At 42.2% G+C, this 137639-nt stretch overlaps 6 protein-coding genes across 21 annotated transcripts; 3 read left to right on the plus strand and 3 right to left on the minus strand.

The window, feature by feature from the left end:
* The first annotated feature begins 34379 nt into the window (after nucleotides 1–34379).
* On the plus strand, nucleotides 34380–36668 carry LOC133408108 (cathepsin Z-like). Its single transcript, XM_061686607.1, has 6 exons — nucleotides 34380–34501; nucleotides 34849–35012; nucleotides 35139–35318; nucleotides 35715–35865; nucleotides 36295–36457; nucleotides 36539–36668. Exons 1-6 carry the CDS (start codon nucleotides 34380–34382, stop codon nucleotides 36659–36661), a joined length of 903 nt encoding a protein of 300 aa, XP_061542591.1. The 3' UTR covers nucleotides 36662–36668.
* A 258-nt stretch (nucleotides 36669–36926) lies between these two features.
* Nucleotides 36927–38869, minus strand: LOC133408109 (transmembrane O-methyltransferase-like). The gene is made up of 3 exons (XM_061686608.1): nucleotides 38851–38869; nucleotides 37531–37679; nucleotides 36927–37291 (listed from the first exon to the last, which is right to left on the minus strand). Exons 1-3 carry the CDS (start codon nucleotides 38867–38869, stop codon nucleotides 36980–36982), a joined length of 480 nt encoding a protein of 159 aa, XP_061542592.1. The 3' UTR covers nucleotides 36927–36979.
* LOC133408110 (cathepsin Z-like) lies at nucleotides 38868–41146 on the plus strand. Its single transcript, XM_061686609.1, has 6 exons — nucleotides 38868–38989; nucleotides 39337–39500; nucleotides 39624–39803; nucleotides 40200–40350; nucleotides 40773–40935; nucleotides 41017–41146. The coding sequence occupies exons 1-6, from the start codon at nucleotides 38868–38870 to the stop codon at nucleotides 41137–41139; spliced, it is 903 nt and encodes a 300-aa protein (XP_061542593.1). The 3' UTR covers nucleotides 41140–41146.
* Nucleotides 41147–44495: 3349 nt separating this feature from the next.
* Nucleotides 44496–49296, minus strand: LOC133407691 (transmembrane O-methyltransferase homolog). Of its 6 annotated transcripts, none has more exons than XM_061685839.1 (5): nucleotides 49229–49296; nucleotides 48029–48078; nucleotides 46771–47070; nucleotides 45210–45406; nucleotides 44496–44929 (listed from the first exon to the last, which is right to left on the minus strand). In XM_061685839.1, exons 3-5 carry the CDS (start codon nucleotides 47030–47032, stop codon nucleotides 44618–44620), a joined length of 771 nt encoding a protein of 256 aa, XP_061541823.1. In that variant the 5' UTR covers nucleotides 47033–47070; nucleotides 48029–48078; nucleotides 49229–49296; the 3' UTR covers nucleotides 44496–44617. The 6 variants fall into 6 exon arrangements, with proteins under 6 accessions (XP_061541823.1, XP_061541824.1, XP_061541825.1 ...); XM_061685840.1 differs by having other exon boundaries at nucleotides 48029–48074; nucleotides 49229–49275; XM_061685841.1 differs by having other exon boundaries at nucleotides 48949–49272.
* On the plus strand, nucleotides 48707–115964 carry LOC133407680 (LIM and calponin homology domains-containing protein 1-like). Of its 11 annotated transcripts, none has more exons than XM_061685797.1 (27): nucleotides 48707–48763; nucleotides 49177–49295; nucleotides 71486–71556; nucleotides 73525–73594; nucleotides 78887–78993; nucleotides 80767–80797; nucleotides 82692–82802; nucleotides 85581–85779; nucleotides 89238–89499; nucleotides 93248–93265; nucleotides 93991–94120; nucleotides 94914–95071; nucleotides 95949–96420; nucleotides 100222–100476; nucleotides 101127–101235; nucleotides 101614–101678; nucleotides 101771–101858; nucleotides 101955–102023; nucleotides 102276–102304; nucleotides 104324–104416; nucleotides 105178–105315; nucleotides 105884–105978; nucleotides 106812–106943; nucleotides 107855–107932; nucleotides 109449–109557; nucleotides 110138–110240; nucleotides 110950–112814. In XM_061685797.1, the coding sequence occupies exons 2-27, from the start codon at nucleotides 49206–49208 to the stop codon at nucleotides 110973–110975; spliced, it is 3108 nt and encodes a 1035-aa protein (XP_061541781.1). In that variant the 5' UTR covers nucleotides 48707–48763; nucleotides 49177–49205; the 3' UTR covers nucleotides 110976–112814. The 11 variants fall into 11 exon arrangements, 10 of the variants coding, with proteins under 10 accessions (XP_061541781.1, XP_061541785.1, XP_061541780.1 ...); XR_009769207.1 differs by lacking the exons at nucleotides 48707–48763; nucleotides 110950–112814 and adding exons at nucleotides 113628–113703; nucleotides 115494–115964 and having other exon boundaries at nucleotides 49000–49295; XM_061685801.1 differs by lacking the exons at nucleotides 48707–48763; nucleotides 110950–112814 and adding an exon at nucleotides 115494–115964 and having other exon boundaries at nucleotides 49000–49295.
* Nucleotides 115439–117989, minus strand: phox2bb (paired like homeobox 2Bb). The gene is made up of 3 exons (XM_061685836.1): nucleotides 117749–117989; nucleotides 116711–116898; nucleotides 115439–115885 (listed from the first exon to the last, which is right to left on the minus strand). Exons 1-3 carry the CDS (start codon nucleotides 117987–117989, stop codon nucleotides 115439–115441), a joined length of 876 nt encoding a protein of 291 aa, XP_061541820.1.
* Nucleotides 117990–137639: the final 19650 nt, after the last annotated feature.

Consider the following 137639-nt stretch of genomic DNA (forward strand, 5'->3'; position numbering starts at 1 on the left):
TGCCGCATTAAAAGAAAATATGCTGCTGACAATGTTTGCAATGTAGAGTATTTTCTTCCTTTACGTAGCACATCACCGCCTCCCTAAATGCACCTCCTTCGCGAGCTGAGGTATCTGCGTTGCCTAATGGAGCAGGCAGAGGCAGCTGTGAATGAAACACAGCCGGGCGGACGGAAGGACATCGCAAGCGCTTGCGAGGTGTTGGCACGCTCTGTGCACAAGAATGTGACGACAAATAAAAATGAAGAAGAAACAGAGGTGGAGGAGAGGCAGTGGAAGAAAAAGCCGCTGTGGGATGACCAGGAAGGGGAAAACAATGACAAGGGCAAACGTGTCAGATGGCGAATGTTCTGCAAGCACTTCAAACGAGTCCCAGTTTATACATTTATTCAAGTCATTGATCAAGCCCAACCAATGGAGGGCACAATTGAAACCGTAAGTGAATGTGTCACTGCAGATTTGCTGCGGTTGACAATAGCATACCTTTATGACCACCTACAGTACTGCATGGTATCATATGCTATCATGATATCATCATGATGTCTGATATGATACCATACAGTTCAACATGATGTGGTGTGACATGATAGAAATAATTATGATGCTGTAGAATTTGATACATTGTCTTGTGTTACAGTTTGGTATATGATACGATATATGTCATGGCACAATACGATACGCTGTGATATCATACACAACTGTAGGATATGATTATATACGGTTCAATGTGATACAGTACAGTATCAATGATACATGATATTGTACAGTATAATACTGTGTATATGATGTGTTAGGGTATCATATGATGCAGTATCACATGATATGAGATGATATGATTGATACGGTGTCATATGCTGTGATATGATACAATATGTATCATATGATAAACCACACGGCGTGATATGATTGATTTGGTGTGATGCAATATGATACAGTTTGGTATAATACAATATGATTCTATACAGTAATATGTCTAAGGATACTGTATATGGTATTATACCGTATGAATGTGATATGATACTCCTTGGTGTGACGCAAGAAAGGATGTGATATAAGTTTGGTGTGATACCGTGATATGATACGGCTTTAAATGACACGATGTGATATGATATCGATATAATACTATACGGCACGATGTTTCTTCAGCACAGTTTCAAACGATATACGATGTTGTACGATATAATAAGTACACCGTACGATACAATGCAGTCTAAACTGTATGCACAGTCTATAGTGAGCTTGATTTATATTAAAATATTGTAATGTTAAATTATGTTTCGATTAACCAGAAAGTAATAAAGGAAGACGCGATCGAGGCTTCAACAACCGGATTATGGCAGTTAGAGGTAAATGGGAAATGAAGTTACTACTTTTAGTTTTTGTTTAAACAGTTAAGTGATGCCCAAGATTACAGTTCCATTATTTGTGTATTTTGTTGAATTTGAATGGCAGCATGTTTTCTCCTTCTTCTCCTTCCTGCTGTTGTGCTCCTCGGCGCTGATTTAGCGCTTAGCCGCGGAGCATCGGCCTTTCCGCAGATATTTAATTAGAGCTCATTAAAAGGCCGCCGTGAAAGAAATGTGGCCGCCCGCCACCGCCCGGAGTCCATTTGGCTGAACCCCTCCGACAGGTCTTCATTTCTCCCCCTTAATCCGCCGTGTCCGCGAGACCACTGACAGCTCCTCTTTTGTCTGGACCTCATTCAGGTTCAAGAATGAAACCTGGGATAGGAGGAGGAGGGGGGAAGCTGGAGAGGGAATGTGGCTCCTTAGAAGAGAAATATAGAAGTGGCACAATCATGCCGCTGCTATTCCTGCTTGCCATTGTTTGCTTTTCTGGAGTGTCTGCAGGGTGACATGGCCATGATCATTGGTCTTCATCCCCTCCAGGAGGAGGAAGGGAGGGTATTTTTATACAGTCAAAAGAATGGTCGTACACAAGTATACTGGGAAAATATGAGGAGTGAAATGCAGGGGGTAACCCAAATTCAAGTCAAACTGATATATGGTATGGTAAAATATGATACAGTGTGATATCATATGATATCATATGATACAGAACGTAAGATGTTGAATTGATAGAATATGCTACTATATGTGATATGGTGTTCTATGGTAAGATATGACACGATATGATATGATATATACATGATCATATACAACCCCAATTCCAATGAAGTTGGGACATTGTGTTCAACATAAATAAAAACAGAATACAATGATTCGCAAATCATGTTCAACCGATATTTCATTGAATACACTACAAAGAAAAGATATTTAATGTTCAAATTGATCAACCTTATTGTTTTTAGCAAATAATCATTAACTTAGAATTTCATGGCTGCAACACGTTCAAAAAAGCTGGGAAAAGGTGGCTCATCAAACAGCTGTTTGGAACATCCCACAGGTGAACAGGCTCATTGGGACCAGGTGGGTGACATGATTGGGTAGAAAAGGAGCTTCCCTGAATCGCTCAGTCATTCACAAGCAAAGATGGGGCGAAGTTCACCTCTTTGGGAACAAGTGTGTGAGAACATAGTTGAACAGTATAAGGACAATGTTCCTCAACGTACGATTGCAAGGAATTTAGGGATTTCGTCTTCTACTGCATGTCAGCAGCAGTAGTTGAAACTCTACCATGCAAAGCAAAAGCCATTTGTCAACAACACCCAGAAACGCTGCCGGCTTCTCTGGGCCCGAGGTCATCTAAGATGGACTGATGCAAAGAACACACTTGGACTGGTGTTCTGTGGGCCGACAAGTCCACATTTGAAATTGTTTTTGGAAAATTGTGGGCGTCGTGTCCACCGGGCCAAAGAGGAAAAGAACCGTCCGGACTGTTATGGACGCAAAGTTCAAAAGCCAGCATCTGTGATGGTATGGGGCTGTGTTAGTGCCAACGGCATGGGGAACGTACACATCTGTGAAGGCAGCATTAATGCTGAAAGGTAAAATACGACAACGGAGACCCCGGACCGTTGAACAGCTGAAGCTGTACATCAAGCAAGAATGGGAACGAATTCCACCTCCAAAGCTTCGACAATTCGTGTCCTCAGTTCCCAAACGTTTATTGAATGTTGTTAAAAGAAAAGGTGATGTAACAACACTGGTAAACATGACCCTGTCCCAGCTTTTTTGGAACGTGTTGCAGCCATAAAATTTGAAGTTAATGATTATTTTTCAAAAACAATAAAGTTGATCAGTTTGAACATTAAATATCTTGTCTTTGTCGTGTATTCAGTTAAATATAGGTCAAACATGATTTGCAAATCATTGTATTCTGTTTTTATTTGTGTTTAACACAACGTCCCAACTTCATTGGAATTGGGGTTGTACGTTAAACTATAATAGTATACAGTACAGTATGATATGTGATGATACGTTCCGATCTGATACGATACTGTAAGATATTGTGTAATATGATATGATTCAGTCCAGCAGAATACAATATGATGATATAGCTCATATATGATATGATACCATAGCATATGATATGATACAGTTTGATATGATACAAAGTGGCAAGGTTATGACATGAAATGATACCATATGATACTATGTGATATGATACAATATTTTGTATTTATTTTATTTGTCCTTTGTTTACATAGATACAAGATGTCTCCTTCCAGGGAATCCTGGCTAAGATGATGTGGTACAATATGATATGGTACAGTATGATATGATACTGTATATATGAAAATAAACAACACATTGTGACATGACACGGTACAGTATGATACATATATGTTATGGTATGATATAATATATGGTACGATACAACAAAATCTGAGTTTAAAATATCAATATTTGCTCTGTATTAATTTAATATGTTATATTTCTTCCAAAAAAACAACTAAAGACCTTCCTAAAATATAGTAGATACCTACATTTTCCCATCAGGGAAAAAAAAATGCACTTTGTGTATTTAGCTCAATTCAAGGATGCTTTTTGTTCACACGCAGACCTTCAATAGTTTACTGCTAACCAAAACAGCAGCACCTACAGAAGCACATAAACTGTCCTTCTACTTTCACTATTGCTATATACCTTTGATATTTTTTCCAAAATACTTTATGCTTTGAGAAAGACATGCACTGTGCATTTTTTTTTTTTTTTTTTTTTTACACTCCCTTTCTGCTATTTCACTGGCCACACCGAACCACCCAAAAGCTCACTTTGTGCTCAACTAGCCGTGGCCACGCTAACAGAGCGCCCATCCAAGCGTGACCCATTCGAGCCCAATGCATCCGGATGAGTTTTTCTTTTTCCGTGGATGTGTGCTGAGATCAAACGCTTTGAGCGCCCGGGAGCGTGAGTCGGATTCTTGAACCGGATCATATTCCGATGCGCAATGTTTGACACGTGATTACTCCCACAGCTGACCCAATTAATCAATGAGACTATTTCAATGTTTCTCAACTTTTATTGAGCCGAGGTAAATATTTTACATAATTAAAAAACTCACAGGACAATACCAAACCGAAATACAGCTGTACTTTTTCATCGCAGAGTAACGTCTAAGTTCATCACGATATGTCGACGATACTATCACAAAACTGTGATTTATGCGGTAATCGAGAAAATATGGTTTGGCACAATACGACACGGTGCACTGTCGTACGATACAGTACCATACGTACGATGAATGATTCAATACGACAAATCTTAATATGGTACGCTCTGATAAAATATGGTACAATACCAAATGGAACAATGTGATCCAACACAATACGACACGATATAATACATTAGTATCGTATCGTGTTGCGTTAAGCTGTTGCGTTAAGCTTCATACATTGTATTGATATGATACGATACGATGCCACACTATTTGATATAGAATGATACGGTCAATATTTTCTTTTCAAAACAACATATTAACATATAAAAGTCAAATAGGGGAACATCATTTTGTTCGCTCAATAATTGATTGGGTTTGTTGCGATATGATACAGTATGACCCGGTAAGAAGTTTTTTTGTTTTTTTTTCACCCTTGCTTATTAATATAAATGTGAAATAATTTCCCCTTCTATTCCTCTCCCTTGTTTTAAAACAAATTGATGTAAAATGTAGTGAGGCTCCATAATGAATTGGATTTTCTTTTTCAAATTATTATTTGTGTCACCGCTTGATTAGAGGCTGTTAACGTGACGAGCACAGCACGCCACACTTTTTATTAGCGCTGATGGATTTGTTAATCATCAGCCTGTCATGCTTTATTCAAGGTGTCTGACCTCCACAAAATGAAATGACTTCTTTTTTCACGTTCGTTGTAAGGCGGATGAAGAAAGCCACATGCATGATATAAATGATATTACAGCTTCTGTTTGAGTTATCAACAGAATTCAAATGGCTAAGTACTAAAGCCGAATTACTGAAGTGGGGACCGTTATAGTTTTTGTAATACCAGGAAAAATAAATGTTGCACCCTAAATAGGGTTTGGGAGTCATTATATTGTTTGGTAATAGTTAAATCGATAAATGCCACACCTCAAATAGATGCCCTCTTTACCACCATGTTTTGTGGTAGATGTCGAGTACACTGCATTTGAAAATCTTTATCACAAATTATATTTGTTAAGTTTGGAAATGACTGTATCTATAGTTTTTTTCCCAAAGTAGAATATGTGTTTCGCTAAAGGTTGGAAAACATTGATCTAGCTGTAACCTAGAGACGGTACCAAAAATGTGCCATCGTTTATACGAGGCGCAAACACAACGGCGATGCGGGGCGCGGCCTCCAATGTCAACTTCGCGAGGCGCCCGTTGCTTTGCTTCTCCCCCGGCCAAAACTTCTTCTTTTTAAGCGCCGACCCTCTTGAATTTATTCTTGGCCACGTCACTGGCTTTCTTTTTGCATCATGTATTTCACACGCCGCTGTGCCCATCCGGACCTGCCAGGTCCCCCGGCTCGTCCCATTGGAGAGTTTAAACACACAACTCGGCCCGGCTCGTCTGTATTGACACAAGCCGGTTTTGTACATTTACCCTCCGTGACTCAGCCTCGGCTTCATTTTTTTTTTTTTTTTTTTTTTACCACCTTACGTTGCAGTAGATGTCATTACAAAGTACTCCTAATACTTACATTTGCGAATCATTACATAGTTTCACGGAGGTTAGAGAATCATGATGTTTTTGGGTGAGACTTGAATCAATAAATGCCACACCTCAAATAGACATTTTCTTTAACACCATGTTTTACATTAGACGACAATGTTAAGTACCAATAACTACTGAAATGCAGGTTTTGGAATCAGTCGAGGTCATCACTAAGGACGCTTAATAATAATAGTTATAATAGTTGAATGTATAAATGCCACACCTCAAATAGATAGACAGATACTTTAACTTTAATATCATAACATGATGACTTTATTGTGGAAAGATACTTCATTCTCGAAAGATTATGACTTTTCATCCCGACAAAATGTCTTTTGTTAAAAAAGTGAACTTTATTGTCATAACGTAGCGGCTTTTCACCCCCAAAAATACATAAATAAAGAAATAAAGAGAATTTGATCTCGTAACGTTACAACTTTCTTTCCCCCCTTGTAAAGAAACCAATCTTAACTTCCCACTGCATTTGCAGGTACACTCGGTAGTTATGTTTGATTGGGGTTTCTTTAAAAATCGTCTTCCCTGTTAGAGGTTCCTGGAGAAGCCCTGCACGAGGAGGTTTGTGTATCTCTTATTTGAGGCCACTTCATTAACAGCTCAGTGTCTTATTATTATGATTATTTTGTATTTTATTTTACCCCGGAGAACAGGCTTGAAGATTTAAAATGACATTGAAACTCCCTGGTGAATTGTCTTCCCTCCTCCTTCTCTGAATGACTTTCACTCCCCAGCGGTGGTGGTCGTCTCCGCATCGCCTCGCCTTGTGACGAAGGCCCTGGCAGCGCATGAATAGACTCAGTGAGATTCCCAACTCGTTCCGCGATGAAAAGGCTGCGTTCGGAGACACTGGAGCTGCTCCCGGGCCCGCTCCACAAAGGCTGGCTTTCAAAAAAATAATAAAAAATATATGAAAGGAGATGAGGGAAGGCTTCTTTTCTCTTTTCTTTCACCTCGTCCTCTATGCAGCTGAGTAGTGGCGACGTTGGAGAGCAAAGTATTGATGCGAGATGTGAGTTCCAGAGAGAAGATCAGCATCTTGCTTGACAAGAAAATAAAGGTGTAGGTTAAACAGCTAGACGGATACAATACGGCAACATGTACACACAAGGCCTTTTCTGTGAAGGATGCTTTCCTTTGTTCTGAACTACTACTTATTTGATGAAGGCCCCGAGATATTACTCACCATTTTGGACATTTCTACAACCAAAACAACACTGGTAACAAGAAATAATCTTTCTGTTGAAGAATTAAAAGTGGAAACAATATATAAACACCGTTTTGAGTCTGGGCTGGACCGTAGCCATTCATGCCGTAGGGTTGCAGGGTGTACCGGTACTACAAAAAAAAAAAAAGAGTACAACAATATTGTGTTGTCCAAAAGTGGTTCTGTCGGCCATCTTTTTAGTACCGGTATTTTTAAGAGCGGCTGTGTGCAGGCTGACAGATAGCAAACGGTTCTCCAAATAAGAGGCTAAACTTGCTGGCTTCCAGCTGTTTATTTGTCACTCCCCTTTGAAGTATATTATACTGTAAAACTGACACATAAAAGAGAAGTAAACAACAAAAGTCCACTAGCTTGATGATAACATACAATAATGCGAAACGCCATAGACAGGGTAAAATAAATTAGCATAAAGGATATGGTCATTATAAACCTTAGAACAACACAATTTGAAGTTCCATGTTTTTTTTTTTGTTTTTTTTGTTTTTTTACATCGACTGCATTTACGAGTGTTTTAGTTTTTGCCATGCTACCGTTTCAGGATCAACATTGAGGTACTTTGTACAGACATGCAGTAGTATCAAAGTGAGAATTTTGATATTGTGACAACATGATGTCACAGTGATTTGCAATGTAAAAAAAAAAAATGAAAAGAAAACTACAATTGGACAGATATTCTGATTTTGAGTAGGTTGAAAAATGAAAATCAAATGATGCAAATGGACGAACGACACCATTTCGACTCTCGTTGAGAGTGTACCATTCACGGTTTAATGAGTCGAACATCGAAAAATGACATTGCTAATGGCCAAACAATGTGCTTTTGATTTATGGGGTGGACTGTACCATGAACGCCAAATTGACTCCAAGGGTGTGAGTATGAAAATAATGTCGCAAATTGATGGAGAGGCCATTTTTACTCTGGAGTGGATTGTACCATTCACATTTACTCAAATGAAGTTGTTCAAAAAAAATTGCGTGACAAGAAAAAGTATTGTGGTTTTTTTTTTGTTTTTGTTTTTTTTAATCGTGGGCTGGACTGTACCATTAGGAAAATAAACTCCTCGACCTTCACCATCATCCCCAATCTGGAGCAAAATGCAGGCAGGCGAAGAAAAGGTGTTCAATGAAGGCGGCGAGTACAAAGGCACAAGAAAGGAGTGAGATGGGATGAGGGCCAGAAGAGACCCTGCTGCAAAAAATGGCACAAAAGAACAGGTGTGTGGCAGTTTCAGGTTTCAGGCGGGATAACAGAGACGTTGACAAAGGGGCCGCCTGTTCACGGGCGCTGTGTTGTTTTGCCAGAAAACACGCACACCAGATTACAGCTACAGTCTTTATCACGCAATTAAAGAGCTAATTCGCGTCATTTTCCGAGGCCGAAATGGAGCAAAAACGAAGCTTCCGGTCCAAAAATCTCAACTTCGTTAAGGGAATTTGATACCTCAGAGGGTCGGGGTGAACCACTGACAGTCTCGAGTGTCACATGTTGACAGGCGAAAGGTCACTGGCCTTCACAGCTCATTTATTGACACTCTCTTGCCAAATACTGTGTTGCTGTCCGTGTTGGAGCTGAGGACGATATTCGTACATATAGCAGGAAGAGTGAAAACGAATGAATTAAAATTTCGAGCCACATCTGGCAGTTCTGGAGCCACGGGTTGCAGACCCCCTAAACTAGCTAATTCATCGTTGTTTCTGGTTCTGGTCTTAAGTGAGACTTGTACACCCGGTTGGAGTGAACCTACCTGGACCAGATCCAAGTGAGCGGTAATGTAATGCATCCACTTTCTACCCTGCAGTCCAACCACCGAAACCTTGTGTCCTGGCCTAGATTTGACATTAAACATACTGGATCCAGTTACCCCATTTTCAACCGCATTTCAAGCATTATTCTCACGGGGATGGGAGGGGTGCGGTGGGCGGTGGGGGTGGGGGGTGTGGGGGGGGGGGGATTTCATGTCCCTCAGAGTGGTGCGGAAGAATCGTATGTCAGGTAGGACAAATTAGCCGCCCGTGTAAGTGAGTCAAGCCTGGGGTGGCAGTTGTCGGACGAGGACACATTAATGCGGCGTGAGAAAGTCCGTTTTCAGTCATGAGTGTGAGACCATGTTTCGGATTTTTCTACCCCTGAAAGTCGACATGTGGGAACAGGGAGCAGCTGTCATCCAGGCCCGACGGCTTTTGAGTCAGCTAATAATTGCTCTCTCTCTCTCTCTCTCTCTTTCTCTCTTTCTCTCTCAGATGCTTTTGCACCACACATATGGCATAAACGTAGACAGCTACTCTTATGAGTATCAAAGTACTCCTGCTTTCCAGGGATTTCCACACATCATTTGACTTTTAAATAGGTACAAATTCTATTCATATGTGACTTGCCAACCTATCTCCCATCTATGGACCACATTGTTGTATCCAGCTATAATATTAATGGTCTCTCTGTATCTACTTATCTACCTACCAAGGATCTATCTATCATATTGTTGTACTATAAAACCCATCTGTTGTGTTGTACTGTATCCATGTAGAATATTGCGTCCTTGGTATCTCAGTACCTACCTGCCTGTCTGTCTATCTATCTCGCTAGATAGGTAGTTAGCCGGCTAGCTAGCTAGCTATGTAGCATGTCCTATTCATTGCATCTTGCTATCGATCAACCAAATTGCCGACCTATCTCCCATCTACTGTATCTACCATATTGTTGGACCGAACCATACCCATCTAGTGACTGGTATTGTATTCATCTATCAGGGATAGACAATGTAAATGACGCAGCCACCATTTTCTGTCACCCCCAGTGGTCCGTGAACCACGGTTTGAGAATCTATTGGATTTTGCATCATGACACATTCAAGCAGTGCTGCCTGTTTGGTGTTGTAGTGTATATTTGCCCCCATATTTGCCCCCATCTGCAGCTGCTTTAAACCTCTTTGAGCTTTCTTTGGCTGTAAAACAACAATGTCATATGCCCCTCCTGCCAGTTGATGCCTCCACTTGCCAACTTTTTTGACAAGGCGGCCAACATTTAGCAAAACGGCTCAGCAGCCAGTGTTGTCGTCATAAGTTCAGCGGGTTTGAAATGGTTCCCCCCCCCCCCCCCGAGCTGTCCTTTCTCCCGTCTTTGCAGTGCCGCCACTGAAATATGTTTGTCTGATTGCTCCTGAAAGACATCACTGACCTGAAAAAAAAAAGACATAATAAGCCTCCTTCCTGGTCTTGACTCCCTGATGGGAAAGTGGTCCCCCGCCTTCACACATCCAATCAGAGTCTTGAGGGAAGATCAAAGGTGTCCGCGGACACTAATGCAAATCTGTGAAGATTAACACGGGATGAAATCATTGTGGAATGCTCGCAAACTCCCACTTTGAGCCTTAAATCTACTGACCAGGAATAAAAAAATAAAAATAGAAGGCTGACAATCCAGATGCACTGATTTTTATTCATGGTTTTGTATCTATCTATGATATACTTTCCTTGGTATCCTGGTTTTGGTTGGTTTGCTATTCGTCACTTTAAATTGTTTGATGACTCTGCATCATGTGCATGATTGTCATTGTATCACCATTATCACATTACCAGTACCATTGCCGTTCACTGCCATTGACGGCATTTGAAGTCAAATATCTATGTTAACTGGGAGGGCTGGTAGTGAATGAGTGACTCTCCATACTTCTCTTTTTGTGTCCTAAATTTATATTTTGTCATTGTGGCTGTTTGTTATCATACTAGAGTGGCTCCAAATTCCTTGAAATTCCTTCCTTCCTTCCTTCCTTCCAATAAATATGATTCTGATTCTACCTACCAACCGACCTACCACCTATCTTACCTATCTTATCGTATGCATGGTATTCTGGTATCTGTCTACCTACGTACTTACCTATCTACCTACGTACTTACCTAAATACTTGGTAAGGGTTGCACAACTTTCCCTTTTTAAGTCGGCACTAATCTGGTGAAATTCGAGTTGACATCAGCTCGTCACTGATAATGTCTTGCCGCAGCGGCGGGATCTGCATGGTGGGAAATTTTTCATGTGTAATAATTCCCCGCTCTCCTTCCACTTTGATAGTTTGGTTTGTTATTGTGTGTCGTAATCAAGGGCTTCAAATAGAGGGCAAGGTGTATTCCAGAATGCAAAATTTGTATTCACAACGACAGGCAACAACAACGCTCCCAATCTCCTCGGCAACACTTGTCCTCATCAGCGTAAACGTTCCGTAACCGGTAAAGTGAGGCCTTCAAAATAAAAGCGTTTGTTGCTGCAAACGGCTCTGCCTCCTTCTCAAGCCAAATAAAAAAAATTAAAAAAAAAAAACGTGATTGTCGACATCATGCTCATAGTGACATAATAAAGTCAATATGTCAACCAGTCTGTACAACCCCTACTAACTAGCATATTGTTGTATCGTGGCGTACCCATCAATGGTATGGTAGCACATCCTTGGTATCCTAGTGCCGCCATACCTAACATTGCATTGTATCATACCCATCTATTGCATGATTTTGTATCCATCTATCATATTGTATCAATGGTGTCCTCCAATTATATTGTTGTATTGTGTTATTTCCATCTATTCGATGATATGGTATCCGTAGAATGTTGTGATATAGCACCTGCTACTAAACTAGCCTAGGCTCTATTAATCTCACACTGTTATGCGTTTCTTAGACATTTTGAGCTCAGCAAATAGACTTGCCTCCTCCCTCCCTATCTCCATCCTGACCTGCGCAGTTTTCCAGATGGCCCGGGGAGAGTGAGCTCGGTGCACTCATCCGTTGAGTGAGCACGGAATGGTGGGACCCGAGCGGCGCAGCGCGGCCCAGGCGGCTTGCTTACGAGTTGTGACAACCCGGGATGCACCAGTTATGAAAGTCCATTCAGCTGTGTGTGTCTTGCAAAAATAAACAGAGTGCCAGGCTGCGGGGAGGAAAGTGCTGACAAGGAGTTTACTTGATCCAGGTTGGGATAGGACGGGACGGGGGGAGGGGGGTGGGGGCGGTCTTGTACAATGTCAGGCCTGATGCCGGTTGAAATGAGGTCTAGTGAGGTGAGTTGACAACTTGCGTGATGCAAAAAGTGTTGAAACGCTAAAAAGAAATGCTTGAACTTCAGGGCGACTTCAATGTGCCCGCGGACCTCATCCCGTCCGACAATCGGATTTAAAATAGAGCCCTCAGCAACACATGCAAATTAGCTCTTAGCTAACTCTGGTGCAATTTATTCGAATTGTGCGTTGTCCCTGGAAAAATAAAAGCTTAAAATTAAACAATTTCGCTCCAAGGGATTATTTTTCTCGAATATTTTTCGTCAAGCACCAAAAAACGTTAGCTGGACAACGTTATTGTTTTATCAAACCCGTCGCTGCCACACAGCGTAAGCATTAGTGAGGCTTTGTGTGTGATGTCAGCACATGTAGTAAAAAGAGAGCTGAAGTGCACTCCTGCCATGTAGAGGCTAATGAGAAGAGCAACTCACTGACACGCTAAATGTCAAAGGTGAAGCGTAAAAATCTCCCATTAAGCACCCTCAATGCCCCCCCCCCCCCCCCCCCACACACACACACACACGCACATACACATGAACCCCCCCCCCCCCTCACTAAAACGCTAACGAATGCGAACTCTCACATGGACCCTAGCACTATGCTGGTTTAAAACCCAAGCAACAACACCTTGTTGCTAACTAATTACAACTGCTACGAACTAAATAACAAGCCCTTACTACTACTGACCTAAAATCAGAATCAGAATCTTTTTTTTTTTTTTTGCCAAGTATGTCAAAAACACACAAGGAATTTGTCTCCAGTAGTTGGAGCCGCTCTGGTACAACAACAGTTAATTGACAGAGACATAAAGACATTGAAAAAAGAGTCACTGAGCAATAAAAGGTTGCTAGTAATCTGGTCATTTATTTGTATTTTTTGGACAATTCTGCAAAAGATGCAGAGTCCTCTGTCAATTAGAGCAGTTTGAATGACTAATAGAGCAATAGTCCGGTGACCATTGTGCAAAGTGCGCCGACACTTCACGAAATGTATGCAGTTTAAAGTGACTAGTAGTGCGATGATCTGGGACAACGGTGATTGTGCAAATGTGGCAGATACTACCTAGTCGATTGTGCAAATGGTGCAGATGCTACTCAGGCACATGAGTGGCCAGTATTGGTCAACAACATGGTATGAAAATAGTGCAGCGTGGCGAGACTACTAGTTAGTGCACGAGTAAAGTAAAATTGGCACGACAGAAATGTGCCAACAAACTCAAGACAAAATATCCTAACTCGCAACCTTAACCCCAGCTCGAAACCATAATTTGAAACCCAAGCCTTTGCTTGAACTCTTACCTTTAAAACCTAACTCCTAGCTTCACTCGCCTCGAAACCTTGAACATGGTAAGCAGTATTAAAAAACAATATGATGGCTAGATTGTGTGATCATGAATGTAAGAGAACACTTCCTCCATATCTGTTGAATGTGTACATGCTGAAGTGTTTTGTTGTGAACCACGTCCACATGCCAACATTGTCATTCGCCTTGGCAGCGCGATATGTTAGCTAGACTGGAATATGCGCGACTGTTGATGTGAATGACATGTTTGCAAAATCATTTTGTTGCACATTAAAACTTGAGCGGAATTTTACACATTGAAAGAATGAAATGTAATAATTCAGGTGCATCTGAAGAAATTAGAATAGTGTCAAAAGCTTAATTAAGATCGGTAGTTCAATTCGAAAAGTGCAATTCATATTATAGAGATGCACTACACTCAGAGTAAAATATTTCATAATTTAAAAAAAAAAAAATATACATATATATGTATATATATATATATATATATATAATTTAGATGATAACAGCTTGCAACAAACAAAAAACCCAAATTCAACATCTCTAGAAACTAGAATATCATGTAAAAAAAACAGTCAACGGAATTATTTGAAATGTACAAATGATGTGGCCCTCTGAAAAGTGTTCTTATCAAAGGTTTGATGAATCTATATATAATGGATGAGTTGACTTTTCCATCATATTCAAATTTATTGAGATGTCCCTGTATAATCCCATTCTGCAGTGAAATTTTAAACTCAGGAAGCAAAACAGTGGAAGTTACATTCATGACAAATGCTTACGGCTTTCAAAGAAGCTTTCCAACGTGAACTCCTCGGCGCTCAAAGGTTAATGTGAAGCAAGGAAATGTTTTGCATCCTGCCAAAATGTGACCTCCGGGGTGATTCGGTGCCATCCATTTCCTGAATGCGACTCCTCCTCCATGCTGTCGCGACGACTCGGGGCGGCACAAAGGTGGAGGAGCGTGCTTCCTCGCCTCATTAATATTCACCCGCATCTGCTCGTGGGGAAAATCCCGCTTACAAATCCAGGAATGTATCTCCCGTGGCTTTTCAGGGCTCTGACATTTCACCGGCGTGGATGTCCCCACGGCTTAGCGGCGTGAAAAGTGCATCCCGTTGCACATTATTCCCCCTTATTTGCTGAGTGAAGTGTCTATGGCTGATATATAATTCATGTTTGCTCCCCAGATGCGCCGTGGTCCGATTTATTGGGATAGCATTTCAACAGCGCCGCATATAAATATGTATCATTGGGGTCTAGCCATTTCACAGTTGATTTATAGTGTGTTTGTGTGTACTTGTGTGGCGGCAACACACCACGGGGACGTTTAGATCGCAGCTAAACTAAACCTCATTGGTTAGGGTTTCAAGAAAGCGTTTGGGTTTCGAGCTCGAGTGAGGGTTTCCAACTAAGGTTTCGCGCCGGTGTTTGGGTGACACATGAGGGTTTGAAATCAGTGATGGGGCTTCAATGTAAGGTTTCATATTAGGGTTTCAAGCTTATATTAAGGTTTCGAGCAAATGCATGTGTTGAGTAAAGTAGGATTTCAAATCAGGGTTAGGGTATCAAGCCAGGTTTATGGGTTCCAACTACAGTGGGGGTTTAAACCAGGGTTAGGGTTTCAAAATACGGTTTCTGGCCAGGGTCAAGGTTTCAAGTTGGAGTCAGGATTTCCAGTTTGGGTTTGGACTTTCAAGTCTGTGTTTGGGTTTCAAAGTAAGGTTTCAAGACAGAGTGAGTGTTACCTGTAAGGGTTACAAATCAGAGATATGGTTTCAATTTTGGGTTTCAAGTCAGGGTTTAGGGGGTCTGTGTCGGGGTTTCAAGCTTCTTTCAGTTATGGTTTGAAGTTAAGGATTTAGTTGAGCCTGTGTTAGGGTTTCAATTTGAATTCAATTAAGTTTTCAAGACAGGGTTAGGGTTACAAGACAGGGAGCGGGTTTCAAGACAGGGTTGGGGTTTCAAAATACAGTTGGGGTTTCGAAATAGGGTTTCAAGCCAGTTTCAGGGTTTCAAGATAGTTTTGGAGTTTCAAGTTGCAGTTTCTAGTCAAGGTTGTGGTTTTAAGTAAGAGTTTCAAGCCTGTATTTCAAGTTAGGGTTCCAAACAAGGGTCAGGGTTTTAAGTTTGTGTTTTAAGCATGGTTTAGTATTTCAAGTCTGTACTTCAAGTTAGAGTTGGGCTTTGAAGTCAGGGTTAGGGCCTCAACTAGGGTTGGGGTTTAAATTTGACCATCACGTTGAGGTGAATTTACACAAAATGGTTTTTGCTCGTTTTGCTCTTCTTTGACTTTTTTTGAAACCTGTACCTTACAAAAACAACTAAGCAGCCGCTTCAAAAACGGTCGCTAAAAACAACGAGAGTTTCATTCCTTATTATTTTACATTTACAGTGGTTTCACGTCTGTGTCTAATGTTTAGCGTTCCTTCTTTAGCTTAACGACTTTGGGCAAAGTCTTCATCCAAGTGGAGTTGTTGTTGGTTTTTTTTGTTTTTTCTGGGCGGGGGGGTTATTTTCCAAGTAACATGGAGGCTGGAAAACTGGCCGTGGTCCGTGGCATTAGCCTCAGGTCTCAGGAAGCCATTAACCCTGCACATGCAGCGCGGGATGTTGTTGGGCCGCGTCGGGATGGAAAGCTGATGGGCGTTAAGAGCAAGTCGCGCAATCTCTCGGCCCCTAAAAGTGGGGTCGCCCCGTCGACCTCCGTCTTAAAGTGATATTCCAATGATGCTGCTCGCCCGCCCACCGCCAACCTGTCATCATTCAGCAGTTAGAAAGCTGATAAAAATGCCTCGGATGCTCCTGTTGGACATGTTCCTAGCTGTCTGTTTTCCACTGCTTGTTTACCCTGTTCACAATTACCATTCAGTTTTTCAAAAACATCCCTTTTTGTCATTTTTTGTTAAACCTTTTAGTCTGACCTGACAGTAGCACATTAGTAAAATGATTTGTGGGGGGTGAGGGTGGTTTGGGGGGGGGGGGGGCACACACATGCCTCTGGCTCCATCTTGTACCTCTAATTTGATTTTTAAGAAACCACTGCACCCAGAGAAAGAACAACCAGGGACAGAACGCGTGACCGACGAGGTGTCGCTCAGACTCCGGCACGCCCCCACAACCTGGCATCGACCTGTTACCTTGGGCTTCAGGAGCTTTGCAGAAACTTTGCCGCAATATCCACCTGCAGAAAACAAAAAAAAGCACATCCCTCGTTTGCTCTCAAATGAGCATAAGGCTAGCAAAGAAACGTCAGGCACATGAGGATTCAGCAACATTGCTGCTCGACGGGTAAGTTCATCACCTCGTTTGGATTTTGAATCGACTGCACATTCCAAAGGTTAAAACTTCCAACTGATAACATTGAGTGTCGTAGTAACATAACAATAAATCATGCCGATATAGCAACAGTGGCTAACGTCGGGTAGTTTACAGTGCATTAGTGCTTTAGTGAGGCTATATTCAAATCTTGCTGGCAGTTTTAATACTGCAAACTCTCCCTCTTTGTTTATCTATCGATGCCTGCAACCTACGGTGACAGGCAGAACAATTATAAGCTCTTCCACTAGATGGCAGAAGGTACAATTAACCTGTGCAGCTAGCCGTTGATATTCCTACAACAGGAAAATAGCTTTGCGTTAAACAAGCTCACACTGAGTACATTTGCGAATAAACTGAGACGAGATCATCATTATTTTAGTATAAAACCTGTACTCTTTTTGTGACATTTTTGTTTGAATTTTCTTTTTTTTGATCTACAATTCAAGTCTGAATTGTAGATCAAATTAAAGAGAGCATGAAATAGAGAGCTAAAGTAAACTGTAGGCCTATTATTGTATGTCATATCCAGGGGGTTGCTGTGGTGTCATCACCCTTTCACCCCTGTGGCTTTTTCCAAGCCTGTAACCATTGTATAACCCGACATTTTCTTGTAAACTGAAAAGGAAAAATATCCGCAATGGCCGTTAAAATGCCTTTCAAACCTCAGCCCTGCCCCATTATTTTATTTACCGGCCGGTGCGTTGCTCCACTTTGGCTAACCCCTGCAGGGTTGTAGTATCCGACGGCAACGCAGCCCATCAATCACCGGGCGCGCGTGTCACCGTTGGCCTCATAAAGGGGAGGTGTAAATCACGCAGGGGAGGGCGTTTATGGAGAGCGCCGTGGTTTGTTCCACGGAGATACGCCGCATAAATGCAACAAAGAACCGCTTGACTGCATTAGAATTGCTTTACCTTACTCTGAAAATGTGGGCAGAAGTCATGGGACACACCTCTTAATCAAGGCATTAATCAATCAATCAGTGATTGGATAATCTCAATCAATGGCATAGCCATGTTTCCCTAAAAGTCCAGACTAACCCCTAGCTGCAGCCTTAAGGTTAGGGTTTGGGTTTCAACATTTCAAAAGTAAGGTTTCAAGCCCGGGTTGGCGTTTCGAGTCAGTGTTGTATGCTAGGGTTAGAGTTGCATATTAGGGTTTCAAACCTGAGTTAGGGTTTCAAGCAAAGGTTTGGGTTGATATTAAGGTTTCAAGTCCGGGTTAGGGTTTCCGACTAAGGTTTCAAGCCAGGGTTAGATTTTCAAAATAGGGTTTTAAAATGTTTAAATCCTGGGTTAGAGTTTTACGTTAGGGTTTCAAACCAGAGTTAGGGTTTCACATTGGGATTTTAAAGGCAAGGGGTTCAAAGTACAGTTTCAAATTGTGATTTACTTGTGGTTTTAGAAGAGGGTTTCGAGATTGGTGGTGCCCAGTTCGAGTGTCAAATTAGGGTTTCAAGCCCGGGTGAAATTTCCATGTTAAACTAGGGTTCGGGTTTCAATGTAGAGGTTCAAGACAAGGTTGGGTTTTCAAGCAAAAGTTTGGGTTTCAAGTTAACTCCTTAATTCCCTAACCTGTCCCTAACACGTAACGCGGTTTAGTTCGGTTGACTGTGATTTTCCTGATGACGGATTTATGATTGCATACAGTGATATATGCAGTTTGGGTATGTAAAGAATATTGATAAAGACTTTAATGTTGTGTCATAAAAACATACTTTAATTAACTTGTCCTTATAGGACAGTCAAATGATTAGAATTATAAGCAATACTGTCGAGTGCATTTTGTAAAATGGATGTTTGTTTTTTTTTGTTTTAAGACCATGCCATTGTTTCCAATGAGTATGTCAAGCAATGTTGAGCATTTCAAACGAGAGTCTGGGTTTCAAATCGGGTTTAAAAGGCAGGTTTAGGGGCATCACTTAGATGAACATATTTACTGAAAGCGTGCCAGCTTTATGTTGAATGAGCTTTCTGTGTGTTGTAGATCTGCAGTGCAGTATATAAGGCAACAGTGTAGTTGTCTTCCCTGTGAGTAGGCACCACGAGTCATAGAGCGTGACGGTCAGTCTTGTCACACACAGGAAAAAGAAAACACACATTTGTATCCATTATGAAGAGTGTCATGCGGAGATGTGACAAAACAGCGGCGTCAATCATCACCAGCGGGTGGTGCGCCGTCACCAGGTGGGAGGGCCTCCGCAGAGGCGCCACCCGGTCGTGGCTACTGTAATCTGTGGTCGGCGGGGGGTCCCGATGGGGGAATAATACATCCGCGCTGTCCCTTTTATGGGGTGCGATGACCCGCTGGGATGCTTCTGTAGGACGGCCCGGTTCCTCAAGTCAGACGCCTGTGAATGACGGGTAACGATAAGCATGGAGCCGCTGCTTTGCCATGCAGGAATGTAATCCAATGTATGAGAGGTGAAATTGTGAAAAGAGAATCACAAACAAGTCCATCCCAAACCGAAGTCACGCACCCACTTCGGATATCCTGGCATAGTTGGCGCACCAAAATGTTGAAGGGGGGTATCGCCTCAGAAAGACAAGAGGGGGTGCGCCAACTGTGTCTGGATGTTGAAAATGGTGCGTGGCTCCAAAGATTTGGGAATTTATTTCCCATGGGCAAATGAATGGTTAAAATCCAAGACCTGGGAGAGGTTTCACTGTATTATGTACCAATGTAAAATTAGAAAGTGCGCACACGTTTATCCCCCCCCCCCGGAACACACGTCTGCTTTTGTCCCGATAGCACTTTGTGTTTTGCCGGAGTGCACTGCTAACAGTCTCGACGATATCATAAAACATTGAGATACAGCTGAGCCCACCTCGGGATGGTGACGGAGGTGATGGTGGTGGTGGAGGTGGAGGGGGGGCAGCAAATGCGATACGAAGCAGCGTCCTCGAAACGACCTGTCGACATCCATCAGTCACGGCCGGGCTTTTCTCCCAGTTATTAGCGCAAGAGGCGACTTGACGGAGAAGCCTGTCGGCCACCTCTGACAGCTCAGCTAAGCCCGAACCCCCTCCCCCCACCCCCCGTCCCCGACTCGCCACCCCCTCTCCCTCCTCCTCCACTCCGAGCTCATCAGCCTTTGCTATCACTCCCATTTCAAGTCAGCAAGCCCATGTGATGAATGGTCTCTCAACAGAGTGCATGATGCTCCGCTGCCGTGACGTGACAACGTTAAAGTGATCTGCGGGCTCTTTCGTGCCCTCCTGCAGCGTTTCCCAACCTCGATTGAGTCAGCACACGTACGGCACACCACCAAATAAAAATGTGGAAAATTGCGATAGGGACCAAGCCCTTCCACAAATGCCCAAAATCCGCTAGTAATTGTCACTCCCCCTTCAGGGTTCATAATTGCCTGGACTAGATGCCACAAAATGGCGTCAAGGTTTTGTCGAAATGAAGCTCCTCAACTTAGTTAAACAGTCCCACGAAACCAAGGGCGCCAAAGCAATACAGCGGACCCCCACATATTCGCAGTTTGTCATTCGCGAAGTCACCTGTTTGCTGATTTATTTTAACCTACCCTTCATTGTTTGTGGAAACCCCAGCTTTTTTGTTTTGGTTTTACCCGATCACCCGCTAACTGTTTTTCTTTCTTTTTTTCCTGTTTTTCTCCCCCACAGAAATTCTAAGGAGCGTCAATCATTTGCAGATTTTTCTTTTTTGAAATGGCGGATAGAAATCTAATATACTGTCCGTGCGTTTTCAGGGGCTTTTTTTGTTTCTAAAACAAAAATATGACCTATTGTTCTTAACATCTATAAAAGTATATGCATTATTTTTACTATTTAAAACAGTACCCAGGTGCCTAAATAACATGTCCGTGACACGCTTTTTCTCGAAGCAATCAATTCGGTGCCGCTTATCAGAAGGTAAAATATATAACCTCGTAACCCTTATCAAAAACACAAAAAGCTGTTTTTCTCACACTTTTTAAGCCATGAATCTCCCAAAAATTTACAAATCTCCTCCCAACAACGCAACAGGGATCTTAGCCCAACGACGCTCGCAATTTTGAGTGGTGTTCCTCAAGGCAATGTTTGAGATCCCATAATTTTCAGAGAATGTTGACGCTTCCTTGTCCTTCACATGCCCCAAAACCTTTGTTTATATACTGTCACATATACCATGTTGCCATAATGCGTATAAGCCGACATCACAGCTGCCAACTTGAGTGCTCGTCACATGACGAGGCAGGAGGTCGGCAGCTGTTTCCACGACGACCACCTTCTTTTCCTTTTGAGCGCGTGTAAGCAGGCGGCCAACACGAGACGACTCGCATCAATTGTTTCCTAATCTAGTTATTCCTAATTCCCATGCATATTGGATTACAAGTAGGCAGCCATGACGGGAGTGTCTTGGGGAATTTTCATAATTTGACGTTTTTCTCAGTGTAGAGTGCAGGCACGCTGCGTGGTCCATTATCATCCACTGTTGATTTACTGTGCGCACTTGAATGAAAACGGCTTATAACGGCGACACATTCATTGTACGGACTAACCCTTTTATGACAGTTTGCTTTTCAGTCAGCACTTTTCATACAATATGATAATTACCCTTTGTGTCCTTGAAATGACATTTGCATGTCACTAATGGGACGTTTTTTTTAAAACGCTCGCAAGCAGCAGCGGTGCTTAAATTAAAAGAAAAAAGGAAAAAAAAGTCAGTTTTACCGAGCTGCTTTACGCTTCCACTTAATGAATATTTACTCAATGCCTTTGTTGCCCTGCGGCATTCACACCCACAGCAGTAAGACCACTTTTATTACATCACATGTTCGATGACACAAGGCCCCCTGAACGTCAATGTTAAGACGGAGCTACGGACGCCTTACATTCCCACTGTCTTTTGAGCCGCCGCGTATTTTATCTTCGAGGCCTTTCCGAGCCGCAACACAAGATGGCCGCTTCAAGGCTGCTTCCTGCATGTGCCGCCTGACTGGATTTCAAAAGGAAGAGACAAGTAAATATCCTCCCGGTCAGAGCCCCAGATCATGTCAAACATGAAAAGACTAGGACAAGTTCACCTTCGAAGGATCACTGGAAATGGGCGCTTCATACCAAAATGGAAGACTTTGTGTGTGTTGTTTTTTTTTGTGGCCTACCACCTACCAAATTTCCTGTTGCGAAGTCAAAACAGGTTTTGGGGGCTGAATTTTTGAATCTCCACTGACGTTATTACAGTTACAGGTTTTATGGCAAATAATCGAACTTCGCCACCATGCTCTGCCCACCTGCGATGACGAAAACTTGAAATCCTCACAATTTAGCGTCGCCCATCACGTCTAGTTTACGTGGTTTAAACGTGGTAACAATCGGACAAAATCTCTAGGATAAGGTTGTGTCGGAAGAACGGCTGGAAATGCCCAAAATGAGCCGAAAACGGGGGCTCCAAACGACAATCAAAGACTTCCCGTGTGTGTTTGGGAATGGCTTTTTGAGACTTTTTTTCTGTGTCTGCTCATGATAGGGTTTTATGACGTGTCATCATACTCACTGTATATAAAGTGTTCAAAGCAGAAAGAATAAAGCATAATCGTTTGCTGGTAATGCTAAAAAAAAAAAAAAAAAAAAAAAACGATCGAGGTCCTCAGCTATGTTGTCTGTTTCCTTTCGTTCGAGACTATTTGCAGTTGCACATCGGAAGCTTCCTATTTTCCTTTGGTTTGGAATGCAGCGCATCCGAGATAAGACCTGCGGAGGGTGGGTCGATTCGGACCGCCACTCCCCTTGTCCAAATATGGTCACATCCTGTTCAGTCCAGATGGCCCAAATCAATGTGCAGCAGTTCCAGCGCCATTTATCATGCTTAGAGGGATTCTCCAGCCGGAAAGGATGCAGTCATTGTTCACAGAGGTCATCCATATGCTTCGACAAAACCATAATACTCACCAGGATGTGTATTCTTTTGTTTGTTTTTTCGTCAAGGTTTAAGATGCTACGATGCTAATCCTCATCATGGCATCATCTTGCTTATGCTGAGCCAATGTTTGTTTGACTGCATGAAGGACATCCTGGCTTTGCTTGAGTAGTAAAAGGACAGCTTGTATAAATCCTTGGTGGTCTCCAAACGGTTCTCATTTCAGAACAAACAATGTAGACAGAATGAATTTGTAACTCGAAACTGTTGCCATCGTAAACCCTCCATTGACTGCAACGGCCAATTATTGAAGTCATCTTTTACAAGTCATACAAGTGGGAGAAGTTCGCCACTGTATTGTAAAACAAAACAACATTGAAAGAAAAAAACAAAACTACTCGCCTTTTGAAGACGACTCAGCGCTAAGCCAATATGCTATCAGCTACATGCTATTTATGTTAGCATAGAGTTTTTAAAATTCATTGGTGCATATAACTTCCTAAATGTATTGCACAGTAAACCCCTGCTAGTTAGTTTAAACCATAAATATACGAGAACTATGAGCCCAAAACACCTTTAATTGAACAGAGGTGCCTTGAGATGCAAGTGACCCGACTTACAGGTTTTTCGAGATACAAGCAATCATTCGGACGATTTATTTATTTTTTGCTGACTCACAGTTATTCAAAGAGGGTGTTTCAGGCTGTTTATTGCCACTCCGAGTTGAAGTTTGCTGTCAAATTAAGCCTAAATTTGATTATTGTGTATTTGAAACAACCACATCGCGCTTCGCTTTAGATACAGTCAGTCAATTGGCCTCACAATGCTCACAAACAACGCAAAACACCATAGAAAGGCTAACAACTAGCATAGGTGTCGTGGCGTTCTGACCCTTGAAGCAAAGGCTATTTGAACACAAATGATGGCGCAACACATGGACAGATAATACAACAATCATTCAAAATTGCAGATCTGCAACTTCTGGGGCTCGCTACGGAAACACAAATGGAGATTCCAGGCGGGCACACTGTGTTCACACTATGTTTAATGTTAAGAGTTATGTTATGTTTGATGTTCTATACAACTCTAATGTACCTGTTTACATCATATTTGTCATACCTAACGTTCTATAAAACCCTAATCCACCACATTTGCACCATATTACACATTCTATGCAACTTCAATGAAACATATTAAACATATTTTCTGTTCTACGCAACTCTAATGGACCATATTTGCACCATATTTGTTCTATACCAGTAGTTCTCAAACTTTGTACCACCTAAAAAAAAAAAAATGGTGCTCCCCAATGACCACCAACTTGACAAACATTATAGTACAGCGGCGTAGTAGGCCTAAATGTTCATAAAAAAAAAATATTATAATAATAAAAACACCAAAAGAAACAGGACTTTTTTTTTTCTAAATATGGAATATTATTGAAAGCCACTGCAAGATTTGGGGTAGTGTGGTGCAGGAGGTAAGTGCATGCCCTACACCCAGAAAACGTAATTCATGCTCTCTACAACTGAAAATGTTCAGATTTAATGTTAATGTATCACACTTACACATTCAATGTTCTATACAACTGTAATATACAGTGATCTTTTATTTATTTATTTATTTGGTCCAAATGTGACCAGTTTTGCCTTCAATTGTGAACCTTGCAGCCTCATTTGCATGTGCGGGCCCAACCAAAAATGTCAAACTGCTGCGGCTGGCTCATTAATAAGAAAAAGGGAACATCTATCTAAGCCAAAGCGTGCATGTGTGAGCATGTGTGCGCGTGCGTGTCACTTTTGGCAATTAAACGAGCGAGTGCGGTAATTCCAAGCAGTCCCCTCAGGCTCCGACATTCATACGATAAATATTTAAATGAAAGTGCAGCCAAAACACACACACACACACACACACACACACACACAGTCGGGGGCTGATTTCGACAAACGCACGACAACACAGTAGTCGAGTAGTTTCAAAATAAATGTTATTTTATTGATGAAAGCTTTTTTGCCTAAAAGCCAAGGTCACCTTGTATTTTTTTTTATTTTATTTTTTTTACTGCAGAGTGTGTACTCTAATGGCTTTAGTAAATGAATGGATGAGGCTGCAGTGCATTTGCATAATGTTTTTATTTCGCATTTGTCTTTATAATCCCTGCCGACAGAATTACAATATTATTGTATATGGGAGTGACCTGATGCCACGCTCAACAATATTGGTCTACGGAGCACACAAAAAAAAAAAAGATTTTCCTCCCTGAATTGTACTCGCAACAAGGAGTAACATTAATCTATGATGTATATCGGATTTTTCTCTCTGAAATCGGCCTAGCAACCAGCAGTAGTCTTGATCTATGCAACAGGAAACAATGTTAATTGGGCACACATGATTGTTCACCCGAAATTCTGCCTAGCAACAAGTGACTGTCGATGAGCCAATCCTGTAATTGTTTTCCCCACCTGCTTGCTTTTGCTAAAAATGCTAGGGTAGTTTTACCATTATTATAAATATTTAGTACATTTCTGTTGCGCAAATAAAAACAACATCAGGCAGTCTAATAATGTTGAGTTTAACAAAAATGTCCATATAAACACACCACTGTTATAGAACAGTGACTCCTAGCCACTTTCCCATGAAAATAATGCAATTTCAATTCATTGGTCTGAAAATTAATTTACAACAAACAATGTATCTTTGTTCATCTATCTATGCCAGCGATTTATAGTGACAGGCACAACAATGGAAAATGGGTAACATGTTGCCATTCATAATACAACAAAATGTTCAACTAAACCGGCCCACATTTCACGCTATAGTAAGTACATTTGTGAGTAAATGTAGATAATATCACCATTTATCCAGTCAAAATATATCCTTTTTGTGACAATTTTTCTTTGATGGTGCGCAGGGACATTTTTCTAACGTAGAATATATGCTTTGGTAGTTTGGGTAACAGGATTATACAACACACACATTTGTTTTTTTTGTTGTTGTTTTTTTTGTAACATTTCCTTCCCCGCGTGTTGCTTTTGAAGGTGAAATATGAAAACAAACCTGCAGCTCTCAGCATGGTGCCGAGAGGATATATTTTCCCAGTAACAACTCAGCCCCGCGGGAACACATCACAGCAGCTGAGTTTCGACAAAACCAGCAAAATCTCATCCTCCCGCCTTGTGGTGAAAACCTTGTTATCCCACGACGACTGAAGTTTTGCTGCAAAATACATGATGACCTTTTTTTTTTCCAGTTGTGAACAGCCTTCTCTTCAAGCACTGACTTACATTATAAGCTTTTCTTGGCTGCAATGATTCCAGTATGCATATGTGATGTTTTATATATATATATATATATATATATATATATATATATATATACATATATTTTTTGGGGTCGAATCAGATTTCAGCCTCTTTGTGTTGCCATGTCGATGTAATTCGCCCGGAGCCTTCAGAATCAGTAGTGCTGGCCCACGGGACTTTATTAGCAATGGGACTGTTTCTTTCAGCAATCAGATTTGTCCTCACACTCGATGATGTCAGCATTTTTCAGTTCGCAGATTGGCTGTTTAGAGCAAAACTTCTGACAGTCTCGTTGGACCAGCCCAACACGTCCGGAGCGCATCTGCGCACGTTAATTCATTTAACTATTTCTCAGCAATTGACACTTTTCCTCATGTTTTTAGTTAAATTAACGATTTATCTCATATCTAATAGCTTAATTGCCCATTACATTTTTATTTATCTTATTGTCACAATATCAATAAAAATACCTATTCGAAAACACACAAAAAACTATTTGTCTGTGTAGCGTCTCAGTCATCCAGATCATGTTCATTCTTGCTCTTGTTTTCTGAATATGTTCAAATATGACAATTATGTTATTAGGCTAAATATTTCCTCTGAAGTGTTCCAGGTGATGTAAGCACAGTTGCGTACTGCTGTATTGCGTTTTTGTATAGTACTGCGAATCCCCGTTATTTGTGGAGGCTAAAGACAGAACCCTACCGTGGTGAGCAAAATAAAATATATATATATATATATATTGATAAATATTAAAATGAGTGATTAGTCAACTTCGATCTCTAAACGTTGCTGCAAAGTGGTAAAGATTCGTCGACTCGTCCGTTCCACCCATATCCTTTACTGTCATTGCTTAAAAAAATGCCACAAGTTGGCGGTAAAGGACTGCTCTTGTCTTCATGAAGTTCCTCAACTCACTTCAGCACCAAGATCCCAGCAGATGTTGTCAAAGCAACACTGTGGCCTGAGAACCAGCAACTAAACCGGTGAAAAGGTGAGTTTATAGGTTCCAAAACAATATGTGCGAATAGGCAAATTTGCGAATGCCGACCCGGGAATATGCGGTGGGTTCGCTGTATTGACGGTTTCTAATAATTGCGTCGTGGCTTTAAGAGGCGGCTTGTGCACGGCCCCCCGTTTTTTGTTGTTTTTTTTCACTTTGAAAATACGACCCAGGAAGTCATCTGGCTGTGTGTTTTGCCTCCGCTGCGAGGCGCGTAGCTCCTCAAGAACCGTGTCCTCTACGGGCTCCTCGGCTCGTCTCCTTCCCTCCTGTCCTCTTTTGGGAGGGCGAGGCGAAGCCGCCCGCTTCTGCCGCCGCTGCCGTGACCTTTTGGAATTCCGCAGCGGTGAGGCACTGCCCTCGGGAGAGCAGCCTGAGGGTCAACACTTGACATTCTGCTCAAGTCCAAAGGCGTCTTTTGGACAAAGCGTCTCCTTTGGACAAAGAGAAATTTATTTGTCTGTCACAGAGGTGTTTGACCTCCAGGGACCAAATGCAGCCTGCTTCCTTATTTAATCAGTAAATCAATCAATTCAAATGTATTATATATGATATTCATTTTATTCTATTTATTATGATTTATTATTTGTTTGTAAATGTAAATTTTTAAAGGTGCCTTATATATAAATAATATGTATTATCATGATTACTTCCTTTTTTAACCCAGCCCACTGAGTATTTACATTAAAAAGTCGCGTAATATTTGTTGGATTCATTTTGGTGTTTCCCCCCCCCTAAAATTGGTTTATAATAATAATTTTGCAAATAATACAAACAAAAATACAAAATAAATAACTTTACATGTACATTTTTATTAAATAAATAATGAAATGAAAAAATAATAACATAAACAATTTAACATACAGTATACTTTATATTGAATATGTTCAATTTATTTTAAATGAATGGTTAATTTATTGTAAATAATAAGATACAACATTTTAAATAAGCATATTTACTTTTATGTTTAACATTTTTCATTTTGTATGATTAGTTGATTTATTTATTTGAGATAACAAAATAAAAATATTATAATAAACCAATAGATGGCTCCTTTTCTCATAGGTGAAAAAAAAATGGCATTGTAATTACTCTAGTTTTATGCAGACATTAAAGAGTTAGCTGCTGAGCCCATATAATGAATGCCTCATTTAAATAAATGACTTATTTTCCCAAGAGTGGAAAGAAACATGTAGTAAGTTTATTTATAGCAGTTCATAAACAGCCATTTAAAAAAAAAAAATCACAAAAGTATATATGCTGTAATAATTACGATCTAATCTCTGTTTAATTGAACACAAAACCATGATTCCGTTGTGAATGGCAACAGATTACTCAGACCTTCTGCGGAAGACTTTTGCTGTTGTTGTTTTGGTTCTGCTAGTCACTATACGTCACTGGCATAGTTAGATGAATGAAGATACATTATTTCTAGAAAATAAATAATCATTTCAGACCAGTTAAGTAGAAATGAATAACTGGGACTCACTGTACTTAGTGTGTACCGTATATGTCGTACGGTAATAGAAAGCAATGATTCAAAGCAGCACTGTGTCCTAATTGGGCCTTAAAATAGAAGTTTTAAATCCACAGTGATGCTGCGTCGGCCTCTAATGAGGAGAATAACATCTCCCTTGTTGTCACGGCAACCACACATCAGCGCTTAGAGGTGGGACAAGTCCGGAAATCCCCTTGTGACGTGTCAGTGCAAGCATCGGTGCTAATCCAAATGGTTATTAGTTTTATTTCATTTTGATACGTTATTGTTCTATTTTTTGTGATGCCGATTAAATAGCGTCACGTCGAGTTTTTTTTTTTTTTTTTAAAGTCAAGTCCATTTGTGGCAGTTTTTAACTTTAATATACTCCATTTTGATTTGTACTTTATACAGGGAGGGTGGATGAAAGCCAAGCCCTGTGGTAAATTTGTCGCACATTTTACTTTCATATACTTGTTTTTTATTTTACTTGTGTTTCTTTCTTTACCGTATTTTATTTGAATTTATTTTGGGGTAGATGTTCTCAAAAAAAAAATGTCCATAAACTATTTGTATTTACCTTTTTATAATTACATTATGCTTTAAAACATTTTCAATGACACTATGTAAGTAAATGGATTTTTCAATTATACTAATTCAATAAACAATGGGTAACTCATGTTAATGCTAATATTATTTTTTATTGTATTCATACATGTTTATATATAATCTGTTAATTATTTGAATTGTATAAACAAACCAATGGGACTTGCAAGCCGGTCGAAAAGCATTCAACCTGAAGGAGAACCGAGCATGTTTGCCATCTTCCATGGATCAAAAATCTTTGCATAATCCCGAACAGAAAAATACATACCAAAAAAAAAAAAAAAAACTTTCCACATTCCCATATTGTTGCTTTAATGCACTTCTTTCTTCTAGATGTTTTTTTTTTTTTTTTAGTCAACTGCAACTTTAATCAGCCACACAATTTAATCCAAATTAAGACCGCCCTCCCTCCCTACTCCTCACCCCTTCCATTTTCTTAATGCCTTGCCCATCTAATCCAATTCATTATTTGGGGGGGGGGCTTTTTTCCCCCACTACGCTGTCAGAGGAGACAAAAGCGCTGCCAAATATGGATGCCTTTTGCTTTTCATTGGATTTGTGCACAGCCCTCCCACGGGGATGCTGTAAGCGAGGGCCCGAGAGAGAAAAATACCTGAGTGGGACTTGGGTGGGTTGTGGGGGTGTTCATTGTGTCACCCGTTGCATTGATGGAGGTGGCATTCAGAAAAAGACAGGGGGGCATTTGGGGTGCTCATTGAATGTAAAGGGTGGAAGAACAACATTATTTATGACAGCTCTTGATATATGATACAAGTTTTTTTAGGCTCTTTTTTTCAAGTCGCATTCATGATTATTTACAGCTCATATCAACATTTTTAGTGTTTATAATGACGGGGGCATCAACCAAAATTACATATTTACCGATCACATAGTATTTTGATACTGCGGCAACCTTGGCAATTTACCGTAATTTCTTGTGTATAATGTGCACCCATGTATAATACGCACCCACAAATTTCACCTCAAAATTCTGGAAAACCTTTCTACCTATGCACTGTGTAATGCATTTTTACAATGCTTGATTTTTCTTCTACTCATACGCTCAAATCGTGCAGTATTATCAGCATTTTGTTCGTTTTTTTCAACAAATTATTCTGAAATGGCGGCATGGTGGGGGACTGGTTAGAGCTTCTGCCTCACAGTTCTGAGGAGAGGGGTTCAATCCCCGGCCCCGCCTGTGTGGAGTTTGCATGTTCCCCCTGTGCCTGCATGGGTTTTCTCCGGGCACTCCGGTTTCCTCCCACATCCCAAAAACATGCACAGTAGGTTAATTGACGACTCTAAATTGCCCGTAGGTGTAAATGTGAGTGCGACTGGTTGTTTGTTTGTATGTACCCTACGATTGGCTGGCAACCAGTACAGGGTGTACCCCGCTTCCTGCCCGATGATGGCTGGGACGGGCTCCAGCACGCCCGCGACCCTAGTGGGGAGAAGCAGCTCAGAAAATGGATGGATGGATTATTCTGAAGTTAAGGACTTTATTTGAACACGTAATACTTTCTTTTTATTTACTTGCTCTTATTGTGAAATTCACAGGCCTGCTTTTATTTAGTAAATGAGAAAACACACAGTTGTGCTCATATGTTTGGTTACCCAGGCAGAATTTGTAAGATGGGTACAATTCTTTAAAGAAAACATGAAGGACCAGGCGAAACACATTTAATTACATTTTAATAGGATTCAAATTAAACTGTCAAGCATTTCAGAAAAGCATTAACATAAAAAAAAACATAACCATGAAGAAATGAATGATGGTTGTTGTTCAGTCATCAGTCGTATTTAAAAAAAAAACAATATTGCACAGATTCTGCCAGGGTATGTAAACTTATGAGCACAACTGTACATATACGCAGTCATACACACCCCTGTCATATTGGAATGAAAGTGTAGGCTACACCTTTGGGTGGCGGTGGCATATTAGAATGAAAGTGTACACCTTTCTCATAACCTTGAGGTGGCGGTGGCATATTGGAATGAAAGTGTACAGCTTTTTCATCATCTCTACATGGCGGCATACATTTATAAAATGTGAACGTTTTTTTTCATTTTCCCCTATACCTATGTATAATGCGCACTATTGACTTAAAAAAATGTATTTTTGGGGTAGAAAATGCGCATCATACATTGAAAAATTATGGTAGCCTTCTTTCCAGGACTCCTGATTCCAGATTATGCTTATTTGATCGAATTACTTGGTCCGAGTTCGCCAAACTACGACAATTCGCCGGAAAATCTTAACTCTGGACTTAGTGACACTTTGCGCTTTCCCTCGTCCCTTAGCAGCAGCTGTAAACAAGCCAGCGATGACCCCTGTGTTGGCCTCTTCTGTGCTATTCTATAAATATCAGATCAGGTTCCCATGTGGGACTGTGTGTTTGAGATAGAGCCCCCGCTGACCCCATGTAGGGCCGAGCCCTTTGCGCCCACCACCTGTCAATCACGCCGACTAATTGGTAGAGAGCGGAGCAGAGGACAGCATGGGTGCTCATCCAGTGGCATCCCACTTCTGATGCCAAAAAAGAAAATAGCAGCTAATCTCAGCTCTCCAGATTTGTTTTTCTATGAAGACAATCCATGTTGTTAACGACTGATAATCTACAATGGAACGATGAAAACGATTTTTGCCAGGGTATCCCTCTTCTGACACCCAAAAAGATATTTGCGGCTAATCTCGGCTCTCTAGATAGTTGTTTTTCTCGTAATACTAGCCGTGTTGTTAGCCACTACGATCAAATTACAATAGAACGATTAAAATGCCCAACGTCAGCACGGGTGCTCGTCCAATTGATTGACCAAAGTAATGACACATGGACGGCATCCCGCTTCTGACGTCGAAAAAGAAAATGTTCAAGCGTAGGAAGTCTCTTCAACTCTGGGAGAAAATTTCGAGAGGTTTCAACCCTCTTAAAATGCCGCGTGGTGGGAGGTCTATTTTCTCTCCATCTTCCCTCGCTCAACGGGGAGCGAGCATTTGTGTGTGTGTGTGTGTGTGTGTGTGTGCGTGTGTGTGTGTGTGCGTGTGTGTGTGTGTGCGTGCGTGCGTGCAGTTTTAAGCAGGGGATCAGAGGTGGGTGGTAGGGCTGCTTGACGTTGTAAGATCTTTCCATAAGATTAAAAGGGAGAACCAGTAAGTGTTTTTATCAGGTGGTCACAAGGAGAGCTGAGATTTGAGGGTCACTTGGTTCAAGCTTTCCTTCTGCCACATATGTATGCATACATATTTCTAATGAATGTATGCAAAGGATGTTTTTCAGTGTTTCTCTCGCCAGGTGTGCCGCTAGAATGCATATAAAAAGGAGAAAAGAAGGTGCAGTTAATCTTCTAGCCTGCAACTGAAACAGCATAATATACAGTGTATAGGAGGAGGAGTATACACGTACAATAGTAGTTATAGTTTTACGTAAAACTACGCACAGACATAAGCAAATACAAATGTCATGTACAGTGGATTACATAAATAAATCAAAACTTTATTCACATTTAACACAAGGTCCTGACTTCATTGGAATTGGTGTTTTGACATGACTGTACTGGGAATGTGTATTTGATGTGTGTGTCTATATGAATGTGAAATTTCTGCGTATGTAATGTGTATTTCTGTGTGTCCATGTTTATTCATATACAGCATGTATGTCTTTATGTATATGCATGTATTGTATATTGATGGAGTGTGCATGCAAAGTGTATGTGCATGTCAATATGTGTGTGTACAGTATAAGCATGTGTAGGATATGTAATGTCAATGTCAGCGTTTATCTTTACGGTTACTATATAATGTGTATATTTTGTGGAAGGAATGTGCATATGTATATGTGTAACTCTCATGCAATTGGAACAAAATTACGAATAGATATGTCGTCCCCCTACACCCCCCCCCCCCCCCCCCCCCCCCCCCCCCCACCACCCCCATCTAAAATTTTGAGGCCTTGGTAAACATCGTTTAAAGAAAAAAAAAAAAAAAAAAAAAAGCCTAAAAATGTGTGCCATTCGTATTGAAACAACGGCCTGCTGTTGAGTCAAATGACGTTGTAGTTTTGCTAAAGCAGAGAGCGTCACCTAGTGGAGATTTTGGGTCATTACATTTCTTTGCGGAAGGTTCCAACTTCCGAAAGCCAAACACGATTACAGAATAATACATAAATAAATGGTCATTTTAATGGGGATGGGGGGGGGGGGGGGCAGTGATACCAGGATACGCAATATATGTTTTTTTTTTTTTTTTTTTTTTTAAAGGAAGTTCCGATAGGCTAGGGCTGTCAAACAAATTTGTGCTGCGGGCCACATCATCGTTATGGTTCTCCCCGGAGGGCCGTCATGATTGCGAAAACATACAGAAAATGTGCAATGTACAATGTTATTACATGTACACAAAAAATAAAAAACAAAATGGATAAATAGCTATATTTCAAATCAGAAGCCAGTAAAATAATGTTAATTCAGTTTATTTTGAAATGCCGATCGGTCACAAAAATGTTTGCCATCAACGTTCTTAAAAGTGAAGACGATTTGCAATGTCGCCTGCCTCACAGTTCTGGGGAGCGGGGTTCAAATCCCGGCCCCGCCTGTGTGCAGTTTGCATGTTCTCCCCGTGCCTGGGTGGGTTTTCTCCGGCCACTGCGGTTTCCTCCCACATCCCAAAAACATGCGTGATAGGTTGATTGACAACTCTAAATTGCCCGTAGGTGTGAATGTGAGTGCGAATGGTTGGTTGTTTCTATGTAGCCTGCGATTGGCTGGCGACCGGTTCAGGGTGTACCCCGCCTCCCGCCCGAAGATAGCTGGGATAGGCTCCAGCGGCCCGCGACCCTTGTGAGGATAAGCGGTAATGAAAATGGATGGATGGATTTGCAACGTTATTTTCGCAAGAAACATCAAGTCGACGCATATGATTTGCTCGCGCGGGCCACGTAAATTGATGTGGCGGGCCGAATCTAGGCCCCGGGCCTTGAGTTTGACACCGGTGCTCGAGGCCTTCATGTGACTAATTGGAGCAATGACAGACTGGCTGTGGCTCCCAGGTGATGTCAAGCCCTAACGGCACATTCGGCAGTATTTATTCCGGGCTGCGTTGCCTTCCGATTCATTCAACATGCTTCTGCTGTTGTGTTTTGTCCTTTCGGTCGCACGGCCTGCCGTTTCGGCAGGAAAGGTTTTCAGCGAGAGGCCTCGCTGTTACCGGCCTGTCCCTCGGAAACCAGACTGGGGAGTCAAGTGAGTTCATTTTTGTTGTTGCTTCTGTGTTTTGCGGTTAGGGGTTGAAGTGGGTTTGCGGATTTTAAGAGTTTCAGGGGGGTCTAGGTCTGCACATGTGTCCAAAGAGGTAACCCTCTTGCGCAGGCAACAATCAGATTAGACCCGGGCACCTCACTCTGGAGCTGCAGTGTGCCAATGCCTGAACCAGAACTTGGAAAGTCCTTTTTGTCAGGTGGAAGTACAGTGGACAGCCGTTTTGCTCCAAGTGTTCACACTGCTTTGTTAAGTCGGGGCTCTGTTTGTCTTTGCTTTCTTTAACCGGTTGGTAAACTTTTGGTCACCTCCAAGCTCTCGTTCGCTCGCAGAACCGCACCTCGGCCACACGAGATCCTCAACCTGGTCCGGCTGCCGAAGACTTGGGACTGGAGAAACGTGAATGGCGTCAATTATGTCAGCGCGACCCGGAACCAGCACATCCCCCAGTACTGCGGGTCCTGCTGGGCCCACGGCAGCACCAGTGCCATGGCAGGTGAGGCGGCGAAAGTATTTCACCAATGTAGAAGTAGTGCCTAGTCGACGACAAGTAAGGACTCTGAAAACGTACACAAGTTGGCGACTTAAAGATTGCTAAAATTCCTGACTTGTTTCTTCACAGATCGCATCAACATCAAGCGTAGAGCGGCGTGGCCTTCAGCCTACCTGTCGGTCCAGCACGTGCTGGATTGCGCCGACTCGGGCACGTGTCACGGGGGCGACCACGGCGGCGTGTGGGCGTACGCCCACAAGAAAGGCATCCCGGACGAAACCTGCAACAACTACCAGGCCATTGATCAGAGTTGGTATCACAGATGATGAGATGTACCGGTGGTCCAGCAAGGCCTTCGCTGCTAGACTAAATCCTATCAGAAACTCTGCCCTACCGTTCCAATCTGGTCTTTTCGTTCCATGAAAATGTATTCATCAGTTTTTTCTTTTTTTTCTTTTGTCCAATCAGATTTCAGCCTCTGTGTTGCCATGTCAAGCTAATTATGACCAGGGCCTTCTGGATCAGTAGTGCTGGCCCATGTAACTTAAACTATATCAGTAATTGGGTTAAGTTGCGTTATTGGTTTCGAGACTACTAGGTCAGGGAAGGCCCAGATACAAAATGCATGACCTGCCACTGTACATCGATTTTGAGTTGTCCACTTTGTCTAATAACCCCCCCCTGTTGTGCATTTCCTGGGTGCAGAATGCCATCCTTTCAATGCCTGCGGGACGTGCGTGACTTTTGGGAAGTGCGACAAAGTGGCCAACTACACTCTGTGGAGAGTTGGCGACTACGGAGCCATCGCGGGGCGGGACACCATGATGGCGGAAATCTACACGAGAGGACCAATCAGGTTTTGACGTTTTCTGAAAAGCTCTCAAGGCCACGTGTCCAGAGTAGCTGTGAAATCTTCAACGACAAATGTTTTGAGTTTGTCTGATTGCTGTCAAAGCAAGTTTTACTTGCCAATGTCACAAAGACATCATTTGGGGATGAATTTCGATCTCTACCAAGTTGGAACTGCTGATTCAAGATGGATCATGCTAAATTTGGGAGAATTTTGTGTGTTGAAGGGACCCTTAAAAAATAATAATCAGCCCCCAAAGCCAGTTTTACTTGGCACCATTGAATTTTGCATGGCTAGATTGTCTGTCTGAAAATACACAGGAAGTGCTCACTTTTGGATGGAAGTGACCCTTTTCCTGGTGCCTTTTTCTTTTTTTTAAATTTATAAACTCAAAGTTCAGAGCTTGCCCATTTGCTCCCCTTTCCAATCATGCAGCTGCGCAATCATGGCCACAGAGAATCTAGACGTGTACACCGGTGGGTTGTACACGGAATACGTCGAGGATCCCGAGATCAACCACATAGTGTCGGTGGCCGGCTGGGGGGTGGAAAACGGCACTGAATACTGGATCGTACGCAACTCCTGGGGGGAGCCTTGGGTGAGCGGTCTCGTGTCTAAAAGTGCCCAGATGGCGGTGACGGCTTCGCTGTGATTTCTCTCGACTCGTCTTCCCCTTCAGGGCGAGAGTGGCTGGCTGAGGATCGTGACCAGTTCCTACAAAGGAGGTAGCGGCTTTCTCTACAACCTGGCTTTGGAGGAAGACTGCATGTACGGGGATGTTGTTGTACCAACAAAATATTAGATCTTGAAAAGAGAACATTTTAGTCTTGTATTTGTCATTCATTGAAAATAAAGTGATTTATAGAAAGCATTTTGATTTACTCCTTGTTCTTTTGAAAGTGGAAAGTTTGACCTGTTGTCGGCATCAAATTCAAAATGTGGGAATGTTTGCAAAATTATTTTGTGTAGTGTATTCAATTGACTGGAGAATAAAGGATTGGAAGTCTTTATTTTACACAATGTAGCAACTTGATTGCAATTTGGGGTTTGTAGGCAATTCTCTCCATTTTTGGCAGAAAATTGAATTCCCTTTTTACTTGGTTTCCTAAGGGAAGCATCGTCATGTGCGGTTCTTCTGGTAGAAGAGCTCTACCATCCCAGGAACCTGCGACTTGATGCTGTAGCAATCTGGTCTTGCGCTGATCAGTTCTTCCAGACTTTTGTCTCGCTGGTTCCTGATGATCAGAACTATGGAGCAGCCTGAGAGGCAGAGCAGACCCTCTCGCTCCAGAGCCAGCAGGTCCACAAGGTACTGCTGGGGATCGTGGTCCATGAGCACCAGGTTGAAGGCGTTTCCGGTCCCTGGAGCTGGTTCCATAAAAGGGTGCAGTGTCGGGATGGTGTTGCCTGAACTGCCTGTCAACACCTGGAACTACATGCATGCCATTTTGTCACTTTTTGCTTCACATTGACAATGAAGAGTTCCTTAAGAAGACTAGTCTGGAACTGGACATATTGGATTATTGGGTAGGCTATAGTAGTGTTAACCTGTACCATTTTTAGAGGGTTTTGCAGTAGTCATTAACCTGCAAAATTTTGATGTATACATATTTTAACCTGGGCAACTCTTGAGCAATTTATTTTGACAACTTTGATGAATGACTTTCGTACCTGCGACTGTTTGAAGCTCGCCACCAGGATGATCTCCTCCCCGAAGTCGGCCACCGCGGGGTCCTGCTCCACTGCGAGCAGCCTGCCGTTGGCGGGCTGTAGCAGTTCCAGCACCCGAGAGGGCCGCACCACCTTATCCAAGGCCTCCCCTAAGAAGACAACTTAACTGGTTCAAGATGATTTTTTTTTTTCATTTCCAAAGTAGTTTCACTTTTATTTTTGTCCTAAATTGTACATCTTTCTGAAAAATGTGTATGCAAGAAAATCAAAGGTTAAGCGTATACATTTCTGGCCACATTAATTTGCCTGCAATCTTGCGCTTTGAAAAACGTTGGTTACGCTCGACTCTACGCTGATGAGAAAGCCCACATTGTTTATATATTTGTAGCTATTAACATTTCGTTACTTATTTTTCTGTCCCAGTTTGAAGTGTGAGCGATACCAGGACACACAAGCTTACCAGAGTATTTTTTGTTGGGTTTTTTTCAAGCATGTTCCTATAGGCTGGGGGTGTCAAACAATTTTTGCTGCGGGCCACATCATCTTTATGGTTTTCCTCGGAGGGCCGTCATGACTGCGAACACGTACAGAAAATGTACAATTGCTTCATGGTATTACATATACACCCAGAAAAATGGATAAATAGCTATATTTCAAATCAGAAGCCAGTAAAATAATGTTAATTCAGTTTATTTTGAAATGCCGATCGGTCACAAAAATGTTTGCCATCAACGTTCTTAAAAGTGAAGACGATTTGCAATGTCGCCTGCCTCACAGTTCTGGGGACCGGGGTTCAAATCCCGGCCCCGCCTGTGTGCAGTTTGCATGTTCTCCCCGTGCCTGGGTGGGTTTTCTCCGGCCACTGCGGTTTCCTCCCACATCCCAAAAACATGCGTGATAGGTTGATTGACAACTCTAAATTGCCCGTAGGTGTGAATGTGAGTGCGAATGGTTGGTTGTTTCTATGTACCCTGCGATTGGCTGGCGACCGGTTCAGGGTGTACCCCGCCTCCCGCCCGAAGATAGCTGGGATAGGCTCCAGCGGCCCGCGACCCTTGTGAGGATAAGCGGTAATGAAAATGGATGGATGGATTTGCAACGTTATTTTCGCAAGAAACATCAAGTCGACGCATATGATTTGCTCGCGCGGGCCACGTAAATTGATGTGGCGGGCCGAATCTGGGCCCCGGGCCTTGAGTTTGACACCGGTGCTCGAGGCCTTCATGTGACTAATTGGAGCAATGACAGACTGGCTGTGGCTCCCAGGTGATGTCAAGCCCTAACGGCACATTCGGCAGTATTTATTCCGGGCTGCGTTGCCTTCCGATTCATTCAACATGCTTCTGCTGTTGTGTTTTGTCCTTTCGGTCGCACGGCCTGCCGTTTCGGCAGGAAAGGTTTTCAGCGAGAGGCCTCGCTGTTACCGGCCTGTCCCTCGGAAACCAGACTGGGGAGTCAAGTGAGTTCATTTTTGTTGTTGCTTCTGTGTTTTGCGGTTAGGGGTTGAAGTGGGTTTGCGGATTTTAAGAGTTTCAGGGGGGTCTAGGTCTGCACATGTGTCCAAAGAGGTAACCCTCTTGCGCAGGCAACAATCAGATTAGACCCGGGCACCTCACTCTGGAGCTGCAGTGTGCCAATGCCTGAACCAGAACTTGGAAAGTCCTTTTTGTCAGGTGGAAGTACAGTGGACAGCCGTTTTGCTCCAAGTGTTCACACTGCTTTGTTAAGTCGGGGCTCTGTTTGTCTTTGCTTTCTTTAACCGGTTGGTAAACTTTTGGTCACCTCCAAGCTCTCGTTCGCTCGCAGAACCGCACCTCGGCCACACGAGATCCTCAACCTGGTCCGGCTGCCGAAGACTTGGGACTGGAGAAACGTGAATGGCGTCAATTATGTCAGCGCGACCCGGAACCAGCACATCCCCCAGTACTGCGGGTCCTGCTGGGCCCACGGCAGCACCAGTGCCATGGCAGGTGAGGCGGAGAAAGTATTTCACCAATGTAGAAGTAGTGCCTAGTCGACAAGTAAGGACTCTGAAAACGTACACAAGTAGGCGACTTAAAGATTGCTAAAATTCCTGACTTGTTTCTTCACAGATCGCATCAACATCAAGCGTAGAGCGGCGTGGCCTTCAGCCTACCTGTCGGTCCAGCACGTGCTGGATTGCGCCGACTCGGGCACGTGTCACGGGGGCGACCACGGCGGCGTGTGGGCGTACGCCCACAAGAAAGGCATCCCGGACGAAACCTGCAACAACTACCAGGCCATTGATCAGAGTTGGTATCACAGATGATGAGATGTACCGGTGGTCCAGCAAGGCCTTCGCTGCTAGACTAAATCCTATCAGAAACTCTGCCCTACCGTTCCAATCTGGTCTTTTCGTTCCATGAAAATGTATTCATCAGTTTTTTCTTTTTTTTCTTTTGTCCAATCAGATTTCAGCCTCTGTGTTGCCATGTCAAGCTAATTATGACCAGGGCCTTCTGGATCAGTAGTGCTGGCCCATGTAACTTAAACTATATCAGTAATTGGGTTAAGTTGCGTTATTGGTTTCGAGACTACTAGGTCAGGGAAGGCCCAGATACAAAATGCATGACCTGCCACTGTACATCGATTTTGAGTTGTCCACTTTGTCTAATAACCCCCCCCTGTTGTGCATTTCCTGGGTGCAGAATGCCATCCTTTCAATGCCTGCGGGACGTGCGTGACTTTTGGGAAGTGCGACAAAGTGGCCAACTACACTCTGTGGAGAGTTGGCGACTACGGAGCCATCGCGGGGCGGGACACCATGATGGCGGAAATCTACACGAGAGGACCAATCAGGTTTTGACGTTTTCTGAAAAGCTCTCAAGGCCACGTGTCCAGAGTAGCTGTGAAATCTTCAATGACAAATGTTTTGAGTTTGTCTGATTGCTGTCAAAGCAAGTTTTACTTGCCAATGTCACAAAGACATCATTTGGGGATGAATTTTGATCTCTACCAAGTTGGAACTGCTGATTCAAGATGGATCATGCTAAATTTGGGAGAATTTTGTGTGTTGAAGGGACCCTTAAAAAATAATAATCAGCCCCCAAAGCCAGTTTTACTTGGCACCATTGAATTTTGCATGGCTAGATTGTCTGAAAATACACAGGAAGTGCTCACTTTTGGATGGAAGTGACCCTTTTCCTGGTGCCTTTTTTTTTTTAAATTTATAAACTCAAAGTTCAGAGCTTGCCCATTTGCTCCCCTTTCCAATCATGCAGCTGCGCAATCATGGCCACAGAGAATCTAGACGTGTACACCGGTGGGTTGTACACGGAATACGTCGAGGATCCCGAGATCAACCACATAGTGTCGGTGGCCGGCTGGGGGGTGGAAAACGGCACTGAATACTGGATCGTACGCAACTCCTGGGGGGAGCCTTGGGTGAGCGGTCTCGTGTCTAAAAGTGCCCAGATGGCGGTGACGGCTTCGCTGTGATTTCTCTCGACTCGTCTTCCCCTTCAGGGCGAGAGTGGCTGGCTGAGGATCGTGACCAGTTCCTACAAAGGAGGTAGCGGCTTTCTCTACAACCTGGCTTTGGAGGAAGACTGCATGTACGGGGATGTTGTTGTACCAACAAAATATTAGATCTTGAAAAGAGAACATTTTAGTCTTGTATTTGTCATTCATTGAAAATAAAGTGATTTATAGAAAGCATTTTGATTTACTCCTAATGCAGCCCTATGGGTGGCACAAGTCAGTGCAAACTGTAGGCCGGTCCCAAGCCCGGATAAATGCAGAGGGTTGTGTCAGGAAGGGCATCCGGCTTAAAACCTTGCCAAACAAATATGAGCGTTCATCCAAAGAATTCCATACCGGATCGGTCGTGGCCCGGGTTAACAACGTCCGCCACCGGCGCCGTCAACCTGCGGGGCGCCGTTGGAAATTCAGCTACTGTGGGTCGAAGTCAAAGAAGAAGAGGAGGTGGAAAGCGGGTTCTTCGGCAGAAAGAGAAGAGGAAAACACAGAGCCTAGAACTGAATGTGGGGACTTTGAATGTTGGGACTATGACAGGAAAATCTCGGGAGTTGGTTGACATGATGATGAGGAGAAAGGTTGATATATTGTGTGTCCAGGAGACCAGGTGGAAAGGTAGTAAGGCTAGAGGTTTAGGGGCAGGGTTTAAATTATTTTACCATGGTGTCGATGGGAAGCGAAATGGAGTCGGGGTTATTTTAAAAGAAGAGTTGGCTAAGAATGTCTTGGAGGTGAAAAGAGTATCAGATCGAGTGATGAGGCTGAAATTTGAAATTGAGGGTGTTATGTGTAATGTGTTTAGTGGCTATGCCCCACAGGTAGGATGTGACCTAGAGGTGAAAGAGAAATTCTGGAAGGACCTAGATGATGTAGTTCTTAGCATCCCAGACAGAGAGAGAGTCGTAATTGGTGCAGATTGTAATGGACATGTTGGTGAAGGTAATAGGGGTGATGAAGAAGTGATGGGTAAATACGGCATCCAGGAAAGGAACTTGGAGGGACAGATGGTGGTAGACTTTGCAAAAAGGATGCAAATGGCTGTAGTGAACACTTTTTTCCAGAAGAGGCACGAACATAGGGTGACCTACAAGAGCGGAGGTAGAAGCACACAGGTGGATTACATCTTGTACAGACGATGTAATCTGAAGGAGGTTACCAACTGTAAGGTAGTGGTAGGGGAGAGTGTGGCTAGACAGCATAGGATGGTGGTGTGTAAGATGACTCTGGTGGTGGGGAGGAAAATTAGGAAGACAAAGGCAGAGAAGAGAACCATGTGGTGGAAGCTGAGACAGGACGAGTGTTGTGCAGCTTTTCGGGAAGAGGTGATACAGGCTCTCGGTGGACGGCAGGAGCTTCCAGAAGACTGGACCACTGCACCCAAGGTGATCAGAGAAGCAGGCAGGAGAGTACTTGGTGTATCTTCTGGCAGGAAAGGAGAGAAGGAGACTTGGTGGTGGAACCTCACAGTACAGGAAATCATACAAGGAAAGAGGTTAGCTAAGAAGAAGTGGGACACTGAGAGGACCGAGGAGAGGCGAAAGGAATACATTGAGATGCGACACAGGGCAAAGGTAGAGGTGGCAAAGGCAAAACAAGAGGCATATGATGACATGTATGGCAGGTTGGACACTAAAGAAGGAGAAAAGGATCTATACAGGCTGGCCAGACAGAGGGATAGAGATGGGAAGGATGTGCAGCAGGTTAGGGTGATTAAGGATAGAGATGGAAATATGTTGACTGGTGCCAGCAGTGTGCTTGCTAGATGGAAAGAATACTTCGAGGAGTTGATGAATGAGGAAAATGATAGAGAAGGGAGAGTAGAAGAGGTAAGTGTGGTGGACCAGGAAGTGGCAATGATTAGTAAGGGGGAAGTTAGAAAGGCATTAAAGAGGATGAAAAATGGAAAGGCAGTTGGTCCTGATGACATTCCTGTGGAGGTATGGAAGCATCTAGGAGAGGTGGCTGTGAAGTTTTTGACCAGCTTGTTCAATAGAATTCTAGTGCGTGAGAAGATGCCTGAGGAATGGAGGAAAAGTGTACTGGTGCCCATTTTTAAGAACAAAGGTGATGTGCAGAGCTGTGGCAACTATAGAGGAATAAAGTTGATGAGCCACACAATGAAGTTATGGGAAAGAGTAGTGGAGGCTAGACTCAGGACAGAAGTGAGTATTTGCGAGCAACAGTATGGTTTCATGCCTAGAAAGAGTACCACAGATGCATTATTTGCCTTGAGGATGTTGATGGAAAAGTACAGAGAAGGTCAGAAGGAGCTACATTGTGTCTTTGTAGATCTAGAGAAAGCCTATGACAGAGTACCCAGAGAAGAACTGTGGTACTGCATGCGGAAGTCTGGAGTGGCAGAGAAGTATGTTAGAATAATACAGGACATGTACGAGGGCAGCAGAACAGCGGTGAGGTGTGCTGTAGGTGTGACAGAAGAATTTAAGGTGGACGTGGGACTGCATCAGGGATCAGCCCTGAGCCCCTTCCTTTTTGCAGTGGTGATGGATAGGCTGACAGATGAGGTTAGACTGGAATCCCCGTGGACCATGATGTTTGCAGATGACATTGTGATCTGCAGTGAAAGCAGGGAGCAGCTGGAGGAACAGTTAGAGAGATGGAGGCATGCACTGGAAAGAAGAGGAATGAAGATTAGCCGAAGTAAAACAGAATATATGTGCATGAATGAGAGGGCTGGTGGGGGAAGAATGAGGCTACAGGGAGAAGCGATAGCAAGGGTGGAGGACTTTAAATACTTAGGGTCAACCGTCCAGAGCAATGGTGAGTGTGGTCAGGAAGTGAAGAAACGGGTCAAAGCAGGTTGGAACGGGTGGAGGAAGGTGTCAGGTGTGTTATGTGACAGAAGAGTCTCTGCAAGGATGAAGGGCAAAGTTTATAAAACTGTAGTGAGGCCAGCCATGATGTATGGATTAGAGACAGTGGCACTGAAGAGACCACAGGAAGCAGAGCTGGAGGTGGCGGAAATGAAGATGTTGAGGTTCGCTCTTGGAGTGACAAGGTTGGATAAAATTTGAAATGAGCTCATCAGAGGGACAGCCGAGGTTTGATGTTTTGGAGACAAAGTTAGAGAGCGCAGACTTCAATGGTTTGGACACGTCCAGAGGAGAAATAGTGAGTATATTGGAAGAAGGATGATGAGGATGGAGCTGCCAGGCAAGAGAGCTCGAGGAAGACCAAAGAGAAGGTTGATGGATGTCGTGAGGGAAGACATGATGGCAGTTGGTGTTCGAGAGGAGGATGCAGGAGATAGGCTTACATGGAAAAGGATGACGCGCTGTGGCGACCCCTAACGGGACAAGCCCAAAGGAAAAGAAGAAGATTTTGATTTACTCCATGTTCTTTTTAAAGTGGAAAGTTTGACCTGTTGTCGGCATCAAATTCAAAATGTGGGAATGTTTGCAAAATTATTTTGTGTAGTGTATTCAATTGACTGGAGAATAAATGATTGGAAGTCTTTATTTTACACAATGTAGCAACTTGATTGAAATTTGGGGTTTGTAGGCAATTCTCTCCATTTTTGGCAGAAAATTGAATTCCCTTTTTATTTGGTTTCCTAAGGGAAGCATCGTCATGTGCGGTTCTTCTGGTAGAAGAGCTCTACCATCCCAGGAACCTGCGACTTGATGCTGTAGCAATCTGGTCTTGCGCTGATCAGTTCTTCCAGACTTTTGTCTCGCTGGTTCCTGATGATCAGAACTATGGAGCAGCCTGAGAGGCAGAGCAGACCCTCTCGCTCCAGAGCCAGCAGGTCCACAAGGTACTGCTGGGGATCGTGGTCCATGAGCACCAGGTTGAAGGCATTTCCGGTCCCTGGAGCTGGTTCCATAAAAGGGTGCAGTGTCGGGATGGTGTTGCCTGAACTGCCTGTCAACACCTGGAACTACATGCATGCCATTTTGTCACTTTTTGCTTCACATTGACAATGAAGAGTTCCTTAAGAAGACTAGTCTGGAACTGGACATATTGGATTATTGGGTAGGCTATAGTAGTGTTAACCTGTACCATTTTTAGAGGGATTTGCAGTAGTCATTAACCTGCAAAATTTTGGTGATGGATACATATTTTAACCTGGACAACTTTTCAGCTCATTACAGTGGTCTTATTTTAACCTGGGCAACTCTTGAACAATTTATTTCGACAACTTTGAATGACTTTCGTACCTGAGACGGTTTGAAGCCCGCCACCAGGATGATCTCCTCCCCGAGATCGGCCACCGCGGGGTCCTGCTCCACCGTGAGCAGCCTGCCGTCGGCGGGCAGCAGACTCAGCAGGAGCACTGAGCTGTAGCCGCAATGCGTCCCCAGTTCCAGCACCCGAGAGGGCCGGACGCGCCGCACCACCTTATCCAAGGCCTCCCCTAAGGAGGCAACTTAACTGCTTAAGGATGTTTTTTTTTTTATTTCCAAAGTAAGTAGTTTCACTTTTATTTGTGTCCTAAATCGTACATCTTTCTGAAAAATTTGCAAGAAAATCAAAGGTAAGCATATAAATCTCTGGCCGCATTAATTTGCCTGCTATTTTGCTCTTTGAAAAACGTTGGTTACGCTCCACTCTACGCCGATGAGAAAGCCCACATTGTTTATATATTTGTAGCTTTTAACATTTTTGTTTTTCTGTCCTAGTTTGAAGTGTGAGCGGTCTCTGAACACACCGTGTTTTTCCCTTTGCTTCTCCTGACACAGCCATTAACCGTTTGCGCAGCAAACTACAGTTAAATGGTAAAGGGACTGCACTTACAATATATAGTGCTTTATTTACACCATCACTGTACCCAAAGCCTCACAATCACCCATGCAAGGCCTCGTCTTGCCCGAGGACGCTTTAACGTGGACAGTCGGAGCCGGGATTCGAACCGGCGACCTTTCGGTCGCTGGACGACGCACTCTATCAACTGAGCCGCACCCACCTCACAATAAACAAAGAGGCTTCAAGCTGTTTACTTCCACAGTTGAAATTTACTGCCACACTAAGCGTAAACCATAAAAATAATTACACGTGTATTTCAAACTATAGCTTCGCATTCGGAATTTGAACTCAAATGGTGGAACAATACATTTAGACAGATAATATTCACAGCCATGTATTCTTTATCCTCTTGGAAAAAAATGACTTAATATTACAGCATCTTACTGAGACCCTTACAGTAGAAGAAATTTCTTCTCTGCATCTACATGACTGTTCAGTATTATATTGCCTCACGGTGGCCAAGGCGGGCACACCGGGAGCACAATGAATTGGATTGCAGCATTAAATCATGATGCAAAAACTGTTTTATTCTTTACATTCTATTTATGTTATTACTCAGTTTTTATAAAATACAATATTAACGAGTGCTATTTTTCCTCATTAAAAGCATGTTTCGTTTTGTTTTGTTTTTTGAGGACCTGGGACGGATTAATGGCATTTCCATTCATTTCAATGGGGTAAGATGATTTAAGATACAAGTGTTTTGCATCACGAGCGGGGTCAAAGAACATATTGAAGTCGTATCTCAAAGCATCATGTGGTTCCTAGTTGGAACCAAGATACTATGACATGGCGCCAAAGCAATACTTATACAGAGCTTTAGCCTGAGCAGAAAAAAAGTGCCTAAGTACATTTTTCATCAAATTAATAGTGGATAGGATAACACAAAAATCTGCGAATAGGGGAATCTGCGAGTAGAATTGCAAATATGCAGGGTAACCCTGTATTTACATTTGAACAGGCGCGCACACTGACCAATCTGCGGGCCGACTGAGGCGGAGGCGTGCGTCTCCGCGTAGAGGTCAAAGGTCTCCAGAACGCTGCCGGCGTCGCCGTGGATGCAGCGGGAGAAGACGAAGGCGTGCGTGCTCTTGGCGCAGGCGCGTCCCCGCAGCAGCCGCCGCATCCTGTCCAACGCGCCACGCCAGAACTTGGCCACTCGGACGCGATGGCGACCCAACACCAGCAAGACGGCGGGAAGCAGCGGCAATGACACCGCCATCAACCAAGAAGACATTTGACGGGACCGTCAAAATGTTTTCGAGTCTCCAAAAACTGCAGAGGAATGAATGATGACAAGACATATCATAGAAAAGTGACTTTTTAATGGCTTGTTTCCTTGCTACAATGCATTTCACCTCCCGCAATGCCATCAGAAACGTTTTCCCTTCTCAATTTTTTTTTTCTTGCATCGTTTCCCCACTTTGTTTAAGATCATCAAACAAATGTAAATATCAGACAAATATAACCCTTAACACAATGCAGTTTTTAAACGGTATTAATATTTACTTTTCAAAGCTGCCTGGCCCTGTGTGAAAAGGTAATGCCCCCCTTGTAAGATTACAAATTAGCTGTGGCTAATCACATTTTTGGGTTACTGTACCTTTATGTGACACATTTGTTTGATGATATTAAACAAGGTGGATAAACTATGCCAAAAAAAAGAATAAGAATTTGAGAAAGGGACAAATACTTTTTCATGGCACCATATCACGAGACTTTTGTGGAACAAAGCTACATTAGTGCCTTGCGATATGAGTGACCTGTGCTGAAAATGTAAAAATAAAAAAAAAATCATTATAAAATACACTTCAATATTAAAATTAACTGGCAAGTATTTCAGAAATAATTTGCAAAAGAAAAAAAATAATAAAAGGCACATTAGAAAGGAAGGAATACATTGAACAAGTTATTTGCATCTAGTTAAATTTTGGCTCCCTCACTCGACCAACGAAGGTATTTTCCTTTTTTTAAAATCCAGAACCAAAGAAACAGAAGTACTGTCGAGTATATATTCCTTTAATAGAACTAAAATTTGTTAACATTAATATACAATACAAACATTAACTACCAGAATTAAGGGGAAATTGCCACTGCTTGTTGGAAAACTAACATATTTGCAGGTCGAACTAGTGAAGATTGCTGACAGAATTACAAAAACGAAAGAGAAAAAAAACCCACACATTTAAATGCATTTTTAAGATGCAAAATAGTAGTGCTGCTGTACACTTACCAAGCTGCAGAGTGGGCGTGTGTCCTGCCAGGCACAGACGCAACAGCTGACTGACAAACACACCACGATCACGCACAGAAAACACACGAAAGTCAACCACTTCACTCTTGTTGCTGGTATCCAGGATGCCTGGACGCCATTGAGCAACTCACAGACACTTTTATATATATATAAAAGAAACACGATAATGCTCACTTTTGACTCAGGAAATTATGTTATGATTGATTTTTGTTGTTTGTTATTGATTCTTTTGAAGTTTGCACACGGCGGCGTCCCGTCAGTACGACTGAATGAAGAGAGCCAAAAAGAGGCTATACAATCCCAGTAAATCCGGTTCTACTTCACAATAAGAGCATGGTTTGGTCTTTTGAGTCAATTTACAGGTAAACAGTGGCTTCCTTTATGTTACTATCCCCGCCCCACCTGGCTTCTGGCACACCAATAAGAGCGAGAGTTGCTTTGATCACGCGTTGAGAGACAGCCAGCGGTCAGAAAAGGCTTTATTATTTGTTAAATTATTTTTTTAAATTTGTATTGTGAACTTGATACAACATATATTATACTGCTACCACTTAATCTGATTACTTTAGTAATAATAAAAATAATAAACTAATAAAATGCTGCGAGACACCAGGTGACCATGGTGATCCAATCAGCTTGGAGGAAACATTTTAAATGCATGGAAAAGGTGCTAGTTCAACGAAACGGTTGACTCCGAAGTTTAAGAAATACGAAGTACGTTTTATCGCAACACCACACGATAAATGTACTATTTACACGGTATAAAGTCGTTATCTCGCGCTAGACCGTCCAACGTTTTTATTACGTGAAATCACCAAGAGACACAGTTGGCTGTGGAAAAAAAATAAATGGCCACCTGCGCTTTGCTTTATTTTGACTCAGTTCGTCAGCCTACCTACCGGAACCAGTGTAGCTGACTGGGACGAGCTTTTTGTTATCTCTCCTCCTCCACCGCCGCACACTCTCCGTGGAGCTCAACCGGAGGGTAGCCACCGTGGCTCGAGGCTCTCGCCGGTGCTGCTACTGCGACATAACCGCCACAGGCCGACTATAACTCGGAATAACGACGCTAGCGACCAGCTTCAATTCATTTTTTTTTTTTTGTTGTTGTCAATTTTTGTTGACAGAACTGTCACAGGCACAACACCGCTCGGGAATGGCAAGTCCGGAGGCACACACCGGACAGTCGCATCAGTATCTGCCGGTGGCCGCGTCCGCTTTCCGGGAGGCGCAGAAATGGATCGAGGTGAGCAAATTGTTGGAGGTTTTTCTTTTCAGTTGGCATCCTCTCGCCTTACATCATCACCGCCTCGTCACCTGTTCAAAGGTGACGTGCAGTGACATTTATATTGGGTAAAGAAAAGAAAAGAAAAAAAAAAGTAGTGTTTCTCACGCTTTCTTGAGCCAAGGTACATATTTGACATTAGAAAAAAAAATGTCACTGAACGTATTTATACTAAAATAATGGTGATCTCGTCGAATTTACTCACAAATTGACTTGGTGTGAAATGTCGGCATGTTGACTTGAACACAAAGCTATTATTCTGTTGCAGTAACGGTAACAGGTGGCTCCACAGATTGCAGATGCAATGTTGCATTTACACTGCATGGTTCAATTGACACAATTCCTTTGATTTTGCTCGCGTGAGGCACAGCTCAGATATGGATTGGGAAATGTTTTTTTTTTTTTTTTTTTTTTAAATCATCCACTGAGTCAGATTTACACCTTTTGCAAAATGGATAAGCATCTGTCATCTGCCAATTTGAATGCAACCTTTTTTTTTTTTTTTTTTTAACTTTACAAAAATCTCAGGCACATCACCAAACCGAAATGTCACAACAAATATATTGGTAAAAGGGTGATGACGATGGACGCCTGGTGATCAGCTATTAATTAATGAGCTAATCTGACACTAACCAGCGTCTGAAAGATGAAGGTACACCTCGTTGATGTTTTTTATCTTTGAGCTGCAAACCTTGCATGTAGCGTTTGTCTTTTTTTCCGATTTCATCAAAAAGATAATTCACATGTAATCATCTTTTGGAGCTACTTCTGTGATTTAATTTTTTTTATTGTTCTTTTTTTTATTTAATTGTATTTTTTTTTTCGCTCAACAAGGCAAGCCTCAGCCCTCGTCCGTATCACAGAAAATAATAAACCTTTATTGAAAATATAATTTTAAAAAAGGCACGCTGTATTTGACAGTTTCACTTGCCAAATAATTTAGTTCGAGTCTAAGTCAAATCGTGTCTCGTGAATGCCAAGTCTAAGTCAAGTCGAGCCATAAGTTTTAGCCAAGCAAGTCGACTCGAGTCCAAGTCATGTGACTCGAGTCCCCCACCTTTGCGCTGAACTATACCAGCTAGACTACTTTTCCCAACCTGTATGATACATCGCAATATTTTGCCACGGGTGACAATAATATCCTGATACAGCTGTTTTCCCGGATGTCGGACAGTACCGATATCTGATGTTAGCCTTTCAGTACGAGTTTAACAGTTAGTTTTATTAAAAAACTGTACATGATAAATTGGGGGGGGGGGGGGGGGGGGAACTACAATATGTTGCAATATCTATACGGCCAAACTTAATGACATCAATATAATGACCTGTACAAAGAAATTAATGATAAAGACAAACATGAATCAATAAGCCTCTATGAACAGATAAAAATAGACCGCAATTTGGACCCGTAGCCCAAATTTGTGCGCCGCTGCTTTTGAATAATCCTCGAGTGGAGCATAAATGAGCGAGACAGCTCCACGATAATGAGATATGATCCATATTTGAAGTGTGCAAGTCGAAACAATGAGCGCATCATGTGGAATGGATTTTTGCTTCATTGCAAGGCCGGCCCAACAATCGGCACACAAGCGCCGTTTTGTTTCCCGTCGTGGAGAATTTCAGTGACAGCAACTCGTCGCTTTTGACTTGTCGGACCACTCAGTCAGTCCGCTGCATGAAAACTCTGATGAATGGCTTATTATCTGTTTTATTGTTGTTGTTCTTGGGCGGAATGCAGCCGCAGCTTTGTGAGGTGACACAAAAGACTGGCATATCTGATAAATGCCTCATTTCAAATGATTGAGTTAACGCAGTGGGGCCACAGCTAGGTATTTGGAGGCCTCTTTTTCAACCCCCCCACCCCAAATCCCTTACACGTTATCTTCTCATTAAACACTGAACAAAATGATCACTGTTATTAGTATCACAATATTGCTGAAGCAAATGCATCAGGGTTTTGCTTATGGGAGTGGCACAAGTCAAAACAATGCGTCCATTGGCACAACAAGCACTAAAACAACAACGGTCAAACTATTTACAAAATACAGTATATATAAAAATATACAAATATGAGACCAAAAAGCACACATTTTAGGGGAAAACTAATGGGTTGAAACTATGCACATATTGAGGGGAAAAATGAATCTTATACAAATAAAATTAAAAAAATACCATGACAAAAATATTAGGAAATACAAAACTACTATCACAAAATATTAGAAAATGATGCAAAATATTGAAGAAAAAATATTAGCATTAAAATAAAAGTCCATTAGTAGAAATATACAAATATCAGACAAAATATTGTAACTAACACAATCTGGAAATAGAAAATAATACATGTGAAAAAAGTATTAGAAAATACTATCCATCCATTCATCCATTTTCTGTACCGCTTATCCTCACTAGGGTCACGGGTGTGCTGAAGCCTATCTCAGCTAAATGCGGGCAGGAGGCGGGGTACACGCTGAACTGGTTGCCAGCCAATCAGGGCACATATAAACAACCATTCGGACTCACATTCACACCTACGGGCAATTTGGAGTCTTCAATCAACCTACCATGCATGTTTTTGGGATGTGGGAGGTAACCGGAGTGCTCGGAGAAAACCTACGCAGGCACGGGGGGAACATCCAAACTCCACACAGGTGGGGCCGAGATTTGAACCGCTCACCGTGCCGCCTAGAAAATACTAATCAGACAAAAATATTAATTCAAAATACAAAAAAAACAAAATTTGAAAGAGAACTATGAGAACAAAATGTAAAAAAAAAAAGCTATATAAAGACATTGTTGGAAAAATATTAAAACTAATATAACAAATTGAATAGAAATAGATTAGACCAAATACACATTTATCTGAAAAAATGTGCAAATACCAAATGAAATATTGGAAGACCACAAAATGAACAAAATATTATATGAAAAATACACACGTATTGAACAAAAATATTAAATAATACAAAACGGATAATATAAGTTGATTAATACACAAAAATATTTTTAAAACAATTATAGGAAACAATTATTAGATGAAAATACAATAAATAAAAGTATCACCATCACCAGGCTTACCTTCTACTATATTTCATAGTACCAGATAATGTGCACCTAAGTGTCTTCATCGCCTTCTCTCTCTTCTACTGTTTGAATTTTTTCATAAATCAACCACTACTATTGTCAGAGCAGCTAAATATGGGAGCAACAATAATAAAAGTTTCAAACGGTAACCGGAATAATGCCTGTGATTATTCTCATTATTCTTGGTCATTATATTCTCATGGCATTAAACCGATCACAACTGGACTGTTCTGGTTGTCTTAGAAGACGTTTCCCATCTCATCCGAGCAGGCTTCATCAGTTCATGCAAAGCTAGGTAGGACATGCTAGGTAGGACCGCACTAGCCTGCTCGGCTAAGCGGCGTAACGTCTTCTGAGACAACCAGAACAGTCCAATTGCGATTGATTCAGTGCCTTGACAATAACTGCATTAATCAGTAAACATACTTTGAAGGATTTTTTTGTTTTGTTTTACTTTTATTAGATTTTATTTCAGTGTAGATACCCAACTTGTGTGTTTACTGGGCAAGTTTAATATGAGTCTGTTCCATTTACATCAATGACAATACTGTAATTCGATAGAAGATTGGTTGTTTTCGCAGACCCTTCACTCCTCACAAAAGAAAGTCTTCCTCCAAAGTTTGAGCCATCATTTCATCAAACTCCTGGGAGGCTTGTTGGTATCTTCCAAAGGGCTTCTGTTGACCTTGAATCAGAGGGATCAGTGCATAGAGCTGAATGGGTAACTGATAGCGCAATCACGTCGTTGTTCTTCTCTCACTCTTCCCCCCGTTGGGCAAGGAGGGGGCTAGTATCATTGGCCACCTGGTAACGCTCACTGGCTCACCCGAGGGAATCAGAGGCAAGTCACTGTAAATGAATGAAGGGATAGATACATGTAACGAGGCCTTCTCATTCAGGATCTGCTTATTTTTCTTCTGCTGTGTCATGGATCATACCACGATCCGAGACTTTGCGTCACCAAAAGTTAATAGTTTTTCGGATGCGTTTTACGCAAAGATCCAGCACAATTACAGTATCGAAGCAGTTAACAGGAGAGCTGGCTTTTGTCCACCTCTGATACTACAGTAAAAAGACCATGCCGTGCCGCGAATAGCTAAGAAAATGCGAGTAGTTTACACCCTCGCTCCCAAAATGTTTAGAATCGCCTATATTTGTAGTTTAAACTGTAAAAATACCACAAACTATGATCCCAAAACAGTTTATCATTCCAAACTCATGTGAAGTGCATCCGCATGTGGCAAAAACCTTTTAACGTTCACTAACAACCCAGGCTAATCTTAGCTTTTCCCAGACAGACTGTACAAAATCTGCCTCTCAGTCAAGCTGTATCACTTCAACATACTTCCTTGACACCGAGTACTGTTTAGGCTTTGGGAGCATCTTGTGGCATCCTAAGGTGTTTCAGAACGTGCACAACAACTGGAAATACATGAGAGGAGTTTTTAAGGCGATAGCTGACGATAGGTTCTTCTGGAAACCAAAAACAAAAATAGTTGAATTCTTGACCCATGAATATGCAGGGGATTACAGTACCTCAGAAAGCAGAGAATTGCCGGATCGACATCCTTGTTCATGCCGTTCCTAGGGGTCAGGGACCTGGAAAAATCCTGACGTTTTATAGGCAGTATAATCCAAATGAGAGTGTAAATGTTTACCGTTTATGCAGTTTATGCTTTAGCTACCTGTATCAAATAATGTTGAAAAAATGAAAACTGTGATGCTTTTCAAGTCAAGTCCTGCACTGTGAGGCAGCGCGCCTATTTGTCTTCTACAAGCAGCTTCCTTTAATCATCATGTCAGTATTTGTCTTTTAGCTCCTCTGAACTGTTGATGAGACGAGGCAGGAGTTCAGTTTAGCTTGATTGATTTGATCGTTGTCTGATTGAGGGCTTGCATGAAGACGATCGTATTTGACGTTTCCTCTCTGCATCTTCTGTGATCTGTCAGGATTTTCTTCTCGGGTTTAGAAAGGATCTCTTGAGTTAAGGAGCCAATCCCAATTCTACCCCTTAGCCCTTACCCTTCGTCTTTCCCATCCTTCAGCCCTCTGTTTGGAGGGCAAAGATGAAGGGTTAAGAACATGCCCTTAAGGAATTGGGACGACACTTGAATGCCGCCACGTCATCACCCCTCGCCGCATACTGGCTTTGTCGTAGGCAGACGCGACAATTGTTTACCAATTCCAAGATGCCATTTTGTGTCAAATGAATGTTATTATTATAGATTACTTTTTGAAATTCAAATGTGTCTGGAAGTTTATGGGTATATGCATTTTGTAAAGGTCAATGGTATTTTGAAGTTGTTTGTTTTCCACCGCATGAGGTGCAAAACTTTCTATATTTCATTTTTAGGAACACATTTTTATAGAAGGAACACATTTGGACCAAATGTTTTTGCCACAGTCTCATGTCGCTTCTGTTCATATTCCTATAGAAGGACCTTGAATTGGATTTTGCGTCTGCTGTCTTTTTGCACCAGCTGTGGTTGTTGTTCTGGAGTGCTGTGTGCCGCTGTAATTAGGCGGTTGTCTTATGGTATCCTTGTGGAGGAAAATGCGTTCGATTATTACATTGGCCTCGTGTGTGTTTCCATAAAGTAAAACAATGTCAGACCAGGATATGTCCTGGCTAACAGCTTCACGACAATGAAATACTGCATTACGATTGATTATAGGCGACAGCTAAACTATATGGAAAGCGAACGTCACAGTACTTGAAGCGACATTACTAGTGATGCTAGATGAGGTACATAGCTTCTGAATGTGAGTTAACTGCCTGAAAATTCTGTCTAATTGTTCATATAATGCACTACATTGTAGTGAAGTCTGTTTGCTGTGATTTTGCCACCTTGGTCTGACAGTAGACAAGCAACACGCAAGCTTGTTATAACTAGCCGTTTACCAACCAACCATTCAAAACGTGGCTGATATTTATGTTGATTGAAAACACGACTGTCATTAGTATATGAATATCAATAATTATGCTTGCGTCTATTTATGTACTTCCTTCTTTGTCTGTTCCGTCGTCTTGTAAGCAAGCTCTTTGTCAGTCAGCGGACATAAGGGGTATATGTAGCCCGACGTCTTATGCCTACCCCCAAGCCTTACGGAGAATTGGGACACCTTTTTGTTCCCGACCGTGAATGTGTAAAACCAAGGGATAATGGGTGAAATTGAGGGCTAATGGGTATATTTGCGGTTGTCTCAATTTACACTGCAGGTCTAAAGTGACCAATTTGTCTAGTTACATGTATTTGTGTTTGTATCACTTGTGCACTAAATTAGCTTTTTTTTCCTTTTTTTTTTTTTTCATTGATTGCCGTATTTGGGTCACATCAGGCTCAGGGCCCAATTCATATATGATTTTTGGCCCCCCACATTTGGAATAGGTCCAATGACGAATTTAAGCTATCCCATTCGATGTTTTTTTTCTGAATTCTGATATGTGTGAGAAAAAGGAATTCTCACTGTGTCACACGAATCATGTAATGTAAATTGGATTGCATCTTGTGAAGTTTGGGGAAGAAAAAAAACGGCGAAGAACAATAAACTGTAATTTAGGGTGGTTTTAACATCACTTTTTCCTAATCCTTTTCAGACTTTCCCCAAATCACAGAGCCAGCGGTACAGATTCGCAGTGGCTGAACAATGCAACAGAATGAACCCATGCTTAGTCGTGGTATGAAATTCGTGAATTAGCTTATTTGCATTTTTCTTTATTTTTGTAATTTATTTATTTGTATTTATTTTTTTAGGGCTACCTATCCTCCATTATTCACTGAAAAACTTGCCTGTTCTCTGTTATTGTGTTCAGGCCAAAGTCATCTCACAGAAAATTATTGCCTTGGGGCCACCTGGTGCCAAGCATCATTGTTGAATTGAGGGGAGGCGCTTCATTTAGTCGCGACGCAGCTTTGGCCCATACCAAAAAGTCATTTGCCACCATCTTATGGCATCTATAGGCAATTACAAACTTTTTTGTCTGGGCCTCAGTTAATTTTGGATTTTAATTAATTATTGTTAGTCGACATTGACATTGACTGTACATTTCGATTTAAATCAGGGTTGAAAGAAATGGTTATGACAAAGCTAAGGCAGGGGTTTGACTGGTGGATTACCGTAATTTCTTGTGTATAATATGTTCTGGAGTATAATACGCACTCCCCACAATTGACCTCCTGCAGCAGGAATTGCCTTCTACCTATGTATAATACGTACCATTGATTTGCTGGTATCCATATTAAAGTTTTATCCCTGTTTTATCAGATTTTTCAAATCAATATTCTGCTCCGTGTGCATGTGCTGACGTTCGTGTTTCTTCCTCACCGTCCATTTCTACTCGAGTTCTCATTAGCAAAGAACAAAAGCGGTGATGGAATCAATGCTCAATCATACGGTGAGTGTAACAGCAACGTGACAAGTGGTTGACATCTTGGTGGAATTTTCTAAAAAACATTAAATGAGAATTTCAAATGCCTCTGAAATCCTCCATAACAAGTCATTTCAAGAAAAGCAAAAAATAATGGCTAAAGTACATGACCTACTTTACTGCTCTTCAGATGAATTATACCACATTTGTGCTATTTAAGTCTAGTTTTTTAGGGCAAGTAGTTACACAACAACATCACTGTTCATTTTTAGGGGGGCCAGATTAGAGAATACTTTGGAATTTCGTCCTGCATGAGCTGAATGGTGGAAATCTTTGACTGAAACTTGTCAGCTAATTGGGGAAGAGTATTGACATTCCATCTCAGTTTAGTACTGTATATTCCCTAACTCCCTGGCAACTGTTAATATTGAAAAAGTCAAGCATCATTGGGCCTCATTTACTAACGGTGCATATCCACGTTTGACGCACAAATCACCATGTCTGTACTTGTTTCTGTCCGTACTCTGCGAACAGGTGTGGAACCTCCTCAGACCATGCGTACGCACAAATAACGCAGGATCAGCTATTGAAAATATATCACACATCTTTTACCCAACCTGTACAACATATTGAAACTGCAGTCATTTCTAAAAATATTCATAACCACTTTGGCGTTAACTCAAACCAGGAATTTGATAATGGGTTGACTCTCCTGAATACAATGAAAAGCACACTTATCATCACTTTTACCCTCGTCCCATTCAAGCGCTTGGACGGTAGGATATGTGCTTTTATGTGTCCGTCGCCTGCTGTCCGCGTGTGCGGCTAACGTTAATAGTCAATGAGGAAGTGCGATCAGATTGATCGCATTTCCTAGTTTTTTCAAGGCTTCAGTATTATTTCTAATCCCAACAATAATCTGATTTATATAATTTTCTGTAATTCCTCATGTGACAATGTGATAGTAGTTTTTACTTCTTCTCAATCCTTTTTGAAATTGCATTTTCTTTTTCATGTTACTTTTCCCCCCTTTATTTTTTTCACTGGTGTTTTTTATTACCTTTATTATTATTTTTGTTTTAATTGCACATAGAAATGAACAGTAATGATTAGTTAAATTTCTAGCGTGTCACAAATTTGGTTGGGTGTGCAGTTGAAGCAGTTTCAGGCGCAAAAGATAAGGGAGGCCCATTGCATTGTTGTGACCGTGGTTTTTAGCGTTAGCAGTTTGAAACACGCCAAGCTGACTACTACTGGACTTAAGTAGAAGGAACTTACGGCTTGAATATACAATACGACGCGCGCAGTCAAAGTGTCATTCTCCGTTCCAAATATTGTGAAGACATCATTAGCTTTGACTTCCTGTTGTAGCTGAGTGACTTATACAGTGCGAGTCACAATTGAAGCACACTTCTACAATGCTTTTTGCATTTTAAGGCAGACATATCACCAGATAATCAGTTAAAACAACATCCTCGCTGTCTTTTCTGCATTCAGACATGCCCCATAAAGGGCCAGTGTGGCAGCACCCAAACCATGCTCTTCAACAGCCTCTCAGGAAATCCCAGCAAGCGTCACCTGTTAATCGGGTGTCATGTTGTCGTTATTTTGACAAAAGAGGACGTAGTTCACAGAGTGAATGAGGAACACCATGTACAAAAAAAACCCACTGACGTTCAACTCGAGCCATCAGATGAGTCCGTGTCACTCACAACACGTTTCATAGTTGTAATAAATTATATAAATACATTATTTTTCCATCAAAAGCGCTTTCTCAGTCTTGTTTTTGTTATTTTATAGTCTGAGGTGCCAAACAGTGTTTGAATCAGTTTTGACATTTCTTCTCACTAAAAGCTCATTTTTGCCGCTTTTTGGTCAGTAACCGGTGTTTTGGGTGAAACCAACCCATGTTCTACCGCGGATTACTAAAGAACAGAAAAAGGGAGAAACAAAGTTTTCTCTGGTGGAAGAAATAGTTTAGTCTTTCTTTTGGTAGCTTTGATGTTTAATCTGTCGCAGAACACAATATTCTGTGGGTCTTGAAGATCTGTCAAAATGTTCTAAAAAGCTGGCAAAATGGAAAATGTTGTGCTCATGACAATAAAGATGATTCTTCTCTTCTTCACACAGCCGAGGGTTGGGAAATTTGCGCGTCGACTTCAACCCCAGATTCCAGTCGGTACCCTTCACACAGAGCAGCGACTTGCAAAACAGTCAGCTCTGGCGTGCAGTGTCAAAACGCCGAGAGATGTACAGTGTAAACCTTTCAACTTGTTGGGCGACTAACTTTATTCCTTGTATCACTTTCACTAATTACCAGCCTCCCCTCAATGCCAATCTGCCTCCACTCCATCGATCACCCTCGTTCTCAGGTAAAGTGGGTCGCTTTGCGTGACTCCTGAATCAAGCTTCCATTCAATTGATACAAGTTAGCGAGGCCGAACAGGCTGTGAGATTTGTAAACGTGGCAGGTTACACCTTCACAAATGAGCAATGATCATGAAACGGTAACTGAATGCTTCTGCTTTGGTTTCAATTGGAAGATCCTCGACTCCAAAGTCTTCCTTTCGTGATGCATGTTGACATCCCTCAACTCCCTCAGGATTCGATGCCTGATGGGCGAAACATGATGGATTAAGTCAGTTTGTTCTTGCCATTCTTAGTGTCAGATAGCTGGGACAGAGAATGATGATCCTCCCCCACAACCAGGGGATGTTTCTAATTAGGTCACACAGGCTGAGTTGGTTTTCTACTTTTCGAGCTGTGACGCTGGGGAGCTGGACTCTTTCGGCTGCCAAGGGAGCTTGTGCATCCCGCATCGGAGGGCACACTGCTAGTCCTACAGCAACATTGTGAGATTATACAGCGAGATATCTTGCTTTTAGCGTTTTATTCTTCCACCGTTTGTGTTTTATGATGACATAAGCCTGTAGAAAGGTATCTGATTCATTTCCGACTGTAATGACAGTAATGTCAAAATATGTCATACTATCGTGCCATTTCGATTTTTCTGAAATCTGGTTTAGAATTTACACTTGTGTGCCACCCTTAAATCAGGTTTCTACTGAATAGTACAGTTCAGTTCCCCACAGTACTGGTTGGATCAGTAAACCATGATATGGCTAAGGGTAAGTGTAGTATAGTGTGTGTAATAGCTAGCTCAAGTAGCTGAATAGCATAATACAAAAGATGTGACAGTGTCTTATTTGCCAGTTAAACAAGATAAACATGACAAGGTACAGTGCTTTATGCACTCAGTCCTATGAGGCGATTCGGGCAGGGCTTGGGCTCCCTTGATTTGGGTGCTCAATATGGCTCAAATGCTGTATGCTTCCTTGGTGCCAGCATGCGTAGCAGACCCACTTAGATGTATTTTATCATCACTGTGTTCACTCCTCTTGTCAGTTGTTAATAACAACCACCACCTTGTTCGATCGACAGTAACAGAATGAATCAATGAGCCACAAAGTCAGGAAAGATGGAGTAATGCAGTGTTGTATGATGACGTGATGGCAAGTGATAATTCTCTGTCGACCAGTCAGCGGACAGCAGCGAGTCTGGCTCTACCCTACCCTACCCTAGCATTCCATAGTTGTAAATGTAGTGTCACTTGTCAACTGTTGCTGGGCAGCCTTAGCGGGGCACTTTTCCATTGGGCTCATCCATGCACAAACTAGCTCAATCACAGCGATAACCATGATAAAAAGCATGCGCCCGTTGGCATTTGTTTTCCTGCTACAGTAGGAACCTTGTTCTCATGCATGGCGAGGGCTGCCGACAGATTGCTCTTGACCCTGACTCAGAACCCCACCATAGCTAGCCATGCCATCCTAGAAAAGAGATTTTCTAAGCACATTACACGGGGTCCTCGACTTGAGAGAGGGTTCAGTTTCTACGGGAAAAATGTAACCCAAATTTGTATGAAAGTCAGAATGTGCTGTAGTCTATCACTGAACTGAAGTCAACATTACAATAAATATTTGTAAAATAAAAAAACTAGAATATACAGTACATTTCCAACAATCAAATGGAAAAACAGTAAGGCAGAACTGAGCGGGACTTTTTGTGTTGTGACCATGTTTTCTAACGGCATTACCATGTATTCTATTCTGTCATCAACACGCTCATTTGGGCTGAGCAACCACTTGCCCATTGTTTTCTTTAGTGGATGTAAAACAAATTCCACGTTCGCCAATGTAAGAAATCATTTTGGAACTTTCGACACTCATTGTGAATATGATGTGGTTGCATAAGTGTTCACACCCTCTTATAACTGGGTGTATATGTCCTACACGTGACAACAATCTCCCATGTCTGGGCTGGGGTGGCAAGATGGAAGACTTTTCATAGGAAGAAAAACATCCCAGCCTGGCAAAATATTGCAAAACGTTTCCCAAAAGTGTTGGAATTTTGTCCAGAAAGTTAACCGTTGTTTTTGTTAGGACATTAAAGATTTTCCAAAAGGTATAGTCCACTTCTTCCCCGTTAGGTTTGCTCACGCCATTACAGGCTGCATTTATTATCATGACACATTGATCCCCTACCCCTGTGCGATATGGATTGCATGCTAGTCTGCAAGCGATCGCAACTAATGAATGACTTTCACTGTCCACTCACTCACATCTCTCCTGTTGAGAGTGTCAGATATTTCCTGGAGTGGGATGGCTTACATTAAAGCATGGACCTCTTGAGCATTGTTTTTTTTTTCCATCCTCTTGCTACTAGCAAGGGGATAAAGTCTAATCCAGACTAATCTAGCCAGCTGCACCTCCCTCTTTTGGGGGTGTGTGCATTGACAGCTCCCATAAGGTGGCCTGTGTCCCACTTGGACGCCATCAAGCTGCATGAATTGAGCAACATACCCATTGGTGAAATTCTATCCCAACGTAATAATTACCAGAGTTTTCAATTCAATTTTTTTTTTCTTCTAGAACTACAAGTAATACATGTAACAGTCTGTTAGGCCTTTCTGTTTCCAGTCGTAGAACAATGATGCAATGATTCTAGCCTGTGCTACATTTTTACCATATTTCCTCATATAATGGCCTCTATTAGACGCTGTGCCATTGCCCTAGTTAGTACATCCAGTCTTACCGTATGTTGTAAATTAGTTTTTAAACACACTATTGAAAATCTGCTGTGTCTTTAACTCATTCGCTTCCGTGAACGTTTATATTCGTCTTCTGGAATCCATTACTAATACCAATTAAAATATTTATCAACTATGTTCTTCAACGGCGTGGAAGAGTGTCTGTGAAATTCCGGTTTGTACACCACTGTAATGACTAATACATCGCTGTAGATGGTGGCATTACATCACTTTGGATTTGAGATCACAACTTTTGGTTCGACGATTAGAGGATGAATCTCAGCTTGTCACGTCGATTATGAAGGAGAGAAATGCCAACACATTGGAAGTCGGCTAGTTCTTTGGCAGTAGAAATTGTGTGTCGTGATTGAGAGAAAAAAAAAACGCAATTGCGTGAATGAGGAGCGGCATGTAAAGAAGCTACTGACGTTCGAGTCAAGCCATGCGGTGAGTCGGTGTCGTTCATGCCGCGTTTCTGAATTGCATATCTGTAAATAAATGATAATGTTGACATCAAAAGCAGTGCTTTTTTTAGTTTGAGGTGTCAAAAAAGCTAGATATATTGGCATCAAAGTCACTGTTCTGCAAGACATGTTTCTTTTTCCAAAACCAGAAAACCAGTGTTTTTGGTAAAGCAACCCATCTTGTACTGTTGATTACTAAAAAAAAAAGAAGAAAAAAAAAAGGTGAAAAAGCTCTGGTGAATAGAGAGTCTGCTCTTTCTTTTGGTAGGTTTTGTGCATTTTGACTGAACCCAATATTCTGTGAGTCTTAAAACATTCAGAATGCTCAACCTGCTTTGAAAACGGCTTAATGATCATTAGTATTACGGTATACTCTCAAGGAAGGGATTGTTCCACAATGTTGTTCGCATCTTTGTTTGTTTTGGGGAGCTCCCCAAGTTGTTATATACTATATATTACTTTTGGTAGGTTCTGCTGTTTTGGTTAAGAATTGTTTGCAAAAGGGCTCAGCAGTTAAATCTTTCTCCACATGTGAACAATAGCGTCTAGGGAGGACATTGATGTCCAAATTGTGGAGAGCGTGGACTGATGGTGCTGCTCTAGTCAGATCGTGTATTCTAATCAGTCAGGTCAAACCAACATTACGACATGACAGAAATAATGGGTGCTAACTTACTGTAATTAAATTACTTTATTGTAATTCAATTACTTCACACACACACCAAAACTTTAGAGCATGATTCGACAGAAGGCCCGCATGTTCGCTCACAACCATTAGTGCTAGCACTAGCTTGCTAGGCTACATAACGTTCTGTTGCCTGCTTGCAAGCCATATCGTATTAAAAGTACGTGAACATACCTCAAGTAATCCTTGAATGAAAGTCCTCTCCCGAGCACCGGTGACCACCAACACACCCCGTTTTCTTCTTACAAACACACGGCGCGATCCATTATTGTTGTCATTGCCATGGTAACGACTGTATCCGGTCGCGTTTGAGTTGACAAGATGAAGCCCAGTGATCGTAAAAAAAACGGAATGCGTTGATTTTTTTGCAGTAGTGATAGTGCAATAGTGAAAGAAATTTGTCTTGTAATCTGATCCGGGCATTACGTGTTGTCTGTCCCACACCGCTGGCGTACATCCATCAATCCATCCATCCATTTTCCGTACCGCTTTATCCTCACAAGGGTCACGGGCGAAAGGCGGGGTACACCCTGAACTGGTCGCCAGCCAATCGAAGGGCACATATAAACAAGCAACCAGTTGCGCACACATTCACACCTAAGGGCAATTTAGAGTCCTTAATCAACCTACCATGCATGTTTTTGGGATGTGGGAGGAAACCGCAGTGCCCGGAGAAAAGCCACACAGGCACGGGGAGAACATGCAAACTCCACAAAGGCGGGGCCGGGATTTGAACCCCGGTCCTCAGAACTGTGAGACAGATATCCTAACCAGTCGCCCACCTCCAACGTTTTTTTTATTTTAAAATGTCTTTATTGATGGTCAGATATTTACAACGTCAGAAGATACGCGACAAGGCTAAAAATAAACTAGCGTTTGGATTCGAATATACTGTACACGATGGCGACATGGAGTAAATGTCTTTTGCGTAGCAAATTTTGTCATTAAAGCCGATCAGCATAAAATGCTAATTATCGACCGATACCGATCAGATCGGTGTAAAGTCTAGTTTTGCGGATGACGAGCAGCAACGCTTTGAGGACACTTCATATTTACTTTTGTGTTCATATGCGTCGATTTTGAATTGAACGCTTCACGTTATAGTGTGAACCCAAAGCGCTTTACGGAGGCTCACATTCACGCAGGCCCGCTGCAAGCACATTAGAGTTCGGTGTCTTGCCCAAGGACACTTCGAAAGCAGACAGCTGGGATTTGAACCGCCAACCTTTCAGTCACTCGATGACAGCCGCCTGTGTGTTCCCATCTTGACATTCAATATTTGTCAAAGGCATAATGGTAACTGAACCATGATGGAATTTGTGTTTCAGCACAATTGTGCCACCATAAACAGGCTGATGAGCCCCCGTTCTGCCCCGGTGTTGACACACTACGTCAATGAAGCTCTTGATTACTTCAGCCCTGACAAGTACAACAAATCTCAGAGTGACGAGAGGGGAGGGCAAGTCCAAACATGAGGACCAAAGAACACAATGCTATCACTTTGCGTGTTTACAGGGGTCTTTGTTGCTTTTAGACGGCACACAGCACGTACTGGAGATTAATCTAGCAGTTGACATCTGTGATGGGGTACCGTATCTATGCTGATCCATCTGTTGCTGGGATACTCTAGTTGAGACTGCTGCTTTTCACAGGTTAGTAATAGAAGAAAATTTAAAGAACTTGGCATTGAGAGACACAACACTCTATGGCTGGATTTATACTGAAGGTCCAAGTGCCCAATTCTGAATTAAGTGACACATTTCCCATAATGGCTGCGTTTGCAATGAGGGAAAACATGACACCACCTGCATGGACAGTACATATGCCCAAATAGCACATAATAACTCGACAAACGTCAATGCCAAGTAGTGACAACATGCAAGGAAACAATAATACATAGATAATACAGATATATTAAATGTTACGTAGTGTTTAGGTACCACTATTGTGCTTATCTGTGTGTAAAAGAGCGCACACAAGTGGCATCCCATCTACACTGCATGTTAGATGGCTCGGAGACTACACCGCAGAACAATTCCGTGTTGACCTTATCGCCCTATTCTAGAATAGTATAATGGCGAAAATGCCTTCCGAGCAGTGCAGCAAAAATATACAGAACATTTTGTTTGAGGTAACTTACAAATATTCTTATTTTTGAAAAGCCCTACACCCCCAATCGTTTGAACTGTGCAAACACAAAACTGTGTTTTCATTGAAAATATTAAATTGTCTGTCACTCCAAAGTTTTAAACAATGGCATACTTTTTTTTTTTTTTTTTTTTTTCTCAATTTTTTTTTTTATATATATATATAATCAATCTTGTGCTCGAAGCATGCATTCCTTGTCCAAAGGTGCATCTTGGTTCATTTAAACAAAGTGCCCTTGATCCACTTTTGTCTTCGCCATCTTGAGTCTTTGCCTGTTTTCAAAACAAAATGGGAAACACAGAAAACCCCGTTTCCATTGGTTGTTTAGTTTGGTTACTTAACAATAATATCAACATTTTCTTTAAGTGGACTTAGGAGGTTGTCATTGGACAGCAACAAATTAATGTTTTCCTTTGAAAACATTTTGTAAAGTGTTTAATTTAAAATAGTCAGTCTTTAATGGGGCCATATTCTCAATCCAAGCCCTTTGTAAAAACATGGCTGATGCCTAGTCTCGAAGCAAACCGGTCAAGGTCGGGCGTCTCCTTGTGTGTTTGAATGAGGCTTCTGGGGTGGTCAGTGGCCCGTTGTTTCCCTCGGCCTCCCAAGAAAATATAGCGAGCAGGATATTGGAGACTCACGGAGGGCCCTGGAAAAGGCCTTACACTTAGAAAGCGAAGCTGAAAAAGCTGCCATCAACACGGAGGCTCTTTGTTTCTTTTCCTGTAAAGCTTTTGGGGGGGGGGGGGGGTCACTATTCATCTCATGTGGTGTGTGGTATGGTTTTAGCCGGATAAGTTGCGCCTTAAGTAGTTTAAAGATGACAGCCAACAGAATTTTAAACTGTGGCGTATGTACTGTAGGTATTCAGAAACCCGCGAGAAGCTAATGTACTTGATTTGCTGCTAGTCACTTTAAAAACAAACCAAAAAGTCGCTAAATGAGCAACTTTGAATAGCTGCTCACGTTGTCGCGACGCCCTAGCTTCACCGCTGTTCGTCATGGTAACGAAAGCCATGCAGTGGAATTGTGCGTGACAGAACCACCGCACAAAACTGAGTGATTTCAACCAGTGTGAGACAACTGGTTGGAATTCTTTGTGTATTTTGATGGAAGAATGTTGTCTTTTATTAAGACACCTGAGAACTGTTTTTAGTTATGAAAAAATGGCTTCCTTTTAAGGCAAACAATCTTTGAAGCACCACTGCATTGAACTTGTTTATTGCAGTATATACCTCTGATTTAGAATTGACACTAGCCGTTTGTCTTATCTAATGTTTTGTTGTTCTTTTCATGAATTGGACCGCCATTCTCTTGCATGTCAATCACACATTGACTACATTGTCATCCATTCACAGTGCTCTGTCTCTCAACTGAAAATGCAAGTGAGATGATGTAGGTTAGTAGGATGGGGATTTGTGCTGGCTAAATTGAGGAGGCATCATTTGCGCTGCAGAAAGAGGCTGCGAGGACCTTGAAGGGTGCATTGACTGGATGGAATTAACTGTTTTTTGCCCCCTTCTTATTACGCACCCATCCCCATTCCTCTGGCCACTTTTGGCACCGGTTGCCATTCTCGACTTAATCCAATATAACCGTCAAGCCAAATACTGTTTCCTTTCCTGTTTTTTGGGTTCAGAACTTGTAAGAGAATTGGGGAGGAAGTGAGTGGAACTAGTCGGGCCAGGAGAGGAGTTAATCCACAGCCCAAACATTGTTCCGTCATCTAATCCTGCTGGAAAGGGACGGACCGGTAGGAATGCTTACATTTAGCGCAGCGTTAGGGCACTTCAGTGGAAATTTGGCTTGTTTAATCAGGGGCTCTTATCAAGACTTGGGGGCAATGGCAGAGATAGAAAAGGGAGCCAGTGTTGGAATTCTGAGCGTTCAAGCTCTTAGGAAAACAAATGTGTAAAAAAGCAGCCACTGAATGCCACAGTTTGTTTCCATGCTGTGGTCAGAGGATGCTGGCGAGCAAATTCAGAGGCCCCTTTTTTTTTTTATATAAATACAGGGGGTCCTTGATTTAGACTACGGCGCGTTCCAACATACATACAAATTCAGGTTACGTCGCCACTGTTAAGAACAGAACTGAATTGATTCCAAAAAGAGGATAACTGTAACCAAATATTTATTTTTATTTAATTGCTTACAAGTTCCAAGCAATATAGGAACCGCATTTTAAGCCTTTATTTTCACTGACCTGATATCGTTTCGGAGTTTGACATCATGTCTTGGACTCATTTTCAACATAATATTAAAAATGTTAGTGATGTCGAACATTTAGGGCGAATTCCAAAGCTCCCACTTTGACCTGCGAAGGAATTTGCCCAAATGAGCCCCGTTCAGAAGCAGGTATCCTAGACAGATGGGCTGAGCATGACGTCAAAACTTGATCAATTCAAAGATCCATCATGAAATAACTCCTTCAGTTGTGCTCACGTAAAGTTAAAAAAAAATCTCTCTCTCTATCTATATATATATATATATATCTATCTATCGATATATATATCTATATCTGCCCTCTTTACCAATTTGTCCAATTAACATGAAATTGGGTGGACATTTTGAAATCCACAATTGAACAAGGAGTTGTCCGTCTCTCTTTGAAACACCCATTTTGGATGAACTCCAGAGATTTTCTTTTTAAAAACCTGTTGTGTGGAGGTGTAGATCCTTTTGACCCCAGAGATTGGAAGTTATACGGTTTGAAAACTGTGCATATAGCTGCATGTGCACGTGGCCTCAAGCTGAACAATACGTTTCTTTTTTTAATATTTCTATCTTGCACATGGTTGGTATTTTAAAGCATAAGACCAACATATTTGCTGCCCTCACCACTCAGTCCGACATACCAGCATGCCAGCACTCCAGGCGCAGACGCAACAATTCCTATATGCACAACAGAGGATCCCTGTGGTGATGGCTAATGAAAAGATCTGCATTGATGTATTGTCAGCAGCTACCACCACTGACCCCAGGTTGAACTTGCTGAAGGGACCCCTGGCCAGAGAGCTCTCACCGTCGTGTAAGAGTCTCAGAAAACGCGTTGTACTGTGCGCAACGCAATACGCAACAATATGTGTGCTGAAGGGGCTAGGTGGCCTTTTGTTGTTTTCATCCCGCTAATCGGAAACCAAAGGCATTTGGGGATTAAGATTTCTTCCCAAGGTGTATTAACGAGATTATTGGCTCGCGAAGTCGCAAGACGCGCTCGCATGTGTTTTTGAACTTGATGATTACATAACCCGCTCGAGACAACATCCTGTAAAAGAAGAATGCGCCCAACTACAAAAGCCCGCCACGTGGCTTGGCAGCACACATCTTTTGTTTGTGTACTTCATCCTCGACGACCAGCTGTCAACTCTTAAATGGTCGCCTCGGGGCTTGAACGAACGAGTTGCGCATTACGTAGCCCGACAACCCGCCTTCCTTCATACCTTGACTTATTGCTTGTTAATTTGGTACAGGTAGATTTTTCCGTCTCCAGCCCCCCGGGGTGGGAGGCTGAACTCTGAGGAGCAGTTCAAACAGTCTCCTGTTTTCATTTGGATCCTTTTCCAAAACAGGAGATTACTTTGGCAAGTGACTTATGATGTGTTGCCAGGCATGATTTGACTTGAGAGGAATCCTTTTCATCCAGTTTTATCTCTTCAAACTCACAGGGAACGCCGCTCTTGCTTTACGGCGATACATCTGAAGTTTCAAGGTTCCAAATGCCATGAAAGAGGCATAAGTATACACAGTCACATGGCACAAGAAAGCACACTCTGTTCCTTTGGATTGTTTTATACTGATGGCTTTGATGTAGTTGAACATCTAGAATACAAATATTTACTGTAGTTATGACTTTACTACTGCATTAAAGTACACATCCTTTTGAAGGCGCCTCACAGATGCGTAATGGGGAGGGAACAGGAAGGTCTTTTAGAGTTACACCATCACCTAATGTTTTATAGATACAGGCACTTCTATACACCATCACTATCACATCACAATTGGAGAAAAGATCAATACCACAAAACTGCAATATTACACGCATGTGTGCCACCCACATACATCATTTGGAGTATTTTAGAAGCAATATCCATCCATCCATCCATCCATTTTCCTACCACTTATCCGAGGTCGGGTCGCGGAGGCAGTAGCTTTAGCAGGGACGCCCAGACTTCCCGCTCCCCAGCCACTTCCTCCAGCTCTTCCGAGGGGATCCCGAGGCGTTCCCAGGCCAGCCGAGAGACATAGTCTCTCCAGCGTGTCCTGGGTTGTGCCCGGAACATCTCACCAGGCAGGCGTCCGGGAGGCATCTGAATCAAATGCCCCAGCCACCTCATCTGGCTCCTCTCGTACTCGGAAGAGCGGCTCTACTCTGAGCGCCTCCCGGATGACCGAGCTTCTCGCCCTATCTCTAAGGGAGAGCCCGGACACCCTGCGGAGGAAACTCATTTCGGCCGCTTGTATCCAGGATCTCGTTCTTTCTGTCGCGACCCACAGCTCGTGACCATAGGTGAGGGTAGGAACGTAGATCGACCGGCAAATCGAGAGCTTCGCCTTTCTGCTTAGCTCCTTCTTTACCACAACGGACCGATACAAAGGCCGCATCACTGCAGACGCTGCACCGATCCGCCTGTCGATCTCCCGTTCCATTCTTCCCTCACTCGTGAACAAGACCCCAGGATACTTGAACTCCTCCACTCGGGGCAGGATCTCATCCCGAGCCGGCGAGGGCACGCCACCCTTTTCCGACTGAGGAGCATGGTCTCAGATTTGGAGGTGCTGATTCTCATCCCAGCCGCTTCCCACTCGGCTGTGAACCGCTCCAGTGAGAGTTGGAGATCACGGTTTGATGAAGCGAACGGAACCATATCATCTGCAAAAAGCAGAGATGCAATTCTGAGGCCACCAAACCGGACCCCCTCTAAGCCTCGGCTGCGGCTAGAAATTCTGTCCATCAAAATTATGAACAGAATCCGTGACAAAGGGCAGCCTTGGCGGAGTCCAACCCACACCGGAAACGAGTCCGACTTACTGCCGGTTGAGGAGGTCTTCGAAGTAGTCTCCCCACCGACTCACAACGTCCCGAGTCGAGGTCAGCAGCGCCCCATCCCCACTATACACAGTGTTGGTGGTGCACTGCTTTCCCCTCGTGAGACGCCGGTTGGTGGAACAGAATTTCCTCGAAGCTGTCCGAAAGTCTTTTTCCATGGCCTCACCGAACTCCTCCCGTGCCCGTGTTTTTGCTTCAGCGACCACCAAAGCTGAATTCCGCTTGTCCAGCCGGTACCCATCAGCTGCGTCAGGAGTCCCACAGGCCAAAAAGGCCCGATAGTACTCCTCCTTCAGCTTGACGGCGTACCTCGTCGTTGATCTCCATCATACTCACCAGAGATGCTGACTTTTAAATGTATTAATTATGTAGTTAGTAAATTACATTGACCAGCACTACTGATTCTGAAGGCCGGATTAGATTGACATGGCAACACAGGCTGAAATTTGTGTGGACAAAAAAAACAAAATCTAACATTCGTATGTGTTGGAAGCAGTGCATCCAAGAGAAATGCTGCAAAATGAAGAGAAAAGACTGTTAGGAATAAATAAATGCAATTTCATGGAACAAATATTAGAATTTAGGTTATTATTTGTAAATGTAGCTTGGTGCTACCGATAGTGTTTAGGCCGGCAAAGATATTGTTTGAGACCATTTTGATTAAACTCCAAATTGTACGACTTTTTGGGGTGTTTACCTTGACCACTTTTTATTTTAATTCATCTTGGTAGCGTTGCTTTTGAAGGAAATTAAAAGGGAAGTCAGGCGGGGAATGTACCACAACTATTTATTTGTGAAACAATGCAAGTGACATTCCTGTGAAAAACAAGCAAGTCGTGCACATTCCTCACTGCGGCCTGTGTGGATCACCTGACAACAACCACAATGAAGAGATTTAAATGTCTCGCAAAAAGAAAAATATTATTTCTTGCTTTATTTATCTGCAAGTTCTGAGAATGTAGTACAAATGCATGCAAAGAGGCAGCTCCTCCTCCTCTTATAAATCCCCTGTCACAACACATTAGCACGCCGTGGCCATTTGGTCAGGATGATTGCAGCTTACCCCAAGCTCGTTAGCGTTTAGCACCGTTAACCAGCGATGGACTTGACGTATGGCCCGTGCCTCTTTTGTACAATGCCATTCCCGGAATTTAAGACTTCACAAGACCGGAAATTAAATTCGTCTTATTTTTGTATGCTTAGCGCTTGGATTTATAGCCTAATATGTTTGCTTAATCAGTGGACTCACAGACGTTTCCCTTTGTAGGCCGTGACGGGAAGATGCTTCGGTGACAAGAATTTCAGGGGAGGATTGGAGAATGGAATACTGCTGTGCGAGTAAGTGGTGGTTTTTTTTTTGGTTTTTTAAAATATATTTGTCAGGCTAAATTGATGATTATAGTTTGTGCTTTATTTAAAGTTTAAACTTGGGCTACACAATATTTTGTCATCGTCATGGCGATAGTCACCTCGCAGAGTATGTTGCAATGTTGGTGTCCTGTAATATACAGTGAATCAACTGTCATAATAAAATCGACGAGCAGAGAGACGTGTTTGGACATGCTCAAAACATCAAAAGATTGTACACTTGCTGTCTTTCATATTTCACTCTTCAGAATGAAACTGGGCAGGCACCCGGCAGTGCACGAGGTGGGTTCAGGGACACTGCGTAAATGGGAGTGAATGTATTTGTTTGTCACACAGTTCAGAATTGTAAATAATGATTACTAGGAAAATTATTTGTATCAGACTATGGATTTTGTTATGTAATATAACAATAGATAACTTATTTTGTTAATATAGTCACCCAGAGCTACGAGGAATGCAAAGTTAGCAATGTTCTTTCACCGTCAGTCCTAGTATACTTTGTTGTCTGTTTTTGTTTGCACTTTGACAAAAGTCCTGTTTTTGTTTTAATTCCTCATTTTGGAAAACACCATTCAAGCAACAGGTTTTCCCTCATGTTTTTGAGATTGTAGGATGAAACCAATTACTCGCAGCTTTTTGCTATTCATGGCAAGGCTCACTCAGTCCCTATCCCCTGCAAATAGACAGAATTACTATATTAATATTACATGACTGTATGTGCATCATCAAGCAGTCCCGACCATTAACAGGGCTATATTACTGTGCACATTGTCATTACACTACACCTACACTTTGTACAACAGACAACAATCCTCTGCTGAAAGCTGTTCTGGGAGAGCGAAACAGAGTAGGGCTTTCCTGTGATTGAAGTTATGTGGTGGGAAAGAGGAGTTTCCTAATGGGAAAATGACATCTTTTCATCACGAAATAACTTTGCTGGAATGCTGGCGATATCAAATGGCACAAGGGTATCCGTAGGTGGGTGCTTCCTCCACGGGACACAATTCATTCCAGTGCTTCCTCATGATGAAAACATATGCAAGAAACAGAAGGCCCATAGAGCAATGGTTCTCAAACAGGGGTTCCCGAACCATCGCTTGGGGTCCGTAAAATTAAAAAAAAAAATCCAATGATGTTGGGATGTTGTGTAAAATGTAAATAAAAACAGAATACAATGATTTGAAAATCCTGTTCAACCTATATTAAATTTCATACACTACAAAGACAACATATTTAATGTTCAAACTGACCGCTTTTTTTCCCCAACTATTCACTCTTTTTGAATTTGATGCCTGCAACACCTGCGATTGGCTGGCAACCAGTTCAGGGTGTACCCCGCCTCCTGCCCGATGATAGCTGGGATAGGCTCCAGCACGCCCGCGACCCTCGTGAGGAGAAGCGGCTCAGAAAATGGATGGATGCCTGCAACACGTTCCAAATGTTTACCACTGTGTTACATCACCTTTCTGAGGACAGTAATTGTTGCAGCTTTTTAGATGCAATTATTTTCCCATTCTTGCTTGATGTATTGCTTGATGTACAACTTCAATTGCTCAGCAGTCTGGGGTCTCCGTTGTTATATTTTGCGCTTGATAATGCGCCACACAATTTCAATGGGAGACCGGTCTGAACTGCTGGCAGGCCATTCTTGTACTTGCACTCTTTAACTACGAAGCCACGTGCAGAGTGTGGCTAGGCGTTGTCTTGCTGAAATAAGCGGCTCATAACAGTCCAACCTTTTTTTCTCTCTTGGGGAAATGTCTCCCCTGTAACTGCTCCCTGAACCCAAAAAGTTTGAGAACACCTTCATTAGAGAACTGCCTCTTCATAATTACATTCATCTCAGTTGTCCGAATTCCTAAAAATGCATTCGATCCTCAGAGAATCTGCATGGTTCAGAAATAGTATTCATGTAATAATTGAGCTTGTGTCCGTCAGGTTACTGAGCTCCATTAAACCTGGTTTGGTGAAGAAAATCAACAGACTTCCGACACCCATTGCTGGCCTGGTAAGTCATTTACCCTCAGTCCTTACTTGTGCCAGCGTTTAGATTTAGGTTTACAGCAGATGACCACTATGTTTTTGCATGTTCCTCAGCTTTTCGTTTAGCTCTTTGTTGCTTTCGTACTCTTTCCTATAATGCTCTAAGATGCCACAAGATAGGCGCCAAAGCCCTTGCTAATAGAAAAGTAGTAAGTGCTGTCAAGGAAGAATGTTGAAGTGATACAACTTCACTGACAAACAAGCTTTGTGTGTAGGGGAGGAGTTAAGTTAGCCTGGGAGAGTCTTTGCAGCATGTACAAGCACACTTTTGGTGCATTTTTTTCTAATTCACATTTTTAAGCCATTTATCTTTAAGTGTCATGTTGTAAAATGAATGTAGGGTGATATTACTAATCATTTGTGGTATATTTACAGTTTTAAACTATTAATATAGAGAATTATTAACATTCTTAGGGGTGCGTCAATTGGTATTTTTCGCTGTTCATGGCAGGGCTCGGTCCCTATTGTGTTTCCACATTTTTTTCCCATGTTTTTATTTTTGGGTTTTTGTTGCATTTCGGATCAAGACTCAAATCAAGTGTTTTGATCTGAAATACAACAAAACCTTTGGGGATGCATGCGTTTCATTGGCTAGCAACATTGTAAACCAATGACGGGTATTCAATAGACTGTCAGCCGTGAAGACAAAGTGCCACTGCCAACTACTGACCTGTTCTCTACCATGATACGGAATCATTAATACAACGTTTACGTGCGAATGTAATAACCTTTTAAAAGCATCATAATCTCTAACTTCCCACAGCTATGCATGTTTTTTTCACTCGACAGGGCTGCAATTAGGAAGGTGAGAAACAAACAAGAGGTCTGCTGTTATCAGGACCCTTCATAATAAAAACAGTGGCAACTCCCCCCGCCCCCCCTTCCTCTTCCTGTTTAGAACTAATGGGAAAACGAGCCTCTGAGGAGTTTTTGTAATTAGAGCAGCTACCTCAGCGCGCTGGCAGCTCGGCCGCTGTCAACGGTTCGCTTTTTGCCCTCTTTCGTTTTATAAACATACCATTTTGTGGTGTTGTTTTTCCTGCTTAAGGAAAACGTACTAATTTATGCAATGTAAAGGAAAGTAATGAAGTTAACGGGAGCTAAAAATTAGCTCAGAAATTAAGTTCTGTGTAATAATGTGAAATGACAGGGAAAAAGTATTGAACACGCCAACTGATATTTATTTAATACTTTGTACAAAAGCCTATGTTTGCAATGACAGGTTCAAACCACCTCCTGTATGGAGAAACTAGTCGCTTGCATTGCTCTGGTATTATTTTGTCTCATTCCTCCACACAAGCAGTCTTCAAATCCTGAAAGTTCCGTGGACTTCCTTTATAGACTTTGAGTTTCAGTTCTTTCCATAGATTTTCGATTGGAATCAAGTGAGGTGATTGGCTGGGCCATTCTTTATTTTTTTTCCTTTGGAACCTTTTGAGAGTTGCCTTGGCTGTATGTTTTGGATCATTATCCTGCTGAAATGTCCACCCTCGTTTCGTTTTCATCATCCTTGCTGATGGCAGCAGATTTTTGTCAAGAATGTCTCGGTACATTTGCCCATTCATCGTTCCTTCAATAATGTGAAGTTTACCAGTACCATTTACTGAAAAGCAGCCCTACACCATCATGTTCCCCCCTCCGAACTTCACTGTTGGTGTGGTGTTTTTAGGGTGATGTGCAGTCCCATTTCTGCTCCAAACGTGGTGTGCATTATGGCATCCAAAGAGTTAGGTTTTGCTCTCATCACACCAGACTATATTCTCCCAGTATTTAACTGGCTTGTCCAAATGTTGTTCTGCAAACTTTAAATGAGCTTTGACATGCTTTTCTTTCAGCAATGGGGTCTTGCATGGTGAGCGTGCGTACAGGCACTCACTTTTTTCCTTGTGACAACAGTACCTGCTAATTCCAGATCTTTTTGAAGCTCTTTACAGGTGGTCCTTGGCTCTTGGGGAACTCTTCTGATTATTCTTTGCACTCGTCTGCTAGAAATCTTGCGGGGAGCATCTGAGGCAAATTTATGGTGGTATGATTGGCTTTCCACGTACGTATTATGGCCTCAACCCTGCTCACTGGAACATTCAGAAGCTTAGGTATGCGCTGTAACCAATGCCATCGTTATGTTTTGCAAAAATTTGTTTGCGACGGTCTTGAAACAGCTCTTTGCTCTTACCTATCATGAGCTGTGTCTTGACTCACACCTTGCCAATGAGACCTTTTTGTAGGCCGTCAATCAGGAGTGAACCAGCTGATATTGATTTGCACTGACAAGGGGCTGGATTGCTGTTTGATTATTGATAGATTGTAGGTGTCATGCCTTTTTGTACCTCCCTTTCTTCATGTGTTCAATACTTTTTCCCTGTGTCATTTCACGTTATTACACACAACGTAATTTCTGATCTTATTTGTTCTACTTTCTTTGTATGTATGGATTACTTGGGTTGTTCCCAACATCTGGTAATAATTTCATGCCAATAGCACCTTTGGAAATATATTTAGCGAGAAAAATGGTGATGTGTTAAATACTTATTTCAGCCGCTCTATCTAGAAATGAACCTCCACCAAGGTCCGTTTGATGGGGCTTAAAAAAAAAAAAAACATACCTACAGCTCACACATATTTTGTGTTGGGATTATTGTCTCAGAATGTAAAATAAAATTTTATCCGATTCCTCAAATAATCAGTTGGATAATTGGTGGAATAATCAATTTTAAAAATATTCGATAGCTGCAGCACTACTAAATATACCACAAACTATGGTCCCAAAGCAGTTTGATATCATTAGTCATCATCTTACAACATTGCCCTTAAAAATAAATGGTTCACAGATGATTTGATTTAGAAGAAAATGCACCGTTAGTCTCCATATGGCGAAGACTCTTAGTAGCTTCCACTAATTTAGCTCCAATCTGACATATAAAGAGCTTTTGGATTGGTTCACAGGAAGAAAATGTAAATAGGTGAATTTGTTAATAGTGAGCCACGATTACTATGTGGCGAAAAAAGTCAAACAAAAAGCAAAACAAGCCCACTTCTGTCAGTCAGCCGCTGGCTTGTGTTCATATACCATATATCACACCCAGTATGAATTGTTCAAGTATATTCCAACAGAGCGTAGAGGGAGTATGTCTCATTCGACCTCTTACAATCGTCAATCCTTACTCCAAACACTTTACGCTGTCAGTCACGGCTTTGCGGTCGACACCCGGTTTCCTGTGGAGACACGGCAGTGGCCTGCAAATCTACGGCGGCAGCTGTGAAGCAGGCAGAAAGTGTATATTTTCAAGGCGAGTCTTGGGAGGCCAGCATGCTCAGGAAAACTGGGGGATATATGGCTCTTGACTGCTGCACTTTGTTCCGTGGCGAGTGTTTCCAAATGAATAAATGAAAAATGTTGTAACGTTGCTATGGCAAATTGTAGTTGTTGTTGTAGGGATAAAACGATAACATGTTTTTCAGACAGAGTACAATTATTCCCATTGAGTACTCGCCTATACAGAGTACCAGGACTTGATAATACAATTACGTCTTGCAATTGTAATGAAAACATCGTCTTTAAATCAAATCAGTCATGTTTTATTTAACAAGTGAACGGGGGGGGAAAAATACAACTTTCCCCGAATAGTGCACCTTTTATTTTTGGAAAAGACGTTCTTATGCTGTACAAAACAGAACTATATTCTCAAAAATATGACTTTTGTTCTCTGAAAAAAAAAATAACTTTAGTTAGCAAACGACTTCTGAAGTGTTCGTGTGTGCGTGAGTGTGTATGCAGTGTCCCCAGAACACAGGAAGCCATGGATCAGACTATTTTCTTTGCTCCAAATAAAACGGTCGTGAGAATGTCTTCCAATGTGTTTACCTCCATGCAAGATAACCTATACAGTACTCCTGCTAAAGTGAACATTTTCATAAAGCTTCCACACCAGAATTGACTCCGAGATTATGAATGTAAGGCCATTGTATTTGTGTTTCGGTCTGGGAGAAATCAGGGTGGAGAGGAAACGGTGACACCCTGAGATATTGAGAGCAATTGCTTAGCCTGCAGCTCTCTGAATGACAGAAAGCCAGAAAACAAAGGGAGAGAGTGAAGCAAAGAGAACAAGAGAGAACCTGGGGAAAAAGGAGGTAGAACTCGGCTCGGGTTGCGTTCCACACAGATTTTGTCGGGGGTAGAGACGTAGGAGTGCCTGAACGGTAGCGAAGAGGTATTGATAGAAAGAGGAAGCTGGTGATTGTGGAGCGATAACATGAGTTTGACGATGATTAAAGTAGGATTTGAATTTGTGTATTTGCTTTAGAAATGGTTTTGTAACCCTTTCCAGACGGAGAATTGCTGTATTTCTCATCTGTTCTTGAATTTCTTTGGCTCGTGGCATTTTCTTGCAGCTTTGACTTTAGTTGAGTTCACTTGTATATGAAATGTTTTGCTCACAGGTCAAAGCAAAAGTCAGCTCACTCATATTTCAAGGCACCACTCTGTACAATTTATATCAAATAAACATGGCGTAACTAAATTAAAGGGACTATTATTAACAAGGATGCACACAACATTGTGGCGCGCTCACGTCAGAACCTACGCTAACGCCGCTTACACGTAACGAAAAGATGATCTTAAATACTACAAAGGGAATTGATTTCCAACATGATGTAAACCCACACTTTAATCCATTTCAGAGACTGTTTAGATGATGCTGTTTTCAGAATCAGAATCAGAATCATCTTTATTTGCCAAGTATGTCCAAAACACACAAGGAATTTGTCTCCGGTAGTTGGAGCCGCTCTAGTACAACAGACAGTCAATTTACAGAACACTTTGGGGACATAAAGACATTGACAAAAAACAATTGCAGAGTCCTCTAGCACTTAGAGCAGTTCGAACGACTAATATTGCAATAGTCCGGTGCAATGACCATTGTGCAAAGGGCGCTGAGACTTCAAGGAGTGTATCCGGTTTAAAGTGACGAGTAGTGCGATCATCTGGGACAATGTTGGTTGTGCAAATGTTACAGATACTCCTCAATCAGTGTGCAAATGGAGCAGATGCTACTCTGGCATGAGTGGCCAGAATATGCAAATAGTGCAGCATGGCGAGACAACTACAGTGAGTGCACGAGTAATACGTAATTGGCCCCACAGAAATGTGGCAACGAACTCAAGTCAAAAAATTTCCAGCTTGTTGTAATGGAATTTTTTTGGATAACGACAGAATTCAAATCCCTTCAGCAGCTAACTTTTCAATGTCCGCCACATACAGGACAACCTGAGCGTGTTTCTGCGCGGATGTGAGGAGTTAGGACTGAAGGGCTCCCGGCTGTTCGACCCCGGAGACCTTCAAGACACGTCGACACGCCCCGCTGCCAAGTAAGTCTGACAGTTTGTCCGCCAACTTGCTACACTTTGTACAAGAACTTTTTACTCTGCCTGTAAAAGCAGCCATTTTCACACCAACATATAAAACGCCTTAGACAGGCGAACAAAACTAGCATCGGTGTCACGGTGCGATAACCCACCAAGGTCCTCCGGCCACCGTCCAACCTCTGAACACCGCAATCTAGTAAATAAAGACAGTATCTTGAATTGCTTTAATTTGTGATAGCGTCATCATCTGTCAGTCAGCATGGTGTTGTGTTTCCTCCTGGCAATCAGTCAGTTGGCTGCCAACACAAATAAGTCAGTGCGAGTCAACGGAAGATTGTGAGGAACAATGACTACATCTGTCACACGCAGTTTCAGTCAGCACACGCTACTCGCTTAGCCGTGCGTCCGACTGCGTAGCCTGTTAACAAAAGCCTGTGTTTGTAGTAATCAATGTGCTGTCATCACACACATACAAGGTGTCATTCCGAGAAGACGCCCTGACATAACGGGCCAATGTTGAGGGTTTCCTATAAGAGCTGCCTGACTTGTCCTGTCAAGACGAGGAATTCTTCGGTCAACTTGTCAGCCGTTTTGTTTCTGATCGAGTTAACAAGGTACTCCGTTGCGTTGACAATACAAACACCGATGGTGTATTCTGTCTTTGAGCTTTTTTCGCACCTTTTTTCTGTTTCCTCTTCCACATTTTTAGGATTATACAGGATGTCCAGGGGCTCCATAAAGGGGACATATGGAAAATGGACTCTAATCATCAGTGAAACATGATGGTGGCAGAATCATGCTTTGGGGTTGTTTTTCTTGAGGTGGCGCTGGGGCCTTTGGTCAAGGTGGAAGTAAATTGTCAACAATTCGAAATACTAGTCAGTGTCCGCACAAAACAAAAAAAGCAAAACAGTGTCACGTAACCGACCACCAAAATGCTAATTCAGTCATTTTGGGGGGTAAAAACAAAACAAAACATTTTTTCAAATGCAATTATAATGGCCGTAGCCACGGTTTTTGGCAATTCGTGATCCAGTCCAGTCCCTATCCCCTGCGAAGAGCGAGCGTTCCACTGTAGCCTAGGACTGGGACATATGCTGCTTTATGGGCGCATGTGTGAGGTCTGGGTTGCAACAGGAAGGTGAGCAGTGGTTCATTTGCATTAGTCCTGAAGAATGTCACAGACTTTGTATTAACTCACCTTTAACTTTGCACCCACATCCAATAATCTTGTCATTATTATTATTATTTTTTTAAATATTCATTACTCACATTTTTTGATCAGCATTAAGGTCTGTGTCCACATGGAAGTAGTTGCTATTTTATCTTTTCTGGTTAGCTTTGTCCAGCCTTTTTGATTGTATAAAGGCAAGAGATAGGCTGCAGGGAAAACTCACCTGATGTTGATTAGTCCCAGTCCTGCAGTTTCTGTTCACACCTTTGCCTACTCTACATGATTTTCCTTAAAAAGTGTTTTTGTAATGTATCCTAATGGACAAGACAAACTTAAAAATAGGACATCAATGTCAATGTCGTGTAGTTGTTTCCACTGGTTACATAAATGGTGTCATGACAGGAAGACCTTTTGGACATGGAAGAGGCAAGGTCACGCAGATTTTTGAGCCACTGTGGAATAAGATTTTTGTGATGTGACTCTTTCTGCTTGCTTTCGTTTTTTCACGTGGGTGGCTGCAACCTTCAATTCTTCTTATGCCAAATGTTTTATTCGATATGAAGTCACTTTCTCACCCTGTTCCTCTGTGGGATTCTTCACAGGCAGAGCGACTGCAGCCGAAAGCTAAAAAATGTAAGTGACTTATTTCAATTTTGAGACCATTTTTCCCTATTTGAAATAATAGCATGTAAATCTGCTTCGAGGGTCTGTCAAACTGACATCTTTGTCACTTTTCTAGGCAAAGTGGTAGGAGAAAAAAAAAAATCATATTTTACAGCAGTTTTTCTCAGTGACTTGAAATGAGTGATGATATTTGAAGTACTTCTTAAGCGTGAAAGGAAGATAAACATGCTTTTTGCGGTCCTGCTCCTTTCACTTTCATCAATAGAAAGCAAGGCCGGCTTCCTCCTCCCAAAGACGCGCCTGCACAAACACGACAAGGCGCCGACATTGTTTCCACCTTGAAAAGGGAGACAGGAACGCTCCCGCTAAAATGCGACAAGCTCCGAGAGCCCAAATGACTTATTGGCAGCTGTTTGTACAATTATTTAGAGCACGACAGAACACATTGTAAGACCTAGAGCAATGTACAATATCTTTAACAGTGCAAAATGAACAAACAAACAAACATATGGGTTGGGATTGCTTGATAGGAGAGCTCACCGATGCTTCATGCGCTCATTTTAATCGCACACCACAATCAACACAGGAAAAACAAAGATGACGGCTGTGTAATACAACAGATTCAAAGTTGAGGTCATCTTTGTTGTACAGTATTCTTAATCGTATTTGCCATCTTTTTCTTCCTCGTTTTTGTTGTCATCTTTGTTGTTTACTTCTTTGTCGTCTTTGCAGTCTTGTACGTTGTCTCTTATCTTTTTCTTCTTTGTTGTTTTTGTCCATTTCGTCATCTTATTCTTTATTGGTGTCTTCATTTTCTTCACTGTCATCGGCGTCCGAGTCGACAATTGTCTTTGTCGTTTTCTTTATTTATTGGAGTGAAATGCAACGGATGGAAGAAATCAAAATACAGCTGCTACTGTCAGAAACTAAATACGGTAATAACAAAATTTGAAACGGTGACACTAACCATTTGATCGGTAAACTGTTTCATATCTAGTGAGTTAAGACTGAGTGTTTTATTGTTGTTACATCTTAATGTTAACATTGGTTAGCTTATTTACTTGTATGACAGTAGAATATGAAAATTGTGCTTAAAATCTGACTGCTCATTGTTAGTTACTTATTACTTTAAAATAAGTGATTTAAAAAGTGAATATTTTTTTTTTTTGCATTTAAAGTGATTAAAAAAACTTTGTGACTTTTCCTGTGTTGTGGGACTAAAAGCATACGCACGTCTTTTCAGTTGATTTGCAGTGTTGCTTGAATGCATTCATGTCAACAAACAAGTAGTAACACACACATTGACACTGAAACTGCTCACGCTGGAACTTGGCCAGAAGCACCGTGCTTTCTGCGGCTGACAGAACATATTGCCTAAGAGTGCGTTAGTGCTATTTTGACAGGCAGAAACATAAACAAACTGTGTGACGGCAAGCTCAGTACGTCGTACTGGTTTTGTCTCGTCACATTGTTTTGTGCCTGCTTCTCCCGCATGTGCTTCTTTTCAACCCACCATGTGTGTGTCTGTCTGCTGTAGACTTTTACCAATCGTGGTACAGTTTGGAGTTCAGCAAAATTTCCTGGAAAAGGGAAACAAAAAATGCCACACGGCTCAATACAATAAATTTGTTTCATGCATGTTTTTTGTTCTGTTTTTGGGCGCTCTTTGTGAATTGACCTAAAATGCTGCCAATCCTTTTCTAAATAGGAAAGTATTACAATGATGGTCTTAAGGAACGATGTTGATGTGATAAGGGGCACCAATTGGTCGTGTTTTTGTTTTGTTTTTCGCTATTTGCAGCAGGGCTCAGGTCCCATCTGCAAATGACTGTACAAACTATCCAACTAAGTCATCAAATCATTGAATTCAATTATGTCTGACTGTATTTTTTAATTGGCGCAGGTTCTAATCACCATCTACTGGCTGGGTCGGGCTGCCAACAGCTGTACCTCCTACAACGGGCCCACATTGGACCTGAGGGAGTTCGAGGGCCTACTTTCACAGATGCGAAAGGTTTCGATGCCTTTGATCAAATCTAGTTATTTGAAAGGGAAAATAAGGGGCAGCACAGTGGACTTGTGGTTGGCCCCGTCTGCCTCGCAGTCGGGATGTCCTGAATTTGAATCTCAGTTCAGGTTCCCCTGTACCCCCAGTCGTCTTTATTAAAGAAAAAAAGAAAAGCCATAGTCACAACCCCACAGTAGAGGGTGACGGGTGAGCAGTGGCTCATATGAGTAAGGCAAGACTGCGCAAGCTGATTTTTAATTTATCATTGGGATTCATAACAAATCATCTTTGAAATGTCTCCTTTAGAACTTTGATTCTGTGGAACCAACAGCAGATAATCTGGGGCTTATTTGTCTTCACTGTATAGGTGTTGCATTACCTTGAGTTAAGATTCACCGCATAAACTGCATTTTGTTAGTGACATGCTTTTGATTTATGTAACACATTATAACTAAGAATTGTGGCTACACAATAAAAAGGGAAACAGATGTTTTTTTTTTTTTTTAACTATGCAAGACAGGAAAGGCCTTTCCCCACCTTCCATTAGCAGCGCAAGACATTTTTCAAACAGACATGAGAGCCAACAAGTTTTTTTTTTTTTTTTTTTTTTTTTTTAGAACAAATTAGAGCTGTTGTGGAGGTTTGAAGGACGACATGGGGCCGTTTAGAAATATTTTTCAAAGAAATGATGCTTGACCAGGTAACATTTAATTGCTTGATCTCTTTAGAAATAGTACAATGTAAAATCCTTATTGATCTGCCATAGTCCTTTCTGTACTCAGGTTGCTTCGTGTATACTACATGTGTTATAACGTTTTGTTAGTACAGATATGTTAGCATTTTATCAGTTCTCACCAGAAATAGTAAATATCAGTTCTCCTGGCTAGAGGGCACATATAAAGAATTACCATACCATTTGTAGGCATTTTTGTTTTTTTTTGTTTTTTTTTCATCTATTCGTTTTTTTTAATAGTACCAGACTCCAGGGCATTATTTAAAATTCTTATCCTGAACACTTTCTGGACACCGGCTGCTTCCTTGCTGTGAGCATGTTAGGATTTGATCAGTTCTCATTAGAAATAGTACTAAGCCATCAGGCAAGGTGTGAAATCCTTATCGACCCGCTCGACTGCATTCTGTACCCACACAAACAATTGTTTTCATATTTTTAGCGCAAATGTAAACATTCTCAGGACAGAGAGGAAAAAAGTAAATGAACCCTTGGAATTTACAACTGGTTGACCTTAACCTCAACCAAACGTTTTCTGTCGTTGCACAACGATTAGGAGAAATTTTGGACCATTCCTCTTTACAAAACTGTTGCAGTTCAGCAATATTCCTGTGATATCTCGTGTGAATAGCTCTCTTGAAGTCATGCCACAGCAACTCCATTGAGTTGAGGTCAAGACTTTATATATAAACCTGTGAAAAATATTATACAACCCCAATTCCAATGAAGTTGGGACGTTGTGTTAAACATCAATAAAAACAGAATACAATGATTTGCAAATCATGTTCAACCTATATTTAATTGAATACACTACAAAGACAAGATATTTAATGTTCAAACTGATAAACTTGCTTTTTTTTTTAGCAAATAATCATAAACCTATAATTTTATGGCTGCAACACGTTCCAAAAAAGCTGGGACAGGTGGCAAAAAAGAACAAACAGCTGTTTGGAACATCCCACAGGTGAACAGGGTCATTGGGAACAGGTGGGTGCCATGATTGGGTAGAAAAGGAGCTTCCCTGAATCGCTCAGTCATTCACAAGCAAAGATGGGGCGAGGTTCACCTCTTTGGGAACAAGTGCGTGAGAAAATAGTCCAACAGTTTAAGGACAATGTTCCTCAACGTACAATTGCAAGGAATTTAGGGATTTCATTATCTACGGTCCATAATATCATCAAAGGGTTCAGAGAATCTGGAGAAATCACTGCATGTAAGCGGCAAGGCCGAAAACCAACATTGAATGCCCGTGACCTTCGATCCCTCAGGCGGCGCTGCATCAAAAACCGACATCAATGTGTAAAGGATATCACCGCGTGGGCTCAGGAACACTTCAGAAAACCAATGTCAGTAAATGTAGTTCAGCGCGAAGTGGAAAAGTGTTCTGTGCTCCGCTGAGTCCACACGTCAAATTGTTTTTGGAAATTGTGGGCGTCGTGTCCTCCGGGCCAAAGAAGAAAAGAACCATCTGGACTGTTATGGACGCAAAATAAAAAAACCAGCATCTGTGATGGTATGGGGCTGTGTTAGCGCCAATGGCATGGGGAACTTACACATCTGTGTGGCGCATTATGAACCGTAAAATACGACAACGGAGACCCCGGACTGTTGAACAGCTGAAGTTGTACATCAAACAAGAATGGGAAAGAATTCCACCTCCAAAGCTTCAACAATTAGTGTCCTCAGTTCCCAAACGTTTATTGAATGTTGTTAAAAGAAAAGGTGACCTTTTCCTCCAACTGTTTATTGTTTGCATAACAATAGCTAGATCGGTTTTCTTAAGAACTAGTCCCTCATTCCATGGTATGATGTAAAATCCTCATCTTTCAGTACCAATTCAAATCCTTATCGATCAACCTGAAAATATTCCTATACTCTGGTTGCTGTTTTGCTTTGTATAAGCATTCCAACTGTTAGCGTAGCACTTTAGAACTTTAGCCCCTGTCCACTGAGGCCCAAGAAATTATCTAATTAATATTAAGACTCCACGTGGGTCGTTATTCTGCTAGCTGTCACCATTCCCATCCCTAAGTCTTTGTCCTTGCACGCTTTAGGAGGCGGAGGAGGCAGAAAGCCCCCAACGCAGCACCCGGGACAGCGGGTACATTGACTGCTGGGACTCGGAGCGGAGCGACTCACTTTCCCCGCCTCGTCATTGCCGCGAGGACTCCTTTGACAGCCTGGACTCGTTCGGCTTCCGCTCGCAACAGACGCCGTCGCCGGATGTGCTGGTGGCGCGCGGCAGCAGCGACGGTAGGAACCCGTACAACCCGCAAAACCTCAGAATTAATGAAATTGACAGGCAGCTGTTGCGTATCATTTTAGCAGCGGTGGGTGACTCGAGTCTCATGACTTGACTTGAGTCAGACTTAAGTCGCCAGTTTCAGGAGTTCGGACTTGCTTGGTCAAAACCTATGACTCAATTTGACTTTGACTTGCAATTCATCAGATTCGACCTGACTTAGACTTGAACAACATGACCTGACAAGTTTTACATTTTTTGCATGAAAATGCATTTTCAAGATATAGTAATACAGTACAGACTTGAGACTTACTTATGACTTGCACATATGTGAATAAATCCCACCTCTGCAGTTTTGGAACCGAGCACAAACTATTTTTGAAAGGTGCGCGCATGCAGTACCTCATACAGATGAATGAGGAGCCATTGTGCTTTTACAGCTGCGCTACCGTCGTGTGGCCCGTTCTTCTGCATTGTATGTTATTGCAGGATAACGCCCAGCTAAATTAAAAAGGCTGTTTGAAGAATGTTTTTGTTTTTTGTTTTTTTATAAATGGAAGTTGATTTAAGATTTTTGTTTTCACTCTTGCCGCACAAACAATGTAAAGTTAACACAGGCCATGTCGTATGTCAGGTAATTTAAGGCATTTAAATGTAATTGATGTAATAAAATTATCACAGCGGCAACATATACACATAAACACACACAAGCAATAAAGTGCAAGAAGATACAAAGATCAATATTGAAGAGGGATTACATCTGGTCGCTACTTTGCAGATTTTCATCTATCCTGGGGGGTTCTGGAACGAAGCCCCTGCAAAAAGCGAGTGACTACTGTAAAATACATTTACATATAATTAAAATCAAGACTATGTTGCATGTTTGTATATGGTAAGTAATACAAATTATGCGACAGTAATATTTCTACAATTAGTGCAAAGTGGGAAGTACAGTATTATTGATTGTGACGTATAATAACATTGATGCATTACAGTACATAATGGGTGTATTATAAGTCATAAAAATCAATTTCCGGATGTATTTTTTATCATGTGGTACCGTAGATACCCTTCTATCAAAGCATCACACAAAAGAAGTCAATGAAAAATCTTTTAGATGCTCTTTAAGATGAACTCAGAACGAATTTACTGACATCTTGCATGGGTTTAACATTTGTGACATATCCCCCCCCCCCCCCCCCCCCCCCCCCCCCATGTTTTGACCACTGTAGCTTTTCACAAAGGAGCATACATTTATAGCGGCGATGACCAACAAGGCTGCTTAAGCAGTGCCATGAAATATATCTGTAACCTAACAAGTCGAAAGAAAAAACAATTCACACCCACCATTACTGTGCTTTCTTCTTTGCCTCCATCACGCCGCCAACACATTGCCCAACGACGTATACACGCCCACCTCCAATGGAAAGCAGCCAACTTGCTACCCTCGGAGAATGAATTAGGAGCCAAGTTGAATGCAATCATTACTGGAATACTTTGAACCTTGAAAATGACGAACAACAACGCGACACGTTATTTAGGCTTTACACGATCGGGATTTATGGAGCCGATCACCGACTAGTGAGTTTAAATAAATCCTTCACCGATACGATCACAAGATGAAGCTATGTATCTGTCATCTGTTTCATCAATGTGGGTCCAAGATGAGAGCCAGGAGGCAGAAGCAGTTTTCCCCCTCCCTCGTCCTGACTTTTGCATCAAAGCTCCTGCACAATTGTGGTCTGTAGAGCGACCTCAACCCGACGGCAATCAAGAGCACCGAAAGAAAAGTTGAATTCAATCTGACCAAGACATTCTATCTCCAGTGTAGTCACTTGATAGTGTTTATGAATGAGACACTTTGTGCTCATAATGCTTTTCTTCGCAAAGAATCAATCAAGAGCTGTCACTTTAAGAAAATATTATCCTGACATCACCTAATGCCAAGGTTCTTCGGTAGGGTTGAGTTAAGGCATCGAGGTAGACATTTGTGTAAGTACATTTAGTGTCTGATTTGTGCTACGGTTACATTATATTGACTTGTTCTTCTCTGGTACTGGATGTAATCTGCTCGATGGTCTGGTTTGATAGTCCAGCAGTACATGTGGTGGACATCTTGGGGAGGAATTTCTGGCGACCTTGAGTAAAGCAGGTATCCATTACCTGGCGATTGTGCACATTCAGGCATGCGCTACTCAACCAGGCAGCAGTGAGCACACACTGCAGGAATGGTAAACACCACATCCTCATCGTGCCTCTGCTCCGTGTTTACGCTGGGGATTATTATGTAACATGGAGGATGTTTTTTTTTTTTTTTTTTTTTTTTTTTTTTTTTACACCAAGGACCGAAGTCCTCCTGCCAATCCAGGTGTCACCTGGTTTATTGACATGTCATAAAGTGAGCTGAAGACTGAAACACTGAAAATTCAAATAATATTATTTGGGCAGGAGTTCAGAAGATGCACGTAATAATGTAATGATGATAATGTAATGATTTTATATCCCTGGAAAACGTTTGAGGCGTCTTGTTTTGTTGGATTAAATGTTGTCATCTGCTGCAGAGACTTTTATTTGGACCATGTTCACGTTTGATGGGTTTAAAAGGGTTTTGGGGATTGACACATGGGCCAAAAATGTGGTTCCCCTTTGAAGTTGTGATGATTTTTGCTCCCAAAATTACGTTGTACATATGAAACTGCAATTTTGAGCTCATACGTGTTTTGAATTTCCAGTACTGACTAACAGAAAATGTACTGTAGGGTAATTGTACATTTTCTGGGTGGAAAGGCACTCAAGAGACCTATTTTGTATACAAACACTAAAAAGTACACTTTCCCATTTTATGTAAAACTTGAAGGGGAAACCAGCGCATGTGCATTTTAGAAAACCATCTGATAATGTGTGTGGGGGGGGAATTGATGATGAATTTGTGCTGGCCTTTACCAATAACATTTGTTTTGCAGTAACCACTTGTTTATGTACTTAAAATGCATCATTTTAACCCCCTCATGACCAGAAGTGGTCCTGAAGTAGTACAGATAAAATTACCTGTTTAAAAATAGACTTTGGTAAAAGTCGAAGTACTCTTTTGACTCCTGTACTTAAGTAAATTTTAAAAAGTACAGGCTGTAATCAGAAAAAGCCATTTTGGTTATGGAAGAAAATAGCTCTCTTTTTTTTTTTGCATAGTTTATCCACATTAATGCATATTATCATCTCACAAATGTGAATATCAGACAACAATAACCCGAGTAAATTTTGGGAGATTATAAGCGATATAGAAAATGGATGGATGGATGGATGGATGGGAGTAAATGTTGAAAAAATCAACAGGAAAAATAAATACTCGATTAAAGTACAGATCCTGACAATCTATTTACTGTAAGTACAGTAGCTGTAACAAAGTATTTGTGCATCATTACTTTCCACTGTTGTTAATGACTATATCTTCTCCTGCGTCCCCCAACAGGCCACGGCAGTGACTCCGAGTCGGACGGCCCTCCGCTCCGGAAAACTCCAGACATCCACAAGGACGACATGTTGGCCCGCCGCACCTCGGTGAGCGAGCCGCGCACCGCCATGCCCTTCAACCAGTATCTGCCCAACAAGTGCAACCAGAGCAGCTACGTACCGACGCCGCTGTGCAAGAAGAAGACCTGCGACAAGGAGGACGGTGAGCGCAAGAGCTGGAGTACGGCCACCTCGCCGGTAGGGGGAGAAAGACCTTTGAGGTGGGTGCCTCTTCGTGATCGCCTCTAATGATGTTATGCCCCAATTAGTTGTCACCTACCTAAAGCAGACATATTATGGGTTTTTCAAAAAGATAAATACAGTGAACTCCCACCCATTTTCGTTTTTTTTTCTCTGGAACCTATGCTCAGCTATTTGCTGAAAAATTCATCCATTTGCGTTTCTTTCTGCTCTTTCTAATAATTCTCCAAGGCTGTGTTCACACTGTAGGTCAATTCATATTTTTTTCTTTTTTTTTTTTTACCCAATGTGACATTTTGTATTCCCCCCCATGTCAATGTTAACAGTATACAATTCCGATTTCCCCCCCCTCCTCTCCATTTCTGACTCAGATATGTATGACATGCGATTGCAGTATGGATGCAGAGGTCATGCTCACCTGACATATTCGTCAGCTGAAGGTGACAAATGTTCAACAGCATAGACAGGCGCGCGAAGCAATAGTGGGCGAAGGTGCAGAAACTCACTCTTCCCAGTGATGCAGCAACGTTTGTTATTAGCAATCTTATTGAAATCTCCAGGAGTTTCATCTGCCGTCCTACCGTCCCCCGTCTTTCCCTTCTCTGTCTGTAGAACAGATGGTACGGATTCTTTGTCATCAGCAATTCAAGGGAGTTGAAAACTAATCTGCAGCGGAGATCTGACTTGTATATATCGGGTCTTGGATGTTTCCTTTGAAATGAGCTGCCGCTTGCATTCTTAACAGCGGTGTGTGTACGTTAGCGCTGCCAAGATATAATAATACTTGTCATGCAGTTGTATCACATCAAGCAAATCCGTGTCATTTTCCATCAAGGCTGTGTGGGGAGCCCTCTCGGCTTATTAAAAAGATGTATCTTTATAACGGACACAGTTGAGGAATTCGACATAACAGTCTCGACATAACAGTCTTATCTCGAGCAGTTCATAAACACGCTTTCTTGAAATGAGAAATATTGTTTTGTTTTCTCAATTTAAAACAGTTCCCAGGTGCCGTAGTATAATTTTTAATCGTAAAAAGTCCTAATTTTTGACTGTTTAGACTTTGGCAGAAATTTGCCTCTTTTGTCTCGAGTAAATCGTTCGTTATCATGACGACAAGGTGCGGAGCTACAGGGTGGCTGTCTAAAAAGTCGCGAACAGCAAAGCTGACACAAGCTTGCCATGAAGACAGGGAAAACTGTGGCTTGTATTTTCACTCTTGGAGGCAGCACTTCATCACCAAGCCACGAATAACACCTTGTCAACTTGTGTATTAGAAATGTGAATGGCGCGTGAAGCAGACATGTCCCAAACACACGTAAAAACATACCCAACACCACATGGACACAGCCGAACAGTCACGTATGTGCCGCTTATTAAAAGCAAACGCTCATCTGTGAATCCAACAAGGCCAAATGCAGCTCTGCTTAGCTTTTTGCTTTGACATGAAAGTGTGGCCGTCGCTTGCAAGTGGCAGATCTAAGCTCAGGGTAGTCATGGGCGGAGAAACTTGGTGTATAGGCAGTATTGTGTAAGTTACCTGAATTGTGAGGTCACATTTAAGACTATCCTACTCTAATATGTGATGGCTCCACAATATTTAGGCTACTCTCCTTTCTTGTGCAGTAGTCCTTTTCATATGGTTTTAAACCCCGCTTTCACTTTACATTCAGTGTATTCTGATGATACAAATCTATATGTAGTATTGCTACGGTAATCACAGCGTAACAGGCATGGACTGAGACTACGGTACGCACAGAAACGGGAACGGGATGAAAGGAAATGAGCTCCGCTTCCTTCCCTGCCCCTGATCACACTCGATGCCGGAGCTGCACAGCTGCACTGCTTGCCTGCCGAACAAACTTCCTGGAGGATTTACGGTCGAAATTGAGCTCGGGAGAGTGTAGAGGTTCACCGCAGCCTGACGGGAAACCACAGTGGCCGGTTCCAATGTGAACTGCTTCCTCCAAGGCATCGTTTTGGGAGGGATTTAAATGATACATACGCCAAGCCGCCAAATTACACGTTTGTCCAATATTGTATAGATCAAGAGTTCTCAAACATTTTACACCAAGTACCACCTCAAAAATGACGTAGTATCACCATACTGACCAATATTAAAATATAGTAAAGTAACATCTTCTTTTCCTTTGGGCTTGTCCCGTTAGGGGTCGCCACAGCGCGTCATCCTTTTCCATGTAAGCCTATCTCCTGCATTCTCCTCTCCAACACCAACTGACCTCATGTCTTCCCCCATGACATCCATCAACCTTCTCTTTGGTCTTCCTCTCGCTCTCTTGCCTGGCAGCTCCATCCTCATCATCCTTCTACCAATATACTCATCCTTTCTCCTCTGGACGTGTCTAAACCATCCAAGTCTGCTCTCTCTAACTTTGTCTCCAAAACATCGAACCTCGGCTGTCCCTCTGATGAGCTCATTTCAAATTTTATCCAACCTTGTCACTCCGAGAGCGAACCTCAACATCTTCATTTCCGCCACCTCCAGCTCTGCTTCCTGTTGTCTCTTCAGTGCCACTGTCTCGAATCCGTACATCATGGCTGGGCTCACCACTGTTTTATAAACTTTGCCCTTCATCCTAGCAGAGACTCTTCTGTCACATAACACACCGGACACCTTCCTCCTCCCGTTCCAACCTGCTTGGACCTGTTTCTTCACTTCCTGACCACACTCACCATTGCTCTGGACGGTTGACCACAAGTATTTAAAGTCCTCCACCCTTGCTATCTCGTCTTCATTGGAATTGGGGTTGTATATTTATGCCACTGTAACTTTACGCACAGTATGTTTTTTAAATGTATAACACAAGTTGTAAAAAATAAAAATTGTACTTCAATCATTTTTTTAACAAACAGTTGTTGAAGATGAAATGCCAATGTATTGTACTTATGTTAAAGACAAGTGAAATGTACTTAAAATGTACTGTGCATTCAAAGTAAAAAAAAATAATAAGAAAAAATTATATTCCATCCAAAAAACATTTTAAACACGCTGCATGCATAGCTGCAAGATTAATTCTAATATGTTCAAAAGTATTTTGTTTTAAATGCTATAAAATTGTACTTGTATTTAATTCAGTGATTCTTTCGCGTACAACAAGTAGTATTCACACCAAACTCTCACAGAATCACTGATATAGATCAATGTATTACCAACACAAATAGGCCGACACCCCCAGGTCGACAACTTAGCCAAGCATTGAATTATTTGCTGCTTATAAGATGGTAGCGCTGTTAACGTACGCTAATCTGCGCTAGCACTGCAGCTCTGTTTACCTTTTGGCTTTTAGTCCTTCCTCTGCTTTAAAACTGCAGGTATTGGGTATGCTGGATTATGTTAATTTGCCGAATTGTGACATCCCAGTTAGGTGAAATTCAGAAGGACTCGCTCACAGACACGTTTTGAGATACGGCCAGTTGACAAAAGATTTGTTTCACATTTGATGGGTGGGCAGGCACTCCAGAAACCCATCTTATTTGTATTGAAAAAGTACATTTACCATAATATGTCCCCTTAAAATCAAAAATGTCTGACCTTTTTGCTTAGATGTCTGCGCTGGTGGTTTGCACCTGCAGCAGTTACCTTGTGGAGAAGACTGTCCCCTTTTGAATGTTTGGAGCAACATCATTCAGCCCCCTAAATCTGATACACAAACCATTTTGTGTCACTTTCCACTCCGCTAACATTCAATAATCCACATTTGTGTTTGTCTGTTGTTTGTCTCTCCATGCTCTCACGCGTCCTGCCAGCGTGTCACATGACCCACAGTAAGTCATCCAATTACCGCGTGGGAAAATCTGCCAGCCCTTTTCATTAAAGTAATGCTGCACCGTGTCAGTCATACGCAAGGAGAGTGCTGTCAAAATAGCATCCATTCCGTACAGTGATTGTATTGTCAATAGTAAATTTGCATTTTCCTCCCCTTGAAAAGTACCGCCTATGCTAATAGGTGTATTACATAACAAGAAAAGTAGAAAAAAAATCTTTAATAATGACCTTGAAACGTTCATATTTCAAAAAGAGTCACATCTCACAAAGTGGAATAAATGCTTTTTGCAAGGTTATTTTGTCTGGCTCCTCACAACAATATGAGAAATACAAATATTACATATCAGTTATCTATCCACAAATAATTTTACTAGCGGATGCTATCAGAAATAGCTCGGTGAAATACCGCGGTGTAATACCGCTACTGGAGTTAAATATGACACCCGATTTAGTGCAGCACTGGTCCTACAATAACAGTTTTCATTATGTCAGAGGTTGTAAAGCCAGAAGTGGCTCAAAATTAGACGACGGCGGCCACCTCCAAATTTTATATGTGGCGAAAAACTTACTTTGCAATGTTTTTAAGGTGCATCGCATGTCTTCCATTCCCTGGTAACAACATAAAACATCACACGTGGGATGTCTGAAGTAATGGCAAATCCACATATTTTGCAGCATGTTTATTTTTTGCCATTTCTCTCTCTTTCTCTTGTGTCCTCTGCAGGAGTGTGAGCCTGATCGACATGCGCAGCGAGGACGCCGCCGCCATCTTGCCGCCTCACAGTCACGTGCGTCACGAGCTGATGCACAATCAGTACAACCAGATGAAGGAAGAGGACAGTCACTGGCAGGATGTGAGCGATCCGGCTTCATTTGTTGTTTATTAATAGTTGTGTTATCGTCTGCGTCCCTTCGTGGAGAAAAACTAAAGTATTGGGACATCTGGCTTTTACACATAGTTGTTAGTTGTTACCCCCAGCTTTGCAGCTTGACTTGATTCCAAGGCAGCTATATAAGGACTCTACTCCTTGATTGATTCATTCATTGATTTCAGCAAACAATGCAGCCAAGTGCAACAGTAACAGTCAATAAATAAGCTATAAAATGAAAAAAAGAAAGGTGTACTAATATGTAACACCTTTTTTTATTTTATTTATTTTTCAGTAGTTTTAGAATTTTGCAGACAAGTGTAACAGTTTAAGCCCTCTGAATTATTATGCTACATTTATTTTTAAGTGAAATATCAATAGTTTTCTTTGTAGGAAATAAACGATACAAACAAGTGTAGCACTTTGAACGGTCTGAATCAATATGCTGTGAATTAGAAAATGAATCTTCACTGATTTCTTTTTAGCAAAGTGCAACATCAATCGTCTTCTTTTTAGAAAATGAAGAGGTGGGGCTTACAGTTGAAACATTCTGAATTATTATGCTATAAAAACACTCGTGATGTTTATTTCATTTGCCCCATTTTTTTCTTTTTCTTTTCCATGTTGTCATGTCGCATTAGCGTGACGCTATTTCAAATGGGTTAACAGGTTTGACGTACCGCCAAAATCATATCAGTAGCCTTGACACCTGCTAGCCAGAAACTGAGCTGAACTGCATTTGTTTCTCAACATAACAGTTGTCATTTGTGTGTGGCAGGACCTGGCCCGGTGGAAAAGTCGTCGGCGCAGCATCTCGCAGGACCTGATCAAGAAGGAGGAGGAGAGGAAGTTGATGGAGCAGCTGATGACCGGAGGGCAGTGCATCTCCCAGAGGAGGAGAAGCATCAAGACGTACAAGGAGATCGTGGAGGACAAGTAGGTCCAACTCTCTCCTGGCAACGCATCGCAAATGGAGAACATTAGTATGAGCATATGTTGGCCATTCAAAAATTATACGTTAAAATCGGTAACACGCTCTTTAAACAACTCAAATGATGAACACGGCTTAAAATGAATGGTGAACTCAATCACTACTATGTAAAATGTTAAAACACAACAAAAAACACTCTGCTCGATCAACCAATTGGAGTGAGTCAGAAGCTAAAGTTATTGATGAATTAATCGATGAATCAACAACTAAATGATTATCAAGTTATTCAGCCAGCAACTATTTTGATAATCGATTAATCGTTTAGTTAAATAGATAAAGATAAATTGATAAACATGTTTCTATATTTTCTGACACGTTATAGACCAAACCAGTAACCGAATCATAATCGATTTATGTTGGTGCATTTTCTGAACTTTCAGTTTGAAATAATGTCCCGCTTTTGAATAAAGGGATGAAAATTTGAAAAAAAAAATTTTTATCCATTTGTCAATGTATCAAAAAATAATAATCGACAGATTAATCGATTTTCAAAATAATCATTAGTTGCAACTTGCAGCCTAAAGTTCATGCTCCTCATCCAATAGATGAACTCAAATCAGCTAGCCAATGGACTTGAATCTCAATCCACATATTTTGTTCACAAAACGTTGCCACTAATACTGACAGTCTTATCAAGCAAACGTCAATGGGAGCCGGAGAGAAGCTAACGGTTAGTTTCTATCGGCCTAACCTAAGAGTCTACATCTTTGCTCAGTGCTCCTCCTCATCAAACAGCACAAACAGATCAGTCACTGAAGATCCAAAGTCAAAATCCTTTGTTTAGAAAAAGCTGCTTTCCCCTTTGGCTGGTTCTGTCCACAGGGAACGCCGCGAGGAGGAGCTGCGGGCAGCTTACCGGAGAGCCAAAACCCCTGAGGAGGCGTCCTCCATCCTTCAGCATTATGCCCAGCGCTTCTCCATCAGTGAGACTGTTATGGAGCGCCTGCAGCTCCCCAATGTTCTAGACCGCAGCATCTCAGCCGACCCGTCCTTCTCTGGCTTTCCCGCTTCCATCTCGCCCTCGCCGATCACCCCTGAGCCGTGGGAAAACGACCCCGACGGGCCCCTGAAGTATCTGCGGCAGCGGTCGGCCCCACCCCCCAGGTTCACATCCACGCTTGAAACACAAATCGACGAGTGGCCCAGAGACTCACCGCCGCACCGGCCGCAGATCCGCTCGCGCTCGTCAGAGCCCCCGTCCAACCGGGAGCTATCACCCAAGCCACTGCCTTTGCTGATGCCCAAGCCTTACTTCCAGTCCTGGCCTGCCGCGCCGGAACCCTGGCCCAGCAAGGTCAGTTTGATAGGTTTTTGGGGTTTTTTTCTTAATCCGGAAGAGTAACAAAGCATATTTTATATACTTTTTTGGCTCTGTGAATTCTGCTTCACAATGACCGTAAGACCTCACATTGAAGCTATGAACCCTTGGCTGTCCCAAACCAAAAGACAGCGTCATAGCACCAAGGACCAATCAGAGCAAAGCTTATTTATATATCAAATATTAATGACCCGCAACCATAGTGAGAATACGCAGTATGTAAAATGGATGGATGGATGGATGGAAATATTAATGAATATTAATCTGGATGTCTCAAATGCCATGCGGAAAAGACCAACTAGAATAGCTTGGTAAAGGGCATTCTGGGCATTTTCAACTCAAATTATCTTGCAAATCCAATAAGAAGACATTACCATACATCCATCCATTTTCTACCGCTTATCCGATGTCGGGTCGCGGTGGCAGTAGCTTTAGCAGGGACGCCCAGACTTCCCTCTCCCCAGCCACTACATCCAGCTCTTCCAGGGGGATCCCGAGGCGTTCCCAGGCCAGCCAAAGGATGTAATCTCTCTAGCGTGTCTTGGGTCGTCCCCGGGGTCTCCACCCGGTGGGATGTGCCCAGAACACCTCACCAGGGAGGAGTCCGAATCAGATCCTCCCGGATGACCGAGCTTCTCGCCCTATCTCTAAGGGAGAGCACCCTGCAGAGGAAACTCATTTTGGCCGCTTTTATCCGGGATCTTGTTCTTTCGGTCACGACCCACAGCTCGTGACCATAGGTGAGGGTAGGAACGTAGATCGACCGGTAAATCGAGAGCTTCGCCTTTCGGCTTAGCTCCTTCTTTACCACAACGGACCGATACAAAGTCCGCATCACTGCAGACGCCGCACCGATCCGCCTGTCGATCTCCCGTTCAATTCTTCCCTCACTCGTGAACAAGACCCCAAGATACTTGAACTCCTCCACTAGGGGCAGGATCTCATCCCGACCCGGAAAGGGCATGCCACCCTTTTCCGACTGAGGACCTTGGTCTCAGATTTAGAGGTGATGATTCTCATCCCAGCCACTTCATACTCTGCTGCGAACCGCTCCAGTGAGAGTTGGAGATCACGGCTCGATGAAGCGAACAGAACCACATCCTCTGCAAAAAGCAGAGATGCAATTCTGAGGCCACCAAACCGGACCCCCTCTACTTCTCGGCTGCGGCTAGAAATTCTGTCCATAAAAGTTATGAACAGAATCGGTGACAAAGGGCAGCCTTGGCGGAGTCCAACCTTCACCGGAAACAAGTTCGACTTAATGCCGTATATGCGGACCAAACTCTGACTCCGGTCGTACAGGGACCGAACAGCCCGTATCAGAGGGTTCGGTACCCCATACTTCCGAAGCACCCCCCACAGGACCCCCTGAGGTACACTGTTGAATGCCTTCTCCAAGTCCACAAAACACATGTAGACTGGTTGGGTGAACTTCCATGCACCCTCGAGGTCCACGCCAAGGGTGTAGAGCTGGTCCACTGTTCCACGGACAGGACGAAAACCACACTGCTCCTCCTGAATCTGAGATTCAACTTCCCGATGGACCCTCCTCTCCAGCACCCCTGAATAGACGTTACCAGGGAAACTGAGGAGTGTGATCCCCCTGTAGTTGGAACACACCCTGCGGTCCCCCTTCTTAACAATGGGGACCACCACCCCAGTCTGCCAATCCAGAGGCACTGTCCCCGATGTCCAATCGATGTTGCAGAGGCGTGTTAACCAGGACAGCCCTACAACATCCAGAACCTTGGGGAACTCCGGGTGAATCTCATCCACCCTCGGGGCCTTGAAGTCCAATAACAGAACACAGCTCGGGTTCTGATCAGGGGGGGGGCCGTTCCTCTCAATCACGCCCTTCCAGGTCTCACTGCCATTGTAGTCGGTCGGGTTGATCGTTTACCACCTTGTTAGTTCAGCTTGAGTGTTTGCTGCATGCGTCTTGCAAGTGTTCTCATTTTGTATTTGTGTGTTTGATCGTTTGTCCCATTCAAATAAAACAGCTAAAGGTGCATCGGCGACTGTGGCACTGCGCAAGGGCATTACAGTACCTTAATTGCTCAATTTAGATTTTTTTTTTTCCCCATGTCATTCAAGCAGCAGTGTATCTGAAGCTCACTTGTTACTCAAATTTTGGCTTGCAACACTAAGCAAAAAAATTAACAAGTGATAAGCTCGTTACTCAAAACTAAGTCAAGGTTCCACTGTATTTCCACGTGATTTTTGTTTGTTTGTTTGTTTTGGGTTTTTTATCTGAAAGCGTATTCAAAACATTTTGAGACACCTGTTTTTCATTCGACAGCAACGCTATTTATTGTTGCAAACGCGTTGGGGAGTTATGGTCACTACCAGGCTAAATGTAGCCAAGTGCTTCTCTGGAATGTCTTGTCAGGCATCCTAGTCCCACTTTGAATGAAGTCTTGTGTTCCCTATTGACTTAAGAAGTTGCCAGAGAAGGGACCTCTCAATGTGGAGTGGGCTCCCCGATGAACAAAGAGGGCCCACACAGGCTGCATGGAAACGGATGAGAAGGTGGCGGTGTATAGGGGGTGTAGATTGGAGGGTGGGGGGCACGCACTGGGAACCAGGAGCCTCCTCACACATAAATTATGAGCGTCTCTGTCTCTGAGGCCCGCTTGGTGCTAAAGTCCGCATGCGTACTAATAGCATACTGAGAGTTGTGGCTGAGCACAAGTGGGGTTTTAGCCCCTGAGATTCATCACCTCAAATGATCCCCAATCGGAAACGGGTCACCTGGACAGATGGGCTACACTCATCTTTCTTCTGCGTTCGAAGGGTCAGGTGCTGTAATAGCATGGCAACAACCTGGACTATGGAAAACCACTTTTAACCTGTCAAGGGGCTTGTATCACTGTCAAATCTCATCAGATCAAATTGTAATTGTTCCTTTACAGTGCTGTTTAAAAGTATTGGCCCCCTTCTCAAATTCTTATATATTTGCATAGTTTCGCCACTTAAATGTTTAAGATCATCAAACAAATGCTGTTTTTAAATGATTCCATTTATTAAAGAAAAAAAAAATATTCAGTTACCTGGCCCTCTGTGAAAAAAGTAATTACCCCCCGTGTTGCATTGTGAATTAATTGTGGCTAATCACAATTTTTGGTTCATATTACTGACCACACCCGAGCCTGATTACCTCCAGACGTGTTCAAGCAAGAAATCACTTAAATAGAATCTTTCCTGACAAAATCAAGTCAGACAAAAGATCTCAAAAAATGCAACAAAATGACACGATCCAAAGAAATTCCAGAACAGTTGATAAATACAGTACATGACATCTATCAGTCTGAAAAGGGTTACAAAAGCCATTTCTAAAACATTAGGATTCCAGCGAACCATAGGGAGAGCCATTATCCTCAAATGGAGAAAACATGAAACTCATTTCATCTGGTGTAAATGTAGCACAGCATTTCAGAAAAAGAACATCATACCAGCTGTCAAATATGGTGGTGGGAGTGTGATAGTCTTGGGCTGCTTTTCCACTTCAGGACCTGGACAACATGCAGCGATTGATGGAGCCATGAATTCTGCTCTTTAACAGAAAATCCTGAAGGCGAATGTTCAGCCAGCAGTTTGTGACCTCAAGCTGAAGCGCACTTGGGTTCTGCACTAGGATAACGATCCAAATACTTTTTCACAGCACTGTATATGTAGGGCATTATCATATTTCATTTTAATCCTGTGTTTTATATGCATTGCCAGGCATAATCTTAGTTCAGCGCAGACATGTCTTAACACACCGTCCATCCCTTCCAGGCCGATGGTTTGCTGCGGGTCAATGGAAACGCGGGTGCTGGCGACCCTCCTGCCGCTCCCGAGAGCCAAGGAAGCGAGTCCTCTCCCATTTTCCTACCGTCCTCATCTCCCAAAACCACAGCCCACAACGCGGACTCCTCGGCAACAGGAGGAAGTCCGACGTCCGCCAATTCAAAGGAAGCGGCGACTGACGTCCGAGGCCAGGAAGTCGGCCGCTGTTCAACGCCACCCAGCAGGCCCACTTCACTACCAGCGGTAAAACTATTGTGTATTCCGTTACTTAATTATCTCAGTCATTGCCAGCCTTTTTTTAAAGCAGATTTCCCCACATTGCCAGCTGTTGTGAAGCATTTTGAATGGTCTTTCAAGAGCCACAAAATCTTGTTCTGACAAAATAAGCACTTCATTTCACTCTTTTTCTTCGCTTTCTGTGGTGAACAAGAAAAAACACGGAGGTCAAAGGGTCAAAGTAGAAGCAAAATACACTTGTGGAGCTATTCCTTTCAACACTCACTGCGCTGACATTGTGTGACAAGACTGTGATATGGCCCGATTCAAATATTCATCACTATAAGCTTACTTACTAACATCACTGTGATGTTTTTTTTCGCCAATAATTTGAATACACACAGTTGTTGAAACAATTTGTAATTTATGTGACACATATGTTATTGATGTAAAGGAAGACTGTTAGAGCCTGATTTAAATATTCATCACATAATTACTCACACCACTGATGTTTTTGCCAATAAATTGACTTTTATGTTCTTCTACTAACCACAAATTCCATGTGTCGTATTCCGCTGTATATTTATGCCAATTTGCCAATGTATATATGCACACATACATTCACACACATACACACACAGTATATATTTCTTTTATTTATTTTTATTTTTTTTAAGGAATTGCAGAAGCCTGTAGAAAGCTTTGGGAGGAAAAGTGGAAGGCCGTCGGAAGCTGCTCCAGTGGAGAAAAAGTGTGAATCAGCAACAGGACATCAAACATCTGCAGGTCTGAGTCACACGCTGCTCCACTGCCCCCGTCTGGATGCTTATGGATCTGCCATATTGCAGACGTGCATTTTTTGGTTTTTCCACACAGTTCACGGTCATCTTCGTAAAAGCTCTCTGTCGTTCTTCTGTCAAAATACACAAGGGGTAAAGAATTAAAGCACAGTTTCCATTATGTAAATTAGCCGCACTTTCATGTTACAATCCGGCGAACTTTAGAACGTCTTACTCAGGGACACATTTATTTGGTTTGTGTAAATTCACACTTGATGGGTGGGCAGCCACTCGAGCAACCCAATTGCATATTTTTATACAAGCAATTAAGAAGTAATTTATACTTTATATTGCATACGTCCCATTTAACAACATGTATTTCCAGAAGCCAAACAAGAGACCGTACTGTCGTGTCAATCGGGGCTCGGCACGCACTCTGTAACCTCAGTGGTGAGCCATTTAAAAAAATTAATAAAAATAAAAAAAATTCTAATTCAACATGCCAACCATCTAGCCTATTAATAGTCCTGTCAAATCTGTAGACGAGCATACACAGTCACCTGGAGAAGAACCAGAAGAAAGAGGAAGTTCCTTTTTTTGGACCTCAACCACCAACTACAACAACAGAAGGTGACTTGACACACTCAGACTAAACTAGACTGTTTTCTCCCAATGGCTACATATATAGCACCTTTTTCAACACACTTCCTCATATTTCCCCCACAGGTTTTAAAAACAGTACCCGCTCGCCACTGACGAGCAGCAACCCAAATTTACGCTGGGAGTTCTTTGCAGGTAAATGTCCTTTTGCAGCTTTTAGGGGTGCGACAAATAATCGGTTCTTAACTGCATCACGATGCCGATGTAAACGATTCTGAGCTAATGTATTTTTAATGTGTGCGTGTATCATTTGATGGGAGATGTAAATTGATTATCGCTATTCATCACCAGGCGCTTAATTACTGACACTGTTTTTCCAATAATTTGAATGGGTAGAACCATTTGTTGGCATAGCTTAGATTTTTACTGTACTTTAACATTCTGTAGATAAAGGGGAGAAGGATCACCGCAGCAACGTGAGTACAATCAAGCATTTATTTCATTATTTTTTTTGCAAACTGTTTGCAGACACGTCCTCCTCCTCATCTGCCTCGACATTATTTGAAGGCCATATTTTGTCTGACTTGACTTATGACTTGCCTAACCCAAGTCGTGACTTGACTCGACTTGGCTGAAGTTTAGTATGAGGACTCGACTTGATTTGCTTGATTTTTTTGTCACCGTAACTTGGGCCTCGCTTGAAACCTGCAGGTTATATATGTGACGTCCTCTCACCTCTCTTCACCCCTGTCCTTTTCTGTCTCCTTTCTCCCATCAGTAGGAGAGGATATGCTAGCACTGGAATTATGCTGTTTTGGTAGACCAACTATCTTAGTCTTCTCCCTTCCCTTTTTTCTCTGTGTGTGTGTGTGTTTGATTGATTCCTGGTTGTTTGACGGTGTCCAACGTGTGTGCATGACTATCTCTGTGCTGTGGGATTTTTGGGTGCATGTGTTGTCTATGTCGGTGGGGGGCGGCGTCCCGTCAGGTTTCAGTGCCGGTTTCACCTCAGGCCAGGCGGGCCGACCGCTTGTCCTGGGACCTGGACGAGGAGCGAAAGCGTCAGGAAAAGTGGCAGCAAGAGCAGGAGCGCCTGCTGCAGGTACACGAATAGGTCGTGAGGCAAAGCATATGGCGCATGAGGCTACTTTCAGCGCCGCCAGGATTCTCCCCCAATTTTGGTTTCATTTGCACAAGGTAGTCAAGCCTGTTACTTTTCCAGGGCTGTGTTCCCTTAATATATCCTTATATATACTTTCCTAACTTACTATCCATTGTTCAGGTTAGCAAGTCAAATTATTTTATTTCAATTCCAATGAATGATTCTATTTATTTTTCATGCGTATTATCATTCATTTATGATTTATGTTTGCCCACCGCTGCTTTGAAAATGTGAGGCTAGGTTATAACCTAAACGCGCCATGTGACATAAAGCTGATTTAACCGCATTCCATGGCTCCTTTTCAAGCTTGCGGCCATTTTCTTATCGGTGCCATTTACTGGCCTTAACATCCGCCCGTATCCCGCTGCCACCACCTGAGGGCGGCTTTGTGCATTAGATTCGAGAACAAGCGCTGTCATAGCTTGTGCTGGGGTGATGCTGCTGCCCAAATGCCTCCCTGATCCTCCTCAGCTGCTCAGTGAGAAAGGCTTCCTCTTCCGAGATGAAGATGAAGATGATGATGATGGATGAATGTGTGGTGCATCATTGTGCTGGTTGTGTTTTATCCCTATAGTTTTGTGTCCTGCTCTTTTAAGTCTGTCGTCAGGCGTCCAATGCAAGTGAATGGTAAAAATGTCACTGGAAGGCTAATAATGCTCAGTTTTGACTGTCAGACCACATTTTATTTACCATATTTTACTTACTTAAAATACTTGTGTATTTACCGTAGCTACACTAGCGCAGCAAAATGGTAGAAAAAGCTCTCTGCAGTTCAAACGACAACCACAGGAATAAATAAAATTGTTTAATTTTTAGACAGTGTCCATTATATCTGACTGTCAATCAAAATGAATCATTTTTCAGGGTGTCTGCGGGTTCTCAAGGAGTCTTAAATTACTTTTCAAAATGAAGGCCTTAATTATTTAATGTGGGAAAATCTAGACTGCTACGTTAGCTCCCAAGCCTCTTAGCTTGATAAGACTTAACAGGTCTGTATACCAACTTGTTGTGAACAATGTATCTGCTGTGGCTGTTGTCATGCATTTGAGTCCATCTATTTTGTGCCATTTGACAAAAAAATAAAGTAATGCTGGGTGAAGAGGCCTGCAGACACCCTGTTATTTTTGTAAAGGCAGACATTATTAACAGGGAAACTTAGGAAGCCTATTTGCATGTCCAGCTATTGCCTGCTTCTTCTGTTCCCATCTTTCTCTTTACATTTCACCCCTGCCAAGCCAATATCTGATGATGTATCCTTAAACGTTGACATGCTTCCGACATGAATCCGAATGTCTTTACTTCCTTGGTGTGTGGTGTGTTGCCGTGGTAACAGGAAAAGTACCAGCGGGAGCAGGAGAAGCTGAAGGAGGAGTGGGAGAAGGCCCAGAGGGAGGTGGCCCAGGAGGAGAAGCGCTACCAGGAGGAGGTAGGAGCATGTGTTTAGAAATGACCACATAAAGGTTGCTGTGAAAACTGCCTTAATATTGTAACTGTTAGCATCAAAGGATTAGCACTGTATGGGTGTTTTGACCTTTTTCTTTAGCTTTTAATTGTATGTGCTAGCAGTCACGTTGATAACTGATCTGTGAAAATATTGGTTTACTTTTATTAGGTTTATGTAATGTAAGCCATTCCTATTGACTGAGATATTCAGCTCTAGCCGTATTGACCAACCTTTTGAGAACAAGCAACTTCAATTTGGATCTTCTCTGACAGTTTAATGTTTGATGAGGAGGAGCAATTTTTTTTAAATGTTAACTGGTACATTAGCGTCTACCTAACTCGCGTCCCTGTTGACTTGATCGGATACTTTTTTTGGTGAACAAAAGGACTTGATTTGGCTCTTCAGCAACTGGTATAGTGCGTTTGAGTCCATCTGATTTTGCTGTCTGATGAGATGGGTCACAGAGTAAAGACGTAGACGTCTACATTAGCTTCTCTTGCTAGCCAGCTGCCATATCCTTGTCACATTCACTGCCATTGACGGCTTTAGACGTCAAATATCCACGTTAACTGGGAAGGCTGGCAGTGAATGAGTTAAGCATAAGGTAGGAGTTTTACATAAGTTTGTTGAAGTTTTACATAACAGGAGTGGTTTGAGTGAGAGTGGTTACGGTATATATTGCAGTCATACTTTGAGGTTTTCACTGCGTGTCCATGTTGTTTACAACTCTACCCACACGTCAGGAACGTCTAATCCTGGAAGAGACGGTCGCACCCCTGACTCCGCAGTCTTCCGCTCCGCCGGCGTCCGAGGGCCAGGACACCATCGTGCGCTCGGTTGCTGACTGGGAGCGCAAGCAGGAGCAACTAGAGAAGCTTTCGGTGAACAACTCGTTCAGTATTAGTTTCCGTGTCCAAGGGTTTCGCAAACCTTTTGGGTCCAGGGACACCTTACAGGGAAGAAAATTTTTCCAAGGACCCCTTATAACCACTTAAACATAACAATCAGGTGTACCGCTAAATATCATAGGAATTACGAAGTTGCCTATTTTCAATTTAAAAAGAGAAAAAAACAATTCTTTACAAGAACAAAAATGTATTTTGTCGAGATGAAAAGTTGTAATCTTACGAAAATAGAGTTGTATTTTTCCATGATAAAGTCGTAATCTTATGATATTAAACTCTAACTTTACAGAAGGAAGTCATTTGAATAAGTCAATATAAAAAATACAATTTTATTTTTGCAATATTACATATTTTATTCTCAAAAAGGTGTTGTTATTCTCTTTAAAAAAAAAAAAGGGACTTTATTCATATAATAATGCGTACTTTGTTCTAAAAATATATACATCACAGTGAAGTAATTGTCCTCAGATTTAAGTTAGCGGTGTCACTTTTTTAAATGACACCGCTGCACTAAATGATCCCTCTTCTGGATTTGCTAATGCAGAAGGGAAGTGCAGAAAGCGTGGAGTGTAGACTGCGAGAGAACGACAGGACGAGCGACATCAGCACCGCCGACGACAGCTTCAGAACAGCCAGGAGGTTTGTTGACACGTCAAAGCAAATGTTAAGAAAATGTTACTTATTTGCTGTTAATTAGCAAGAGACTCCGCTAAATACAATGTATGCTGATATTTATTTCGGGTGAAATTTTGGACTTTGAAATAGAGTAAATTGGAAAGGACAGGAAGCAGACAATCAAACCGGTCTCGCTGGAGGTAATTGGTAACTTTGCTTGTAGCTGTCATGGATTTTGAGCATGGCCCTCACATACACCATGAAATAGTCAGTTGATTTAAAAATCCATCCAAGTATAGTGATTTTTTTTTTTTTAATTACATACATTGTATTGAATGACATCGTTATCATGATGACAGTAATACAAAAATGCATTCAAGAGCGGCATCACAGTGACATCAGAACGCGCCTCCAGTAGGAGCGGGACTGGTGGAGTGATTTTTGAGTGCTATTTTGGCGGACTTGTACTGTAAATGACCAGGGGGGAAATGGAGGAAGTCATAATAAATGCAGTGTCCCACTTTCCCGAGCTTTGGGACAATAGAAAAATGACATATCGAGAAATAAAGCTCGAAGCGCTCTGCGAGGGACTGTAGCTCACGAACAAGCTTAAACTTCGAGATCCTGCCGTGAATTTTTTTTTGGGGGGGCGTTGGGGCAAATGCACACTGCTGAGATGCGGTCTATTCGTCGACCAGCGGGGAAAACTGTCCTGTCACTTCCTGGCAGGCTGCTCAGCACTTCCAAATATGCGCACCGGGGTGCCGTAGGACTTGCGCTGCCGCGTGGACCGTTCACGCCGAGCAAGTGCGGTGTGAAAAGGCCTTGACCTTGTCTTTTACGTGGGCCATCTTCAGCTCGGCGAGTCAGAGCAGCAGCCTGCACAATGGCCAGAAGCTTCACCAAATGGCCGCCAAGACCTCTGCGCTGGTCAAGAAACAGCCAGACGCCGACACCGCCAAGCCTACGCGGCCTGCAGGAGAACGCAGGTGTGTGATAGTTGTGTGTATGCGTGTGTTTGGAATCGGACTTGAAGGTACAGCAGAACCTCGACGTAATGGACTAATAGGGGGAGTGGTCATCCTGTTAAAGCTGTTTGTCTGTTAATATGAAACACTTATTTTCGTGGCTTGAAAACAATTACAGTATAAATTTGTTCTCACTAAATATAAAGAAGTTTGAAAATGTTTAAATCAAATTCAAAGTTGACCTAACCTTTCCTTTATACACTGCTGCGGTGGTTGTCCACTGCAAGGGGACGTCTTGAGTTCCAATCGTTTGCTACCATTCTGTCCCTTAATCCGAAGTCCGTTGGTTCCGGTTCCGTTAAATCGAGGTTCCACTGTATTTGCTTCTGGCTTGTCCTTCAGTTTATCGTTTAAGGAAACTTCCTGCCTCTGACATTAATTGCCTGACATGTTGGTGAGAGTGAAGTGTAACCATGGCAACTGTAGTGCGCATGTGCTGTGCAATCGCAGTAGCCGAAGTCGAGGCTTTGGTTGCGATGTTCTGCAGTCTTTCAGTTAGTGTGTTTGGCCAGCAGGTGGCGCCAACTACTTGTCTTCCTCTCCATGCCAGGAAAACAAGCATTAATCATTGCTGTTCTAACACATGCATGTCACAGCTTATCGCTTTGTCGCTGTCCATTTTCCAGCAACCCGCATCAATGTGGGCTCTGGATAAAAGCTATGTGGTCTTCCGCATAGTCGGTTGAGCCTCTCAAAAATCAGAACTAGCCCAGGTGGAGGCAGTCTCTGGATAAAGCCATGAGGTCATCCTCATAATTGTTTGAAACTCTCAAAAATCAAGACTAACCCAAATAAATGTCGTTTTTTGAATAAGGCTATGCAGTTGGTCGCGTAGTCATTTGCATTCCACAACAATCTTGTCAATTTTCCAGGAGCGTGCCCGCCTCTAATAACGCGGGCCGCAGCCCATCCAAGCCCCCTTCGCCTTCTGTCGACGCACCACCAAACAGGTATCTTCATTGCTGTCATTTTGTAACTCGCATCCACTTTGTGTGGCATGCACCAGGGTGGGCTGGCCATCGGGCACACCGGGTAGTCCTCTGCGGCTGATTGGGGCAGGGTTTTATTTTTTCCTTTTTTCTCAGAGACCGGCCCACAATTTATTGAGGCGGCCCATTGGTCCATCTTTTATATAGACTGTAGACTGACCCAATCAGGATATAGGAAGAAAAATGACCCCACCGCTTTCCTGCGGGACTGGTGGTCACGCAGCACAAGGTGACACACACCGCTTATTTCATAGTAGTGTGCAGCGAAGAGCCCGTTGCGACGTGAAACAACAAAGAGAAGTTGCAAATGTTCACTTGAGGAACTGTTGTAGCATCCAAGTCTGTGACACCAATGCACCATATGACTCGGCGACAGCAGGTTGAAGAAGCTGCAGACAGTGTCCATTTTATGACAGTGTTGAAAGGATCCATAGTCGCTTGCATTGATAGCCACTCGATGCTGCAATTCAACACGGAGCTCATAAAGCAGCCCCATTTCTGCCTGATAACAATTCATTTCATAGCTTTTTAAGGGAGGGAGCACCTTTTTATTTTATTTATTTTTTTGTTAGTTGGTGTCATGCATGACTATCATAGCCTTTTCCAGTTATTATCAAAAAAATAAAAATGTAACCATAAAATACAGAATGGAGCTAAATAGATAGAACCCCATAAAATGATATCGAACAGCACGTCTTAGTTGGATAGTCCCATATTATAGGGTTTCAACTATTTAGATTGTGGCAAAGTTTTTCTAGGAAGTCCAAATATTTTTCATTTTCATTTTTTATTTTTTTTATTATTATTATGTTTTCAATTTACCACTTTATAAATTGTAATAACCTCTTCCTCTCTGTGTCTAATCAAGCCAGGCTGTTGCGGTAGCAGTTGCGGAGAGAGAAGAGACTACATATATATATATATACTGCATAACATATGAACGCCTTTACCACAATAATTAGTCGTTTGGAATAATTGTACAATACATTCCTTCGAGGAACATATACATAAATTACGTGTTGGTTCTGCTCTGCTAATTATGAGGGGTTGGTCTTTTTTTTTTTTTTTTTAGGGCGTCCCAGTCCATCCCTGGTTGTGCTCTACTCGTGCTTGCTGTCGTGACAAACCTTAGGTTCTTAGAAAGACAAAAGTATTGGACACATGTATGAATTAACCAAGAGGGTGGACGAGAGCAAGTAATTGTTTCAACTGTAAATAATAACACTAAAACATCAGCATGAAAAACTATGTTAACATTGAAATGAAATATTTTACCTGGTTTTACCTGGTACTCTGTTTTTAAAGACAAAATCTGGTCCTGAAGCATAAAACACTTTTCCCGGCCCCTCCTTCAAGCTCCTCCCCCAACAGTATGTCAGTGTCCCAATACTTTTGTCCAGCTAATAGAAACGTACCAGTGCGGCCTTTGTCTTTAGACTTTGTGAAGCCGCATGGGGTTTGTTGTCATGCACGTTAGGTCTGTCAGCGGCAAGAAGCTGTGCTCCAGCTGCGGGCAGCCGTTGGGCAAGGGGGCCGCCATGATCATCGAGTCCCTCAGCCTCTACTTTCACATCGACTGCTTTAAGGTTCGTGAAGAAGCCACGTTCCCACCTTTTTGCGTGCCGTTACTTTCATTAGCGTTCCCTCATTCACAGAGCCACCCATGCTATATCCCTTTTTTTTTTTTTTTTTTTTTTTTTTTTTTTTTTTTTTGTGAAGTGTATCTAGAGTGGTACCTGGACTTACAAGTGAAAATTGCAAACCTCTACGTTTACTTTGGAAATGAGCATTGTCAGCATTTCCCCCAAACTTTTCTGACATGCTACGGACAAAATCGTTATTTGCAACTGTAGATTGACTAACTTGCAACTGACGTAGCTGAACCTGAAGCAGCCTCAGACGTTTATATCAACCTAGTAACCCTTCGCATTAATAAGTACTCACGACGTAGCTCTTGTGTGATATTGCATAACTGTTGTTTATTTGGCTTTGTGTAATTATCAAACAATGCAAAATAACAATATCATCAGTTAATAAAGTCATTTGAAAAAAAGATGATGCAAAATACATTTTTATGCGATTGATAATTTGATGGAATAAAAATATATGATAGCGAGAGCCGTAGTGGACCGCATTGTCATGACTACGATTGTTTATTGTCGTCAGTGCGGCGTGTGCAAGGGCCAATTAGGAGACACGTCCACGGGCACCGACGTCCGGATCCGGAGCGGCCTCCTCAACTGCCACCAGTGCTACATTCGCTCCCGCTGTAAGTTGCCCCCACCCGCCTTACTTACCCCACATCTCACGGGACCATTTTCTTGACATTTTCCTTTTTTTTTTTTTTTTTTTTTTTTAAACAAATTATTAGCCCCCTAAATACCACCATAATGATGCATTTTAAAATGTCTTTCAGATAAAAGTGAAATACAATTTGTACCCTGAATGTTTTACACACTTTCAAAATAGGCACATTTATTGTACTTAGTAAATAAATTAGTTCAAGTTAAATAGCGCTGAACTGTAATTTTAAAAAGTACTGTACGTGATTTAGAAAAAATAACAAAATCAAAATAAATGAAGATACTGTAACATTATGTTCAGTTTGAACATTTGTCATTTGTCCCATCCGTGCCACTGGAGGGAGCCCGCATACGACACTTTGAGAAGCACCGGCATAGACCAGTGTTTCTCAAACTTTTTCCACCAAGTACCACCTCAAAGATTCTTAGCTTTCCAAGTACCGCCATGACCCGAAGTGCAGTATAGGGGAGAAAAAAAAAAAAAAAAAAAAATGAACTGAAACAATGATTCAGTAACGGTTATTATTTTGTGTACCACTAGCGGTATTTTGAGAATCACTGGCATAGACTATCTGCGGACACCGCGGCCATCCTCATTTTCCTTCCCTTTCGTCATCTCACCTTGCCGACTTGTTGCCGATTGCTGAGCTTGCGGCTCTCTCGTTTCCCTTCAAGCGGCCGGGCAGCCGACCACCTTGTGACGCCTCCAGTCGAGTTGGACGGGATCACCTGCCGAGCCCCGCCCTCCCCTGCAACCCCCCCCCCCCATTCGTCACGTGGGCCAAACTGAGAATTTTCATCCATACGCAGTATACTATTTGACTGGCGAGTGTCAACGTTAATAACAATCATTTGTTCATATTTGCATTTTTATGAGGCACAATCGATTTGAACTTCCATTCATTTTCATATAAAGCAAATGAAGTTCATTCACATATGCTTAAATCGGATGTAATCTGGTTTAGGCATCTTATTTTTTTTCCCTGTTTTTCACCAAACGGCGTCCATTTTATGTCGCCGCCGTAACCAGATGACGCGATATATGCAAATGAACCCTCGCAACTTCCAATACTGGACGTCCACCAGGGCAAACGACATTTTTGATTAGCACTCAATTGTACACCTGAGTAATCATGTTTTAAAAATGGTTAATATAATCCAAATAATTCACAAGGCTTCCACTGACACACGCTTTGAATGTTATTCACGAGGGCAATAACTGAACTCGTTACTTTAACGTGCCTTAGGAACAAACGGACGATGACACAGAAAAGACAGATTTCCCAAAACATTTTTGATTGTTTTTATTTTATTTGAAGGAGGAAAAGTGGCCAAGTTGTCATCACACGCCAAACTCCTTTTGTTGCAAGTCGTCCGCTTTTCCACGTCAGTGATTTTTGCAGTGATTGAATGCACTCGCCGACCATTTTGAGGAATAGACGCAGAACGAGGCAATTGACCTTTCGCTTGAGCCGCATGCCGCCGGAAACGCAGACTGGCCCGATCACAGTGCAGCACGGAAGGCTGACGCTTTCCTGACGGAAAACTTCCAATATGTTTTTGTTCTTTTATGCTTAACCGAATGACAGAAAGGTTGAATGGAAATGTTTTTATTTTAGGCTTTGGATAAAGCCATGCGGTCGTTAACATGGTCAGTTGAACCCTTCAACAAAATCTCCTCGAATCAAAAAGTGAATGCAAACTATAGATCCAGCAATGTTAAATCCCTCAAAAGTTGACCCAAGATCAAATGCAGGCTCTTTACTTAAACTGGTCGAAGCTATGCGGCAGTCTGCATCGTCAGTTGAATCCTTAAATCAACACTAGACCAGATGAAATACAGGCTCTTCGTAAAACTGAGCAGTTGCGCCACGTAGTCATGTGAATCCCTCAGAAATCGAGTAAAACCTAAACTGGCCTCGATGAAATGCAGGCGCTTGATAAAAGTAAGCGGTTGGCCGCATGGTCAGTGGATTCCCTCGAAAATTGACAATGCAGGCTCTTGATGAAACTATGCGGTCGGCCGTATCTTCATGTAATCTGTCCAAAATCGGCAAAAATCGGAATTACCCCAGACAAATTTAGGCTCCAGATAAAAAACAACTATGCGGTCGGCCACCATCAACGTATGTGTTGTGTGACAAGCTTGCCGGCCTTAACAGCAGTAACTAAGGGGCCCTGAGCGAAAGGTCTATTGAACGTACGCCAACTTCTGGTTTTGTTTTTTTTTTTGCTTCATTTGCATTTTCAGAGCTGGGCAGTGTGCTGCGAATGTAAATTAAAGAAATAAAATGCACGTTTAAGCCTAAAACCAAAAGATGCTGTCAAAACAAATGTAAGAAAAATGCGTGCTTCCCGGTGTAGTCGCGGTTTTTCCTGTTTCAGTATTCCTCCGCTTCTCCTCTTCGTTTTCCACGGAGGCTTTCGTGTGTATTTATTGTAATAGTCACCTGAACACTATCAGCACATTTAAATGTATTCTTTCATTCACTGTGTCAATGCAACAACTGTTTGTTTATAAATAAAACCATCCAAAGTTGGTTTTGAGACGTTTCTCATCATTTGTTGAGATGTTCACAATATTAGGAACAGCTTTCACTCTGACCCTAATAACATCAATCAAAGGTGAGCTTTGGGGTCACCTTTTGATGTGTTGGAGGTCATGAGATTGTGCAGCTAAGTGTGTGTGTGTGTGTGTGTGTGTGTGTTTCTCCACAGTTTAAAATGTTTAGCTTTTTATTTTTTATATTTTCATTTTCATTTTTGTAAACTTATTTGCATTCACATTTGCTTTTTTTTTTATGATATTATATTAGAGCTCATGAGATCTGCAGGCAAATATATTGGATAGTTGCTGTCTAAACAAAAACCATGTAGCTCCACATTTTGTGAATATTTTTATGGTTTTTATTTATTTTTTTATTGTTATTTAATGAATTACGATTTAAACCATAATTACTTTTTTTATTTTTTAATTGACGGTATTATATAACTAATTGTTCACTATTTTCTTGACAAGGCTCCATTTTTATTGGTGTTTATAAGTACGGTATGTTGTATTAATACAGTATTTATGTTATGTAATATTTTAACTTTACCTATATGTTAAAATGTTCGCATCTAACTACAGATTATTCGATAGATAGTATCTATCTATCTAAGTATCACATGCGATAGTAGTAAAATTAGAAAACTATAAAAGCGATCAGGCTTGTTTTTTTTTATTTCCCCCTGATTCAAATTGAGATTGGTTTAATTTTTATTTTATTCTTTTAAATCTCAACATTTCCACATGCGTACTGTTAGCTGTCCACTAATACGTGATGTAATTTTTTTTTTTCCCCCCAAAATAGGTGAACCCTGAATAAAGTGTATAGATTTCTGTCCATTTTCGGTGCCGCCAACAATTCATTTCCACCTGAAATCAAGGTAATACGTTACATATTCGAATGTCATTTACTCAAAATGTACAATTGGCACCTTTTTTCACGTGAAAATATCGCTTCCAATTGTCATTTCTTGCATTTTAAGCAGAAAACTGACCTTTTCCCAATGTTATCGTTGCTTGTGCGTGTCGCTGAAGCTGTCAACAAAAACATGGCCGAGACATTTTGTTTTTCGCTATAATTTTTTTTTTTTTTTTTTTTTTTTTTTTTTTTTTTTGTATCATCAACAACCATTTCGATGCCTTGGAAAACTATGTGCGCACGTAGAAATATTCCCTTCTTAAATATAGCCATTCAGTACCTAACATTACATAAATATCCTTCCAGACAATAATGCTCACAACAAAGACGGGGATTAAAAAAAGAGACAACATGCAAATTATATCCAAATAAATACATTTGCATACATTCCCTTTATAAAAAAAAAAAATAATAATAATAATAATCTCATTGAATCCGACTTAAAATGAAGACTATACGCACCTATGGTTCAACTAGTAGGAGACGAGAATACATATTAACACGATACAATTGGAGCCACAAACACACTGCAGTAGAAAGACGCACAAAACATAAATTCATGTCCATGGAGGGGGCGGGGGGAGGGGCTTTGCTGTATTTGTGCCTTTTTTTTTTCTAATTATTGTGGACAATTTAAAGAAACTATCAAGTAAAAAAAAAAAAAAAAAAAAAAAACATTATTTGCTGTAAACTGAATAAAGCTGTGCAGTTGAATCCCACAATTTTTTAAAAAAAAAAAAAATCTAACCTCACCCAGATTAAATGCAAACGCCGTCTAGCCGCATAGTTGGATCATTCCCTCACAAATCGCCTCTCTTGATAAAGCATTATGCGCTTGGCTGCATAGTCTGTTGAATGCTGTAAAAATCAAAACTAACCAAGACAAATGCAAAATGTGGTTAAAGCTATGGTTGTCTGCATGGTCAATAGAATTTCTAAAAAAGAAAAAGAAAAAAAATTGATTAAAATTAACCAGGATGAAATGTAAGCTCTTGATGAAGCTATGGGGTGGCCCGCATAGTCAGTCGAATCCCTCAAAAAATTAATTCAAATCTAATCTTACACAGATAAAATTAAGACTTTTTATAAAACTAAGCGGTTGGCCATGTCGTCAGTTGAATCCCTCAAAAATCGACTAAAATCCAAACTAGCCCAGATCAAATGAGACTATGTGGTCAGCCGCATGGTCGTTGTAACCCAACAAAAAAATCTTAAACAGGCCCAGATAATGCAAACTAGATAAAGCTACGCGGCTGTCCACGTCCCTCAAAAGTCGACCCCAGCTCAAATGCGAGCTCGTGATGAGAAAACTATGCGGCGGTCGAATAGTGCAGAAATCGAAACTCTTGCCATTGGACAGCCTTGATGAAATTAAGCGGTCGGTCGCAAAGTCAGTTGAATCCCTCAGAAACGGACTGAATTCAAAAGGGGCCCAGATGAAACGCAGGCTCTCGATCGAGCAATGCGCTCGGCCGCATAGTCGGACCCGTTTGTCTGTTCCAAGGTGAACGATGCACTTGAATGATCTGTCACGTAATGCTATGCGGTAGTTAGCTGGTCAACCATTTGTTGAAAACTGCGGCCAGCTTGCCAAATGTGAGTTGAAAAGGTGTTTTTGTACAGCAGATGCCACACGAAACAAAAGCAGGAATGTCCATCAGTCCGTTGCGTTCGCTGTCCGCTCGCGGCGCCGTACATTAGAACATGCTGCTTTTTACTAAGGCAGCCTTGGCTCCGTTCTGTCTCTGCAAGGACGACAGCACGCTGGCGAACGGCCCGCCCAGCGAGTCCGGGATGGAGGTGATGGTCCCCGGGGCGGCGGCCCAGCCTTGGCTCGGCGAAGTCACCCCGACCCCCGTCACCCCCACCCCCATGCCGGACGACACGACGCCCTTGCTCGCTTCCGCCTGTCCGCCGTTGCCGCCGCCGTTCACCTGCACGCCGGTGGGGCTGGGACCCCCGCAGTTGGAGGTGGGCACCGGGTTGGGGCCCCCCGTGCTGTCCGGGTCGGTGGATTTGGCGTCTTTGCTGTCGTCGTCCCGCGGGTCCGACTTCTTGCCGGAACCGGACTTTGCGGCCGCGGCGGCGGCTGCGGCGGCACGCTCCTGCTTGCGGAACTTTGCCCGTCGGTTCTGGAACCAAACCTATAAAAGACCCCAAAAGCCATCCGTAGTCAATATCAAGACTGTTTTATAAAGTTGTTGTCACTTTCCTCCAGTGTAACTCCACTTAATATTAATTAATAATAGCAACTATAATAAATAATGACACCCAAAGACGCTTCTCAGTTTCATGACTTATTTTGTGCAAAACAACAAAATACTTTTCATGTTTTGGGATAAAATGGGGGAGAGGAGGGGAAAAAAAAAAAAAAACTGAGATGATTTTTTTTTTTTAATATCTATCGTAAAATTGAATATTACTCCAATTAGAGTAGATGTAACTTTATTCTATTGAAACCAAAAATGTACAATATGATTTGAGAAACAGGCGCGTGTTTATTGGGAGGAAAAACACTTTTATGCGTGTTACGACTGGCTGTACAGTTTTACAAAACCGCATTTATAAAAGTCCACTTTTACCTCTCATAAATGCCTGGCACTCTCTGCAGTTAAGTCGACGTATTTTCCCCTCACTCGCCAATGAAAACGTTCCATTTTGTGACTTTATTACAGTGAAACGAAAAATGAAAAATAAGCAAAACTAGCTAGCACAACTTGAATGACTTTCATTCTGCGTTGCGAATGGATTCCTGGCTTTTTATTTTGAATTATTGTTCGTTAATGGCGACATATGGAAACTTGTGCATTTGAAGTATTTTTTTTTTTTTTTTTTTTTTTTTTTTTTTTTTAATGGTAAATTGTACTGAAAAAAAATGTGGCAATTGACATTTTTTTTTTGGGTTGTTTTTTTTTTTTTTTTTTTTTTTTTTTTTTTTCCAAATAAAGTGAATTTGAAGTGGCGCAGACCTGCACTCTGGCTTCAGTCAGGTCGATCTTGAGTGCCAGCTCCTCGCGCGTGTAGATGTCCGGGTAGTGTGTCTCCGCGAAGACCCGTTCCAGCTCCTTGAGCTGCGCGCTGGTGAAGGTGGTCCGGATGCGTCTCTGCTTGCGCTTCTCGTTCAGACCGCCGTGATCCGTGAACAGCTTGTAGGGCACTGCGGCGTGCCGGAGGAGGAAAATCACATCAAATTAAGTTATTTAAAATGTTTAAAAATATATATATATATATATATATATATATATATATATATCATAATAATGCTTCAGCAAGGGGGAAACCTGCATTCGGCGTCCACTATAACATTCTTAAAAGAATTCAAACCTCAGAAAAACTGTAACTAAACATATTTCAAGCATATTAATGGTAAGGAAATGTGTGGAATTGGCTCCTGTAAAATGTTATGTTGTTACCTTTAATCTTAATCTAATTGAATCTCCAGTGGGATTATGTTCGATTTTGTATCCAGTGATCATCAAGGTCGGGTTTTTAAATGGTGAATGTAGTTGAATTCTGTTCGCCCCCAAAAAAAGCAAAAAATGTGTATATCGTCTCACGCGATGTTAATTGTCATGTATAAATGATATGAAGTGTAGCGCTATATGCCCAGCGACAATGTGAGCGATTACATTACCGTCGTGCTTTGAATCGGAAATGTCCGCAAAATCCCCCCCCGCCCCCGAACGAGTGTCCGCTGAATCCTCCCAAGTTGTCATAACTCGTCGTGCCCCGTAACTCCCAATTTGGGTGGCCAATAATGAGTTTTGCTCTTTGCTTATCTAATTATTCGTCTCATCGCAAAAGTAAACACATTACGGCGACTCCGAGGATAATTCTGTTGGAGGCTTTTGGCTGCGACACGCGCGCCGTAACCGAATTAGACGCGCGCGCTCGCTCGCTCCTAACGCGATAAATGTTCGTCATTTGTGTAAGCAAATGTGGGCCCGATCGGTGGTGCTTGAAACAAAACAAACAAACAAAAAAAAATCACGGCAAAATCTCCTTACCTGCCGCGTACGGGCCGCTCTGGTGGTCCCGCAGCGTGCCCAGGCTGCAGGATCCGGGCGCCAGCGACGGGCAGCCGCCGGTGGCCCCGAACGTGGTCCGGATGGGGTTGTACTGGAAGCCGCCGGCCTGGCTGCACGAGCTGAAGTCCGCGTAGGCCGACGCCAGGCTGGACGTGTCCATGCCGGCCATGCACGACTCGTAGGCGGACGAGTTGAGGTAAGAATACTCCATTTTATACATTTGGGAAAGGGGACCCAAACGCAGAGAATCCCAAAGTCCGATTATGAGTGCGGAAGGATGTGTGAGCTTGTTGGGCTTTTCTTATTGTTGTTGTTTTTTTTTTTTTTTGGGGTGGGGGGGCGATGTTGACTGCTCGGCGGCCGCTCCAGAAGTGGCCTCCTTTATAGCAGCCCAGGCGCGTTTTGTCCAAAGCCCCCTAAGAGCCGCCTCGCATGCCGCAGGTCTCCAGAGCATAAAAGGCGCGGACAATGGCGGCGCCCTGCCTGCGTGCGGCTTGCGCTGCCTTCCTTCCTCTCTCCTCTTCCTCCTCCAGCGTGCGCGACCGCTGCTGCCTCCCCGCTTTACATGACAATAAGTCATCAGTCTATTGGGCCCGTCGTCCGTCCGAGCTGCAGCATCATTGATCCCCCCCCCAACCCCTCCTGCATGATCTCTAATTAGAATTTAATACCGCGCCATTAGAAGCAGAGAAGGAGAGCGGGCCTCCTTTTGCCCTTTAATTCGATCACACCACTTGGAAATAATGAAAGTTGGGTGACGATTCTCCCTGATGCAATTTGCCCCCCCCCCCCACCCCCCACCCCCCCAAGCTTTTTAAGACCCTTTAAAAGCGAGCCTGCAAGCCTTTTTTTTCCCCCCACCTCCTTCCTTCTTTATTTTTCTTCTATTTAGCACCGCTGTGGACGCTATAGGAGGCTCCTCTGCTGTGTATTTTTCGACATCTTCCAGCTGCAAATACTCACCCGAACGCCACCAATCGGACCTTTTTTTATTTTTACACGTTCACGACAACGCTCGAAAATACAATTGCATTTCATCCACCTTTTCCCATGTTTTGTTTTACGCTGACGTCATTTAGAAACAATGATACAAACTATTTTTCACTTTTACCTAATCATACCAATAACAAACTAACAAAATAAATAAATAAAAAATTAATTCACAATTTTGTCAATCGGCAGATATTCTATTAGCATATACCAAGCCACTGTTATTATCTTTACCCGTAGTAGTTGTAGTAGCCTAATTAGTAAAAAAATAAAATAAAAAAGTTGTTGATATTGTAATGCTTTTTAAAAGTACACTTGTGTTTTGCTGCATCAAATGCCCAATATTATGCGTTTCTTCTCTTTTCTTTGTCCAATAACCTTTTGCATGTTTGTAGTATTTATGCAGGGAACATAGAAATCATAGAAATCCCCCACGTGACTCTTATACTATTATAGTCATATAGTGAAGTGAATCTATTTGACAGTTTTATTGTATTTTAATATTTGCAGTACTTTATTCTGTCTTCTTTGACACATAAAATGCGCATAATGTTCATTTTTAACAAGTCATAAGAATAATTTACAAATTTGGAAATGTGTTTGTTTTTTATTATTTGTGCAATAATTTACACTAATGTGATCTTTGTAATAAATGAAATGTGAATAGAAACCAATACCTTTGAATATAATTTATTACTGGTTTGATAACCCCTTTTAGGAAATTCAATTGCGCCATGGATACTTAATAAATAAGCACGTGGGTTAGGGTCCACATTTTTTATTTTGTTAGTTCATAATTGTGTTTATGTTGTCGTTGTTCAATTAAGTTTTTTTTACAGGAAATAATCAAATTTCATAATGCAAATCTGAAGAAAAAAGAAAATAGTCCTCAAGCATGTGTGAGTTTTTTTGTGTGTGTGTGTGTGGGGGGGGGGGTTACGTCACCTTAAATGCCCGTAACGTTATTTTCAACCATTAAATCATGAGTAGTAATGGAAATAAACCATGTAGTAGTTTCAGCCTGATTATTTTGATTTCCCTTAATACGTCCATAAAGCCCATTTAAATGGCATCAAAAATTAATAATCAAACATCAATTTCGTCGTTAAACAGACGAAAATGTCTTTTTAAATTGCCATTCAATTTTCTTCCGAATCGTACTAATTTGTCTTGATTGCTTTCATTTTTGCTTCTAATTCATTCGATTTTCACTTTATTCGCTCACAAAAAAAAATGTAAAAAAAAAAAAAAAAAAACCGCAACAGAGTCCACTTGAATTGCGGCATGAATCGAATTTACACTTTTTTTTTTCTTTTTTTTTTATAAATGATATCCACTTTTAAAAATTATTTACACGCAAAAAAAATAAAATAAAAAATTGTCACCTTTTAAACGAAATAGCATTTGGCAAGTGTCCTCCCTAGTTCCCCCCACCCCCCATCCCCACTCCTTTCTTTGCACATCATATTATGTAAATGCCGTGACTTTTTTTTTTTTTTTTTTTTTTTCTTTCCTCCTCCTGGCTTTTCTGCACACAAGCTGGTGCTGTAAAGCCAAGAAGAAGGAGAAAGTCAACTAATTCGATTACGGGCAGCCAAAAGGGCCAAATGGCGCACAGCGTCCTCCCTCCACGCGTCTGGCGGCCAGAAAAGCAGCAAAAATAATTGAATAAGGCTCAAAAGGAAGCACAAGTCCAAACGCAATTAAAAGCTTTCTTTTCTTTTGCTGTATGGACCTGCTCTCTCTCTCTTTCTCTCTTCCTCTTTTTATTCTTTCTATAGTCCACCAGCTCCTTTTCTTTCTTTTCTTTTTTTTTTCCACGTTTACACCTGCTGCAAGGCACACAGGTCATAACATTAGGGACACCAGCACAAGCCTCACAAGCAACAACCAAAATGTTGTGCGGTTATGTAATGTGTCGTTACAATATATGTGTGTCCATATTTTAAGAAAATAATGTCATTTTACTCGTGTAAAAATGTCATAAAAGTGGGCGGCGGGGGGGGGGGGAATATACCAAGCTAATATATAAATATAAACAGGTTATACTTAATATTGTATATTTATAATTAACAAAATGTCACATTAAATAAACAATTGTAGATTTAAATTGATGAATGAATAAATGAATAAAAACTGCATTTTAGAAGAGAAGTTAAATGACAATAAATACGGACGATACATAAATATAAAAACGTCAATTGTCAACATTTTAAACAGAATAAATGTAATCTAAAATGACATTTCTGTTGTTGTGTTAAACATAAATAAAGACAGAATGCAATGATTTGGAAATCATGTTTCACCTATATTTCATTGAATACACTACAAAGGCAAGATATTTAATGTTCCGACTGATAAACTTGATTGTTTTTAGCCAATAATCATTAACTTCAAATTTTATGGCTGCAACGCGTTCCAAAAAAAGCTGGGACAGGGTCACGTTTACCACTGTGTTACATCACCTTTTCTTTTAACAACATTCAATAAACGTTTGGGAACTGAGGACACGAATTGTTGAAGCTTTGGAGGTGGAATTCTTTCCCATTCTTGCTTGATGTACAGCTTCAGCCGTTCAGCAGTCCGGGGTCTCCGTTGTCGTATTTCGCGCTTCATAATGCGCCACACGTTTTCAATGGGAGACCGGTCTGGACTGCAGGCAGGCCAGTCTAGTAAGCCGCACTCTTTTACTACGAAGCCACTCTGTTGTAACACGTGCAGAATGTGGTTGGGCATTGTCTTGCTGAAATAAGCAGGGGCGTCCATGAAAAAGACGTTGCATGGATGGCAGCATATGTTTCTCCAAAACCTGTATGTACCTTTCAGCATTAATGGTGCCTTAAGTTACCCATGCCGTTGGCACTAACACAGCCCCATACCATCACAGATGCTGGCTTTTGAACTTTGCGTCCATAACAGTTCGGCTGGTTCTTTTCCTCTTTGGCCCAAAGGACACGACGTCCACAATTTCCAAAAGCAATTTGAAATGTGGACTCGTCAGACCACGGAACACTTTTCCACTTTGCATCAGTCCATCTTAGATGAGCTCGGGCCCAGAGAAGCCGGCGGCCTTTCTGGGTGTTGTTGATAAATGGCTCTTGCTTTGCATAGTAGAGTTTTAAGTTGCACTTACGGATGTCATGCCAAACTGTATTTACTGACATTGATTTTCTGAAGTGTTCCTGAGCCCACATGGTGATATCCTTTAAACCTTGATGTCGGATTTGATGCAGCGCCGCCTAAGGGATCGAAGGTCACGGGCATTCAATGTTGGTTTTTGGCCTTGCCGCTTACATGCCGGGATTTCTCCAGATTCTCTGAACCTTTCGATGCTATTATGGACCGTAGATGATGAAATCCCTAAATTCCTCGGAATTATACGTTGAGGAACATTGTCCCTTAACTGTTGGACTATTTTCTCACGCACTTGTTCACAAAGAAGTGAACCTCGCCCCATCTTTGCTTGTGAATGACTGAGCGATTCAGGGAAGGTCCTTTTCTACCCAATCATGGCACCCGCCTGTTCCCAATGAGCCTGTTCACCTGTGGGATGTTCCAAACAGCTGTTTGATGAGCCTTCCTCCACTTTCTCACTCTTTTTTGCCACCTGTCCCAGCTTTTTTGGGAACATCTTGCAGCCATAAAATTCCAAGTTAATGGTTATTTGCTAAAAACAATACAGTTTATCAGTTTGAACATTACATATCTTGTCTTTTTAGTGTATTCAATTAAATATAGGTTGAACATGTTTTGCAAATCATTGTATTCTGTTTTAATTTGTTTAAGACAACGCCCCAACGTCATTAGAATTGGGGTTGTACATACATATAGTATGTAAAATATTACTCAACACTAGATTTGTAAAGTCAAAGAGCATCTAATATAAAATAAAGGAGACTAAATAAAATAATCCATTCAATCTAAAATTAAATTAAAAAATTGTACATGTAAAAATGTTTACCTTTTATATTGTCAAATGAATAAAATACATTTAATATTAAATAGTTTAAAGAAAAATAATCCAAACAAAATGTGTAATTTCACTTTAAATTTGAATCGTAATACATCATTTAAGAAATATTTGTGTAATTAAAATATAACTACAATAATCCATAATTATGAAAAGTACTTTTTAAATATTTTAAAAATTGTAAATCATATGATAAATTATAAAAACTTAAAAATGTAAGTTTAAAAAGAAAAACAATATTATTTTGTAACAAATTATACAATAAAAATCCCATAGCTAAAAAAAAAAACCAAAAACAAATAAAATTAAAAATAAATTATATCTTAAATGAATATAAAATTGATTTAATATCAAATAATCTAAGTTCCAGCTATCCATTTTCTTCCGCTTATCCAAGGTCGGCTCATGGGGGCAGTAGCTTTAGCAGTGATGCCCAGACTTCCCTCTCCCCAGCCACTTCATCCAGCTCTCCCGGGGGGATCCCGAGGCGTTCCCAGGCCAGCCCAAAGACGTAGTCTCTCCAGCGTGTCCTGGGTCGTCCCCGGGGTCTCCTCCCGGTGGGACGTGCCCGGAACACTTCGCCAGCAATCCGAATCAGATGCCCCAGCCACCTCATCTGGCTACTCTCAATGCGGAGGAGCAGCGGCTCTACTCTGAGCTCCTCACGGATGTTCGAGCTTCCCATCCTATCTCTAAGGGAGACCCCGGACTCCCTGCGGAGGAAACTCATTTCGGCCGCTTGTATCCGGGATCTTGTTCTCTCGGTCACGACCCACAGCCCGTGGCCATAGGTGAGGGTAGGTAGATCGACCGGTAAATCCAGAGCTTCGCCTTTCGGCTTGGCTCCTTCTTTACCACAACGGATCGATACAAAGTCCGCATCACTGCAGACGCTGCACCGATCCGCCTGTCGATCTCCCGCTCCGTTCTTCCCTCACTGGTCAACAAGTCCATGAGATACTTGATCTCCTCCGCTTCTCCACTTGGGGCAGGATCTCATTCCTGAACTGCAGGGGGCACGCCACCATTTCCCGACTGAGGACCACGGCCTCAGATTTGGAGGTGCCGATTCTCATCCCAGCCGCTTCACACTCGGCCGCGAACCGCTCCAGACAGAATTGGAGATCACGGCTCGATGACGCCAACAGAAGCACATCGTCCGCAAGAAGCAAAGACGTAATACTGAGGCCACCGAACCGGACCCCCGTAACGCCTCGGCTGCGGCTAAGAATTCTTTCCATGAAGGTAATGAACAGAATCGATGACAAAGAGCAACCTCGGCGGAGTCCAAGCCTCACCGGAAACGAATCCGACTTACTGCCGGCAATGCGGACCAAAGTCACTCTCCGTGGTCGAAGCGAACTCCTCCCACGTCGGAGTTTTTGCCTCAGGAACACCAAAGCTGCATTCCGCTTGGCCTGCTGGCACCCATCCGATCTCTCCAGAGTCCCGCAGGCCAACGAGGTTCAGTGGAACTCTTTCAACGTGATGCCGTCCACCAACGGGTTCGGGGACCGCCCGGCGCCGACCTCCTTACGGCCACAGCTTCGGGCAACCGCCGAACACGGTCCGCTCACTTTTTATATTTCAAAATAATGAAAGAATACATTCAATATTTTAAAACATGAAATTAAATAAAAGAAAACTTAATCTCAAAACATCTGATGTTTATTTCCAAAATATTAGGAAGAACTCTTGCTGTCATTTCCATCCAGTAGTACTATCATATTTCATTCCAGTGAGTCTATGTAGTGGCCATTAAAGGTGGACATTAAAGACCTCCTTAAAGGGGCGGCGGCGCGCATAATTATGTTTCTTCACTTCAATAAATCACATGCGGCACAATGCTGGACGCCTCCCCTCCATTTAAGGAAGGCGCAGCCTGCTTACTGGTTGCCCCGCTGGCCAAGAATGTCATTGTGTGTGTGTGTGTGTGTGTGTGTGTGTGTGTGTGTGTGCATTAGGGTTGTGTTAAGAGGGATGGGAGGGGTCGTCCTGTCACTCCTCATTGTCATCATTTATCAACCCTCCCATTCACTTTCTTAATGTGTGCGTATTTATAGAGCAACCTTTTAACTTGATGTCTCAATTAGACACCAAGTAAAAAAGAAAGTGGGGGGTAAAGGGTTTCAATATTTTCCATAAAAGGCAAAAATCTGAAAATAAAACATATATGACAATATGTATTGCGGTTCTTAAATCTTTTTATATTATATTTTGTATTTATTATTATATTATATTTTATATTCTTTAAAACATGTATATTGTATCATTAACGATTAGAAAAAGGACTTTAGCCAACAACAACAAAAAATGGCAAATTTATTTGGGTGTGTGTTTTGGATTTAAACAAAGTAACATTGCAAAAAAAAGTGAGTCTCCACTTTTCTTTTTTTTTTTGGGGGGGGGGTGGGATTTACAGTATTTAATTTATTTTCGTCCAAATGCAACCCCAATTCCAATGAAGTTGGGATGTTGTGTGAAACATAAAAACAGAATACAATGATTTGCAAATCATGTCCAACCTATATTTAATTGAATACACTACAAAGACAAGATATTTAATGTTCAAACTGATAAACTTGATTGTTTTTAGCAAATAATCATGTACTTAGAATTTTATGGCTGCAACACGTTCCAAAAACGCTGGGACAGGGTCATGTTTACCAGTGTGTTACATCACCTTTTCTTCAACGTTTTGGAACTGAGGACACTAATTGTTGAAGCTTTGTAGGTGGAATTCTTTCCCATTCTTGCTCTATGTACAGCTTCAGCTGTTCAACAGTCTGGGGTCTCCGTTGTCGTATTTTACGCTTCATAATGCGCCACACGTTTTCAATGGGAGACAGGTCTGGACTGGAGGCAGGCCAGTCTAGTACCCGCACTCTTTTACTACGAAGCCACGCTGTTGTAACACATGCAGAATATGGTTTGGCATTGTCTTGTTGAAATAAGCAGGGGCGTCCATGAAAAAGACGTTGCTTGGATGGCAGCATATGCTTCTCCAAAACCTGTATGTACCTTTCAGCATTAATGGTGCCTTCACAGATGTGTAAGTTACCCATGCCATTGGCACTAACACAGCCCCATACCATCACAGATGCTGGCTTTTGAACTTTGCGTCCATAACAGTCCCGATGGTACTTTTCCTCTTTGGCCCGGAGGACACGACGTCCACAATTTCAAAAAACAATTTGAAATGTGGACTCGTCAGAGCACAGAACACTTTTCCACTTTGCATCAGTCCATCTTAGATGAGCTCGGGCCCAGAGAAGCCGGCGGCGTTTCTGGGTGTTTTTGATAAATGGCTTTTGCATTGCACAGTAGAGTTTCAAGTTGGACTTACAGATGTAGTGCCAAACTGTACTTACTGACATTGGTTTTCTGAAGTGTTCCTAAGCCCACGTGGTGATATCCTTTATACATTGATATCCTTACATGCAGTGATTTCTCCAGATTCTCTGAAACTTTTGATGATATGATGGACCGTAAATGTTAAAATCCCTAAATTCCTTGCAATTGTACGTTGAGGAACATTGCCCTTAAACTCTTTGACTATTTTCTCACGCACTTGTTCCCAAAGAAGTGAACCTTGTCCCATCTTTGCTTGTGAATGACTGAGCAATTCAGGCGAGCTCCTTTTCTTCCCAATCATGGCACCCACCTGTTTCCAATGAGCCTGTTCACCTGTGCGATGTTCCAAACAGGTGTTTGATGAGCATTCCTCCACTTTCTCACTCTTTTTTGCCACCTGTCGCAGCTTTTTTGGAACGTGTTGGAGCCATAAAATTCCAAGTTAATGATTATTTGCTAAAAACAATAAGGTTTATCAGTTTCAACATTAAATGTCTTGTCTTTGTAGTGTATTCAATTAAATATACGTTGAACATGATTTGCACATCATTGTATTCTGTTTTTATTTATGTTTAACACAACAGCCCAACTTTATTGGAATTGGGGTTGTAGTTTCGATTTTAAAGGGCAAAAAAATGAGATACGTGCTTATGCTTACAGTCCTAAAGAAAACAGGAAACTTAAATATATATATATATATATATATATATATATATATATATACATATATATATATATATATATATATATATATTTGTGTGTGTGTTTGTGTGTGTATATATGAATAAATAATACTTTTTTAAAAAAGTGGAGGCAAAAAGATATTTTATTTTAGAAATATACAACTAAATTACTTGAATACTATTTTCCTCAAAAAGTTACAATTTTTTAGAATAAAGTTATATGTATATAATATATCACATTTTATTTATAAAGTTGTAAATAATATTTAAAATGTTTTTTTCACAATAAAATCGTTTTTGAGAAAAAAGGTTTTTAAAAATATTGAAAGGAAAAAGTGTTTTCTAAGGTATTATTTGGGGGGGGGGGGGTAGTATTATCTTTTTCAACAACAAAAAAGTAATATTTTCATAATTTTTTTTTTTTTTGGGGGGGATGTATTTTTCCACAAGAACAATTGCACTCAGCAATGTTATTCTGAAGCAAAGCAGTATTTGCTCTCCACGTAACCTGCAAACTCGCGATCAATGAGGGATTACTGTACATGGGCATATTTGCTGGAAAATGTTTTATTTTTTATTTTTGTTTTTAAATTAAATCAATCCCCTTAAAAGCTGTGTGTAATACACGACACCTTCTGCTTTGGACCCAATGACAAATGTAACTGCACTGCGTTTCCCAGCACGCAGATGGAACGTGACATCTGGAGAAGACGCCAATTCAATTAGTGTGTGCGTGTGCTTGTGTGTGTCTACAGGAGGTACACAACGGCACACACAAAAAAAAAAAAAAAAACCAAAAAAAAACGTCAGAGATGCACTCGGACTTGTTATTGTAGAGTCGGCTGTTTAGTAGCGACTGAACTGTCGAGGAGTGTGTTGGGTTTGGCAACTGTTTTTATAGGCGGGCGATCAATCGGTCACTGGTTTGGCGTTGCACGATGTATCAACGAGCCAATCGAAATGCACAGAAGCCTTCACTTGCGCTAAAAATACATTTCCGGGTTTTAAGCGAGCGAGAGACGGAACGGCCGCCGCACCATTTTGATGATCATTTGATGCCTTCTCGGAAACTACAAAATAATAATAAGTCAGCTCCTGACAGCAGTTTCACCGATCAACATGAAATTGAGTGGACAAAAGCCAAGCCGGCCATTTTGATTTGAAGCAACCAGTTACACAGCGTCAACGTTGGATGACTATTTTGAAGAATCGCCGTGAAAAAGGCGACATGTGGGCCAAGATGCGTTAGCCTCCGCAGAGCGTCGCTCCCTCCGTCAGCCTCTAAGTGACCATGCGGGAGACCCTGGGCCGGCGCATTAGCATAAAAATCTCATTGCGGGGATGAGATCAGGAAACGTACGAGCCTCCGACGTGGCCTTGGCACGGCCGAGGGGATCAATCCCTAAATGACTCCAACCTCCACGTAGACATTAACGCAGGCAAATGCCCATCGACCCGTCCTCCAAATCCGATTTGGACGGGAGAAAAGAAGATGTGATCATTAAATCTCTTTGCCCCGCGCTCGGGAATTTGATTCATAAAATCGTCGGGATTAAATTCCTATCGGTAGCGCTTGTCATCGTTTTGGTCGGGCCGCTGCTTAACGCGGCTGCTCGATGGCCTTCATGAGATTTCCGCCCGTAAATAAAGTCGTAATTCAATCTCGGCCGCTCCGCCGCCGCTGCATTTTGTTTGCTTCTTAGTCGGACCGTGCAGGGAAGCTCAGACTGTGGTGCGCGCACATGTAAAAGTACTTTTTTTTTTCTTTTACCCCTCCCTATTTGTGATTTTATTCACAAAATAAACAACTTAAATATGAACATATCCTCTTTAAAAAAAAAAAAAAATTTTTATTCCTCTTGATCATGTTCGAGTGACCCAACGTACGGATTTTTGGAGATGGAGCCGTGAGACTTGAGATACGAGCGCTGCATGGTGACAGCGAACGCAACGGAACTCCACAACAAGCAGCAGGTGGAAGATCGTGAACAATTCTTGAAAAACGAGGATTCAAGCTGTTCATTGCCACTCCCACTTAAAGTTGGCTGTCAAACTAAACGTGAAACAAATAAAATTGCCCATTGTGTATTGAACGTAACGGCATGAATTTGCCTTAAAGTATGCTATTTTAGTGCTAACATCTAATCCGAAAATGCCATAGACATGCTCATGAATAGCATCATTGTCGCAGTGATATAACCCTTCAAGCAAACAATATTCGAACACAAACAGTGAAGCGGCATAGTATGTAGAAAGATAATATATATTATTCACAGTTATGTATTCTTTATCCTCCATGAAAAAAAAACGAGTAATGTTGCTGCAGCTTACAGTCACTTACATTATACTGCCCCCAGTGGTCAAAGTTGCACACACCAGAAGGAGCCGCACTGAATTAATCATGATGCACAAACTATTTAATTCTTTACATTCAGTTTAATTGTTATGACTCTGTTTTTATCAAATAAAATATTATCGAGTGCTGTTTTCCTTATTTAAAAAAAAAAAAAAACATGAGTTGAGTTTTTGGGAGGATGGAACAGATTAATGGCATTTCCATTCATTTTATTGGGGAAAGATGATTTGAGAGATAAGTGTCGTATATCAAGAGACCATTCTATTTTCAAAATACTGTGTCGGGATGTCAAATGGGATGCGCAGCTTTAAACCTTTTGCTTTGTAGCAGGGGTAATATCAAAAATGGAGAAAATGGCGAGTAAGTGATGACTATAACATAACCAATATCAACTCTAATAATAATCCATTTGAATTGCACAGCCCTGTTAAAATGACTGTGTTGGGACGTTGAGCGCCTTGCTGAGGGGGGTGCACGGCTTCAATGGGCTGATGTATGGGGAAGGGCGGCGGGTCTTGTTTGCCTTCTTGTGGCTGCACATTCCCTCCAAAATGTTTTTGAAAGGGTCTTGAAGCGTCATCAGTTTTGCGCCGCGAGGTCAAGGCATATTTTATCGTCCCCCCCCCCGCGTGAGCAATCGACAGCGATTAGGCCTCCGCGGCCTCATAAATCAGCTGCATGACCTGTTATTATTGTTGAATTGAATAGCTGTTGGGGAAGTGAGGGTCAGTGTCATTAACTGGCTCCCTGCCTCTCCACACTGCGCACCCCCCTCGCTCCCTCCCGTCCTATCCGCGGGCCCCCTGAAGGCATGTGGCCCCTCTATACAAGGACCTGCTGGCTAATAATGCCTAAAAGCTTAATCACACATGCATTAAGCGGCAGACAGCGGCCTTTTGTGCGCGCGGCCGGCTTTACTGGAATGAGGCGATTAATGGTCATCTGAGCGGCAGGCGACAAGGCGGCGTAGAGAATGATGGAGCACTTTTTAATGGCAGTGCGCGGGCGGGCGGACGGACGGACGGACAGACGGGGACGGGGGGCCTTGCCGAGAGGAAGCACGGGCGGGTGGGCGGCAATTACAGTAGCCCCCGTCACTCGCCATCTATCATAAAACGTCAAGGTCGTCGGTTATTATTGGGCGCTTTGTGATGTTTCTATGAACGCCCTCCCTCCATGCGCGGCCCATTATCGCATGCAAACACCTGTGCACCCCCCGATGTGTTCATTTCATATTTGGTTATGACCACTTGATTCAGCCCGCGGCCTCCACCTGCATCAACAAGGCGTCACGCTGCTCATTTGCGTGAGGGTAATTAAGACGTGAAATCATCACATTGCTAATAAGGAAATAGATACATGAAATATTGGAAAGATAATTTAAAAAAGGGTTTCCAAGCAAAATGGTGGGGCCGCAAACATTTCCCTGAGGAACTCCACTCCAAATGACAGCCGACATGTATTGTGTGACATACATACACGATGGAGTATATGGACAAAGGTATCTGGACACAAATATGGAGTGGTTCAGGATTAGGGTTTGACAAAAATTATGGGACCTTAAACATTTCCGTGCGGAATCCCACTTCAAAATAACGGCATCAGACTGATTGTAACTTGGGATTGAATCTTGAAAAGAATTTTAAAAAGGACTTAAAAAAAAAACCTGAATGTTTGTACACAAGCAAACTTTTTAATCATGTTTTGTGAATTTTAAAAAAAAAATCCACAAAAAAAGTGGAATAAAGGGTGACATTATTATTTAATTTTCCGTACAAAAAAATAAAAATATTGAAGTGGAAAAGACCTGCAATAATGGGAGATTTTTTAAAAATCATTCTCAGTCCATCAGTGCATCTCTGCCGCCAAAATGTTATGTCTAATATGCACAGACAACAACTGTGTGCTAACAAGAACTATATTCAGCATACAAGTTCACAACACTTGTCGCTTTACGCCACCAACCTGAGTGTACAAGTGAGTAAAAATGTTTGATCAAAAATGAGACCATACCAAGTGTATCCTCAAATAAAATCAATCTAATCATTTGTTTTTAGTTGTTTCTATGCCTGTCCGTTGAAATATGACTTCAAACAAAAATGATCCATGGCGCCAAAAAAGGTCGGGGTCCGCTCTACCGGGATGAATCGATTAATCGACTTCGTCTCGACGGTCATCGCATAATAGTTGACTACAAAGGTGTATGCGACATAGACAAAAGTATTGGGACATGTTTATGACGTGAAAACATGCCCCCCCCGCCCCCCCTTTTTTGCGCGTGTGACTGCACAAACATCAACTATCATCGACCTCTGCTCACCATGCTTACCACCACCCGCACTCCCGTTCCAGCAATTTTATTAACCTATTCGTTCCCAAAGTCCACATTACTTTTAATCGTCTTTTCAAGTAGTTAGCAAGGGATACTGCAGATTATTGCTGCATCTGTTTATAGCCTGTTACGAACCTTTTCTTCACCCTCAGCTGTGATGTAATATTTATTTCACTATATCACACTGCACAGTTGTTGTATTTGTTTTTTTTTTTTTTTGCTTTGTTTTACTCCGGAAATGCAAATGAGAATCTGTCCAATAAATCAATCGATCAATAAATAAAAACTGTTCCTCCCATCGACGTTCTACATGACGCTTGTCCTCCTCCTTCCTTTCCGATGTTTCATCTGGACGTGACAAATTGCCGCGTGTGCACTTTTGCAACCGAACGCGCACCTTCTCATCATCGCCGGCTGCAAATTTGATCGGAACCCACCGAGGGGACCCCGAAGGCCCCCGGTCGCCTAATGATGAATTCTCGCACTTAGAACTCATGTTTATGCATCAGGGCTCCTCGTGTGGATCTCTACGGCGATTCCAACCGGTTCTTCTCTGTCCAAGTCGGCGACGGTGAAAATCAGGATGGTCAGAGGCGGTCCGGGCTCGGGCCCGGGCCCAAATGCAGAATCGAACCCTCGAAATGAAAGCCCGACGGCCTCGGGGGTGATATCGAGTCGGGAGGGGGAAAGCGTAAGAGGAGCAATAAGGCTTAATGTGATCATCCGAGACGGCTCTCGAAATGGAAGGAGCGTTCCCCGAACCCGTGAGGTGACAGAATGATGAAGTTTCTATTGGATTTGCAGAGAGGGGAGCCGGGCGTCGAAGCCCCCCAAAGCGGCCCCGCCGGCACGCTGGATATGAAATTGATAGGCAATATGTGTTCATAAGAACAATTACATTGCGAGCGATCGGGCAGATTGCGACGCGGGCACCCGAAAAAAGCTGAAAAAGTCTCGATTGATGCGTCATATGAGAACTTTATTGTGCCAATACTGACACTGTGTTCGTTCCAACCAATGAGCGCATCTCATTTGATTGCAAATATCATAATTCAATCGTCGGTGAAAAATATCGTTATAAAGTTAATATGGGTTTTATTGTTAGCGGTATTCCTACATAGCAGTGAAATGCATCTGTATTCCTTATTTATTTATTGAATAAACGCATTGCGTTCGGGGCCGGCTATACGCTGGTGCAAGGGGAGGCACGGCTCCCTCGAACAAACGCCGTCAAATCAAATCTGCGCTGTCTGTAATCTGGCTGCAGTGAGACGATAGAAATGGCCACAAAATCCTTCCTTGTTTCAGGAAATGTATTCATATTTATAATTTTAAGTTCATAAAACGTATTCATTTTGCATTTGTATAATATTGTTCTTTGAGGAGTCTAACTTACGTGATTTGCTCCTTGTGACGGTTGTCAAGTCAGTTAACATCACTCTGTTACCAGAAGTGATGTAATTTTGATTTTCGAAATAAGAGCGAAACCGGAAGTGTTTTGTTTTCAAATTCAATGTCGCTGGCTTCACACCATTTTTTGATAGAATAGAAAATGTTTTGTTGTCACGATGCAAAGATTCAAATCAAGTTTATTCATAAACCACTTTTCGTACAATTGAAACAGCAAGCAACATACAAGAACCCACCCCTCATATAAACGCAAAACACACCTGCACGTACACACGCACACAGCACATCGATTAATACTTTAGAACGGTGCAGGAAAAAAATCCAGAAATTAAAGAATCAAAATCCAGTAAGTAGTGCAATTAAAGGAAGTGATAAAGGGCTTTCATTTGAAAATTTCTGACAAAAAAAAATTCATCTTTTATTTATATATTTATTTTATTAGAAACATGTCTTTCTTTTAACATTGAAGAAAAACCTTCAGAGAAAAAAAAAAAAGAATCTAGAGAGAGTGCAATCAATGCAGGAAATAAAAGGAATTTTATGGCATTTCTACGGAGCCCCTAAAGGAATAGTAATAACTTGGTGGAGGGGGTGAAAGCAAAAGAAAACAAATCTAACAATGTTTTCGTCTTGGTTTCGATTCTAATAATTCCGTTTTGGTCTTTTACTCATTGATAATCCAAACGGCACTTGCCTAATCAATGAGTGTTAGGGTGACTCGTGGAGCTGCAGTTCAGTAAGAGCCAAGCAACAACATTATCCAAGGGGCCGGGTGGGCTCTTGTTTTGTCTTTTATTCAGCGGCCGTCCCACACGTAGAAAAACAAATGTTCTGTCCGCCCTCTCCTTCCTCCTCCTCCTCCTCCTCTTTGCAGGTTGGCGGCTTACGGCAGGACCGGGCCCGGCCCGGCCGGTCCACGTGGATCGTCAGATTGATGTCATTGTCTCGTCACGCTGACCTTTGCTATAATGGCCGCGGCAGACATCGCAAACTCTCACATCAATTTGGCCCGATTGGATGTGGCATGTCTCGGCTAACTCGATTTGCGGAGAAATGCACCTGTCTCTCCCTCGCCTCCCCCCGCCCCACACCCGTATAGATTGACTCCCCAGTGAGGAGGGGCGGGGCGCGGGGGGGGGGGGGGGGGGGGTCAGTGGACCAGTAGCCAAGTCCGCCCCCACGCCTCCCCCATGCCCTCCAAAAACCCTCACTTACATACACATCAACACAAAGTTCTCATCTTCCGCTCTGATCTTTTCCCTCCTTACTTTGCAGATGTTGCCTCTCTGCAGCGTGCGTGTGTGTGTGTGTGTGTGTGCATGTGTGTGTGTGGGCAGAGCAGAAGGGGAGCCATTAGCCGGCCTCTAATCACATTAGTGAGACGTTAAAGGGGGATGTGAGTTGAAACAGCCAGCAGCAGAGACGATGGAAAAGGAGGAGGAGTGGGGGCGGCTAAAAGTTGTTATTAAGGTGGTCCATGTCTCGTGTGTGTGTGCGTGTGTGTGCGTGTGTGTGCGCATGTGTCATGTGCAAGGTCACTTTAAAAAATGCACTGCCTCCAAACGTGGTTGGCATCGTGTGGCATTTGCAGCACATCAGCACCCATAACGGCCTGTTTACGTACTTTGCAGTGTGTGTGCGTGTGCGTGCGTGCTCACGTCACAAATGGCGAATGGGCGTCGCACATGCGAGCGTGACGTAAATGAGCGGCGTGCCGCGAGGCAAAGAAGCGCGCACGCGTCCTCCATCTCCAGGCAAACGCCTTCCCGTGAGGAGAAATCAATAAATACAGCTCGTAAAGTGGGATTAATTCAGTTTATAGGCACTATTATTCTCACGCAAATGTTAAAGTTTTAACTGTCAGTTGATCTGTTACTAACCAAAACAGCAGCACCATATGGAAAGATGTAAGCAGACACTCCGGAGTCAAAAATAGGCAAAATATTGCCTATTTTATATATATATATATATATATATATATATATATATATATATATATATATTTTTTTTTTTTTAATAAATATTAAATTGGAGTCTTAACATTTCAGGGTTACATTTTTGGGAGTTGATTTTAACTCCCAAAGTGTAATTCTAAGATTTCTGGAGTTAAATGATGTCCAACGTAGGGCTTATTTCACGGAGTTAATCAAAAAAGTGTGGTGGAAATTGTTGCAAGGCTTTCTGGGAAATGTAAGCGAAGGTCAACTGAAAAAAAAAAAGCACAATCGTGTGACTTCCCCCCCCCCACCCCCTCCCCATGACCCCGCCCCAACAGCGGCGATGTCCACTGCAGAGACATGGAGCACACGGCCCCGTAGCACCCCCCCCCCCCCCCCACTGACCCCGTGCTGTCCCCCATTATGGAGCAGTCAGAAAGCTTTTAGGAGCTACGCTAACGCCCAAAGATGGATGGCAGTAAATAAGGGAGGGGGGGGGGGGGTATGGAGCAGGTGGTTAAGAAGAAAACATCTCGCTTAATTCATCTAATTCAATAATTGGAAAAGTGACTTCACAGGGACACACGGATGCACACGAAGGCTCGATGGACGCACGGACGGGTCAACGTGATGACTGCAAACGTTACCCCGGGCGACTTTTCGTACGGTGCCCGTCCCGATGCAAAATTGCAAACTCACCGACGCGCGCGTGCCCGCGCGATTGCCGAAGTCATGTCGTGATGTGATTATGGTCTATTGCTTCCTGTAATCACATCACATGACCACCTCCTCCTCCTCTCTCTGTGTATTGTTCTGTAGTCCAGTAAAAGACAATCGCATTGAAGCCGAACCCATTCCGCTATTAGCTGCTGTAGCTTCGTTTGTTTGTTGGTTTGTTTGTTTGGACAATCAACTCCACAAGCTGGAAATGATCCATATGCGTCGCAGAGGCAAAAAAAAGTTTTTAACGTGTTTTTTCAAATAATGAAGCATTTTTCCCGAAGTTTAAAAAGCATCTTAATAACATGTTTATGGTATGTTTTGGTCAAAACACCCCTAGAACGAGCCATATTTTTACAGCCCATCCATCCATCTACTTCTTTAGCTATCGATCGATCCGTATCATCGATGTCAAAATGCCCACGTCGCCTGTGAGGTGAATTTGAAATCTGATTGGTTGAAGAAACAGTCCCGTTGCTCGACTCAAGAAAATATGTTATTGGAAATAAGTGGAAGTAGTAAAAGAAACATAATACACACATTTGTCATTTCTATTACATCGGGCTCCAGCCTTAGATTAATTTATTTTTCACATTTCTCTAACAAATGAGGTTTTTTTTGTTTTGTTTTTGTTTTTTTTGTTTTTTTACTGTAACATTTTCTAATTAATGTATTTAAATGTTCTTATTGCCTTTTAATATTGAATATTTTACCCCCAAAAAGTATTTCAAGTTCATTATTTTATTGTCATACCCAATTTAAAGTGCAACTCCGGCCATCATACATTTAGAAATTTTGACTTGAAATTAAGTTAAAGATAATTAATTGTAATGTAATATTGTGCTAACCTCGCCTACTGGGCGAGCCGGCCCTAGTTTGCTCCATGCTCCTTGCGAGTGTTTTCATTTTGCATTTGTGTGTTTGACTGTTGGTCCTTCTTCAATAAAGTGCTGAAAGTCCATCAGTGACTGCGGCTCTCCTTGCCCGCATACGAGGGCATCACAGAACTTTAATTGCCCCATTTCGCCCCCTCCCCCACTTAGCATTTCGGAAGTTCGCTCGCAACTCAAATGTTGTCTCCCAACAAAAATCAAAAACCAGCGATGCCTCGTAACTTGAAAAACCCCAAAGTTAACGGCTCACCATTGCAATATAAAAATGGTGAAAAGCTGCAAAGTAGAAACAAACATGACCGACCGAGACACGGGTGGGCGGGGGGCCGCCCAGCCGGTGAAAGATGGCCGCTTTTACGAGGCCAGACACGGCCAGAGAAAAATAACCCAACGGGCCAACTTTGATGGCCGCTGAATATATCGGGCACTCTGCCTCGAGTGTGCGTATATGTGTGTCTTTGTTTGTGTGTGTGTGTGTGGCGGGGGGGGGGGGCGGGCGAGGGGTTAAGTAGGATAGAAGGCGGCCATACTTCAGATTGGCAGCAAGCTGCTGCAAGGATAATCTAATCACAGGATGCAATTCAATTAGGGCGGAGGGTCTCCGGGGCCGAGCAGCCAGCCAGGCAGCAGCCGGTGCCACTACTGGTGGGGGGGGGGGGGGGGGGGGGGGGGGGGGGTTCTCGCCTCTGCCAGGACAGCATGAATGCAGATGAAATTTGAAATATGAAAATCTGTAATAATTTATGGACGCTGTCAGAATGCTGCTGGCGGCGGAGCGGGAGCACGGTCGGGGGGAGGGGAGGGGGGGGGGGGGTGGTCGAGGAAGATGAGGAAGAAGAAGAGTTTGTTTTTGGCTGCCTGCTGCGTGAATGATGACTTTATGAACATACTCATAGACTCGGGTTCATTAAATCTCCGCAAATATGGCCGACACGCCGCACTGGAAATGTTAATATTTTGCTACAAACGTGCCATCATTTCATTCTTTTATTTTGTTAATATTATTCATGTGAAAAAATGTTGCTCAATATGACAGTTTCCGACAATTTCCTTTATGCCACACGACCCGACTAAGATCTGTTAACGCTACACAAATGACATGACTGACATGCTGAACTGAAAATGTTACATATAACACTCACTACTCTTGTTTTTTTTTTTTAAACTCTTTCAGCTCATAGAAAAAAAGTGTCAGTTTTCTACTAAATACAGTGTTAGATTTTTG

This window comes from Phycodurus eques, chromosome 9 (genome assembly GCF_024500275.1).
Source record: "Phycodurus eques isolate BA_2022a chromosome 9, UOR_Pequ_1.1, whole genome shotgun sequence".
Taxonomy (NCBI): domain Eukaryota; kingdom Metazoa; phylum Chordata; class Actinopteri; order Syngnathiformes; family Syngnathidae; genus Phycodurus; species Phycodurus eques.

Coding starts and splice junctions, on each gene's coding strand:
- phox2bb (XM_061685836.1), bottom strand. CDS start 117,989: ATGTATAAAATGGAGTATTCTTACCTCAACTCGTCCGCCTACGAGTCG. Junction 116,899..117,748: donor GAGCGGCCCGTACGCGGCAG/GTAAGGAGATTT, acceptor GGCACGCCGCAG/TGCCCTACAAGCTGTTCACG. Junction 115,886..116,710: donor TGACTGAAGCCAGAGTGCAG/GTCTGCGCCACT, acceptor GGTCTTTTATAG/GTTTGGTTCCAGAACCGACG.
- LOC133408109 (XM_061686608.1), bottom strand. Junction 37,292..37,530: donor CGAGCTTCAAACAGTCGCAG/GTACGAAAGTCA, acceptor GCATGCATGTAG/TTCCAGGTGTTGACAGGCAG.
- LOC133407691 (XM_061685839.1), bottom strand. CDS start 47,032: ATGTCTTCTTGGTTGATGGCGGTGTCATTGCCGCTGCTTCCCGCCGTC. Junction 45,407..46,770: donor CTCAGTCGGCCCGCAGATTG/GTCAGTGTGCGC, acceptor TTGCCTCCTTAG/GGGAGGCCTTGGATAAGGTG. Junction 44,930..45,209: donor CGGGCTTCAAACCGTCTCAG/GTACGAAAGTCA, acceptor GCATGCATGTAG/TTCCAGGTGTTGACAGGCAG.
- LOC133408108 (XM_061686607.1), top strand. CDS start 34,380: ATGCTTCTGCTGTTGTGTTTTGTCCTTTCGGTCGCACGGCCTGCCGTT. Junction 35,013..35,138: donor CAGCACCAGTGCCATGGCAG/GTGAGGCGGCGA, acceptor GTTTCTTCACAG/ATCGCATCAACATCAAGCGT. Junction 35,866..36,294: donor TACACGAGAGGACCAATCAG/GTTTTGACGTTT, acceptor CCAATCATGCAG/CTGCGCAATCATGGCCACAG.
- LOC133408110 (XM_061686609.1), top strand. CDS start 38,868: ATGCTTCTGCTGTTGTGTTTTGTCCTTTCGGTCGCACGGCCTGCCGTT. Junction 39,501..39,623: donor CAGCACCAGTGCCATGGCAG/GTGAGGCGGAGA, acceptor GTTTCTTCACAG/ATCGCATCAACATCAAGCGT. Junction 39,804..40,199: donor CTACCAGGCCATTGATCAGA/GTTGGTATCACA, acceptor TCCTGGGTGCAG/AATGCCATCCTTTCAATGCC.
- LOC133407680 (XM_061685797.1), top strand. CDS start 49,206: ATGGCAAGTCCGGAGGCACACACCGGACAGTCGCATCAGTATCTGCCG. Junction 95,072..95,948: donor AAGGAGATCGTGGAGGACAA/GTAGGTCCAACT, acceptor TTCTGTCCACAG/GGAACGCCGCGAGGAGGAGC. Junction 96,421..100,221: donor CGGAACCCTGGCCCAGCAAG/GTCAGTTTGATA, acceptor CATCCCTTCCAG/GCCGATGGTTTGCTGCGGGT.